Source organism: Thermobia domestica, chromosome 8 (genome assembly GCF_964235325.1).
Source record: "Thermobia domestica chromosome 8, izTheDome1.hap1.1, whole genome shotgun sequence".
NCBI classification, from domain to species: Eukaryota; Metazoa; Arthropoda; class Insecta; order Zygentoma; family Lepismatidae; genus Thermobia; species Thermobia domestica.
In genome coordinates this window covers 278,663,635-278,807,813 of record NC_137461.1, presented here as the reverse complement: position 1 = coordinate 278,807,813, position 144,179 = coordinate 278,663,635, and the positions used below count along the sequence as shown (strand labels likewise).

Below are 144,179 nucleotides of genomic sequence, written 5' to 3'. Positions count from 1 at the left end.
GCCCAATCGCAAAATTTTGAAATTTCACTCTCGAAAGGCAGGAAGAAGTGGACCGAAGTGAATGAAATTGTGCACATATATTGTGCACATAAAAAAGAGGGAACACAAGTTTCTTATTGTCCTGGAAAAGACGGTTAGGTGTGTCACGGACCCTTCCAAACTTTTGATCATGAAATATCAAGAGTGCTAATAACAGACTGTGAAAAGTGTCTAATTTTATATGAAGATTTAGAACAAAGCATTGTGTAGGGGCAATACGCAAAAAATAAACGAATACGTCTTTTTTTTCTTATTTTCTGCGGAAAAACGGATTTAGGAGGCTAAACGCCTACCAAATATTTTCAAGTTGATGGCCGAAAGGCAAGAAGAAGTACTGCGAAGTGAATGAAATTTTGCACAGATATTGTAGATGTAAAACTAGGGAAAAAGGGCTTCGTGTTTTCCAAAAAAAAAACGGTTTGGTGAGACACACTTTTTTTTATTATCTGCGGAAAATCATTTTAGGGGGCATAAACTACCAACAAAATGTTTGAAAGTTGACGCTCGAATGGCAAGAAGAAGTAGACCGAAGTGAGTGAAGTTGTCTACAAATATTGTAGAGGTAAGATGAGGGAATACGTGTTTCGTATTTTTCTGAAAAGAAAAAAAAAACTGTTGAGTGGACCGTGGAGTTAAATGGCAGAAGAACTGAACTGAAGCGAATGAAATTGTACGTAGATATTGGATATGTAGAATAATGCCTTTTGTGTTTCACTTGAATCTCCAACCGATCTCATTAAATTTAGCAAATAAACAAGAAGCATGAACAGTATAGCTTATTTTATAGTATTTCAGAAAGCAACTTTAGAGCTTAAAACGTTTTTTTTTTTTTTTTTTTTTTTTTGCATAAACAAAAACACAATAATTTCCTTAAATTCTGTGCATTTCTTCTTGCGTCTCGGGCCTCAAATTCCAACATTTTGGATGAGGACTTTTGCCCCTAAAACCTTTTTCCTGCTGAAAACAAGAACGACTTATTTATTTATTTATTTATTTATTTATTTATTTTTGAGTATTGCCCCTATACAAAGTTTCCTTGTAATTCTTCATGCCCTTTACACACATCTAACATAATGTAATGAGCAATTTTGATGTTTCGTGCTCACAGGTTTAGAACGGGCCGTGCCCTACCCAAGTGCTTTCCCTGGAAAATACGAAACCACAATTCCCTCCTTTTGCGCCTGCAATATGTGTGCACAATTTAGTCCACTTCAGTCCACTTGTTTTTTGCTTTCGGGCCTCATATTCCAAAATTTTGGTGGAGATTTTGCCCCCTAAAACCGTTTTTCCATAGAAAATAAAAGTTCGTTGTTTAATATTTGGCATATTCTTTTCACACAAAGTTTCGTTTCAATTCTTCATGTTCTTTACACACGTCTGACATACTCTTTTTAGCACTTTTGATATTTCGTGACAACTTTCGACGAATCCGTGCCCCACCTTACCTTTTTTTTTTTTAGGAAAGTACGAAACCTGTATTTCCTCCTTTTACGTTTACAATATCTCTGTATACTTTAGTTAACTTCGGTTAACTTCTTTTTACCATTCGGGCGTCAAATTCCAAAAGTTTGGATGGGGGCTTTTGTTGCCTAAAACCGTTTTTCCGCAGAAAATAAAAACACGTATTCATTTATTTTATGTGTAGTATCTACTTGCCAAATTTTATCAAAATCGGAGTGTTACACTTTGGAAATGTTGCTTGTAAGTATCATTTGCAATATTTTTTTAGAGAAAACTACGATGCGGAACAAGGGGAAAGTCATCTGTTCCAAACAAAAGTTTCAGGACGCTCTTAATGGAGTTCGTTAAGGACAAAATATTAAAACTACTGCTTGTACATATAATGTATCTAGGTCAACATTGCAACGGCACCTCAAGTGTCAATAGAAGAATCCATTTGGCCACAGTCCTGTTTTAACAAAAGATAGAGAGAATTGGATTTTTGAGTAGCTATTAACTTCGAACAAAAAAGGTTTTTCTCGGCTTAAGAAAGGTGTTCAAGTTTGTGTCCAATCGTATCGTAGTCCACATGAAAGACCTAATTCGTTCAAGAGCAATTTAACAAGGAGGCTGGTATAAGTCGTTTCTACACAGATTCAATATTCTCTCAAAGAACCTCCGATAGCGTTACACTAGCTAGTACTAACGTAAGTGAATGTGATATCCGGAAATGGTTTCAAGCAATTGTAATATATTTAAAATTAGAGAATTTGTTTTACGTTCTGGAAGATGCTTCAAGGGTATATAAAGCAGACGAAACAAATTTACAACTTTACCCAAAAAGTCAGAGAGGTATTGTTCCAAAGGATACCCGGAATTTTTATGAGGTGTCTATAAGTAATGATAATGAAGCCCTTACAGTTTTATTCACTTTTGTAGCAAACGGTGTTACGTATCCACCAATGCTCGTTTATACGTGTAACTATTTAAGACTGCCGAGTGAAATAGTGGAATGTTTCCTATGGTTGGGGTGTTGGGTGTAGTGATTCAGGGTGGATGAAATCAGAATTTTTTATTAGTGCATTTCTAATATACCATCCATATTTAGTCAGAAGAAATGTCAAATATCCAGTAATCCTCTTTATCGATGGACATAAAACCCAACTTGCATTACAACTAAGTACTTCAGATTGTGTTAATTGCCCTGTATCAAAATACAACCAGAATATTGCAACCCGCTGATATTAGTGCTTTCTGCCCAATTAAAGCTGAATGGAAAGATGGTATTATGCATTAGCGTCGCGAACACTCATTCTAAATTGTTACTAAAATGAAGTTCGCTCCGTTATTACAAGACACAATTAAAAATTGCGTAAAGCTAGAAAGTTTGGTTAATGACTTCAAAGCATGTGGTTTCTACCCTTGGAAACCTAATTCTATATATTTCAGTACTTGTTTTGGTAAGAGAGAACGTAGACTTCCTTCAGAAGAATCAAACACCAATTTTAAAAGTCTAGTGTGAGTAACATTTTAAATCTCGAAATGTTTTCAAATTTAGTTGAAATTAAGAAATTTAAACAGCTAAAATATTTTAACAGCTTGACATACCATAAAACTAAGTGTGAAGACTTTAATATTTTACATCGTATTTATGAGGAATTGACGCAAACTTCACCAATGATCACGGACACACAAACAAACTAAACATTGTCTCAAACTAATGAGGAAGCTGCAAATGAAACAACCATAGTGGAAGACCCAGAAAGAAAATACTTTACTGATTTTTACTCCAGACACTTACTTTTGACAAATACATCTTACATTCATAGTGATATGTTCCTTGACGTTTCCCTAAAAGTAGGGAGGGAAAAACACGATACACAAAATTGTAATGGTTTGGTCTTAACTCCTCCTAATTCTGACTCACAAGTGGCCCCGCGTGGCGTAGTCTCTAACGCTCTCGACTTTGGTGCTAGCGGTCCCGAGTTCGATTTCCGGTGGTCGATCGAAAAAGTGCAACACGCTTTTTCAGGCCAGACACCCTGAATGAGGTTTTCCTGGGTTTTCCTCATTCATACCAGGCAACTGCCGGGGTGGTACCTAACTTCGCTTCCTTCCTTCCCCAATCCTTTCTTCCTTCCATTTCCCCGGATTGTGTGCTCGCCGAGGGATGTCATCCCTCAAATCGTGACGGGCTAAATGACCTTAGATGCCGAAAGCCCAGAAATCTAAAATCCTAAATCCTAATTCTGATATTCACAAAAGTGAGTGTTGTAACTTATAATGCTTTTACCCGTACTAAAGTGGTTAACTTTTTTTCATGACCATACTAACAATTAGAAAGCAATAAGAAAGTACAAAGTAATGGACCTCTTCGATGGTCACACTAATCGTTTGTAATAAGCTTAAGGAAATAATTTTTGTCTATGTTAAGACACAAATACACATCACATTTTCATACATTTTGTTTTGATTTTGTGTCCAAACATTTAACAGCTCACAGTCTTGACGGTACTCGAACCGTGAGTAAACTATTTTCAAGTTAAAAAATTGAACTCTCTTTAACAGTCCATTTCTTCGTTCTAATCCGTGCGCGAAAGTATTCCAGCATTTGATCATTTAAGTAAGTAGGACAAGAACACTCACATCTTCCTTATTTTGATTGCCCCTGCTTCGATGGGGTGGAAGCCAGTGCTAACCGAAACAACAACGGATTTGCTGTTCTTCCATTGTAGTAGAGTTATATATATATATATATATATATATATATATATATATATATATATATATATATATATATAATCTTGTGCTTTTTAGTTGAAGTGTTCCAGTTCAATTTATCTGACTGTCGCTTAACCATTCTAGGAAGGAGACCGATGTAAAACATACGTCGAAACATAAAAACTTTTACAGGCAACGTCTCGACTGGTCTTAAGATCACTGTTGGACTACTGCCTAAATTTGTATCTGGGTACGGAGCATTGAACACCCATGATGGATTTTAAATTCTAGTACTATTTGGATATCGTTAAGCCCTAGCACTCACTTTTGTGCGAGTTACTAATAATTGCCACCATATAGCATTAATTTTTTAAGCAAAGTTCATAACATTAACTAAATAATGTCTTGTAACATTTTATCTAATAACTCATACAATAAGAACACGAAATAGAAAGGCAGTGCTAATGTTTATAAAAGTTTTCAAAATTACTTCCTGAATAGCCTCTAGCTACCAGCATCCTTCATCAACAGAATTCAGTGTGGCAAAAACATCTGAAGAAGTGAAATTTGTGGTCACCAATTCTCATTCTTTAAACCCTCATTATCTTGAAGTCTTCCTAAGCAGCATAGTCTAATTCAACTATTTTGAGTATACTGTCACAAAAGTGAGTGTTGGTCTGAAAAAGCTATTGAAAGCGGAAAGTTAAACTCTAGCGAACGATATTCGAGAAACAACTTTGTGTTGCTGCGGGTAGTAAACAGAGTACAATATGGAATGGAGGGACAAGTGAGCATTGATATTCTGATATTCCAGTACTTAAAAATTGTTTGGTTTGGGTTGAAACGCCAAAACAGAAAGGGAAGTGACAGTAACAGATTCCCATTTGTAAATTCATCCGAGAAATAGAAGCTGCTTGATAAAGAAAAAGCTGAAAAGAAGCCGAACGAACAAAACCATAAACAATAGGGGAAAAGAAAACGACTAGAAAAGAAAGCTGAAATGGAAGCTATCAAGAAAATCAACATTGCAGGCATCACAAGCAGAGGAAGCATGCTTAAGGCAAATTGCGAGGATAAACGTGGAGAGACATCGATAACTGGGAAAGCGAAACGACAGCCATTTGGAAAAGATCAAAATCTTCAGATGAAGAAAAAGCGTGAATTTCTACAACTTGGCAGACCTAGATCAACAAATAGGCAAAAAATATTCTATTCTAAATTTCAACTATCTTCCGTTTTGTGCTATCAATGCGGAGAGTCTTTAGTGCCTTACTTATGTATTTTTCAGTTTCAAAGAAATGTCTCTTGCCTCTAACCAACGCCTAAGATAAAGACTCTGAATGTGACAGTAATGAAAGTAGTATATATATTATTGTATTCAGTGTCTGCAAATTCTGGAAGCTAGCGGCATTGCAACTGAAAAAAAATCAATTTTATTGAACAGTTCCTGATTTCAATTTATACTCTTAAAATAGGGATTATCTATGTATTCAAATCCCATTTTTAAAATATCAAAAACATTATATAAGCATAACTGGTATGCTAAACCACTGTACTTACTTAAAACACTCTATTGGTTATATTTACAGGGTTATCTTGAGGTACCCGTCATTTTAACTGAAAGTGCCTAATTTAGAAATCTTGGTGTCATTCACTATATAGTTACAAATTGTGACATTTTATATTCTTTAAAATATTGTAATTGAATTGTAGTGGAGCAAAACAAACGCAGTTTTGTAGTAGAAATGTTGTAGAATCTGCGGGTGAAATTACAATTTTGAAAATACAAAAATAATTGATATGTATTATTGATCTGTAGGTTTGATCATAATCAGCTTCTATGTTGATATATATTGACAAGAAGAGACACAAAACTCCTACAATTCTCTGCTCTGTAATTGATATTATCAAATATATTTACAAGATGTTTACATGAATTGTCTATGTTCTGAAAGCGTTATCAGATATTTTCCAGATCAAGTATGCTCAGAATGACAAATAAATGAGTTAATTCTCTTGTCCATTCCATATGCTATTTATCATTTATGTTAATTGTTTGTTGTACCACCGTTATTACATTTGCAAGTATTTCTAGTAAATGTGACTCACAACATCATACAGTAAGTAGTTTCATTCGTAGCTTATGTAAACGGCACTCTTCTGGACTTCTATCTGATCTATGACCATAGAGTGAGTAGAGTATCTTGATTAACATTTAAATTGATCAAGCAATTTTCACTTTTCTATGTTTCAACATTCCAAATACAGTTACACTGTTACTTTTTAGGTTCTTTGAATATTTAGTGTAATTGAAAAAGACCCTTTTTAACCCTTTTTTTGACAATGTATCTTTTGGGATACATAAATGTTTTGAACATTTTTCTTTCTTTGACTACCTATTTTGGCAATGTATCCTACGGGATACATTACATCACAGCCTTGTCTAAATAAAACATGTAACTAAAATGTGCAATTATCTATTATTTTATAATGGCACGGAAGTCGCATCCAGTATTTTTTCTGAGCAACACAAGTCTCCTTGCCAAGAAAAGGGTTAAGTATGACACTTGCCCTAAAACATGGCAATTAAACATATTGTGAAGTTTGGGATACTAATTATACTTACGGGCCGTGGTAAAATCTGGATGTTATACATGTCATTCTTCCATATGTGATAAGCTTGTATGTTCCACAGCAATCAACGGGAACGCCATCAACAGAGCAGTTACGGATCCACACTTCACATGGTCTGAAAGAGAAAACACATTTTAGAAAATGTGCTTCTTATGCTAACACTATGTGTATATTAATGTAAAAAGCTCTATGCTAACAATGGCATGGACTGAAATCCTGTTCAATATGATATGATTGTGTCACTTCTGAAATACCAGTCGAAAGTTGTACATTGTCACTTGCATTCTGCTCCCTACGAAATACATAATAAAATATGGGGGCTTTTAGGGTTTTTAAAATTAATATTAAAGAAACTAGATACAGCTCTGTAGTTTGCTAACTGACAAAATGGAAGTAATTTGTAACTTCAATTGAGTAGCAGCGGGAGAAGCAAGTTTAATTCAAAATTCCACCTTTAAAGTTCTTTCATAGGCCAAATATTCTTTAACATTAGAACAGTACAAGACCTTACCCATTACCAACCAGTATATAACTATAAATGTATTGTTATATTTTTTGAATAAATGAATCAAAATGAAAAATTACAATCTGGAATATTAGAAAATGAGTTATCGTACGTAACATCTGAAAAATAAATAGTTTATTTCTATTACACAAATAAAGCAGTTATAAATAAGACATTGCAAACTTTCTTTCGAATCGAAATATAGTGCTGATATACCATATGTGTGAATTCATTATATAAACGATTTAACTCCTATAAACGGTTAAAGTAAGTTACAACTCGAATTTTAATGCCAATGTTGTTTAACGTAAGATACCAGTATAAGTCTAATGACAATGTTGGTTAAAATAAGTTACAATTACAACTAGGAGCCTATTGTTAATGTTGTTAAAGTGAGTTACAACTACAAGTATAATTGCAATATTGGTTAAAATAAGTTACAATTACAACTAAAGGTATAATGTCAATGTTGGTTAAAGTGAGTAACGACACGAAATCTAATGCCAATGTTGGCTAAAGTGAGTTACAGCTAGAAGTTTCTTGGGTCAAGGTTGGTTAAAGTAAGTTACAACTACAAGTCTAAAACCAATGTTGGTTCAAGTGAGTTACAACTACAACTTTAATGACAATATTGGTTAAAGTAAGTTAGAATTACAACTAGAGGTCTAATGCCAATGTTGGTTAAAGTGAGTTACTACTCGAAATCTAGTGCTAATGTCGTTTAAAGTGAGTTACAACTAGAACTTTCTTGGGTCAAGGTTGGTTAAAGTAATTTACAACTACAAATCTAATGGCAATGGTTGTTAAACTAAATTACAACTCGAAGTCTAATGCCAAGCTTGGTTGAAGTGAGTTACTACTCGAAATCTAATGACAAGGTTGGTTAAAGTAGGTTGGAACTAGAGGTTTAATGGCTATCTTGGTTGAAGAAAGGTTACAAGTTGAAAGGTAATGCTAATGTCGGTTAAAGTGAGTTACTACTCGAAATCTAATGACAATGTTGGTTAAAGTTAGTTACAATTACAACTAGAAGTCTAATGCCAATGTTGGTTAAAGTAAATTACAACTCGAAGTCTAATGACAAGGTTGTTTAAAGTGGGTTGAAACTAGAAGTTTAATGGCTATGTTGGTTGAAGAAAGGTTACAACTTGCAGGGTAATGCAAATGTCGGTTAAAGTGTGACAACTCGAAGTCTAATGCCAATATTGGTTAAAGTGAATTAATAAGATAACTGCAAATTACAGAAAAATAATGACGATTTTATTATTGTGAGGGCAATGGATTACATAAAAAGTTACAAAAAAGGGGGGCCGCGGTGGCTCAGTGGTAGAGCGTTCACCTCTGGTGCTAGGGGTCTCGGGGTCAAAGCCCCCTCCTGCCAAGTGAACTTTGTGGTGGACAAACACCGTGTGCATGGGTTTTCTAGGGGTTCTCCCGTTTCCTCCCACTTTCTTCATTCCACCATTTCATTCCTTACTCATCATCCCCGTCTCCTTTAGCCTAACCGGCATAACCGTGGGACGTAAAACTCAAATTTCATTTTAAAAGTTACAAAATGATATTTCTTAAGCAATTCAAACAAGATGAATGGAAAGAAATAGATATCAGAGGAAAGCAGCTTCTCTTGATTAAATAAAGAACTCGTAAGAAATAGAAAAATATTACATAATGTAAAACTTTAATATAGAACCCTAAAACTACAAAAACAAACATCCACACGAAACGGAAACAGAAAGAGGGACAAACATAAATAAGGTACATCCAGTGGTGTAGCAGATTTGCGGGCCTCCCATGCAAGATAAAGAGATGAAACGGTAGCTGTAAACCCAATTAATATAATAATAATAATAATAATAATAATAATAATAATAATAATAATAATAATAATAATAATAATAATAATAATAATAATAATAACTATTATTATTATTATTATTATTATTATTATTATTATTATTATTATTATTATTATTATTATTATTATTATTATATAAAGCAGCATCCAGTTGCGCAAGTGGCTTTGGTGTTTTGGCAGTGGATAGTTGGATATATATTTCATGTGTTTCTTTATTGATACAAAACGATCAGTTATCGCGAACTCCACCAAATTCAACGTATGTAGGTCTCTAAGCATCAAGAAATAACCGCCGTACCGCCGTAAATAGCGACGAACGTTAAAATGTTACTCGGAGAATTGTGTAAAATTTCAATAGATATATTATGAAAACTTACTTCAAATAGCATATTAACATCACTTCTTTCACATGAATTGTACATTCTCTCCGCATCTCGATTACTTCCCGCCAGGTTAGAAATTTAATGGCAACTTGAGCTCTAAAGCGTGAGTTAGTACCTGCTTAAACATATTATACCATTTGTCAAGAAATTATTTATTTGGCTGAGCGATTGCAGAAAAGTATTTTTGCAGCCTGGTACAGACTGAAAAATCGGATGTATTATTATTATTATTATTATTATTATTATTATTATTATTATTATTATTATTATTATTATTATTATTATTATTATTAAGAACTTGTTTCTTTTTCAAAATCTCTGACTGCCTAAGGGCATGTCTGGGTATAGCGGTCGTAGGTGCACTTTTGGTCAACGAGTGACCCCAAAGGCCAAAAGAAATGGAAATCTAAGAGAGAGAGGAACAAAAAACTTTCTTATGAAAAATTCTAGGTCAAAATCGAAGTACTTGGTTTTGGCCGGTGCCTTTTTGGGGGGAAGAGAAAGGTTTATGAGCCTAAGAAATTACAATATATTGCATTGCATATTTGCTCGTGGATTCATTTACATTACAATTGGAGGTAATAAAAAATTATTAGAAGACATTATTGTAAAAAAGTTTTTTTCTTCATCCATCGCAAGTCTTAGGAGCCCCCTATATCTCGCCCCTCGCCAAATATAAATATCGAAAATTAAGAATGTTCATATATCGATATCGATATATTTGCGATATCGAATTTGATATTTGATATATGATATTGATATATCGAAATATCGCAAGCCTAAATCCGAGAAATAATGCTTAAAATATACTGGAAACAACCGCCAAAATCTAAATATGTTCTTCCATTACTGTACCCAAGGTTGCGGTGTAAGGGGGTAAACCCGAACAAAAATTTCAATAAAAAAATACTAAAGTAAAAGTAGTCATAATTCCCCCTTAATATGAAATTATTGCTGTAATTTACCTTTCACTATTGTTGCCGATTATCATCACAAATCAACGACAGTGCAGACTGTTTACATAGTATAGAAATATATATATATTTTTCACAACTAAACAAACAGAAAGATAAAATTCCTGTGGTATTAAAGTGAATGTTCTACAAAATAACCATAAGTCATTGTCTTTATTTCTATTAGTACTTTTGCCACATACTGAGAGCTACAAAACTAATACAACTAGAAATGAGAAATTTCATCCCTTTTTTCTCTCAAACAAAAGACCCAAGCATTCTTGTTGTGATTGTCACTGTTTTTATACATATGTGTCCCGTATCCTGGGCTAATACACGGTACCAGGTATTCGTGGTAATAGGTTCCCGAAACTATAAAGGGGCCGCTTTGGTTCAGTGGTAGAGCTTTCATCTCTGGTGTTTGGGGTCTCGACTTCAAACCCTGCTCCCGCCAAGTGAACTTTGTGGTGGACAAGCACCGTGTGGGTGGGTTTCATCGGGGTTCTCCCGTTATCTCCCAATTTCTTCATTCCACCATTTTATTCATCTCTCATCATCGTCGTCTACTCTAGCCTAACCGGCATAACCGCTGGACGTAAAACTCAAAAATTCCATTTCATTTCATTTCCGAAACTGTAAATTTGTCAACCCTGGAATCACGACAGATTAAAGATTGTTAAAAGAGATTTCACTTGACATGTTTTATTTCTTCAAAACAAAAACACTCCTGGTTGGCTCTATTCATTGTGAATTACTAACTTATACACTAAATAACTCTATGGCCTATGGAACCCAGAGGTACAGTGTCGCGTTCATAAAAGCTCTCCACTGACTTCTATCCTAACTAATTGCATCCACTTTCTACTTTGTATTCCTATCTCTGTGAGATCCATCTTAATATTATCCTCCCATCTGCGCCTAGGCCTTCCTAATGGTCGTTTTCCTATGCGTTTTCCAGTCAAGACTTTGAAAGCGTTTCCACTTTCTTCCATTCTACTTACATGACCTGCCCACCTAAGCCTCCTAGACTTGACGACCCTAACAATTTTGGGTAAACCGTATAAACTATGTAGTTCCTCGTTATGAAGTTTCCGCCATTCCCCATTCAATTCCTCTTGGGTCCGAATATTCTTCTCAGGATCCTGTTCTCAAATACTTTCAGTCTATGTTTTTCCCTCAGAGTAAGCGACCATGTTTCGCAACCATACAGAACAACAGGCATGATTATCGGTTTATATATTTTAAGCTTCAAATTCTTCGACAGAATTCGCGACGACAAGAGATTTTGAACCGAATAGTAACACAAATTCCCTGCTTTTAGTCGAAATTTATTTTCTTCGTGAATATGGTTTTGGTCTGTTAATATTAATCCTAAATATTTGAAAGTATCCACTTTATCAAAAGCATTATTTAATATTTTAACGCCTCCACAATTTGCCGTATTACGGTCCCAACGCACTTGCATGTATTTAGTTTTCTCTGCATTTACTTCTAAACCCATGTCCCTGCAAGCATTTAATAAGATCTCTGCATTAATCTCTACTATTCTCTTATCATCCCCTATTAAATTTACATCATCAGCATATGCCATAACCTGGTGAATACCGTTCAACTCTAGGCTCTGGTTGCTATCTTTGATTTTCCTTATGCCGTATTCCAGCACAAAGCTAAATAATAATGGCGACAACGCATCTCCTTGTTTCAGGCCATTTTCGACGTGAAAGCTCGTGGACAAAAAATTTCCTACCCGGACTTTACTTTGGGATTCACTTAGACATATCTTAAGTAATCTAATTAGCTTTCTCCGTATTCCAAGTTCTGTAAGAAAGTTGTATAATGTTTCTCTCCTATCCGAGTCGTAAGCTTTTCTAAAATCAATAAATAGTTGATGTACCGGGGTATTATATTCCCACTTCTTTTCGAGTACTTGGCGAGTGGTAAATATTTATTCGATAGTTGATCGATTTCGTCTAAATCCGCACTGATAGTCTCCAATAATTCCATCTGCGTATGGGGTCAATTTTGCTGATAGAATATTTGAATGGATTTTGTAGGATGCTGACAGAAGAGAAATGCCTTGATAATTATTACAGTCAGTTTTGTCGCCTTTCTTGTGAATTGGAACAATGATTGATTCTTTCCACTCTTGTGGCAATTCTTCCTTGTTTCGGATAAGGAGAATGAGTTTATGTATCTTGTTCCACAATTTTTTGCCTCCAGCTAAAATTAACTCAGCAGAAATTTCATCCACACCCGGAGATTTGTGTTTCTTTAATTTTCTTTATATCGGCTTCAACTTCTATTCGATTGGGTTCTGGAATATACGGTTCTGCAGTGTGTATCTCCTTTTCTCCACGCACATTAGTTTTTGGCTGCGTGTTCAGCAAATCGTCAAAGAAATCTTTCCATCTATTTAAGAGGCTATCCGTATCAGTGAGAACTGTTCCGTCAGCTTTCATTAATATATAAGCACGAGGTTGATAGCCTTTCCCAAATTCACTGATCCCCTTATACATGTCCCGAATATTTTTATTTTTACTATTATCTTCAAGTTCCTTAATTTTAGCTTTCAAAAAACGCGTTTCTTTGTTTAAAAGTATTGGAAGTTTCCCGCCTGATATCTGCGAAACTTTGTGTAGTTATATCATTCGGATTTTGTAGACACCGTAATTTTTCCTGTTTTCTCTTCTCTGCTAGTTTAATGCATTCTTGGGCGAACCATGGTTTGTTCCTACGTATTTCCGCGTGTCCCAATTTTTCTATTGCTGAACTTTTAATGCTATACCTAATTTCAATCCAAGTATCCTCAACACTAGTACACTCCGAGTCTTCTAAAACCGAGAATCTATTCGAAACTTCAATCTGGTATTCCTCTCTTACCTGGCTCTTTTCGAATTTCTTTAAATTAAATCTCTCCGTTTTCGGACATTGAATATTACCTTTATTGAACGATAATCTCTCCCGTATTATCGCTACTATCATGTAGTGATCAGTGTCACAATCAGCCCCTCTAAACGACCGGAAGTCAATTATGCTAGATTGCCTTCTTCTATCTACTAAAACGTGATCAATTTGATTATGTGTTTTACCGTGTGGTGATTTCCAGGTGTATTTATGAACGTCGCGATGTGGGAATTTTGTACTCTTCACGATTAGGTTTTTGGATGTTGCAACGTTCACGAGTCTAACACCGTTGTCGTCACTTTCCTTATGCAAACTTTTGTTCCCTATAACCGGTTGGAAAATATCCTCTCGTCCTACCTTCGCATTGAAGTCCCCTATCAGAATCTTCATATGGTATTGCGGGAGTTGGTGAAATATCCGTTCCACTTCTTCGTAAAAACTATCTTTTATATCGTCACCCTTATCTTCAGTTGGAGCATGTACATTTAAAACTAATATCACACCACCGTCCCTTGAGAGTAATAAAAGAAAGTCCGTCAGTAACACATTCAACCCGTTTAATTGCTGGTAATATTCGTTTGTGAACGAAAAACCCTGTTCCTAGCTGGTGATTTTTATTTCCTTCCCCGTAAAAGAAGGTAAAATTTCCGGAATTCTCAGATCCATTTTCTCCGCACCTAACTTCCTGAACTCCTACTAGGTCCATCCTGTATTTCTCTAACTCACTCGTAACAGATTTTAACGCGCCTGCCCTATAAAGACTTCTAATATTCCATGTTCCAAATCTCATGTCCATTTTCTTTTACTGAGGTCGTGCTAAGTTATCAGTCCGTGTCCGAGGCTTTTGTGAATGTTTCTGAATAAGTACCTTTTTTTACAGGATGAGGGTATTAGCCTTACCCAAACCCTCAAAGTTGGAGGACCACTCCTAGTCGTCTGTCCGTGACTGCTTATTCAGTATATTCGCAGCTAATCTCTATTTCTAGAGGCCTTCTCCTCGATCCGCAACCTGAGGACGCGCCATGCCGTGGTAACAGGAACCCACGTTACACGGCTAACTTATACACTCCGCATAAAAAAATGAGAGAGCTAAGCCCTGCAGCTATGCTACCCAATATATTCCTTTTTATACCTTAATCGTGTCTGGTAAAAATATCCCCTCTTTCTCCTCCTTTCCTCCCTCCCACATAGTATAATCAGAAACATCATGAGCACAATTTTAGTATTAGTATCAATAAAGTGAAAGATAAAAATTAAGACGAAACAAAATACATAAGTTGATGTAGGGCGAAACTTAAACACATCTCAATGAAAAATTGAAAGCAATAGATATTGTTAGATGTAGAGAAGTGAGATAGAAAGATAGATAGATAGATAGAGAGAGAGAGAGAGAGAGAGAGAGAGAGAGAGAGAGAAAAGGAGATGGAAGAAGAGAAAGGAAAGGGAGCACACATACATACAAGCATTGGCTTTAAGCGTAGTAAAAAAACGCCGAACATTATAAAGTTTCGGTTCCAGAAATCCAACAGAAATATAGAAATAACGTTTGCTTTTTATATATTTTCAGAACTCTTAGAATATATGTACCGTGTCCTGCGAAAACGAACTAAACGCCACTTTCAAACGTTTGAGAAAATTACGTATAAAGGTTGATGTCCAACATTAATGTAGCCGTAATCAAAAGTGAAATTATGTTCCTTTTTTTTTTTTTTTTTTTTTTTTTGGAAATGAATTGGTTTCCCTCTCTTTTCGATTGCGCAGAATGGTCTAATGCTTATCAGGAACCAATCGCATTTACTTGGATTTTCAAAGTTTGGCACTTAGTTCACTTTTGCATAACACGGTATATATAGATGATGCTTGAAAAATTCATAAATTCACTTTGAAAGTGAATACCAAACTTCGTGGTCAAATTAAATACTCAATTTCCAGTGAAACTGTAGAGTTCTGAGCCACACATAGAATCATGCCAGCAGGTTAACACATGCTTTGTTTCTGCATGGTTCGGCTGCAAATTCGGCAGTGTTCATTAAGCATTCTGATGTAGTGTTGTAAATAGAAAAAAAAACGGTTCGTATTTTTTCAGAAATGTACGTTTTTTTAGAGAAAAAACATTGGCTCTCGTTTTTTTTCTAAATTTAGTTTTTTTTTCAAACAGTCATTTGTAATGCATCTTGCGTCTATTTAAATATGAAATATTTTTATGTAGGTGTAATCACCGTAAAATGCAACATAAATTAAACGCTAGATACTGATACGCTACAAATATTTTACAATTTACATGAATACCATACCTATTAACAATTCGGGTTTCAGCAGTTTTCATCAATATCAACTAAGAAATAAAAGTAGAAATGAAATTTTGTTTTTTCGGGAATGCAGGCCTTTAATAAGTACGAAAATAATGTCACGAGCAGTATAAAATTCCAATAACTTGTCTAAAGGTAAAAACTAATACTAATTTGCCTAATAGTATTTTTCTAAATGTCATATATAAATAATTTGTCGACTAGATATATATGATATGCAGAGCCGGCTCTACCATATATGCCGTGGCGTATTTACGATTTTGTTTCGGGAGGGGCTTTGCTAACTTTCGGGGGGATTTGCCTGAAAATGAAAATTCTGCAAGATATTTCATATACTTTACTATAGTAAGTAAGATTTCGGGGGGAGGGCTTAAGCCCGAAAGCTCCCCTAAATACGCCACTGTGTATATGCAACACGTGCATTTGCGTGGAATGGCAAGATTGGATGGTCCGTCAAAATCTGTCATAAGTATATTATATAAATTAAATATTTCTTGTTTAAAACAGACTTCATGATGATGGTAGTTACATTTACTAAGCTGACCTATTAGAATACTACATTCATAAATTATGTTTAGGTTGCATTAGTTTAAGGCCACATGGACAATCCTAAAGCAAATGGTCGAATAAATCCGAGCACAAATTGCTTGATTGTTGTCAAATGAATGAATTCAATTCTCGAATAGTAGTGAATATCTGCTCCATTTATTAAGTTATCACAGTTTTGATATGAAAGTACTCTTGTTTTTGTCAGAAGCAAGTTCCTTATCATTGAAGATAGAAACATTTTTTTTAATGTTAGAAGATGTAGAAGAAAAATCAAGAAATAAAGATAAAAGAGCTAGTTGCACTGGAATTGCAAACTGATACATTGAGATTGAAGCTCGATAGTGAATTCTATAAAAAGGATGACCATCTTTCCTCTGCAGGTGTGTTTGCGTTATCTTTCACTATCATAATAGATTAACATTTAAAGAAAAAAAACAGACACATCGGAATTGCATTTTTAGTAAGTATTTAAGCCTTTCTGAGTGCGACTGCATTTACCCTCACCTTTTTTGTTCATGCTGGAGTAGCATACTTAAAATCATGACTTCTAAGATTTGTTCTTTCTGGAGAAAGGGGGAGGCGGCAAATTATGCCATTGCACGAGGCGACAAATTGACTAGGACCTGAATATAGGATGTCTCAATTTGAAGTAATGCAGGGTGTTTCAAAATTAATATTAGGGTTTTGAAACTTTGTAGTATCTATTACAATTAACTTACAATTATAAATATTATATCAAATGAAAGAGCAACTCAAACAGTTTTGTACGCACGCATGTACATGCATTGTTTCTTCTGTCTGCCGTTAGAAAGAGCAAGTAGCAAAGATGGAGACTAGAGAGCAGAAAGGTTTTTGTGTTTTAATAAAGACTGAACCTGTACAGTGCAACCGTCTTTATTGTTTGTAGTTTCTACAGGTCTAAAGCCAACAGACTACGGTTTACGTGCCAATTTCGCAAGTGAAATATTTCTGCATAACAATGAAGATTTTCTGGATCGTGTCGTCTTCAGTGATAAATCGACTTTTCACGTAAGAGCTAATGTGAACACTCATAATGTTTGCATCTAACCGTCAGCAAATCCTCAGGAGATTGTACAATTGAAACGAAACTCCCCTAAATTGAATGTGTTTTGTGCCATGTGGCGGAAAGTTTATGGGCCTTCTCGCCTATCGACTAGATGCGTGCCGTGTGACGAATGAATCTCACATTGAACACTTGTAGCAAAGACTGTTTGAGGTGCTCTTTTACTTGATGCATTGCTTATAATTGTACGTAAAATGTAATAAGTACTACGAAGACGTAAAACCCCAAAATTTATTTTGAAACACCCTACATTTCTCACCAACAGTGTTGGAACTAAGATGTAAAAAGGAGAGAAAATTTTCCTTATAAAGTTATTGTTTACAACTACGATATTATTATTAGTCGAGACTATAACTACAACAACAACACGAGTTAGTAGTCAAAAAATGTAATCAAATGTATACTCGGTGGAACAGGTGGCCAAAGTGGCACACACAGGGGTGTCACTTGTTTAATCCGCTCCAGTGTGGACACTAATTAAGATATCGGGATATTGTTCTTGCAAAATGTGGTTGGACTATAGTTTAACATATTAATTTCTTTTTCTTCTGGTGTCGAATTTCCTTCTCAAATTTCACCCCAGTCAAAAATTCGGAATTTTCTAATTTCGAATTTCCTTTACTTCCCCCCCCCCCGTAGCTTCCTTCGTTGTAGAAAGACATCCTTAAGACTTGCCAGGTAGATACCTCGGATGGAATCCTAACTGCTGACATTAATTGGACGGGCCTGCGCGCAGTGTTGCCAATTAGGGAAATTAAAATTCTCCTATATTTGGGCAAAAAATTAGGAATTTTTGTTTATAAATCCGTACCTATACGTCCGAGTGCAAGTCAACTTACGCCAATCGAACATTTGTTCTCACTTAACAAACGAAAGTACAGATCGTTACAATGGGTTAATTAGGGGGCGCACGTAAAATCCGTATTTAGGTTCTAGCCCTTGATTTTTCTAATTTTCCCTTACTTTTCTGTTTACCGTAACATATTTTTGGTAATTAGAAGCTTTGTTCCTTAAATATCGCCATAATACTTGTAGGATATATTAGTGGAGTACCAATGTTTAATTTAAGATAGTTTGCGTCTGTTTGGTAGCAGTGTTGCCAGCTACAGAATATTTTAATTTCAGATTTTAGGGGGAAATTTTGGAAAAATTATATGTTTTGTTTCTATTATTTCCCTCTTGTTGGCTATATCGGAACAAACGTACCGGTATCTGGAAGTCTTTGCTCTACACAACCCACTATAGAAAGTTTCAATAGGATAATTAGGGAAAGTAAAGTTGAGGTTTACAGTGGACCTTCTTCTCTAATTGGAAAGATAACTGTGATTTTTTTAAGGCAGGATAAGATATTTGTTATTGACATGCTTACATTATTAATTATCGCCATAATACTTGTAGGATCTTTTATTGACATACTAACTTTATTAGATATTTTTTATTGACATACTAACTTTATTAGATATCGCCACAATATTTGTAGGATATATTAGAGGGATACCAAAGCTTATTTTAAGATAGTTTGTGTGTGTCTGATAGTAGTGTTGCTAGCTACAAAAAATTTTAATTCCAGATTTTAGGGGCAAATTTTGGAAAAAATTCTCGTTTTTATTTCTATTATTTCCTTCTTGTTGGCTACATGCGAACAAATGTACCAGTGTCTAACAGCCTCATCGTTAGCCTACACAGCGCACCATAAAAAGTTTTACTAGAATAATTAGGGGAAGTACAGTTGAGGTTTATAATAAACCATGTTCTGTAAATAGTAAGAAAATGGTGAATTTCTGAGGTAGAATGAGATTTTTTTTTTAATTTCATGCTTACTTTGTTATATATCGCCATGATACTAGTAGGATATATTCTCGGAGCACTACTGTTTATTTTCAGATAGTTTTCGTCTGTCTGATGGCAGCGTTTCCAGCCAAAATAATTAATTTCTGCTATTAGGTGAAAAATTCGGAAAATTTCCCTTTTCCCCTCTATTATTACCCTCTTACTGGCTACATTGAAACAAACGTACCACTACATTGAAACAAACTACCTTTGCCCTACAGAACGCACCATAAAATGTTTCAACAGGATAATTAAAGAAGCTGTACCCCGGCATATTTGATTTTCGCTTCTGAGGCGTAAAAAGTGTCAAAATTTCATGTGTATGACAGAATTTTTTCTTTCCCTCTTTGAATGGAAGCCAGCGACTTCAGGATTTCACTGTACCTTGTCAACACACCAAAGATGTTTTTTTGGTGACTTGAACCCATATAGCAGCAGTGGTGCTAGAAAAAATTTTTTTTGAATTTCGGTTAGGGAATTTTTTGTAAATTTTCACCCCCTACATTTCCCTCAATAATTTCCCACCCGTTGGCAACAGTGCAATACAACTTACACCAAAAAATAGCCACATCCATTTTCTTAAAAACAAGGCTTTAGCCATATCAATCGAATGAATAGTGTTTGAGCAATAAGTCACTAACTGGAAATGTAGGAAAACGCCAAAAATGACCTGGGGTCGAAAGGAATAATCACACAATTTTGCCCGTATAGGTACAAAGAAACAAACGATTTGTAAGTTACGAGGGCTTCGACTCAAGTTCTATTGATTATTTCAATAATCTGCAACATAAATCAATAAATAATAGTTGCCAGAAAAAAACAGACTTTTGAAAAAAAACATGAAAAATAACGATGTTTTTTATTGAAAAAAAACTTCACAGAAAAAAAACCGTTTTTTTACAACACTATTCTGACGTGAAGTACATTACAAAAAATCTAGTAGGTAGCGTACGCTATGCCCTCCATTCCGGACTACTGATGCAAACTGAACCAAAAAGAAAGAAAGAAAAAAGAGGGGAAGAAAAATGAATGGGTGATATTTTACTGCCACATGCAAAAGAGAGATTTTACTTATTTCCTTGACATAAAGTGTGTGTGTGTGTGTGTGTGTGTGTGTGTGTGTGTGTGTGTGTGTGTGTGTGTGTGTGTGTGTGTGTGTGTACTTGTGTCTATGTGTGTTTGAGAGAGAGAGAGAGATAGAGAAGGAAAGATGAAAGATATGATAAGAAAAATTCAAGAAACGTTACGAGGAGTTACTTCGATCCGTGGTAAAAACATAGAAATAGAAGATGTACTTTGCTTGTCCGTTGACACTAGTGCGTATTCGAAACGTCAGTTGTGGGAAAACATTATTCATCTGTAGTGAGTCGCCGTTTTCAGATGCAACTAACAGAGAGTGCCACTGTGTGCGGCCAGTGAAGCAAGGATTTGTAAATACGAGGAGACGACGCGAAAGTTTGTTGTCCAAAAGTCCGTTGAAGTGAAACCACCGTTACGGAGATATGTTTGGTATTTCTGTTCCGAAATGGACACAATCGAAGCAGCCGAAGAACGACAGAAGCGGAAGGGAGGCAACAGAAGGGAAAATTGTGAACTCTGGCTAAGCATTGTTTGAAGGGGCCCTCAAACCTTGAGAGTCGTAAATGGTGCTAAGTCTGTACGAAAAATATGTTTTCAGTTTTATTTCATTTTGGCAATGTATCCATCACTTTCAAAACATGTACCTAAGGGTATAACAAATTCTTTAACCAAAAAATCAGCGACATGCCCTCCCAAAATTTCTTTTCTATACTTTTTTAATTTATCTACACGAGAAAAAGAAAGAAAATGCGCATCGATTGTTTTGAAAAAAATGCACATTTACACCTAGATAGAATCTAAAACCTGTGGAACTTTCAAAATAATTCGACCGCTAATACCAAATTTAGAAAAAAATAATAATATTCAATTTTGAGCATGCATGATACCAGAATTCGGTAAGGGGAGGGTGTAGGAGTCAAATATTTTTTTTTAGATAATTTTAGATCAAGGGTAACAATTTGAGTCAATAGCGACTCAATTTGGATCAAGGGCCGATTTCACTATCTTACTAGGAGAGACCCTTTGCAATCTTATACAAAGTGGCTCATTTTAATGTAAAAGTCTCAAAAACGATTGAACATAAATGAATCAAACAATAACTCAAATAGGAAATGCCATGAGGCAAATCGAATGGTGTTCTGGTGCTGCCTTCCAAAGAAGCCCTTTGTGCGGGCCGAGGACCCAACTTTAAAATTTTAAATTCAAATATAGGGCGAGTGACGAATCGTTCTATAGAACTTTAAAAACTTAAAAGCTTTGTGGCCAAGGAGTCTTCATATCGGTCGCCTTATTTAAATGGCCGCCATGCCTGTATCAGATAAAACGTCCAGTATCACTAATATGAAAACGGTTGGAGATAAATGAACAATCAAAAAGTGAAACAGAGAAATGGCATGGAGCACGTAAAATGACGTTGTTCCGGTGCTCCATTGCTGCCTTTCATGGGGGCCCAGATCTCAACTTAAATGGAAGTGCGACACAAGTGCTGCAAACCCTAAACAGCGTTTTGGCAAAAGATTTTTCATATTGGTCACCGTTTCCAAATGGTCGTCAAGACGTGGTGTCTGTATCAGATAAAACGTCCAGTACCACTAGTATGAAAACGATTGGAAATAAATTAACAGAACTCGTATAGAAAATCACAGAGTGTATTAATTATTTCACGCCTAGAAAATTATGAAACAGAGAGAACAATATTGACGTAAGAGATACATAAAGCAAAGGAGGAAATTTAACTCTTTGAAAATTATTTCTCCGATCTCTGTTCGTAAGTGGGTGAAGAGGAAATAAATGATAAGATGTCAAATGAGAACCCAACTTTTACTTGTAATAGGTATGGTTTTGGTTTGTCTAAAACATTGGTGTGTACAAGTGACTGGTACTGTAATGAATAAAAATTAGCTGAAATTAACTTTCAATGCCAACACCCGTTTTATAGCAAAATGTGATTGGATAGGAAAAAGAAGGAACTGAAAGGAAGCAATCGTTTTAATAATACATTTTTTTTAACTTGTAAACATTCTGCCCAAACTTGACTATATAACGCAATGTGTGCAATATATTTTTGATGCATCAGTATGTACCGTTTAGTTACTAAGGATCACAACTGAAATTACCAATGAAAGTTATACGTAATGTAACTGTGGAAACACCTCAATGAACCTCACAGTTTATAACAATTCAAGAAGACATAGAAGGAAAAGAATCGAACCAATATCGTGTAGTTGACTATTGAACGAAACCAACGTTTGTACAGGTAGTGCTAAATTTTCGTTCTTTGAAAATTTTATTTCAACGGATTTCCTATTTAAAATCCGTTTATTCAGTTTTTCATTAAATCATTGCCAGCAAACAAAATTAAATGTACCATTTAACACGAATTTTAGCTATTTTTTTGCCATTACAGATACATCTGTCTCTTATAAAAAAACATTTCAGATATCTTTTGTCGTAGATTCAATTTGCAAAAAGTAAGGTTCTCATTTGCAATTTCACCATTCGTCTAGCTTTATCCACTTACGGAGGGAAGTTGGAAGCGATAATTTTGTAGGATCTAGATGTGCTCCTTTGGATTCTGGTATTTTCATTCTAATCAACTTTCTCTCTGATGCAATATACTCGAGCCATGGAATGATAAATAACTTATGTGATTTCCTATTCGAATTTTTATTCTGTTCATTTATCTTTAACCGTTTCCATTCTAGAGGCACTGCAGGTTTTATCTGATACAGATCTTCGATGTCATTTTGAAAATGGTGATTCACATGAACAATCTTTTGCCACAGTGCTTTTTATTTTTCAAAGATATATAGAACGAGGTGTCATTCACCCAATGTTTGTATTGAAAATTTTGAAGTTGGGTCCTGGGACCCATGAAGCACAGCTCTTGGTGCTCCGCGAAAATACCGTTCGATGTGCCTCGTGGCATTTTCTGTTTGAGTTTTTGCTCGGTTCATTTATTTCAAACCGTTTTCAGAATAGTGGTAATGGATATTTTATTTGATACAGGCAACATATCTTGGCAGCCATTTTAGTACGATGGTCCATACAAAAAATATTTTACCACAACGCTTTTTAGTTTCTAAATATATATTAAACGAGGTTTCTCACGCTCTATGTTCCCATTTAAAATTTAAAGTTGTGCCCTGGGCCCTCATGAAGAACTCCCTGGCGGACATCGCGACAACTCCCCATGGCATTTCCAATTTGAGTTTTCGTTCAGTTCATTTATGTTCAACGGATTTATATTAGTGGTACTGAATGGTTTGTCTGATAAAGGCAACATGCCTTGGCGGCCATTTTTAATACGGTAACCGATATGAAGAATCTTTGACCATAGTGCCTTTTAGTTTTTAAAGATTTATCGAAGAGGTATCACTTCCATATTAAATATCTCAATGTTTCCATATAAAATTTTAAAGTTGGGTCTTGGATTCCTACTGAGGGCCGCCTTGGGGCCATCGCCAAAACACCATTTGATTTTCCCAACGGCATTTCTTATTTGAGTTGTTGTTTGTTGGAATGAGCCACCCTGTATACTGTAATTCCTTAGCCGCAAAAACTTTTCTGTTTACGAAAAAAGAAACAAAAAACACTTGTCAAAATCAGGTGATTCCCACTTTGACTTAGAATTTATCTTAAGAATGTTTTTTTGTTTCTCTCTCTCGGAGATTTCCATGCTTCTTGCCCTTTGGGCCAGCTAATTGGCAAAAAATGCACACATCAACGCTAATACAGACATGCTTTTAGGCAGAGTCAGAGACTTTAAAAGGAAACGTGTTCTTTATAATATTAATAATAATATTGATAATAATTATTATTATTTTATTATTATTTAGACAATTGACTTTGCAACTAGGGACCCATCTCTTTTTCTTGCCTGGGCCTGCAATTCTGCTACGCCACTGGTGTCCCTTATTCTGTGTTTATCTCTCTTTCCGTTCCGTGTGTATACTTGTTTTTGTGTTTTTAGGCTTTTATATTAAAATTTTAAATTATGTAATATTTTTCTTTTTACAAGTTTTTGGTTTTTTACTAGTTCTTTACGAGTTTTTTTTTTAATTCAAGAGAAGCTGCTTTCCTCTGATAGCTATTTCTTTCCATTCATCTTATTTGAATTGCTTAAGTAAGATCATTTTGTAGCTTTTTATTCATTGCCCTCACGATAATAAAATCGTTATTCTTAACAACTTATTTACTTCTCGTATATGAAGTTTGCCACACTGATATATTTGTAACAAAATTGGGGTTTAGTCCAACCACTTTCTATTTCTCACCCCAATGACGCTGTTTTTTTGTTTTGCTTACTATTGCATGAAAGGGAGAATTACAGGTGGGAATGCAGTTTTGAACTCGTCCATATATTATTGTTTTATTCAGTATCAATTGGCGTTTCACGCGGTCACGGCATTCAGTATCAATTGGCGTTGAATAAATAATGTATATTAGTCATTAATACACGCTGAATATACAGTATTTCAAAACAAATATATGAAGCGTTGCGCATACTAATGGATAACTTACTAAAGACTTCGTTCGGCAAAAAAACGAACTTTGAACTTTCTTCACTGACTTTTCATTACTAACCGAAACGCTTCGGATGATCTATGTATGAATGAATTTTACCTATGTTGAATATAATGTAAGTCTTTTTCTCGACTATATCTATTTGTAAATACTGTATTCTGCTAGAATATCTACCACTGTTTCAAACTTGTTTTCGATTTAGAGTAAACTTACTTTTAATTATATATAATCTTTCATATCTCTCAACCCAAAAAAATGTTCTAAACATTTTCTTTTCCAAGCGAGAAGAAAGTGTAAACCAACAATTCTGCCGATACATTAGACTCTCATACCAACTGTCAACAAAGGTGAATGAATTTCACATTTAAACATGCTTCGTATCTACTGACGAAAGAGCGCGTGACATTATGATGAGACGTTTGTACTCAAAAGAGTATAGTTCATTTCACCCTTCTCAACAGAATAATAGGATGTCAAAAAATGGAACAGGACTCCATAGCTATAACATATAGTATATATATATTTTTTTACAAACTGAGAAGTTTTTTTTTTTTTTTTTTTGTATTTTTGGTTGATCGTATGGGCATAATACCTTGTAAGATGGAGATAAAAAAAAGTAACTAAAATATACTTTTATTATTAATATTATTCTAAAATAAATAAAAATAACTAACCAGGACGAAGAACTTACTTGATGTTAGAACATTATAAGAGTCTTCACTGTTTCTTTCACTGTGTACTAACGGAAGAGTAAATAGCCTAATAGATATTTTAAGGTCTTCTTTATGATTTTTAAAATGTTTTATCTCATACTTGTCTGACCACATTATTCCATACTAAATTAGTGTTCAGTCATGCCTAGTGGTTAGTGAGTTTGCCGTTGCTGCACGTAGTTCCCGCACAACTATTGTTTCATCAATCATGTGTTTCCTATAGTATATTTGGAGCTTCTTCGTGGCTAAGTGGTTAACGTACGCGCCTTTGGCGTGGGAGACCCGATTTCGATTCACGGCGGGAGCTCATGTCGTTCAGATTCCACGTTAATCAGTATATCCCGTCTAATATGGCCTCGTTGCTGAAACGGACGTTAAACTGAAAATGAACTCAACTCCTATAGTATATTTGTAATAGTCATGGGTAGTTAAACTTTAAAAAATAATCATAACTAATTGTACGTATCGTCTATTACAGGATTTCTCAACCTAGGGTATCGAGAAGAATACGAGAGATGCGAAGAGAGATAAAGTTAAATGTAATTAGTTCCTAGAAGCGAAAAATGTAATTTTTAGGAAATAGTATCTTGAAATTCTTATTTGGATAGGCATACTTTTATATACATACTTGTTCGTGTAGTGGCCAACTTCGTGTCCGTGGCTTTTCTTATGATACTCTCGTTTACTCCCAAAATCTCTTTCCACTAATTCTTCCATCATCATCCACTTGTATTCTTCATCCATCTCCCTAAACCAAAATTGTATGATCGTTCGAAGATAAAGTGAATAATTTAATTTCAACTCGATATCCGTTGTAAAATAAGAAAAAGGATATTAAGCAATTAGAAAATCAATTAATAATAACTGGGGTAAATAGATTGAAACCGGTAAAAATTGGGAGATTGAAATACATTAGAAATTAACATTCAACTCACAATTGTAAGACATAGTCATTAATAACTAATAATCTTATTGCAATCCGGAAATATATTAAGAAGGTCTGGGAAAATAATGTAATAAAAGATGGTCGCGACAGAACATAGTTTCAGAACTCCTACTCTATTGTATCAACAGTAAGTCTTCCGTAGTCTTAGTTGATGTTAGGTCAGAGTGTGTCATATAGGTGTTGAGTTAGCTTAATAAGTTACGATGGGTGCTGACTCAGCAGATCATTGCTAAAGTCATGATCCACCTCCCTAAACCTAGCATGATGGTAGGAAGAGACGACATTTACTATGCTTATCATTATGGTTTCATTAAACTGTGTATATAAGGGGAAATGGGTTAAAATACTTTTTATGTGCCTATTTTCCCAGTGTGAGGAAATATCATTTCAGATATTAAGTTCATAAAATAACGCTCGATCTCTAAAGGAAAATGTATGAGAAGGTGTGAAGCACAGAGAAACATTTTTTGACAAGTTGCATGTCTCAGTACGCAAACTCAGTGTCGGTCTTTTTCATAAGTAAGAAGTAGTCGTGTCATTTCAGGTTTTCGCAGAGGGAGGCTAGATTGTCCACCGAAATTAGAGTTTAAAGTTCGTTTAAGTATACTAGTGTATAATTTGTTTGAAAGAAAACATTTTTCTTCTCGAGTACTAGAAGTGGTAAAAATCAATATTTTCCAAATTCACCCTTGATCTGCATAGTAATAAACGTTAACATGTGTTTTTTTAAATCGTTTCAGCGCCTCAAAAAAAAATCCCATCATCACTTTGAACAATTTACGAAAACTGGAGGTGGTTAAAATTTGCTTGTACCTTCAGTTTCAATGTTGATTTCCATGGGACAAGACCAGTAAAAACTGTCGAGAAGTCAGCAATCAATTCAATTTCAATTTCATTTTTTCTTCTGTGTCATGACAAAAGTTGGAAAAAACTAAAGATGAATTTCTACCATTTAACTTTGGAATAATGAAGAGCAGATAAGTTATTGTTAGGGCGAATGAGCCAATTAAAAGAAAATACTTGTCGCTACTTCTCCTTCCATTTTCGTTTTGAGGCGATCACAGCTGAACACGAACATGTATAGATTCTAGTTTTGAACAGATTGTTAATAGATGGAACATTATTTGGACGGTGAATGATTTTTAAGAAGACTGTTTGTCGTCCTGATCTTGCTCTCTATATGCTTATTTCAAAACCTAAACATGTAATAAATATCTTTACATTGAATGGTGAGCTGAGGTTAGAAGTGCTATCACCCATGTATATGCAGAATCATTTCTTAAATCTTTTTTCGACAATATGTTTTCGATCTTTGGCGATCAACTTTCAAACAGAAATATTTTAATTTGAACCACCTTTGATATGAATAGTCGTTTAATATATTGTATGGACACTGAATGGATTTAATAATATTCCTTCTGGATATACCATACAGTTTTAATTCTAATACTTGCCTACAGCAGATGAATAGACGGACATAGCAGTTGTATAATATATCCGATACTTATACGTTCAGTTGTTAGGTAATCGTAATATACGTTCATTCTTTTTATCTTTTATAATTTTAAAGATATATAATACACGTAACACTAAGTAATAGAGACAGTGCTTTGTGGCAACAGTGACATTTTATTTCGTCTCCCCGTCCCCCCCAAAAAACAGTAACAAATTTCTAAAATATATATGCCATATGTTCAACTTAGAGAATAGGGGTCAGAAATTGGTGGTGCTAACATATAATTACTTTTTATTACAACTCTATAGCAACTTTACTAACTGTACTAAATCTCCAATCATCCCTGGTGAATTATATTTAAAAGCTTACATTTCAGTCCAGTTGATTTGTTTGAAAACACAAAGGGACATTGCCATTCCAATTTCCTCTGGTTCAAATGCTTCGGAATCCATTTCATACGACACTGAGTTTCTGTAATAAGTATTTCTTAGATCTAGAGCCACATACACAGATGCCAATAAAGCAGTTATCCACAACATGAACCACAACAACCTATAAAGACAACACATGATAAATGAATAACGTTCCTTTAGGCATTATTGTTAAAGGTAATAGAAATACTAACAGCATAATAAACTAATCTGACCAATTATGAACTTATAATCATGATGTTTTTAAATTACCAGTTGTATTAGATAACTGCCGATAGTGGAAAATATACTGCATAGGATTTAGTTATGTTCTTTGATAAGCAAGAAAATACAAGTAAGATTAATTTTTATGCCTGTTGTCCACATGAATGTTTAATCTTGGTCAGCCTTGATGAAGTACTTATTTTGATGTGGGGTTCATTGACCACACGCTTAACAATGATTTTACCAATACGGGAAATTTGCTGATAGGTTCACAAACCCTTGTTCTCACTGTCCCAGGTCCAGTTCTCAGTGAATAAATCATCGAAACTTAAACACATTTCAGTGCTTTCAATATTTATTTTTATATGTTTGTAAACTTATCATGTAGCATTTGTACATTTTTTCATGTGAAATGGTAAGAGTGTCTTAAAGAAGATTTTAGTATTCTTAGAAAATTCTTTAAAAAATAAGTTTGCCTAAATACAAAAGTAAAATTTCTTTTAGTACTATAAATTCGGTAAGTTTGTATAGAACCTTGTTAACCTGCTTAGTTTCATGTATAGAGTGTTTACATATTTCTTTTTATTTACTATCTTTTTAATTGTAAATAAACTGTTCTTATACTACAATTTTGATTAACTACGTGTTTGTAAATTAGTTGGTTCAGGAAAAGTAATTTAAAAAAATATTCATTAAAATTCTAACATTGTACTCTTGCCAAGGCCTCCAAATTGTAAATGTACTTAGTGATAAAGGTGTTTATCCTCTACACACTTCCCTTCTACCTAATTTTGTGATCAATTTCCGGTATCACAGAGAATACAACTTAATTTAAAAGCCAGACATATACATTAGTCATATGTCTTCTGTTGCTTAATAGCGAAAAACGTTTAACGTCAATTTAAAAAAAATACATATTGAAAAATGTCATTGGACCTTTGAAGAAAAGACTATATTAAATGATGTGATAGCTCTTTAGCAAGTAATGCGAACTTTGCCGAAAACTCACTGCATTAACCTCAGTCTCACTTCCTGGCATTTCTATAGCACATTTGAAGTTAAAGAAATCAAAAATGAAGGAAAGTACTGCCTTTCCATTTGATCATCTTGTTATGAATTAAAGTAAACAAGAAAACAAATTAAATTCAAATGTCTAAAAAGCAATCAACTAGAAAGGAAATTATTCTGCACTAATATATACGAAACATTGTAAGAATCCGGGAAAAAATAAAATATTTGATTTTACTTAAGATATTTCAGTAGCAAATGAGATGGTTATGCATTTCAAATGCTCACTTTTCTTTTCTAAGTTAAAGATTTAATTGATAATAATGGAAATATCTGATTTTGATTCGTCATCGTTCAGCTGAAAACTGTTACATCTTAATATATTTGCTCTTATAATAATAAGTATTATCTCAGAGAACACTCACATTTGAAATTTCGATTAATAGCAGTTACATATTGTTAAACACTCAAATGAAATTCCCCTAGATGAATGTTATAGAAATGTAACATTTAATCATTTCAAATGTGTAATAACATAAATTAATTATTTTTTAGTACTTTGGTATTTTTGTACAATCATAAATAGGGTTGGATTAATGCATCAAGACACTGATGCCATGCAACAAAGTCACATCAGGGACAATAAGTTGAATAGGTTTTAGTATTAAGTACTTTGTTCATAGAACTCAAGCATGATACCCTAATATGATTGCATTTCTTAAAAACAGTAAGGTTTTGGATGAATCCTATTGTACTACTATAACTTTTTATCATTTTGGTAGATTACTATATATTTCTATCAAATTTTAAGATAATGATATTACGGTATCAATGTAGAAAATTATTAATCATGGTTATAGGGGATTTCCTTGATAAATAAGTAAAGCTTTCTTTAAGATGTTAACATAGTAAATATGTATAAAAGTGAACATATTACATACTACTACACCTAGCCATACAGCAATGATATTGGGCTAAAATATAGCATAAGCTGACCAAAGGGGCTAAGGTGAGCCATAAAGTTACCAGTACCATGGCGAGACATTTCTTAGTTCTGGAGTGCATTCTAAAGATCCCCAGTGCGTTTCCTTGTTCATAACTAAGTATACTAAACCTTTCACCAAGTGAGACCTGAGACTTATAATTGGCGATCTTTAACGTATATAACTTATTACTCATATTTATATAAGTACTAGGTATCAAACTATCACAAAGAATTTTTTTTTAATTTAGCACATGTTTGCGACCATACCCACCCATTTACTATTTAGGAAGTTGGTTGGAATTATTGTTTGTGATTTGAGGTAGAAACTACTTCAATGTTTACCAATAATAACTTTTCTTTTACTGAATTTATAAGTACATGAATTTGTAATAAGAGTGCCATTGCCTCTAGTATTACAACTAGGGCTCACAGATACATTATGCTTCTGTCTTAGTCTCCACATTCCCATGGTTTATCATTAGAAAATCATTGCATCATCATGAAAAAGACGAACGTATGAGCGTTCAGAGAAAAGAGAAAAACAAATATCCTATGCATTAAAAAAGTCAAGAAGCCTTCATAAGAGAATATAGCGCTTCACTGAAGAAACTTAATTTTAGGTTTCAGAATTTGACACGTTTAACTTTCCTGGACATTAATGAACACAATAAAGAAAAGAGACTCCGTTTTATTTACAATAGGCCAGTTGCGTGTATGTTCGTATCCCTAAGGGAAAGACGAAAACTAAGTACTTAATTAATAAACTTAAAAAATAGTACTTCTGTAGTAACCTCTTGTTAGTTTACCAGCGGTACTAGCAGTTCAAAGATCAAGATGCAGATACAAGATAACATTCATTATTTTCAGATCTCATTTGGATCGTTTAAAATATTTCGCAATCTGAATTTCAAAGGGATTAAATTTATCAGGTTATCTATTTTAACTAATAGTCATTCTAATCTACCATACAATATATTAAAAAAAACATATATTTTATTTGAGTCTTGCCCTTGATGAAACAAAATATCTAGTTTGTATTTTTTTTGTCAAATGCAAAATCTAAGCAAAACAAACCTGAGAAACCAATGCAAACCCTTTTCCCCTAAGGTTTTGAGGCCATCAAAACTGCCATATTTCACAAATTCTTCCATTGACATACGAACGGATTTGCATATCTTAGCAGACGAAAAGCTGTAAGGAAACAAACTTATAATTAATAGTTTCTAACTTAAGATTAACAACAGTTGATTGCTGTTTTCTTAATGAATCACTTTAAGTTACACTATTATGTAATTGAAATATAATTGCAACATTTTCAGACTTACTAGTATATGTTATCTAAATCATTACAATAGTTCATTAAGTTGCAATCACCATAATATTTTAATTATTTTGTTAAATAATTCAATATAAATTGCAAACGATAATTTCAGAGACACAAAAAGTAGCATCCTTATACAACAGAAAATGGTCCGTTCACACTACAGGCTTATCAAATCCAGTAAGTACAGTTATTGACAAGACAGAAATTTTTTATGGTTCGTTTAAGTGCATCGGAAGTTACAAATTGTTATTAATGGAGCATTAAAAGTGTATTGGCAATATCTGCGTATGAGTATTTTAAATCTTGATATAAAATACAAATATAGATCTTAACCCACAACCAGGCGCGTCAATTTCCGTAACGTTAGCAGACGCGTGAGGAACATCATACCCCATATGTTTATTTTCGTGTAGGTTAGGAATCACATGCAGAATCAGTTTTAAACTATCGTTGTAGTCGTGACATATTATATACCAACTACGATAAGTAATACTATACTCAGGATTCCCAACTAAATGAAGTTCATTTACCTTTATATGCTACGAAGTTTTGTGATGCAGTACCATTCTAACATTATTTAAATTCACATTACTGTTATGATACATATCACATTACTTAATTTCTAATTTCTAATGATATTAATAAACCCAGGATTGCCAACTATATTGAATTTCTTCTAACTTTCGAATCAATGACATTTTTATGTAATGTCATTCTTATTTCAGTTTGCATTCACTTGAAATAAGCGAATAACATTTTTCAGTCAAAGGGGTATGGAGGACATTCCACTGCATCAGCGCACTTGTTAAAGAACAATGAACAAATACCTCGAATATGAGTTGAAATTCTAGTGAAACAATACTGTTGCATTATAAAAACTAAGACTGGAGTACGTTATACCTCAATGGGCCTACTTAAGGGTTAAATATGAAATATGTTCAACATGAACAAAAGGCTATTTCTTTCCAGTAACGTCTCGAGCAGTCATATTAATAAGGACAATGGAAGTTTATATATGTATATGACATTGGAAAAACATGATGTTTATTTATTTGCACGAAAGTAATTTCCAACGTAATTAATGAAATCTTACAAAGATGATGAGATCTGAAATACTATTTTAATATTTTAATATGCTAACATTTATATTTATATTATGTAAGAAAAAACACAATGGCCTAAACACAAATCCTTTATGGAACTCTATGCGTTCCATTTTACCAGTAAATTAAATGTAGTTTAAATTTAGTTCAGAAACGTTGAGACTCACACTCATGTAAATGAGTATGTATCGCGCACTTTGCCATACTCACGCGAAAGTAAGGAAATTAGTCTTTTAAACACATATGGTAGTAAAGGATGAATGTGATAATAGAAAAGAGGCTAAGTCGATTTATATATTTTTGAGTTTAAAAAGTATTTGTCTTGAACTGTGGTGTTTAGTCCATACTGAATATCATTCATATCATAAATTATGTTGAAACGGGATTCGCGATTTCTACGCTTGACATTAAAATCATAGGTTCCTGAACTGAATTTCAAATTTATTAGGCCAATATATTTAATTCGCTTGTAAAGACTAAGTATATATTACTAAATATTAAATGTATTTTAAGTTGTTATCCGCTATTTCCAGAATGTAATCCTCAGTGTGACCAACACTTCAAGAACTACCCAAAAGTCATATTTTGGTTCTCATTGAATTATCTAATTGAATTGTTAGAAAATATCTGGGTTTGGAGGGATGATACACATTGATATAAAATTTGTTGTTGCGTGAAACACAAATTTGCTATTACACGTTGGCTAAAAAATATTTTGAAATGTATTGTTGAAGTTTATTGTCCCACTAATTGAACACCTAGAGCTTTACATGGAGCCCGAATCATATAGACTGACCGAGAATATAATCATGCTTTCCGCACTCATAGTGCGTATGGATCCATGTAGTCACAATATTCTCTTTTATGAATTATGAACATAAGCTCCGATGATACCTATAGCTATTATGTTAAAGAAGTACCATCCTAGATATTGGTATTGGAAATCAAACTTTAAATTACTTCAGTTTAGTTCTAGACTGAAGAAATAACACTCTCCTGCAGAAAACAAACAAGGAATTCCAAATGGAGTCGCAACAAATACTGAAATAGTATACAAAAAAGATAATATATTTACCTAAAAATAAACAAAAGTTCTTAATGAATAACATAAAACAGAAAATAAAGTTAAAAAGAGTACACTCTTTCCATCTCATAAACAACGTGAAAGCACTACCACAAAAGACCACATTGGCTGGGTTTAGTTTCCGTCTTTGGGAGCTGAATAATGTCCTATCAACCAATTTATCTCTGAGTCTTATAATTTTAGTATTGCTGAAAAGAATATGACTAAGTTGGTTCTCAGCCATTTGTATTGTAACGTTAAATTTGTATCAATTACTCAACGAGAGTTCCGCTTGTTGCTAAGATGCAAGCAAAAGAAGGAACTCTTTATCATTCCTTCGAACTCCACAACGATATAAAATATGCAGTTGTTTTTCTTGTAGCTGCAGTATAGATACGCTTGTTTTCAATAATGTCGACATCTCCGAGCACCCTTCCAACATCGACAATAAAACTATTTTTTGTATCGGATGATATATCATAGTCATGTCTTGTTTCTGGAAGACTACGATAGTGTTTTTGTGAATGATTAAACTTAAGAACGAAAAGAAACGTCAACTGAACCTCGTTATCGAAGGCAACATCAAAACTGCTTATTTGACAGTGGATGTTAAAGACATGCTGCGCAGAGAAAGTTAATAGCTGTGATCACTTCCAAAGAAAACACAATTAACTGAAGTGTCTCTTTTCGAAAAGATGGTAAACATGTTAAAATGGACATGCTGTTTGATTAATTTCTGTTTCAGTTGTCTGGTGTTTAGTGTGTGACTTAAACTGAACCTCGTCTCTAGGAAGAACCAACACCGCCAGGAAAAGCACAAACCTGTAGCAAACAAACAAAAAGTATTGAAATTCGTATTCCACCATATTATCGTAGAGCCAACGACTGCATACAAAAGACTTACTATATTTAGCTTTAAAGTGTGATCATTACCTTAATGAAACCTACAGGTTTGATCTGAAATACAATACAGTTAGTATATATAATTTATGAAAGATTTCTATCCTAATTTACATCTACACAAAACTTAAGGGCAGAATTAGTATTGTTGAGAGCAAAAGGTAGCCGAAAGTTTAGGTAATTATTAATGTCAATTTGCTAAAATATTGAGCAAAAATATTGATAACAAACAATCGTAATTTAGTTTGGAGCGAATTAGACAACAAAGAATTACAAATAAACCAATAACACTATAATTGCAGGTGCTGTAAAGAATAACATGGATATTCAGAGCTTGACGACAAACTTTAATAAGAGTACGGAGTAGGCATGCCTACCTGAAGCGATGATGGAACGTTAAACTTCAAAATGAGACTGTATCAACGAATTACGCGCAGAAGATATAAAATAAATGTTTCGTCTCAATGTGTTAGCTTTTTATATCGATTTGTTCTTCAGAAAATTTTAACTGAAAGAGCGAGAGAACAAAAGGATGATAGTGTTAATAATTTACTGAACGGAACCCCGCTAATCATTAGACATTCGGATTCAACGGCTGTGAGACCTTATGTAATCTTGCTATTGTTAACTCTATGAAGATCTTATTAGGTATTAGTCCGGAAACGAATAATACAAACTTTTGAAATAATCTCGGCTATTGGTTTGCAATAAAAGCAATAAAATCAAGCCAAACTACCAACGGTAGAAATGGATTATATGTTGAAACTAATTATTTATCACATAACTTAAGAGATTGTAGGTATTTTGTCCTATTATTACTGTGCTGAGACTCATGTCATGTGTTTTAAATCGCTGTCACAAGCTTTGCAGTTAACAATATTATGTGTGTGACACTATTGTTATATGATGAAAAATGTGGTGTAAGAGATTTTTGTTTAATTTTAGTTAAGGTTTTATACAAAATTTAATTTTTATTTTATTTCTTCAAATTCATTTTTAATTAAATCTATGTTCTATCAAGCTTCTTATCTGAAGTTATTTAAAATATTAAATTTAGTGCAATAACAAAACTCCTTTCACCTTCACATTTTTACTTTATATTCTATATTCATAATGTTTCCCTTACTTGCTATTTTTATACAATACACATTTATTTATATTGGCGGCTATACTTTATTGTATTTTTTTTTCAGTAAATGATTTCATATTTTATTTTAGTGAAATTTCTTAACACATTTTGATATAATTTTACATATGCTATATTACATTTTTCAGTAGAGTTTCATATAATATAAAAAAATATTGTACATAAATGATTATTAGAAAACAAATTTTGGTTTAATTCTAACAGTCAAATTTAATTTTTTCCTAATCATTGTATTATAAACAATGTGTATTTAATTTTCTAACATTCTAATTTTCTACAGCAACTGTTTCAATTTGTCCATTATTATTTTCATACTATTTAAATGTTTTTCAAATTTATGAACATAGCCATCCTCGTGGAGTGGCGTCCCTAGTAATGACAGCTCATGGGTTTGTATTGGTCGTACTCCAGGCAACAATGTCTGAAACTTGGTTTCAGTGACAGGATTATTGTATTACTTTGTTCAGTCAATATTTTGATATTGACTAACATAAAAGTTACAACAAACAGAAACGGAACGGTATGATGCTGCACAAAATTGAGAATATTTCCATTCAGAGAAACGTATTATTGAATCACTAGTATTAGGCTGGTAAAAACACAGCTGAACGATGATTTGAAAATTAGAAGTGGATATTGCGAGTTAGACGATGAAGCTGAAAATCGTAAACGTGGAAAAAATATTTTGAGGCCCAAATCTAAAATTTAAAAGAAATCCTCATTAGTCCCAGGATCTGCCAAAAGGCAGAATACTTAATAATAATAATAATAATAATAATAATAATAATAATAATAATAATAATAATAATAATAATAATAATAATAATAATAATAATAATAATAATAATAAACTTTATTTTACGTGCTGAGAACACCTAAAATACAGCAAAAATACAGCACTTTGTCTTATTCTACATTATTTTATTAATGAATATATTGTACTAGTGGTAAAATTATGTTTACATGTATATCATAAATTATTAATAATAAAAACATTGACAGTGTAGTGTACGTCAATTATTAAAACAAAGAAGTGTCAAAAATTAAAAGTAAAAAAATTAAAAAAATAAAAATAAAAACTACTAAGTTATATTTAAAATTCTAAAATAAAGTCATATTTTAAGATATGCATTCATTATATCTTTCTAAAATCCTACAGATTAAAATATGTTTTCTATTATGCGGTTGGAATAAAATTTTTGCCCTTGTACCATATGTTGGAACTTTAAAATCAACATTTTTAAAAATATAGTCTGAGGTATATTGGTTGTCAAGTAACTTTCCTAGAAATACAGATTCAATCAATTTTCTCCTGTCAGCCAGTCGTTCCAAATTAAAATACGTTATCCAATATTCATATGTGCTAGAATAATAGTCAAGTCCTAACTTAAAACAAAGTATTGTAATAAAACACTTTTGCACCATCTCGAGTTTGTTTACGAGAGTTTTTGTTGGGCTGTTCCAAGTCACTGATGCATATTCTACTTTCGACCTTACCAGTAATTTATATAAGAGTACATATGTATTTGATTGACAGAAAGCAGGCCATTGATAAAACAGGTAACCGATTATTTTTCTTGCTTCATTGCATACATTTTGTATATGATCACCAAAGCGTAGTGACCTGGAAACATAAAAGGAAGAGTAGCTGTTGTATGTTGTTTTTAATTTTACACATTTTTGTACGTCTATATCAGCACTGTCTTTAACAAAATTCGATAATTCTTCACATGTAACGGTCGGATCGAGTCTTGTAACAAACACTGCTTTTGTTTGTGCTTTTTTGTTTACTTTTAGCTTATCACTCACCTTTTTTCCTTGCACCAATGTTGATCTAGTTTTGACAGGCTCACGTGCCTTCGTGTTATCAGAAACCAAATGCTTTCTTCTATTAACTCCTGCTTCTTGCACAACTTGCCACTCGGTGTCTGTGTCTTGCCTCGGGGAACTGACCTTGGCACTGCTAACCTGTATACTACTGCTATTGCTTTGCGGTTGTTGTCCTTGCACCTGAGTTGTATCCTGAGGCGGTTTGTTTACAATTTCAACATACGTTGCGTTTGTTATTGTGTTGGATTTTTCTAACAACTGAACTAACTTCACATTTTCTTGCTTGAGAGAAATGATTTCAGCCTTAAGGGTTTCATAATTATCACTCACAGTTTGTAAAGCTAGCAGCACTTCTTTCAAACATACAGACACAACACTACAACATTTGCTGCAGTTCACATTTTCATTTTCTGTTTTGTAGTCTTCAGATACTTTCGTTGTCTTCACAATAGTTGGGGTTACTACTGTGTTGTCGTCCCTCTTCTTGATGCAATCATGGCATTTATATGTTGAAACACCTTTTGCCATGTATATTTCATACTCAACACGTCCAAATTTCAAACAATTTTTAACATGAAATCGATTTTTGCACACACAACAAGATAAAATCAACTGTTTGCCAAATATTGGCTTCCTGCATAAAGCACATGGATCTTCAGCCGGCGCCATGTTGATAATAACAATAATAATAATAATAATAATAATAATAATAATAATAATAATAATAATAATAATAGGAACACGGAAACAATTATCTTCATGTCCGAAACAATTAAGGTAAACGTTTATTGTTTTAGTTGTCCTTTGGAAAAAATATTCAAAAAGAAATACTGACACACAAATGTTCTTCAGTATGTATTTTAAACACATTCAATAAAACACGACTTTTACAGTTAAGACATAACATATATTTAAGATATTTAAGTGTGTCATTAAGTCTTTATCTCTACGCAGTTCTAAGAATTTCAATAAAGTAAAACTTCTGTACGCGTAACATCCGAAAAATATCTGTATCCGCAAAACATCTTCTGTGTGGTAGCTAAATCATTTCCGGCACCTCAGCAAGTCTGTTCCTCTACGATTAACCAACATGTCATCGCAAGTTTAGTTTACAAACAAAGAGAAAACAGATATTTGACCAATGTTTGTTGCGAGATGTAAAGAAATTCCGGCTGCTACTAGCACTATTGATTGTTACTTGTTTCAAAATATTAGTAACATTTTGCTATTATCTATAAAACTAATACACTAATAAAACTACACTGTTTCTCCATTTTATGTAAACAATGAAACTTAATTTACCTTCTTAAAAAGCGACAAATTCTCAGGAATTTTCTCTTTGGTTTCCTTGATTCTTCTGCTTGAACTAGATGTAAGTTGAGGACACGAGTTCTATATTTACGACGAATTGTTAGGAACCGGTTGGGTCCTACTACATATATATATGCACCTCCTTCCCTTGGAAGCCATGGTTGAGTCATATTCCGTGGTCTCATCCTATTCACTGTATAGCGCATTATATCGATGGTGATATAGAAGAAAAATTCAAAAACAGCTATCATACTGACACCGAAGAACAGGCCACCAATTCCTCCAAAAGCAACTGAAATTAAGAATATAATTTATATTCCTGACACTAAGTTACATATTTTAGTAAATTCTTCTTTACATGTCAAAACCATTTTGCCTGCTTATATCATCACTCCTGATTTGATGTAGAAGCCTAAATGTCAAATCTAGTACAAGGAACTTGTATTTTAGTTTTATGCACTAAAATCGCATAATTATGTATTATATTTAGCAAAGTTGGTTAAATTTTAAGCAATTTATATCCTTACTAGTTTAGATATCTCATATGAATGGCAAACTTCGTTTGCCGAATGGTAAGTTTACAATGCAAATGTAAGCATCACAAAAGCGATTTAACATATTGAGTGACATTTTTCGTCAGACAAGTGAGGTAAAATTTACAGGCCTACATTTCTAGTATTGGCGCCAAACACGGGCATATATATGTTTGGAATTACCAGCAAATAAATTACAAGGTAATTGCAATGACATTGAACAGGTTTCAAACTTCCAATAGCAGAAGACATTCGAGAAATTATACCAGATTGCATCCATCATAAGCAAAATTGTCATACACATATGTAAAGGGTGTTTCACTCAAAAGGACATTTTAGCGGCTACATTTTCTAATAATAGTTATAACATGGTGAAAGAAATTAGGATTTCTTTGCATGTAAAACATAGATATGTTACTACTAGTGCCCTGAATTTTAGCGGGAATTTGAGTAACTATCAATATACGTTTCTGGAGACACCTGGCCATAAAGGCATATGTCTTATTATTACGACAGGGGAGACATGGTCCTTCTAATACATCGAAACGGTCTAAGTTTGAATTTCGTTAAAGTGGCCAGTATGGAAAGTGGCCAGTATTCTAGTAAATCATAATGGCCTGTAAGTGGTTATATTTAATACCTGTTAAGATTAGTTACGTGGTGTTTCAAGTATAACAATTTTAAACCTGTAAATTCGAAAAATTAGAAATATTGAACTTACTACGAAGTTTAAATGTAACCCACTTGGTGGAAGTCAAGTGGAATTTCCCTTTGGAAGTGATGACCTAATTCTGTCAATTTTATGTATTATCTGTTATTATGAATTTTGGGAGTCCAGGCAACTTTGTGGAGCACAGGCGGTTGCTCTCGACACAAAGTGATAGTGATTGCGGAAGGTCAGTTAAATAGATACAAATATACAGCAGCTTTGTGCTAGTGGTAATGAGAATCAGCTGTTTGAGATCTTCCCTTTCGTTGTTTACTCGAAGGAAGCAGTAGATAAGAAAAATTATTTGTCTTGTGAAAAAGAATTTCAGTGCGATGCAGAAAACAGGACTCCCTTGGTAAATATACAGTCCAAGCAAACTGACACTATGTTATTAAATGATTATCATCCATTTAGTACTAATTTAGATAAGCTCGCTGTAGGCGTAGCAAATAATATATTTTCAGGCATAATAATGAAATTAAATTATGTAATGGAAATATTGATATTACATTATTTTAATTTCTATTAGATATGTTACATAAAGGATATATTTTTCTGAATTTCTTGTTATGGTGGTATTAACCTAAAGTAAGGGGATTCTTGAGTGCATGAGTCTTTACGATAGTTGGACTATGTTATATTGTCTAATATAAGTTCATTAGGTAGACGAGCAGTTGATCAAAAGTATATAAATTCTATGCAATCTCGAGGAGAGAATCCAATGAAACTTATAGAAATAGTGAAACAATGGATATCAAATACTCCATGGTAGATTAGATAAGAATCACGTAAGAAATATTGTAATGGATGGTCTCGATCCATGAATTGTAAGGGAGATATTTGTTGTTCGAGCGCCGAGTATTTTAGAAGCTCTTGAGACTGAATTAAATTCATATTTTTGAGACTGAATATACTTTTCTCTCATTTTCGATGTCAGTTTGCAAAATTGAGTTACATTTACCTGTTTTGTTTGTATGTTCTATTGTCTGGATATGCCTGTTTCAGTTTGATTACTAATAATTAGCGTAAGCTTTAACTATATATGCATAACAGCAATTTACACATATAATTGGTACCTTGAATACGGTTGTGCTTGTCTAAGGGCCCAGAGAAAACTAGTCTTAAAAGTATAATTTTAGAAATAAATTATAAAGCATAATTCAAATTATATTCTTTGTTGAGCATAATTCAATCCTTTGAGAATTCTATTAGAATCATTCTTGGAAAATTCTGTTTAACTGCAAGTTCAACATCTGTATTAATATTTTTAAAACTCGTATTTACAATGCATTTTTTTGAGAATATAACAATGCACCAATGAAAAGCGCTTTTTATTTCTGTAAACTTTTTTGTAATCATTTGAAGTGGGGAAAATAAAAAATAAAAGAAAAGGAAAACGTTTCGCCGATAATGAATAGACAATAGTTCTCCTGTAAATGTGGCTGTGCAGTTCTGTGTGAAAAATTTGAAGTAACGTTTGAAGATTTTATATTCAGTACGCACCCTGGATTATATCTAATTTAGTAACTTTATAATGCCAAAAATATCAGTAAACGCAATAAAGTGTTCGTGAGTTTTCCACAGACTACTTTGTTGCTGAAAAAGGGAACATTTGTGTACTTTGTGTTTGGAGATTATTAATTTCGAAGAGAAATCCATTGTGCAAAAAACATGTGGAAAATTTCAAACATAAATCCCGGAAGCATACATTGGGGCGACTTACGAGAACATTGCTCAACTTCAAACAACCCTAGCAGCATACATACCAGTACTATACCTCAAGTATGGCAGCGCTTTTAAGATTCAAGAATAATATAAAAGAAATGATGAAAGCAGTTACTTATGCAGGTGTACTATTTCATGTGTTCAGAAATGAACAACTTCGTCAGTGTATAGCATCTGCTACATCTATAAAACCTGAACCCAGTGAAACTACTCCGAGATGGTATCTTGTCAAGTGTGCGGAAGATCTCTAGGGAACTAAATCAAAACGTGAGGGAAATTCTGTTGATATGGTTGTTGATGAAACTAGTGATTTAAGAAAACGTAACTTTGTGAACGTTCCTGTAGCTCCAACTGATGTTGTGAATCAGCAACCACATCCTGTGAAAACTAAAATTGTTCAACATTGCAATGCTCATGTTATAGTAGATATAGTACTTGATACACTAGATCTTGTTGGTGTTCACAGAAATAATTTGGTTGTTTTGATAAAGGACAGTGCACCATACAAACTTTCTGCTGGTAGACGACTTGCTGGAGTTGCACCACAGCTTTTACATTCTACGTACTGGGCTCACATATTGCACCCTTGTGCCAAACAAGTACGATTATCTCTTAAAATTGCTAACGAAGTCATTCCAGCAGTTAAGAATGCTTTAGCAAAACCACCAGCCAGAAGGGACATATTAGTGGACTGCTTGAAAGAAACAGGAACATTTGATTTACCTCCAGTTCCTGTAATAAGTCTCTGGGGGACATGCCTGAAGGCAGGAACATCACAACACTATTTTCGATACAGCGAAACATTCGATTGAATTAGAAGATGAGGAAAATACTGCTGCTCTAACAAAGTCAAAACAATTAGTTGAAATTGAAGTCCTTCAATTTCAAGTTGGAGCTACTCACAACATTTCTGATGGATTTTTAAACATAGATCCTGTAATCAGAAAATTGATGCAAGATATGTCTGGCTTTTTGTGTCATCAGTTTTTGAAATTGTTGAAAGTACTGGTGATTTGTATTTTTAAAAAATAAAGCTATATGAATGAACGCCATCCAGCTGGAGACTTCTGGAAGGACGTTCAAAATTGAGATATCACATTAGCCGTTGTTGAGAAGAATTCTTTCATTTTTACTTCGGATGAACGTTTTTCCACTGTTGATGTTCCAATAGAAAAAATAGCAACGTATATACCAATGGTGCAGGGAGAAAATTTGTCTTCTGCTTCTGCTTTATCCTTGTGGCAGAAACATTCCACTAAGATGTCTATACTTAGGGAGCTGGCAATGAAGGCAATATTGGTTTCTCCATCGCCTACCTCGGTAGAGAGAAGCTCTTCATTGCTCAGTTGGATTTTGGATACCAAACGGTCGTGGTTCACAGAAGAAAATCGCGAGGCTCACTTACAACTTGTAATTAACCAAGATGGTGGTGGTGGAAACAAAGAGACAGAGTCGCATAGATGAAGATCTCTAACATGCCATTCGTAACCTGTTTTAGTGTGACGTTTAAGTAATACTTATGCAAACTTGTATGTAAATAGCGAAGGTGATATTATGTGTATATATGTGTATTGTATATAGTTTGTGAACATCTTAAGTGATTTATTTTCCGCGGTACAAAATTCATGTGTACAAGAATTGTATGATTCTAAATGTATAAAAAGTACACAATAACTCCTCACTATATTGATATGTGTACCTCTTGAACCAGAGCACTTTCTGTACTTTTTGGTAGAATATTTTACTTTCCTTTTCTGTATAAATGCACCTCTAAATCGCACACAGGTGATAGAGAAAAAGTGACTTGAGTAAAGCATATATCTTTACAGTGTGTTAACCAGGAAGTTCATTAAATATAAAATAAATTGGTTGTATAAAATATTAATAAATAGATCGAGATAGTTAGGATATTTAATGTATAATGAATATTATACAATACACAAGATTAATGTAAAACAATGATTGAAATTAAAATTAAACAATAATAAAGGATAATTTGGAAAAAGTAAAGCATAATTAAACAAAAAGTAAAGCATAATGTGAGTTACTTTACTAATAATGTAGGACACTCTATACCCTGGGAAGGTTAGTTTAATTAATATTTTTTCAATCGATGAGTTTTTAATTTCCAAGTAGCGAAAGAATAAGAAACGTAATTCACTACTGTATCTATCACTTATTATTAGTAACTTTTGACGCACTTTCTTATTAATATACGTATTTAATAATCAGAAAAATAGAAAATGTTATTCTGCCGGAACTACCGAACATTTACAAGATATTGGAAACACTTGAAATACGTTGGTGAAGCCTTTAGTATTTGATATACAAAACTAATAAAATATTACACTCGTAAAACGTAATGAAGTTCATCATTTCCCGTCAATGCTTAATAGTATTCCTTTCAAATGGCGGACTATATTAATTATTATTAAAGACTTGTGTACGTTACAAACCAATTAGCCGCCCCATATGGTCATTCGAATCTGCTATGATGCATAGCGTAGCGAATATTTACATTTCCTTTCACATAGTTGTTTTCAAAGTAACACTGTCTCTTATCACCAATATTAATATGAGAAAGAAATAGAAATTATAATACGAGGTGCATGCTGTAAGAAAGTTTTCCCAGTGGCCAACTGAGAAGACAGAGTTCCCTCGAAATGTTAAATCATACTTAGTCCGCTCAGATTGTACTACTTTACTACGTATCCTTCACCGAAGTTGTTAAACCTGTCATACTATGGAATGAACTAATTCAATTTCGTTTCATTCAATCATTCGCGTAAGGGTGAAACTAATGCGCGAATGCCATTTGGAATTGATCGTCATCATCACAATGCTAGGTCTATAAGAATTTTTTGAGAGGAAATGGGACACAAGACTCTCTTGGAGTAAGATCTGAACTCTAAATTCGGTAATCAAGCAAATACTATTTGAACTACTGCAGGTGATACGAGCTTAGTTGTTATAAAGCTAGGATCTTCCTTCTCACGGTTTTGGTATGTTACTACATCTCAAGAGTGTATTACCAAGTAACCACTTGGTAGTGGCCAATAATTGGAGACAACTGCCATATTTCGATTCTACACACAGGACTATGACCTTAATGACACAGGCAATGAAAAATACTCAGGGTGGTGTGATAAGTTTTTAAATTTTCGTAGTTAAAGTGTTTAAAATAGTGTCCCCTGTAGAAATAAATGTTTCGAGGAAAGTATGTCCTCTTATGTTACCAACTCTAAGAAAACTTACTTCCTATATGCGTTTCGAAATTCTTAAAATTTATGTCTACCAATACCTAACATTTCCAGTTGACCAAACAACACGTCCCTCTTGAAGGCATAGAAAGGGAAAGCACTAATTGTACCGATCAGTCCTCCCTTTAGATTCGCTAATCTGGAAAGAAATATCAATGTGTGAACTTTTTTAAAATATGTTATTGTGGGAGAAACAAACGACAACAAATATAATCTGTTTCTTAAAAGTTTTATGTTATATTAGATGTATTATAAAAATGAATAATCAAGTATTACTAAGAGTAAAATGTATAGTAACCTTACGTATTACGAGCCGAAAAAGATCTAATCATAGTGTCGTTATAAAATAGTGCAGTGTAACCAAGATGTCTTATATTGGATATATACCTCAACTGTTGTTAATGATTAAGCTTAAGACCACTCCATCTACCTTATATTACATATTAGTGTAATTTAATTTCTTCATTTTGTTTCAAACTTACCCTATCTAATAAATGCCTAATCAAGTTCAGAGCAGCACGAATGTTTTTTTATAGATCAATAGTTATAACTTTTAATTCAACGATTACTATTTTCATAAACATGTTTCCTTTCCCCAAATTAATAACTATTTTACCGTATGCAGGGTCGGAGCCAGGATTTTCTGAGGGGTGTGCACCACTAACTATTACCAGTACATTTGAATTGAATTGGATTTTTTAAAATGCCTTTAGACATTTGTGGTGTGAATGAGAAAATGGACTGGAAATGCCAAGTGTCTGTTCTCGGGGAATCCTTTTCTTTCAACTTTAGAAAATTGACAAGCTATCGACTTTGGAAAACATCCCTTTGTTTTAAGCCCAAACGGAAACACGACAGCAGAAATTATCGAAAAGTGTTGCTATTTTCACTACTATCTTCTCATTTTAGTTAGTGTATATCTATAACGAAAAGGAGTGCATGTACACCTTTGTACTCCCCTAAATCCGTCCCTGACTGTATGTGTGGATATAAAAGACTATCTACACGTTATAGTACCAAATTTACTATTAGTTCAGCGTAAATTAGGATCGATGTTAGGTGCTCGAATGAACAGTACAAGTTTTAAAGAGATCAACAGTGAATTTCCCATAGCATCCTTTGAAATTTCAAAAGTAATGTTCGACAGATTTTCACACCCTGACTATGCAGGGATATACCCTATGGTATTCAATAGTTGCTGAGTGTGCGGAAAATACACTTTAAAAATAAAGAGAATGATGATTTTGAATGTAGTAAGGATGTGATGTTTTATCGTAATTACTTCGAAGATTTCTCTTGCATATAAATTCGGATAATTTAAAATGATGATATAAATTCGGATAATTTATGATGTAGAAACTCATCTTATTTGAAACAGGTTCAAATGTACTAAAGCTATTCGCATGGAACGAAATAATTTGAGTGACAGAGAAAATGCTTTCTTTGTAAACATTTTATAAGAGTTTTCCGCGAAACACCTAGTTATGCTCAGCTCAATGTGATGTACTCATTAAAATATATTCGCATTGAAGAAAACCATAGTTAAATAAAATTGATGAGTTACTTATGCTTTCAAATGTATGTCATTAACTATGTTTATTTTCATCTTGCTAGTGTTATAACATTAATAATAAACTTCTGTAATAGTTTGATTCTTATGGGTGTAGCGTCTTGCAGTATGGTTTTCTTTTATGGTTTCAAATAATTAGTTTAACCCGACTGTTTGAAATCCTATGCATGATAAATTACACTCTGTATATTACGTTGTTCAGTTTGATTCGGTCCATCGTTTAGTATCTGAATCAACATGTATTACTTGTATCGTTAAACACTAATTTTTTATATAGAATATAAACTAATTTTATAATTTTGAAATACTAATTTTTTCCTGAACTTAAAGAAAGAAGACAAGGTGGACATAATACAAGAATAGGAGTACATGATGTTATTGTTAACATTCCATCAATCGATATATACGAAAACAAAAAGTATAAGATATGTCGTGAAATATTTCTTTGAAACCGATTTCTGTCCTAACAGTATTTTCCATACGCTACTCCTCTCCTTAGACCCAGATTTGAAGAAAATCATCCGTCAAAAAATATATATACAGACAAACATGTTTTTTTAAATATCCAAGATATGAATAGAAAGTATCATCTCCACCTTTATAACTGTATAATAAAAAACAGATCTGTGAGACCCCTACTACTACTGTTCGTTTCAATACTAAACCTAATAGAGAAAAAAGAATAAATGGCAAGGAGAAATGTCTTTTTCATTCTTATTTAACGTTCCAAGGATAACTTTAATCACGAATTTCCTGAACCCATGCAAACTTTAAGTGGTAGAAAACTTTTCTTGTCTCAACACTGAAAAGACATAGACAAGGTAAGATAATCAATAGCGAGATTTTCTTGAAGTGCATTCACTATCGTATGGCAATTGTCCATATCTTTGTATAAAAGTAATCAAGGAAGATCTCTCACTTTTTTGTAGAAATCTGTGTTCAATGGCCCTCATACCGTGAGTTGAATGCGAATGGAGATAAGCCGAAGGTCAGTCCCTGGGTTGGGTATATCCAACATATTGCCTGGTCGTGGCTGTTTAGTTACTCCGTAAACTTGCGTAAGGTTAGAGTTAACATGGGACCACCACAAAGCATCATAAGGGCGTGTATACTGCACAAGCTCAAACTGGGATCAAATGCACTGCAGCGTGGCAAAATATATGCGAGGCCCTTTGTCGTGACAAAGTGAAAGTGCAGCGGTGGTTTAACAATTTTAAAAACGGTGACGAAACACTCGAAGACGCACCATGTGCCGGAAGACCAACACATGTACAAAATGAAGAACATCAGGTACGAATTGAAGTGAGCAGTGGGCAGAAATATGAGTAACTGGGACTACAATTCAGTGTGAGTGAAGAAACCATCAACTCCTTCACAAACTTGGGAAGTACTACAACCTGGATCGATGGGTAACACATAATTTGACTCCGGGCCAGAAGGCAGATATCTGAGTTTCTTTGCTGCGTCCTGTGAGAAGCGAAGCTCCACGGCGCCGTCATCATTAGTTAGCATCCCATGAGCCGGTTCCAAAACAGTCGAAATAAGCACTGCACCAGAAGAAGGTCCTGTGTATTTGGTGCACTACTCGCGGTATTGTGCATCGTGGACTCTCACCAGCTGCCAGAACTTCATTGAAACCGTATACTCTCAGAAGTTAAGCCGTGTTCAGGAGCCAGCGCCTCTGGAGCCAGCACTTCTGAATCGCAAAGGGGTCCTCCTGTTATAGAACAATGCTAAGCTCCGCGTGGCTAGGATCACCTGGAACACCATTCTACGCCAAGGATGGAAAATAATATTGCATCCGACATACTTCCGGGACATTGCACCGTCCAATTAACACCTGTTTCAGTTCTTGGACAATCACCTTAGAGAGCGCCAGTTCAATCCCTACAAGAGGTACAAAAAGCACTTGATACATTCTACTTGAAGTTCTACCGTGATGGAGTCCATGGTCTTCCAGAAGGTTAGCAGGAGGGGGATGCGGATTGGGACTTCTTTTGATCTTCCAGGTACGTCTTAGTTGACATATCGGTGTTCAAAGGTGCTGGGTGAATTTGCGAGAGAAGTTTCTTCTTTACCTTTTGTAAAATGTGTCGTTTTAGTTTGTTCTCACACTGTGTATTATGATGAAAGTAATTATGAAATTAATCACGCGAGTGCAAGTCACCACTGCACTGAATGGGAACAAGAGATTAGTGATGAGGAAAATAGATCTCGTTTGTCTAAATTGAGTGATGATGCATCCAATTCATAAGAATTTTATTATGGGAAAGAATGTGAAACAGTATGGGACACAAAATTCCCTCGAAAAAATGTGCGTATTCTAGCAAGTAACATAATTACTCATCTTACGGAAGCAAAGGTATGGCTCGTTCAGCCAAGACTCCAATAGAAACATTGAATCTTGACGAAGATATAATACAAAGTATTGTTTCCCGTACTAACGTATACATTGAAAACTTTCGTTCAAGATTTATCAGGAGAAGAGAAACAAGATTGACAGATACCACAGAAATAATATCTTTCATGGATATCCTTTATGTCCTTGGTGAGATACTTTGTTCTGTGAAGAATTTGAAGCAATTGTGGGATAACTCTAAAGACGATGGGTTGGAGTGAAGTTATCTTACTATGAGTGAGAAAAGCGTTCGTTTCCTGTACAAAGGTTTGCATTTTGATAATGTAAATACGCACAATTTTCTGTGGGTGAAAAATAAATTAGCTTCAATTAGAGAAGTATTTGAAATTATTCTGAATAAGTTTGGTGATCTTTTCTCTCTAAGTGAGTCTGTAACCATCGACGAACAGCTTCTATCTTTTAAGGGGAACAAACCCTTTAGACAGTTCATACCCAGTAAAGCTGCAAAAGACGGACTAAAATAATTTTCTCTTGTTGATGCTAAATCTGGCCAATCTATTAATTTGAAACTATATGTTGAACAACAGCCTGAAGGAAAGTTTCGTGTAAGTAATATTGCTAGCGATGGTGTGTTGAGATTAGTGGAAACTATTTCTAGAACAAATACAAATGTAACAGATAGCAACTAGTTCAGCAGCGTGAAGTTGGCTCCGACACTTTTGGAAGAAAGAAACTCACAAACGTGGGAACGGTAAGAAAGATAAGAAGAGAGTTTCCGACCAAATACTCTCAATTAAGAACAACAGAGTCAGATACTTCTCAGTGTTTGCTTTCAGTAACAAATGTACTCTTGTGTCATATTGCCCATAACAAATAAATAAATAAAATTGTACTCACTATATCAACCATGCATCACGATTATGCAATTGATTAAGATACTGGTCATGAAGGAAAACATGAATCATCACATTTTCTAATCACACAAAAATTGGAGTCGATCTAGTTGATCAGTTATGTCAAAAAATGATGTTACTAAGACAAAAAGGAGATGGTCCATAGTAATATTTATTGATCTTCTAAATAGATGTGAAAAAATGCACTTTGCATCCTGAAATTCAATACCAGTTCACGTCAATGGTCACGATATTATTATTATTATTATTATTATTATTATTATTATTATTATTATTATTATTATTATTATTATTGGGACGCGATGGCTCAGTGGTAGAGCGTTCACCTTCTGTGCTTGCGGTTCCCCCTGGTTCCATCCCAGCTCGCGCCGTGTGGACTTTGTGGTGGACAAACACCGTGATCGCGTGTTTTCTCGGGTTCTCCCGTTTACTCCCACTTTTTTCATTCCACCATTTCATTCATTTGTCATCATCACCGTCTCCTTTAGCCTAACCGGCATAATCCTGGGACGTAAAGCTCACATATTTCATTTCATTTCATTTATATTATTATTATTATTATTATTATTATTATTATTATTATTATTATTATTATTATTATTATTATTATTACTATTATTATTATTTTGAGATCAACGGCTGAGAAATGACTAAACTTCAAATAATACGCGGATGCCCTATTCTGCACTTTCCAGTTAAAATAAGAAAAAGGAGCCGATTAATGAACTGTCGATCCAAAGAGGCCATTAGGATCCAGAGAACGTTGTCATTCCTGTGGAAGAGGTAGGGACAGAACTACAAGGATGGATGTGTGGAGAACATCAGAAAAGAAACATTCTTGGGATCAGTTTAGTAGTCAAAAAAAAAGTTCATGATATTCAATAGACCACTGTGTAGAACTAAAACTAAAACTTGTAATTAACATTTTGTCAAATAAATGAAAGAATCATAATTTAAAGATGATTCTGTTTGTTGTAGATACATTTTAAAAGGTGGGTGTTGCCTGTCTCAAAACGCGTCTAATTGTGCAACAGATACATGCGAGCATGACGCAGGGTTAAAAATAATTGCCAACAGCCAAACATAATATTGTCCTTATCTAACCTAAAATCTTACTGACTTTGTTACCCATAGGTAAATCTATAGGGATTAATTTTAATTATTCTGTATTTATTTTAAAATATTATACTTGAATTATTATTTTTTTTTACTTTTTTTTACAAAAGTATTCCGTTGCGTCCAAATCTTTACGTTATATGCTTTAGAGTTTTAATATAATATTTTTCGTCAAGTTTATACTACAAAAAGAAATAAATAAGAAGTACTGAAAATGAATATGTTTTCAATGTACATTTAAAGAACGTAGGGTAAGTTTGGGTGAATTCGGACAGTTCTTATGTTCCTTTCCTTTACTGCTAAACAAAAATATCCAATACTTCGTCATATTATTTAATGATATGTTGGTATGCATGCACAAATGAAATAGTTTTCCTGGAATGTCATGTGAAGAAATAAAAAATAAATTTCTGAAAGTTGACAAAATATTTGATTTACAAATTTGCAATGGTGAATTCAAACAGTAGGTTGTCGTTTCCGGACACTGAAGTTTAAAGTGAGATACATAGATGATAGGTATATTTTAGCTTACTATCTTGTTACACTAACATTTTAACATGATAAATACATACAAATTACTAACATAACAATCTGTATACTAATTACTGATGAAATTGTAAGCTAAATGCACAGTAGTGTAACTATAACTATAGTGTTTAATCATTAAACATTTGTTTCCATTAGAACTACATTGTACTACTATTTTTTCTTCTAACAACTTTATTATAAGTAAAATTTATATGTTTGTAGTGAGACTAGCATTTATTTTTCTTGCGTTAATGACGTCTGCTAGTTTCGTCAAGCACTAGTCATAATTCAGACACATCGTGCACATACAAAACACAGTTCCTTATCACCATCCACAAATCTTTCATGAAACCAGGTCTTACACGCAGTACAGGACACCCAGGAAATATATTTGCTTGATGATGGTGCGTAATAATTCTTCCCAAAAAATCCACAGTTGTTCTCTCCCATACCTTAAATTGTGTTTGAGAAGACACATTGAAACAAACTGCGTTTCATGATACTTAATATTTTAGCTATGCCTGACCTTAGGGATATGGGTTTCCGAGAAACAACGGCAGAAAAAGATTGAAACTGTTTAACTGAGAACTCTGAAGACGATTCAGACTTGTTTGAGGATGAGTCTGACGACACAGAAGAGGAATTGTTTCCTGCTGCTGGTATATCATCTTCATTCGGCAAAAGAAATTCATGTTCCTGAATTTATTGAGGATCAAATAAGAATATACCAGATAATGTAGCCATTCAGTAGTGTGGAATTTCTGAGCACAATATGATTAGCATTTTGTAATTTAGTTATGTTGGTAGATCCTAAAATAATTTTATGGCTTTTTCTGGTGATCCTTTGGACTGTATTTATGGCAAAAATGAGCAGACGCTAGATATAAGGAACAGACCTCTCACGTACTATTTCACACTTATAAACGTGAAAAGCGAGAGAGAAGAGAGCGTTCTGAATCCTTTTACTTCATTAACTACATTGTCTGGATTCACCTTATTAAAATAAAAGTGTTCGAATTTACCCTTTCCCAAACGTCCGGGTTCGCCCATTTTGACCACTATAAAGTTGTGCACTCTTTGAGCAGGAGCGCGCAAAGTAATGGAATTCTTCCAATGTGCAACGAGTAAAGTAAGGTCTTCGCTTCGATATGTGTATTACTTAATCATTTGCTGAAAACCTCTCTTGTGTGATACTTTAACATATTCCACTAAAAAGTTACATCAGGTCAAAAAACGTGCATGAACTTACTTGTATCCTCTTTTTCCTCCACCATCGAAACTACATACAACAGTCTTTGCACTTCCTACTAAGCATTGAACTATAGGAAGGTACGGTGCTTCAAATAGGCGTCACAACAAGTCTCCACATTACACATGCGGAGAGCAGTATCATCGTAAGCTTAGGATGCCTCGATTCAGCGACTGTCAGGAATCACCCAAACTTACTATATTTGTTTTATTAACCACAGTATGAACTATTTCTATGTGAAATCGTAATTGTGAATCAAACAATTTCACATTCAAACAACATTATAGCCATGGGATGCATGGGTTGACAATATTATTCATACCAGAAGTTTGTATTAGATATATTTATCCCTATAATCCAATTTCGTCTTTATATACATATATTTACAAATTTTAAAAATCCTAATTACATATTTGCTTATAAACTAATAACATTTTAAAGCCATACAAAAATTAAATTATTATAAAATAATACTATTAATATTAAGGCTTTAAAGTTTACAAATAGAATATTAGTTTTGTACTTACTCCCCTTTACCAATAATGTTTAATACATAGTTTTCGTCGATACAACGAGGATAACAGATACAATCTTCTTCTTCCAGTTCGTTTGCTGCAAAAGGAAAACATAATAATTTTAAAAAATTGCATTTTAAATACAGAGTAAATAAATATATAAATACGAACAGAATGCTTGTTCTTCAGTGGAGGATAATAAGATATATGGGAATATGAATGCTATATACAGTTTTTGTCTAGATCCAAGTAGTTGTCAATTGAAATTTGATTTTTCTAACTTTGTTCGCCCCAGTATTTACAAGATAGGTTTATATGATGTACGTGTTCAAAAATTGTTGTCACTAAAATGGATAAAAAGTCATTAGACCAGTTTTTAGATAATTCCTCTAATCCCTAAATATTTATTATACAAGTACATACGATGTCAAATCCGTGTCCTAAAAGTTCCTCCTTAAACACAAAGTCGGAACAATTTCTTCGTTGCTATTAATTTGCATCCTATGAACAGAAATTTCGACAAGAAAACCAACCTTCACGATTCTACCATTATCGATAGTAATGCCAGCAAATTACCTGGTTGTATGAGACATTCAAATTGTGTAATAATAATGAAAGATATTTCTCAATAGTCCCACTTACGTCCCGAAGAAGAATCATTCAAACTTCCGTGTTAAAAAAAATCAACTTCCTAAACCAGGAATATGCAATCTCTTCTGATCTCTTAATTTTGTAACTTTAATCTTATACCTACTCTTGGATCTGATGGAAAAGGTATGCAAAAATTAAATCGACTGTGACCTAACGGTTTTAGAGATTGCGAAAGACTTATAACAGTTCTAGCCTCCTTGCATTCCCTTGTAGTGAACTTCATCATATCTGTTGGCTAGTATTAAGTGAGTAAATGTGTACGTCGCAAGTGTCATTTAGCTATAGACATTGGTTGGTATCTCTGATTTTTCTTATAGTCTACTCTAAAACAAATTTGAACACTTCCTTAGTATTAGGCAACTCTCAAAGCCGAAATTCGTGGATATAAAATTTCTTAATATAAATTTAATGTGGGACTCAATTACACTCATTTTAGATATTGTAACTAGCTCTCTCAGTATTTTAAATTTGGTAAGAATACTATGAAATCTTTACCTTTTAACAATATCGTACGCCTTTGAGAAATCAACAAACAATTGATGTATCGAAGAATACCATTCTCATTTGTTCTGGAGTATTTGACGAAGGATATATAACAGGTAGATAGATAGTGGATATGTTTCATCTTAATCTGAATTGATTATCTTCAAAAATTCCATTTGCGCGTGGAGTTAAACTTGTAAACACACACAAAAAAAATTCATAGCGCGCTTTAAGAAGAGAGATGCCTTATTTCAACCAGTGTTTCCTTATTTATTTAAAGTTTTAATAATGATTGAAGCTTTTCAGTCTTGTGACGATTGATCCTCGTTTCAAATGAGGATAAATAGTTTGTGCATTACGTTCTAAAGCTTGTCCCTTCCTGCTAAAATTAACTAAGCAGGGAATTTGCGATTGCCTAATTTCTGTATACTAAATACTATTTTAGTTCAGTTGGTATCTGCAATATACGTTTTCCTTGTATGTATTCCATTGTTTCAAAAATTATGTCGTTTTGGTTGCATGGTGTGAAAACTGTGAGAACTGTGTCCTCCGCTTTCTTTAATATTTTACCGGCCAGGTTTTTTACCGTCCTCAAATTTCTTGATTCTTTTATATATGTCATGAAAAATTTGTTATATAATATTGACCTAGAGTTCAGGAACTTTAGCTTTCAAAAATATTTTATGATAAGCAGTTACTGAGTTCGCACCGGCTATAAAGTACTATTTTTCAAGATATGAATTACAGTAAACGATTACAACGATCAACATCCTTTTAATTAGTATGCTATGTAAGACGTAGTCACACATATCAAGTGATCATCTTAACGTCACGTTCAGCAGCGAGACTATATTAGTCGTGGACCTACCAGTTATCATACAATCAGAATCACATGAACTCCCGTCGGGAATCGAGCCAGGTTCTCCTTCGCAAAGGGAGAATGGCTTATCCACGAAAGAGCTCAGTTTTTGTTATCAATTCACTTATAAATTACCAAATGACCTTACACTTAACAGGAAAAAACTGGCGTGGTGGGCCAAGCAAACTTGTTTGATGGATATAATTGAAATTGTTCTCTCGTGAGTTACGTTCAACGATCTGTTGAAACATGTCGATGATCATGCACAACACAAAATACCGAAAGCAAGTACCATCGAATCTCACACAGTAAGGTTTACAACTGCCACTTAGCATACCTCCGTCACTCTTCAGACTTACCTAAATATGCACACTTCAGATTAAAACTTATGCACCGACGTCTTCTTCATAAAAATGGTTAAAAGTTCGGAAGAGTATTTCTTCTTTACTGCATGAACTTTGCCATCATTTTTACCAACTAACCGTTACTAAGTTTATGAAATCCTTCTCCGTACATTCACACCAAAGTTGATAAAATAATATGTATCACAGTCTTTCCCATATATGTAAAACTTAATAATATTGTACTCAAAATAAATAGCATAAACCACAACATACAACACTAAATACTAAGTCTAACGAAATAATTATTATATGATATTTATCTAAATAAATTATATTTGTTATGCAAGTGTTCTTTTACTCTTTGTACTTCGCGCATTATTACAATATTTCTTACTAGGACTTATTTTTCGAGGCATGTATTTCGTAGAGGAATTCCTCAAGTAAAATATAGAAAATGGGTAGTAGCTCTGAATATATTAAAACAGACAACTATCTTAAAGTTCAGTTTTCCTATCCTGCGTTTGCAGATATAAACAAGAAAATGTGTGTATAATATTAGATATCAGCTCAGTAGAAATTACGTGTAATATTTTCAAGGGTAAACTTCTTAATCTCACGAAAAATTCTCTTCTTTAAGTAACAATTCCTGGTTTGGATTATGAAACCTCTTTTACCAACAACTATATACTGAAGTATTAACAGCTTATCTTGGGATCAAATCACTTGTGCTCCCACCTAATACCAATCAGAGGTACTTCCGGTGCAAATTGTAAGCATTTCTTCATGACTTTGTTCATATTTTAAAATAGCATTTTTAATTATCAATTATAATGTTGTTAAAGATGAGTTTAATATTAAAATGAATGTATTTTATTTCTTTTGATAAACATGTATACCTGACCATACCTTATATTACTTACCATTAAAGTTCTCCGAAATACATACTAATCCTTCGTGGTCACACTCCTTATAAATTCCTGAAATAATTTTGTGTCTCAGTTAGTGTGGGTAGACAAAAATCTGAGCAGTATACAGACGAAATAGATAGATAACAAAATTGTTTATTGTACTGAATATGCTACTACAAGTTTACATCGAAAATATTGATAACAACGAAACATGCCATTATTGTCACATACGTTTCTCGAATATTTAATCAGTCATGTATTAAGTTCTTTTCTTACCGAATAATACTAATCGAAATGATCTGCAAGACTATGAGTCTATATGCCTCGAAGTGCTAAATATGCTATGGTAATGCCACTAAAATAATTATTAAAACAACATGGGAAAAAAATCTAATTTCAAATGTTCCTAGGAGTACTACACAATAGACACTATAAACAAAATACGACTTTATGCATTCTTACTGTTAGGCTATTAATAGCTTTATTTATCAAGTGACGAAACATAATACCTCTGTCGCATTATTCCAAAACTTCAAGAATGATCTTCGAAATGATAGAATTATCTAAATCGCATACTCGTAAGTTACAATGATCATCCAACTTATGACACTTACCAGTTGAATATAACAAATGCGGGGTACAGCTACAATATTTCATTGCGCTTTGAAATTTGCATTGCAGTCTGCATGCACCTCTGCTATATATGGGAGAAACGTCTAACTGTTTTTCCTTCGGCCAAATGCACTTTCGTTGCTTTACACTAAGATCTTTAACTTCTGGAGTGCTTAAACTTGGATAAAGGTCAAACATAAAGAACGCACTTTTTTCACCTCCATCATGTTCATATTCATTTTTGTTCGCCTGTGGGAATTCTTCTGCTGATATTAAGAACACCTGTAAAAATTAACGTTGTATAGTAAACATATTAATTTTAACTCTAAATCAATGTTTGATGTTTGAGGATAGTGTGTTGGAATAGTAACTATATAGTAGTAATCCGCTGGCAGCGATATCTATATTTATATACAAGATATCTCAAAAATTCCCTGACATACGGAAAATATCAGAGTTACAACAAAATGGAAGAGGGGAATCCATCTGCAAATACGATGTTTTCAATCTAAAGTGAAGGAATTTTTAAGTTGCACGAAACTTTTGAGCTGCAGACACTTTATGCGCAAAATGTTAAATGAAAATGCAATGTTGCCAATAAGGTGGACCCACAACTTAAGTGAATGAAGTGGCTATCTTTTACGCTAACTCTTCGAAGGCCAGACCCCATTTCAAACATGCCCCAAACATGATTCGTCGGCAAGTTAGCTAAAGGAAGTCACTTCATTCACTTATTTTGTGGGCCCATTTAAAAGACATCGTTGCATTTTCATATAAAATTGGTCGCAAAAGAGTGTACCGCTCAAACGGCTCATCGGAATTTAAAAATTTCTCCACTTTGGATTGAAAATATAATATTTGGAGACTGTTTCTTCTCTTGCACTTTGTTGTAGCTCTGCTAATAACAGAGTTACCCTATGTCACGGAACCTTTGAGACATCCTATATATATATATAGGGTGTTTCAAAACAAAACACCGTCAACGTTTGGGAGGTGATTCCTTACACCAAGAAAAGGTGAAAAGTATAGACCAACCTGGGTGCACAAATGATTCCTTTCGGGGTTATAGGCTGGCCAAAACTTGAAAAAATGAAGTTTAAAGGTTCACAGTTCCCAAACTATGGGACCTAGAGTAGTCAGCTTTATTTAGGAACTAGTATGAGCCCTATCTAAATATCCATGTTTGAGAATCCTGTGATAATTCCGTAACAATTCTACTAGAGGTGGTTTGTGACTACTTCAAATTATAAGACCGTAGCCAAACTCCCTCTCTAAAATAGTTGTCTGGGTACCTTAGGATTCTCAAACATGTATTTTTGGATAGTCAATATATTATTGACTAAGTACAGTCTTTACTCTACTACAGTAGGTTTTATAGTTTCGGAGCTTTGGGCCTTTGAATTTCATTTTTTCATTTTTGCGGTAGCCTTTAACTCCGAAAGGAAGCATTTGTTCACCCAAGTGGGTCTATATTCTTCATCTTACCTTGACGTCAGATATCAGTCCCAAATGTTGTCGGTGTTGTTTTGAAACACCCTATATATATATATATACAGAGGTTTGATTAATTCGTGGGTCAATTTCATTTGTGCACTGTGCAAAACTGGTAGGAGGTAAAGCCGTGCAGTTTGGTGTAACATTAGACGAAGGACAAAAGTTTTGTTTTGACGTAGGAGCATGTCACTTGTTCTAAAAATTGAAGAGATATAAAGTCAAAGGTCAAATTTCTTTTTTTCCTTATGGGGACGAAATTGTAAATTCTGAAAGAACCTCAAAAAACGTAAATCGAAGTTGTAACAAATAAAAAGCTGTATGGTATGATTCTACGTTGCAAGCCCACAAAATATGCGTCAATCAAGTGCCAAGGTCAGAGGTCACGGTCAGATCAAGGTCACTGATCACCTTGAGAACACATTTGAATACACTGAAAACAACGCAATGTCCGTACCAAATCTTGTTAAACACCAAAATGAGTAAGCAGAACAAGCAAAGAACATTCAACAGTAGTATGAGGTCAAAGGTCACAGGCAAATACAAGGTATAATGTCAACGACAAAAATCAAATGGTCGCTGGGAAAACAGCAGTTGTTATAATAAAAGTGCATGTTGAAGGACGAAGGAAAACAGTTAAACAATCAAGGAACAACCCGTACTACGCTCAGGTCAAAGGTCATAGGCAAATCCAAAGGCAAAGGTCAACCACAAAAGTCAAATTTATTTCTAGAGAAACGTAAGCACAATGTGTGTGTGCTAAACACTGCGTTCTTTATAGTCTCGGAAATGCACTACTTTATCTAGCATGATCACCAATGATCATTCTTGAAGATTTAGTGTCACTTGGCTAAACTGTATTTCACTTACTCTACATGCCCGCCACAGTGGGCTAAGCACAGATTGAATTTGTGATTCACCTGCTTAGTGACCACTTTCTCAAGCATGGTAGGAGTGATGTACCCAACAGTACGTTCGATTTCTTGCCTTAGTTCTTCAACAGATGTGAGTGTGTTTCAGAAAATCCCAAAAAAAATGCCACACGGTAACAAGTCGAGACTTCTTGGTGGCCATTGCACTTCACTTCCCATAGAGATCACACACTGTTTAAGTCGTTCCCTCAGAAAAGTCATTGTTGCATTTGCACAATCTTTGGGAGTACCATCTTCTGATACCACATTTCATGATTATCATTCATGCTCAGAGATCCAACTCCGGGGAAGGAAACTCACTTAACATACGCTAACATGCTCGTGTCGCATATTCGTTGAAGAACAAGGGACCAATGATTTGCGTTGACCTGATAACCATCCATACCATTACACGAATCTGATCAATGGAACCGTCACTGCGAACACGTGGTAGAGAATGAGGCCAATATCGAGCATGATAAGACAAAACGGAACCATTAACAAAAAATTTTGCTTCGTCTGCCAGAAGTAATTGGAATAAGAACTTGGAGTTTTTGTTCAACTTATCAATGAACCAATTACAAAATAACACACGCTCACCGTAGCCTTCTTCTCGCAGTCCCTGAACCCCCCTGATTTTCTACTTTTTAATTAAATTGTTTTTAACAGTTTACTTAAGGTTGACTTATTAACAACAACTGCAAAACTATGACGTGTCAGAGATTTTTAAGGGGATTGAAGAATAGATACATCTACTTCCCTTTTCTTCCTCGGAGTCGTTACTGTTACGTTTCTACCAGGACTTTTCCACGTGAATAGGTGCTTTGTATGAAAGAAGTTACTGCGAAGCTGTTTATAGAGACGATATATCTGAGTGTTCCTTATGAAAACGTTCCACTCTGTGTGAACTCTTCATTGTGTAGCTGAAGCAGATTTACCACGCTGAAAATACCACTCCACTAAATCTGCTCGTTGTTCTGCCAATAAAGAATTGATTGCAATGCGCTTCTTGTCTGAGTTACGACCAAACCAACTAAAAAAGATACAATTCGAGTGTAGACACAAAATGTCTGTCTCGTGGTTTGTAATTATATAACTTTAACTGCACTTAACTGATTAATGTTAACACGAGTGGCGTCTCTAAGACTATCCCCAAATGGTGTTCTCTATCAGCGGCTGAGGCAGCCACGCCTACTATTGTCAAGATCCCTCGCGATGCCATCCTGTTTGTAGCTCTTTCATCACGCTTGCAACTTTACCGTACACCAAACGGAAATGTTATACTATATTGTTCACCTGTTTTCCTTCGTCCTTCAACATGAATTCTACAATAACAACTAGTGTTTTCTCAACGACTAATTGATTTTTGTGGTTGACCTTTGATCTTGTATTTGCCCGTGACCTTTGACCTCATACTACTATTGAATGTTCCTTGCTTGTTGCGCTGCTTCATTTTTATGTTTAACATGATTTGATACGGACATTGCGTTGTTTTCAGTGTATTCAAATGGGTTCTAGAGATGATCTGTGACCTTGATCTGACCATGACCTCTGACCTAGACACTTGATTGACCCATATTTAGTCGATTTGCGACGTAGAATCATAACATGCACCTTTTTCTTTGTTACCACTTCGATTTAAGTTTTTTTCAGGCTCTTTCAGAATTTACCATAAGGAAAAAAGTCGATATTTGACTTTGCCTCTATAACTCTTCATTTTTTAGTACAAGTGGCATGCCTCTATGGCGAAACAAAACTGATGTCCTTCGTGTAAAGTTACACCTAACTTCACTGCTTTATCTCCTACCAGTTTTGCACAGAGCACAAATTAAATTGACACACGAATTAATTAACCCTCTGTATATACGGTGATTACGTGATGCTGTGCATAGCTCAGAGGGATGAAAGATGATGCCAATGTAGCAATTTAAGGATAGGAACAAATATCCGTAAATGCAACGTTTTGAAGAAAGGGGCCTCCGACAATTTGTTGCAAAGGTACAAAAATGGCCATAACTCGAAGAGGAAATGTCGAAATAAGGTCCGGTCAAAGGCAGTGCGCATTCTGTTAACCTGCAGATTCCATTAATGTTTGAATGCATTGAAACCAAGAGAAGTGCAATGGAAGTCCTCAAAGAAATATAGGATATTTCCAAGTTTTGCAACAAACATGCGACGAGAAATTGGTAGCTGTGTTCAGTACAGATGTTACCGGTAGTCATGATGCCACTGGCTTAATTATGCGCTGAACATAGTAGTATGCTGCGAAAGAAAGAGGTACGTATGTGATGGCGACTGTGCACGGAGGAAAGCCGGAGAGGGAGGTTAGGCAATCACAAAAGAAGGAATCCGACGTGAAGAAGTACTACTAGCACATGCGAAAGTACAATAGTTAAATGGTATTAGTGTGAAAGAGAGCAGTAGCAAGACATCCCGCGCAGGCGAACACAAATGATTCTGGGAAGCCGGTTCTGTGTGAAACATCATATGTGTGAGGGAAGCGTAAAATGAGATAATAAAGATAGCTCCAATTTCACCTGGGCATCGTACAAAATGGAGGCGAATACATTGGCACACAGCACAGAACAAAGCTATTAGACACTGCTCGTAAGCCAAACAAAATAAATTCTAACGTCTAAACATCGTAAATATACCGAAATAAAACACAGAGACTGTACGTATTATGTGCAGTTTCACTGTAAATATGGAAAATTAAGTCCCCTGGCGTTGATGCATGCATAACAGCGTCGGGAAAAGCTTTGCCGTACACTCGCAAATATCTCTGAAATGGTTCGGATGATGCCACTGGCAGCGAGGATGTGTGCCAGGAGGTCCTCTTCGCTCTCTACAGAAGTTTCGTAGATAAGACTTTTCATGTAGCCCCAAGAAAGGAAATCATTTGGGATTATGTCCGGGCCATGCAACAGGACTTTCTCGCCCGATCCATCTATCTAGGATATTTAATCGAGATAAGGACGAGCAACAGCAGGAAAGTGGGCTGGTGCTTCGTCATGATGAAATAACATTTGCTGTCGAACAACAAGCGGGACAGTTTCTAATAGTCCTGGAAGAGCATGCTGCAGAAACTCTGCGTACACTGGTGCACTTAATCGTGGAGGAAGAAGATAGATGCCTAGGTAAGAAGTCACCAACGATGCCTGCCCAAATGATAACTGCAAATTTCTCTTGATGGCCAAGTATAATTGTTGCGTTAGGGTTTTCGGCTTCCCACACGTGACTATTACGACTATTAAACAACCGTCTCTGGTAAAACAGGTTTCATCGGAGAATAATACCAAGGCATAAAACAGAGGATTGGCCACACAGCACTGCACAAGCCATTCACAAAATACGTTACGAGAGTCGAAATCAGCTACAGTCAGTCTTTACTCTCTTTGTGGGTGGTAAAGATGCATTTCCTGTTCATGTAGTACCTTCCAAACAGTAATGTATGCCACATCTGTGTCATGTGATATGGCCCAAGTGCTTGTTGAAGGTTGCCCCTCCACACGCTCAAGCACCTCTTCTTCGCAGACAGGCATCCTAGTAGTTCTGTGTCCCCTGCGGTCGTGCAATAGTTGTACCAAATGTCCCGTTTTCTGCGAACGCTGGAAAACGCACGAGAACACACAACACGTGAAATGTCTCCTTTGCTGAAATCGTGCATAATATAACATCTCCGCTTAAAGTTTGTTACCATTCTCCATTAAATATAGAAAAAACATATCTGCAAGCTCATCAAACACACACTCCATTGCACTGAAAAGACAGTTCACATTAACTACAACCGGACGAACACGACACAAGTCTATCAACACTAAAGAACTCAAAACACGCTTTATCAACAATATTTGATGAAACAACTCACAGGCAAATGACTGCTGCTGCGGTAGACACGACAATCTTTCGAACTGCAGTAGAGAGGGCGTGCTTACATTCGTGCCATCATTGGTGTCGATTGCACGCCGTCTACAGGCCCTTTACTTACTCTCCCTATGTTTGTCTCGTTTCAAACAGAAAATGTGTCCACAACTATTACATGTAAAAAAATAGATGAATCACTTGCTTTGTCGATACACGCGATAAACATCATCTGTAACTTTTGCTTTGCATTAGCGTAATTTCAAGTAGACCAACATGCACCTAACCAGAATCATTTGTCTTCGTCGGCGGAGAGTTGAAGTGGATCAGTGGCCGTGGATCACGTAAGACAAGTTTGAGCGTAGATCGCTGGGTTGTGACTCATTTCGATGACGCAAGAATCACAACGGACTAACACTAACCAAAGACGTGACGCAAACCACAATGACACAAGACGCACCAGGAGAACTGAACCACTCGTACAATATTGAATTCGTGGCTCAGACTAGGTCAGTAGATTTATATGTAATGATCGGTCAGGGTAGATACGGTGTGTGGTGGATCAGTAGATCTTGAATCGTGGGTCACGTTTTCGTTGACCAATTTCACCTCTGCGCGGTACATTTACTGCCGTCCTGCTAGGCACTCTTTCACACTCCTACCATATAATTATTGTACTGTCGCATGTACTTCTTCATCTCGGATTTCTTTTCAGATTGGCCACCCTCACTCTCCATCTTCCCCACGTACACGGTCACCATCACGTAAATACCACTTACTTTCAAAACTTACTATTGTGTTCAGCTCATAATTAAGATAGTGGCATCATGACTATCCGAAACATCTGTACTGAACACAGTTACCAATTTCACGTGGCAAGGTTGCATGTTTGTTGCAGATCTTCGAAATATCCTATATTTCTTTGAGTGCTACCCTTAAGCAGCCCCTGCTTTCAACTTATCCCAACGTTAAGTAAATATACAGGTAAAACTGGTGCACACTGTCTTTGACCTTACCGTAATCCGATATTTCGTTCAAGTTATGGTTATTTTTGTCCGTTTTATCAAATTGTCGGAGACTCCTATCTCTAAAACGACACATTCCCGGACAGTTGTTTCTATACTTAAATTGCTCCTTTGGCATCATCTTTTATCCCTCTGAGTTTTGCACAGCAACACTGAAACACCGACAGAGAGAGCGTTTCAAAACAACACCGAAAACGTTTGTGAAATGATTCCTGACACCAAGATAAGAAAAAATATAGACCATCCTGGGTGCACAAATGCTTCCTTTCGAAGTTATTGGATGCAGCAAACATGAAAAAAATGAACTTTAGATGCCCATAGCTCCAAAGCTATGGGAGCTACCGCCATCGGGTAAGACTACACTTAAGAACTGACATATGGGTTTTCCAAATATTCAAGTTTCAGAATCCTACTTCAACAATAATTTTTATTGAGGTAGTTAAAGAGCACTTCAGATTATATGCCCTTAGCCAAACTCCCTGTATAAATATTGTTGCGTGAGTACCTCGGGATTCTGAAACATGTATTATGATTTTATTGATATCATTTATATCGGGGGGACTGTATATCGACCTATTTGGCACTACTCATATTTAAAAGGCACAGAGCTGTGAATGACTAAAGGAAACCAATGATATTGAGAATATAATAAATCATACAATTTGAACTATCCAGTTACGAAAATAAGTTTAAAAAATGAATATGGTTTAATTTTCCTTGAAAACAATTTCCAAAGCGTGGTCGTTGTATTCTAGTTAAAAGCAAAGCTAAAAACACTGCTCGGAGAACTAAAGCTAATGACGTCAGAAGTCAATTCTCTACCTCAGACCTCTATAGAACCTTCTTCTTCTCTCAGACCTCTATAAAAGAACGCCAGTCGATCCTGAGGACCAGCAGTTCAATGTGGCACCTGATTAGAAGCTAGTCTGCAGAAGCATTCGGATCGACATCGCGAGGTCTGGTTAATAAGTACCAATTAGCAAAGCGACATATAGCTTTCAATGCTGTACAAGAGCCATGACAAAGATATGGACCTAAAGTATGTTAGAGTACCTCAGATGCCATGATACTAAGACTTGGCTGAGGCTACTCCACCCAACTGGGCGTTAATTAAACCAACTTTCCCAAAACCAACTTTCTTTTCCCTGAGATTTCCTTCTTGGCTTCGGCATTGCCAAATAATCGCTCTCATGTTATTTAATCATCGAATATTGCAACTTAAGGTTATGACCAGTCTATCATGTGTTAACTTCCGTGTTAATTTATTAGTCCTTTTGTCTTTATTATGAGGTTTGGAGTAGAACTTGTATTCGAGAACTTACTCTGTAATGTAATGTATCCTCCTTTGTTTTATAATAAATTATCTTTTTCAATAAATAACATTATCATCTATACTTAGTTCATACCCTATGACCTAAGGTCTACAATAAAAGTGTTTACGACAGAAACAATGTACTGGTACCGATTTCCCTAATGCCTAGCTTGTGATGACAATCGTCCCTGACACACTTTCTTCAAACGAAGTACCCATTATTTTGTCTCTAGATCCAAAACCAGCAAGCTAATGAATACATTCTTGCTTCAGAAAAATAAAAATTTTATTCTAAAGCGTCAGCTGAACGAAATAGAAGAAATTTAAGAACACCGTACTAGACTTCTTTCTAATGCATAGAAAATTATCAAACCATGTAAAAGAATTTTCCTAAATCGAAGCTCTCTCTAGATAAGATACCTTGCAATTCCTATTATCGATTCCATGTTGTGTGATAAGATCACACGACGAAATGTAACGTCACAGGCGGGTTGGTGAGTTTACGCTGGGCATGAACCGGCTGATATCCCATATAACGTAATAGAGTTTTGGATTGGGACGTGAAAAAAGCGGGAAAAATTCCCTACATACATCTCCTACCAGAAGAGTGATAGTAATGGAAGCAAATCAAAAAAGAGGAACTAGAACATCAAGAATAAATAGATAGATATGGGTAAGAGTGACTTTAGGTCTACAAGAGAAGGATTCTGAGGCCAAATTTTATGCAGAAGTGTTATCAAAAATGTTGTCACCATGCAAGTGAGAAAATAAGAAGGGAAAGAAGAAATGAATAATATCACATACACACAGTTTACAAATAAATTAATATACATTATTTTAATAAATTAACGGTGTTGGTAAATATTGTTGTAAATCAAAATAACATCAGAGTCAGAATTCGTTTAGGTTAATCATAGAAAACTTCTTTGTCTTACTATTCACGAATATAATTTATTCAGGTTTAAGTTTGCTGTGTTAGATTTTTTTTTTAAATAATACCATTGCATAAAGTTACTGTAATATATATATATATATATACAGTGCGTTCCACGAATAACACTAAGGTCCATCTCCTGAAGAAACGAAGGCAGATAGAAACATAAAACCTTTTGTAACCTTCAAGGAACTTAATAGACAACATTACGCTCAGAAGGAGAATCCCCCACAATGGGGGCTAAAGGGGGTTACTGGGGTACCTCAAAAATTTTACATAGCAACCCCCATCGTGTGATACCTCGTTTGAAAGGTATCACGTGTATTGACCTGTTCTGGAAAGTGCATGTAGATTGCATGTGCGTAACCAACATGGCTGCCATCCGTAAACTATGATCGAAGAAACATTGCTAACCTGTAAGGAAAAAGTAACATAGTATGATTTGGAACATACCTCATTAGTGCAGGAGATGCTCGAATTGTGCACCGCCCACTTCCTGGCAGTAATGTAAACGTTGGACGAACTCCTCTCGAACACGGGTAAAAGTCATTACCGGTATAGAATGACAGGCATCAACTATGCGTTGGCGCAGCTCCGCAATACTGTTCGGCTCCGTGCGGAACACTATAGTCTTCAAATAGCCCCAGAGAAAAAAGTCCGGTGGAGCAAGGTCTGGCGAACGGGCTGGCCATTCAATGGTGCCGCGACGACCAATCCACCGTCGCGGAAACTCACTATCTAAATAGTCACGTACAAGGCGGAAAAACTGGGCAGGACAGCCGTCATGCTGAAAAACGGGCGGAATCTCTCAAAATTCTTGCGTATTCTCTTCCATTGCCTCGACGATCAACGGTGCAGTAAAGTGTTGTAGCAGCGCCAGGTACTTCTCACCCGTTAATATTCCATCGATGAAGAGGGGCCCGATTACGTGATTATCTAAGATACCCGCCCAGACATTCAGCGACTCTGGGTGTTCAGTGTTGGCTTAACGAAATACATGAGAGTTTGTGTCACACCAATATCGGCAGTTCTGCCTGTTGACCTTGCCATTCAAGTAGAACGTAATCTCATCGCTGAAACACACGTTTGTCAGCACAATGGTCCCACGTGCCAATGCCACACACATTTACTCACAAAACTCGATACGCATATCGGAATCATGTAGTTTGTATGGGCGGAAGGTATGTTTAAGATTCTGTATATCGTTGTGCGTGACACACCACACGTTTTAGCCATAGTTTTTACGGACTGTTGAGAATGCACATTCAGCTCTTCCACTTCTTATATCTGTGTTTCTTCCGTAGCAACATTAGGGTTTCGAGGCTTTGGAGCATTGGTCACACTGCATGTCGTAAAGAAGTTGATTAATAAATGGCGTACAGAAGAAACACTAATTGGGTTGCGCACATTTTGATCATTGAACAACCGTGCTGTTGTACTGTACGAACGATTCGTAGCACCAAAGTGTAACACAATTTCAATTCTCTGTTCAAGAGACCACATTATGTATGCAATGTAGAATGGTCAAACGCATCAGCACAAACACACGTTTACGTCCTTCAGACCTACTGTTCCGGGTTGTAATGTAGCGCACTGTTGGTCGGAAAAGCACATCTGATAGTGGTGCACGAGTAAACAGAGTAGCTTTGCTAAAGTACGTGTGTCCAACACCAAAGCGCCACCACGGGCAACTCGTCGTCATGAACTACATCTCCTCGTCCGTAAGAGTAGCAGTTCGACAGTAGCGCAATGGTAAAGTGTTGGTTCAGTACACGTGCGGTCCGGGGTTCGAGCCTCGGAGGGTTCAGATTTTTCAATAATATTATGGTACTCTCTTTTCTATCGGTTTCAATTAAATTTGCATGTTTTGTATTTGCAATACAGTTATAGTGTTAGTTGTGTGTTATGTGTATTGTACATTCGTTCAGAACTAGATCTACGTTAGACTTTAGAGTTTGTTGTGGACACCGTCTGGTCTCTATACGCGATTACTTTTCCAGCGAGGTACCACACGATGGGGATTGCTGTTCAAAATTTTTGAGTTACCCCAGCCTTTAGCCCCCTTGTGGGGGATTCTTCTTCTCAGCATAATGTTGCCTTTTAAGTTCCTTGAAGGTTTCATGTTTCTATCTGCCTTGATTTCTTCAGGAGGCGGACCTTAGTGTTATTCGTGGAACGCACTGTATATATATACTATATATATTGTAGCTAGTGATGGGCAGTGGGAATATTCCCGGTGGGAAGGAATTTAAAAATGGGAATATTCCAGGGTTTTTTCCCTGGCCTATAAATTCCCGGGAAGGAATTTATTTTCATTTCTTTACTTTATCCTCCAAATTATAAGAACCATATGACTAATTACTTTATTTTAATATATTATAACTTACTTCTAGTTTTTAAAGAATTTGGAGGTTAAAAGATTTAAAATTATTTGACGGTGCTTTATATAACTAATAATATGATTTTTAAGTTTCATATCCATTTGCACTAAAAAGTAGGGTAATTGTTTAGTATTGGAGGCCAAAACTAGCAAAAAGTAGGATGATTTACGGAAGAAATGAGTTGATAGTGATGTTCAAGTAGTCAAGAAAGTATCGAACATATATTTTTTAAGGCAGTCGGGGATTTATACAAAACGGAAAGGTAAGTGGAAGTGAGAAAAGAAAGTCAATTGTTGGTAACGAAGATAGAAAACAACGTGCCATGCGGGGCTCTAAACCGTCTTCATTCGCTAACGGTCACTCCGCAACGCTGTCTGAATTTAATGTTGGTAACTTAATTTAACGTATGAAACCATAAAACAACCGCATCGGAATAGAACATCGCAAAAAAGTATGTGCAAAAGCTGGCCCCCAATGCTAAAGAGCAGCCAAAATTAGCAAAATACTAATTTACAAATGATGAAAAGGAACCATTTTGTAAAGTAATTTAGAATTATGTAGAATGTAGATGAAGTACTATTAATAAACCCTGAACCACCATTAGTAATAGATGTCGGTCTGTCTCCTCTCTCTGACTCGAATTTCTAAAGAGGTATTCGGACTTCCTTTACATGTGAATTAACGTATGGAATTTCAAGAAATAGGTAGAATGAAAGGTCGTGTATGGCAATGTTCCGTGCTAAAATATAAAGATAAGTAAGTATCTTGCAAATTTTGTGAGCATAAATATGTATGCGCAAATGTTGATAGCTTGGTGAGACATGTATCTTCTAGCATTTATACAATCTATTTGGTTTATAACATTTATAAATTTAATGTGTTTATAATATCAGTAATACAGTCAAGTTGAGCAAATACACTTAGATATAAATTTAAACTGTTACTATATAATTTTTCGCACATATTTAATTGATAGAACATATTGTAAATAAATATACACTTATGCGTACTCTCTAAATATAATACAGGGTTAACCTTTTGTCACTCGCGCCAAATTTAGTAACATAACTACTCGCGCGTTTGCTTTTTTCCAACATTGACATTTTGAGGTACAATAATATATTTAGTAACATTATTTTGAAGTAATGCATGCAATTGTTGAGTAAATTGCTTAGAACATTTCGTATTGCTGCTATAGTGCTGTCAAAACGTCTTGATCCATGGCAAAAATGCGAACTAAAACTCAAACCATAGGCACATCCACGCGTTGAGCCACTAATGGTTCTGCTGTTGCTGAACGAGAGAGCCTTGACTAAGTTTCGGTCCTAGCATCTTTTTCAAAATGTTTTTACACTATGTCTTTGCCGATGCTGCCAGTCACTTCTTCCATTTTGTTTTTCTGTCTTTCCCAATGAAACAATCTTCACTATTTTCACTGTAAATGTAACTCACATCCATATCGTTTGCATTAATATTGTCAAGCCACTCCGGCCCGTAGCCAGCCCAAAAATTTAGAGGGGGGTCGGTAGAAGTTAGGGGGGCCGACCCAATCATATTATACTTCATCACCATATTATAGTTCATTTGCAAGCCGATCGTGAAATTTTATGGGGGCAGCCAAGGTTTGGGGGGGCCGGCCCCTTCCCCCCGTGGATACGGGCCTGAAGCCACTTCTGTATCTCACTTACACTCAAGAAGCGAGACTGCTTAGAAAAACAAAACTTCATTCATAAACAGTAATTATCACATTAACGATCGCTCGTTGGAAAATTTCAAACTCCATAAAAATATACGGTTGCTACTATAATCACGGAATTACTCGCGCGTTTGAAAAAAGCAAACACAAACGAAACTATTTTCTCAACCTGTACTGGAAGCTACTACAACTGCAGCACGTCAGCGAGCTTTTGGTAGGAAGAGGGGGAGGAACCACTTAAGGAATAGCAGTGAGGGTGGCTCCTCTAATGCGACCGTTCATAAAAATTATTAGTTTTTATTCACCTGTTTGCTTTTTTCCAACAGCGCGAGTGACAAAAGGTTAATAAAGTAATATAGTACCGTTCAGAATATACATTTTAAAGAATCCTCTGTGGACCACAGTAATAATATGCTGTGATATAAAAATTAATTCAACTTTGAAATCATAATATAATAATAGAATGCAATTTTCTTTCTGATTGTACATAAATTCCCGGATAAATTCCCATTTTGGGAATCTTCCCGAGAATATTACCAGGGAATATTCCCGATAAATATCTTCCCGGGAATTTACCAATCACTAATTGTAACGTGTGATCTTCGTGTGGAATGAGGCCAACGAATATGGACGCGTCACAAGTTAATAAAAACTAAAGAGGAAGAAAATCACTGTACATTAGATTGATTAATTCCAAATAATATGTAAGAGTCACTATGCAATATGTTAAAATCATGGAATTGGTTTGATTTGTTGTTCTTATAAAAAAGAAACAAAGTTAAAAAAAGTAGAAAGAAAAAGTCAGAAACGTATGTGGAATATTTAGGTAATAGCAGTTGGAAGGCTGCTGGAGGAAATGGTAGCTGTCGCGAAAGGGGGCGTGGTTAGCGTTCAACGACTCAACAAGCTAAAGAAGGTTTCGCACCTTCTTTACTTGTTATTCATATGGTTTGGCGGGAAGGTTCTCCTTTTGATTCGAAAGGGTTTCTCTTTTACGGTGAATGGTTCAACGTCGTACTTTTTGTTAAGGTAGTGTATGTGTATACGACGTGGATCGATAAAGTCCTGTTGGTGGAAAGTCAATATTATATTATAAAGGTGATCAGTGAAAAAGGAATGTTTTATTCGTTGGTTCTGCAATTCACAAAAGCTAACTTAGTAGCGTGTCAAGCGGGAACATATTTTTCTCCTTGTGTGGCTACTAAGCTATGATAGTGATACCGAGTGTGAGATCTTTTTTTAAAAGTGGTTTAAAGAGCTGTGAATTGCTATCACAGTTAGTGGTTTGCGTGATTACTTTATGTTCTCACTATTTTTCCATACTGTGCAGAGAAATTGTGCAATTAAAATGAACTAAAGTGAAGAATCTTTTGTCCCACGTGAAAGCCCGATTCGATCACGTGAAAAGTAATTCCTATTGGGCATTAGCTGGTTTGGTTTGCTTGAAAACCAATTATAATTTCTTTAGTGCTTATATATTTTTTTGTGTTGAAGCGAAGGCTCGAAAGAATTTTGGAAGAATTACATAATATATGAATACTGACGTATTTCTAACAATTAGACTTTGTTCAGTAGCCAAAATAAATCAGACTAATTCCATATTTCCAAGACAGGAGAGGTTACACACTAGAAGGTAAATTCCGTAACTAAAATAAATAGAGGTGAGTGAAATTTCCCACTTCTTTTCAAGTAGTCATTGTGACTTGTCAAATTGTTGTATGGTTGTGAAGCTCGTTTTTCACTTCAGGTCGAATTGCTAATGCAATTTCATGGTCTCTTCACCCTTAAGTTAAATTTCAGAATTTTTCTCATTTTTAAAGTTTCGCGGAGTGCTAAGTAGAACTGGGGCACAATTCTCGCCTTTTGAATAAGTTAACAATTTTCCAATATTCCTAGATTATATTGGTTTCTTTTTCAGTTTGCAGTGTATTTAGCTTATATTTTGAGTTTCTCGAGTATTTTGATCGCAGAAGTTCTAGATTACAGTTAATTTTTTCGTCCAGCATTATCATTCCACATTTGCTCAAATACATTAAAAAATATAGTAATTTATTAATTGATAGTTGAATGAAATGATTTATTGAATGTTTAAATGAATTTGAATATCCAACATTATCATTCCACTGTTTAGAATTTAGAGACTGAAAGTGATATATGAAGAATTTCTATTTATTCAAGATTAAGAGATTTGACATTTACATAATTTGTCTGAGAATAAATTTTGTTAATCGTCTCATTGACTTGCATGTTATACAGTATATTCGTAAAGCGAAGTAGTAAAGAAATTAGTAGCGCGCTCAAATTTGTTAAATTGTTCGCTTTGCTTTATGAGGTTAGATTTGAAAGTTACGTCAATAGTAATGATATTACTTTGCTGAGAATAATATTTAAACCTTTTTTGGAAAAAATATTTTCCTAGAAATATTAATTCAAGAAATAAAGCAGTTGTTGAAGATTAAAAATCAGTTAACATTTTTATATAGAATTATTGAGAATCTTAAGTAAAGTACATTGCTTATCAGGAATATTCAGATTTCATTAGTACTTTTTTTGGTATTTACATATTTTCTTGTTATTTTGCATTTGTTAGTGTATCTACATTATTCTAACGTAATAGTGTAAATACACAACCCTAGTTTCGATATCTTTAATAAACTGTTATTTAAAATTGAATTCTTTTGGTATTCTTTATTTATTATGTTATATATTTATTTCCTGTATATGTTTAATTTCCCTATTGCATTTGGAAATATTGGAAAGATATTTAACTGCTACACGGACGAAAAGAGCGATGACGAACTGAACCTTCTGGCCCAAGTTCCATCGACTAGATGTCATTGGATTGTATCCGGATTGACAATTATTATTGTTATTATTATTATTATTATTATTATTATTATTATTATTATTATTGTGAATAGTAATAGTTCTCATACGGGAGGCTTTCTAGGGATTCCAGGTGGAAGGAGCGTTACAATATATATATATATATATTCTTTCTATTGCATTAAGTAAATTGCAGCTCATTTGGTTATTGTGCACGTTCTTATTTGTGTTAAAAATTCTCTATTTCTTTTGTATATATACGTACTGCATAAATATACAATTAGGTGTATAAAACTCAATAGTATGTTACTTCATGGTAGTTTCGCAGTTTTCGTTAACATTACCCGGACGTAATGGAGGTCACAAGGTCTTATGGTTGTTTTGTTATCGTTCAACATTTATTGATTACATTTCCTGCATTACGTTTTTTTTACATCTTTGGTGCCTTCCATTATATTTTAGTTCGCATAGAATGCATTTTTATTCCAAATCATAAGCTAATTATGTTTCATTTTCCGTAACATAATACTGATTAACATTTTTCCGCGAGACGACCACAGATGATCTTAAACTTAAGTTCATTAGGACATGATCTAATACTTTTATGAGAAAAATGAAGATAGAATCTTTTAAAACAACAGAAAATCTCCAATACCTTGTAGAACGAGAGAAACTGTGCAATAACTTGTAAGACGATAAAAAAACTCCAATACATTCTAAGACGAAAGAACATCTCCAATATCTTATAAGACAACAGAAAATCTCCAATACCTATTACGTAACTCTTCAGTGCCTTTAATTGGTGTTAACAGACGTACCATTTTCCAGTCGCGAATACTGGCATTTTGTTATTCTGCCAATTTTATTATTGGAATGTATTTTTAGAAGTAGCTTACTACTCTTTCAAGAACTCTGGCAGAACTACCACCAACATCTTACCAACTAAGCAGAATGTTTCATTTTCACAGATCTTCATCATACTTGGAAACGTAACACATATTTGAACTGCGAAATCATGGCAATTTCCAGCATCTATTGTAGTAACTTTATTGGTTACGCTAATATTTTTTGACATTTATCAAAGACTTTCTAAAATAATATTTTACGAGTGAATTAAATAGAATTGATTTGTGGCATAGATTATATTTAAATATTGTTCTGTCATTGAGTAACCGAACATAACTGTACTAACAACAACAACAAAGGAGAAAACAGAGTTTATTATTTTTATATATCAAAATGATTATGTTATACGAAATCGTAGTACAATATTAGAGAAAAAGTATAATATTAAAATGTTTTCTTCGCAAATATTGAAAGAGTTACATGCGATTAATGTATTGCCAAGACCCACAATAAAACTACATTCTTGTATTAAAGTACTTGCATGAATAAAGTAACTGATTATAGTATTCCAGTCTTCTCGTCGTGTTGAATTTCTAACGAAAATAAAAGGTACACTGTTTTATAATTTTCTCTATGCGCTAAACATAGTGATGATTATTTAACAATTATCATTCTGAACACCTCAAATAATAACATAACCACTAAATGATTTATTTAATGCAAATCGCTCCAAGTTAGATATTGAATAGTAATAGATATAGTAATAAACCTAAATGAAATTTCCCATGACTTGGACTACACTCATTGTTAGGGTCTACGTCTTATATAATAAAAATTATCGAAAGGTGTGTTTAACAAATGCCAAGCAACAACAACATCCGATTATTATACAATATAAATTTTAATATATTTATATGTCATAATCACATTCCTTTGCAATAACAATTATATTAGGAATCAAATTATTTCTCAATGACGTGTATGGTAAAAAATTAATAAAACTTTCCCCTTTCAAATGTAAAATAAAAGCAAATTTGCGGAATTGATTCAGATATTTAGACACCCTGAAGGAGAACTTAAGCGATTAATAGCTTATATTTAATTTTATTTCACTTCACATGAAACAGAAAGGAGAGTTCATTCCTTCAAGCATAAAAAAATTATGAAATTCAGCATTACAATTGAAACTTTTGCTGTTGCGTTTCAATTTAATGTATGAATATCGAGTTTTTCTGGTATTGATAATATACGAGATTGTCACAGTAATATAATTGTAACTCAAAATATCAAGATACACATCACTATAAGAACTCCTGAAAGGTTGTTGTTGAATTTTGGAAGCATTTAATATTATACTTAGTAAATTATATTTTAACCCTCGGATATAATTGATAGTTTTTTTAACTCAGGGTTCCCAACAGGGGTACACGTGTACCACAATACAAATGTTTACATTTAGAAACATCGTTATTTGTGGCATGAATAATATCGGTATGTTAGTTCACTCTGTTTATGTTTTGTTATGTTGGTTTTGTTACTGTGATTAACTTTATTTACGTTAGTCTAGCAAAACGAAAATTTATTTATACCCTATAGAACTGTATTTATTTCGTAATATTTTTTGACAGGAAAGGTTGCAATATTGGAATATAAATGCAATATTGCAACGATATATTATAATAGGCTCTAATATTACTTATTATTTATTCTATATTTCGTTGAACAAAAATGAAACAATAAAATACTTAAAACAAATATGGTAACAGAGATACCCACCGGGGTACAAACGTACGCCAGTGTGGTTTCAGTCCCATACGAAAGCAGATAAATTTACAATATAATTGTTATTGAAGAAATGTTTTCGTCCACAATGTAAAGAATGATAGACACTCTCGGGTGTTTGGGACATAAAATATACAGTAAAACATATCCAAAGGGTACATTTGTACCCCTTTAGGTATCCGAAGATTAATAATCATGTGATGCATCTCTGGTATCAGTTGTCATAAAAGCAAGAACAAAAATACCACACGAAAGTATACTAATTAAATAATGCTTATATCTAGTGTAATGTTTACTGTAATTTGATACCTTCAAACCTGGTTTTAAATACATGATCCCAAGGCCTAACTTAGTATCACTCATGCTGTAAAGAGGAACTCTTAAATCTTCCTCTTCTACTTCCATTAGACTGAAATATAAAAAAATCTATATAAAGGCATGTCTTCATTACTGCTATGTTATACATACATTGAAAAATTTTTTTTTATATTTTATATTTTCAAAAAAACTAAAACTACACACAAGAACTTTACATATTATGCCTTCAAATAAAGAAAGAACTAATGCCTAAAAGTTAGATACGAATTACTTAAGTTCTTTCAGCTTCAGGTTCAAATCGAAAAAGCAATATATATATATATATATATATATATATATATATATATATATATATATATATATATAAAGTTCAAAACTCTGTGCTGCATCGTACGGACACCTGACCATGACATTAGTATTTTTATTTCTACTTTAATAATCTGAATTCTTACAAATTGAATGTCAACGGAGTTAAATTTTGTTATGTTACCAGATAACAGGACTTTAACACTTTTCCATTACAAAACGATTGGAATTTCGTTTTAACTTGATATTTTCATACGTTGTTGGGACGACAGCTACGTTGGGAAAGTTCTTTGTAAGAAAATTCCCTACGAGACGAATGAATTCTATTTCTGAGGCAGATTCTCTGGTTTATGAATTTGTAGAAGTTTAATCTCATTCCACTCTTAATACATGACTTCTTCGAATATGTGAGATTATATCACATACATATGGTATGCTTATCTTCTCGGTCGATAACTGTATTAATTTTTATTCTTAGTGTTTCTTCCCCATGTTTCTTCATTTCATCACTGAGGTTTCTCTGGGATTGATCAGACTGCAGTTCTCTCAGAAGACTTTCTTGAGTGAACTTTAAGTGAACGAAACCCACTGAGTGCGTCTCATCCTGAAAGAGCTGCACTTATCTACTTCCGTCGGTTAAGGCAGATAAGTCAGGTTCTATTTTAGAAGCCTTCATTATAACGGTAGATGATGTTGGCCTTCATTATGATATTAACTTAATGGCAGCTCCTGTGCCATTAAGCATTTTGCTCAAGTTGGTGTCAGATGTGAATCTCTCAATGCTTTCCAATTGCTGTCGACCTCGTTAGTCACAATAAGGTATGTTCACTGATATAACGCAGCATTTGTTCATGTGACATTGCATTTTCAAGTAAATTAGCCCAACTACTGGTTAGCACAAAATCTAGTAATTAGTTTTGGCAAATAGGCATTCCATTTTACAATACTGACACTCCCTATCCAACTTCAAGGAACTCTTGTTTCAAGTCTATATATTTATATTCGTAATGCCAACTAAGCATTGCAAGAGAATATCATTGAACGAGGTCCTATTAAGATCCGGCTCGTTCTGAAAGGTTGAATAATCGAAGGAGACTGACACATAAAATCTCTGTTAAAATTACGAGTAACAGAATATGAACTCATGTAGGAAAATCATCTAAATTATATTATAAAATGAATTAAAAATAACCTCGATTTTGTACATCCTTCTAATTGTACTTCTGAGAGTGTTTTCTATATTTAAGGGCAATTCACTATTTCAGGCATTGAAGGAGGGTAAAGGCCAAAAGTAAATACACTGATTAAAATCTAATGTCTCCATTGTGTTCTAAAGATATAATAAATTCTGAAATGAAAATTGTGCATACAAATATAAAAATAAACAGAGATACTATTATCCTTATCACCAAGCCACGCACTACAGCTAGAAAAATTTACTAGAGTATGAGAAAAAGGTAGGAAGCACGTTCACAGCAGCCCATACACTAACAAAGGAGGATCACGAAGTTGCTACGCTGAGATCTGAACGAAACAATTGTGTTTGCATTTGATTTGTCATAACTAGGCGAATCCCAAAGTTTTACCTGCCACCAGGCTGGAGATCGTGAGTTGGAACACATTTTGTAATGTAACAGCTACAAAAAATACCTGGCAGAATAGTTTGAACCGAGTCACTTCTTTGGAAACGGTTGGGTAAATGGACATGTATCCCACCACTTTTAAGGACAAACTTTTTGGTGTAAAAATCTTAGCCCCAGGGTCCCCGCAGGGTCCCACACGGGGTCCCCCGCAAGGTACCCACACGGGGTCCCCCGCAGGGTCCAATTCATAATTTTCAAACGACAAGGAAGGGTAAGTAGCACATCGTTTGAAAGCTGTTGTAAAATGAAAGAAAATGTAGCAAGTCGACTTTTTACTACAACTCTGTGCAAAATGGCGGCGGGTCAAAATGTAATCAAAAACTAAGTTGATAAGTCCATGGTGACCCCTATAAATCGGAATCGGTGAGACAAATGTGAAAACAGGGAAGGAAGTGTGGCATTATTTTCAAAGTACAACGATTTACGTTAAAACGTCTTGTCCCAGGTTCCCCCACAGGGTCCCAAGTGAGGTCCAACTAAGAAGTTTCAAATACCAAGAGAGTTTAGTGCATCGTTTGAAAGCTGTTGTTAACTGAAAGAAGATGCAGCAAGTCTCGACTTTTTACGACAACCCTATACAACATGGCGATGGATCAAAATGTAAATAAAAGCTTAATTGAAAACCTATGGCCACCTTGGATCCAAGATGGCCGCTTAAAACCTATGTCGAAATTATAGACATACCAAACTGCTAAAGCAAGGAAAACCAAATTTGGCATGAATGTTGATCAGTAGGTAACGAAAAGATGCGAAATGCTTCAAAAACGCGACATCTCCAGTTCAAAATACCCCACTATGTATCAAACGCATGTCCAGCTCAAACACACATGAGGTATTTACGTTTAAGGGTAATAGCAGATATTCACAAAATCTGTAATCCGATGTGGCTGCCAGCGTGAAAAATGAGTTTGTATATAAATATGGTATTTGTTGGAATATTGTGACAAACCAACGAAGTTCGCGCAGTTCGATTACTAAAATGATTTACACGTGTTTTTTGTTGCTCGCCAATCTTGTAAATGAATGTTTTTATTTATATATATTAGCTATCGCTTGAAATATTGCGATCAAACCAACAAATGCAACCATCACGAATACGTTACAATAGAGCCCCAACATGACTGGTGCAGCAAGTCGTTTATGTATGAACTACGTATGACAAAATTAGAAAAATGCCCAAAGGTATTCAGCTTTTTTTCTCAATATGAATAGAAAGTAAGAGTTGGGTGTCCATCACATAGTCATTATATTCACGTAAATGATTTCGAGAGAACTGTGATGAACGTGCATTAGGAACAAAACATATATATGTTGTTACGGAATGAAATATCTAATAGTTCAAATGAATCAAAATTCAATTGTTCTTTAGTCTTCCTGTTTCTAAGTACATAATAGAGAAAAATAGAGATTTAGATTTGTACTGTTATGAATGACCTAGGTTTAAGCGGCTATCTTGCATTCAAGCTGACCGTAGATTTTCAATTAAGCTTTTGTTTACATTTTGACCCACCGCCCTTTTGCAGAGGGTTGTTGTAGAAAGTCGATATTTGCTCCATCTTCTTTCATTTAACAATGGTTTTCAAACGATGTGCCACTAAAGCACTCTTACAACTTGAAACATTTTAGTTGGACCCCACTTGGAACCCTGTGGGGGCCCTGGGACAAGACGTTTGAAAAAATCGTTGTGATTTGAAACGGATGCCACACTTCCTTTCCAGTTTTCAGATTTGTTTCACCGTTTCCGATTTATAGGGGTGACCATGGACTTTTCAATTAAGTTTTTGTTTACATGTTGACCCGTCGCCATTTTGCACAGGGTTGTAGTAAAAAGTCGACTTGCTCCATTTTCTTTCATTTTGCAACAACTTTCAAACGGCGTACTACTTAAGCCCCTTGTCATTTGAAAATTTTGAGTTGGACCCCTTCTGGGACCCTGCGAGGCACCCTGAGGAAAAGTTTTTTTTCTAAAATGCGTGTCCTTTAAAAAGACGGGATACGTGTTTGACGAGTTTTCCATTTTCCCAACCGCTTCCGAACAAATGACCCGGACTACTCTGCAAGCTTTGTAGCTTTTACATTACAAGATATGTTGTAACTCATGATATTCCACCCGGTGGCACGTATAACTTTGGGATTCGTCTATTACCTCAAATAGAAATACAATTGTCTCGTTCGGATCTCAGCGGAGCCACTTTGTGACCCTGAGTGTAAGTTCAGGTAATGGTTACAGGAATCGCATTTTGTTTGCTTTAATTTTATTATATTTATAGAGGAGTAGAATGGTGAAGTATGTTTAAATGAATATGAATTGATATAATATAATAAGTAACAAATAACTTGTGTTGTTCGTTTATAATACATATATCCGCGCTTCCAGAATAGAATTGACAAAATACCTCGTATGCTTTCTTCTCCCAACCCTGACCATCCGATGACAAACCATTGAGGTTAGTATTTTCAATTTTAAGCATCTTAATCACACATTTTCTTTATCAGAGCATACTACGTAAAAAGTTTGATTATGAATGAAGAACGACCTTTGAAGCTTGGGTAAATTATAAATAGGTATTGTGCAAGAGAATAACTAGCTAACTTTATGGCCTATGAAACACGGAGGTTCAATGCCGAGTTTACAAAGGCTCTCCAGTGACTTCTATCCTTAGCTAACTGCATCCAGTTTCTACTTTGTATTCCAATTTCTGCTAGATCCATCTTAATATTATAATTCTATCTACGCCTAGGTCTTCCTAATGGTCGTTTTCCGATTGGTCTTCCAGTCAAGACTTTGAAAGCGTTTCTACTTTCTTCCATTCTAGCTACATAACCCGTCCACCTACGCCTCCTAGACTTGACAACCCTAACAAGGTTGGGTAAAACATATATATTGCCAGCCACTCAAATTGTTAATAAACAAATAAGCAATAAATGACAATATAATAATGATAAAGCGAATACGAGGTTACACATCATACAACATTTAATTTTTATCACTCTAATACTTGTAATATAATTTCACAGAGATATATGAAAGAATATTGAACTAAACCGGGGAAAGTTAAGTGCTTATTTAATTCAGTTCTTCTGCTGGAGAGAAAGTGTCGTGGTATGCTGGTCATCCCCTATTCTTTCAGAGTTGATATTTTGACAGTTATGGTCATGGTTATCAGTTAGTCATGGAACCACTATCAATTGTGGTAAGTACCGCTTTGCCAAACTACGATATTACAAAAAGACACACAATACAAAATTTCTGTGAAATTTCTCAGACTTCGTCTCTCAGACACACAATACAAGTGAAATTTCTCAGACTTCGTACTGTATCACTAATGGACTGTCTGCTTTCCTTGGAATCTTCTTTGTCTTTTTTTTCCTTACTCGTATTCTTCATTGTTTAACAGAGTCGTAACCTAGTTGTAGCTAATCAATAACATTTACTTTTTGAACGCTTATTTCATTAAGAGTTTTAGTAATTTCGTGGTCATTATGGACCAAATATTGTATTCATACATTTCATATTTTTATTATCTAACAAAATTAAGGCTAAACATACATACTAAATTATCTTTTAACTTAATATTCTGCGCAAACAGACCATGAAAATAAAAATAAAAATGCAATGTTCTGAATTATATACACTACGTCTTTATAATTTGTTATACCTTTAAATTCCATTTTAAATTATTATATAATATTGATAACGATTTTAGTTATATAGAAAAAGACAACCCGAGACGTACCAAACTCAAAATATGGCAATGGAACTCAATCTTTTCCCAAGTCGAGGAAGTTTCTGGTCGAAGTCTACCACTGAATTAGTGACACTTATTCCTTATAAATTGTGCACTCTCCCACCAAACTTCTTCCAGCTTCAGCAAGGGGTTTAATGAGAAATGAATTGCCCGCAGAGGCCAAAGCTGTCAAAACTCAAAATATGGCAATGGAACTCAATCTTTTCCCAAGTCGAGGAAGTTTCTGGTCGAAGTCTACCACTGAATTAGTGACACTTATTCCTTATAAATTGTGCACTCTCCCACCAAACTTCTTCCAGCTTCAGCAAGGGGTTTAATGAGAAATGAATTGCCCGCAGAGGCCAAAGCTGTCACAGGCCGAGCTCGTCAGCAAATAGAGTGATTTTTATTTCCTGGATAATGTAATACATATCCACTAAATTCCGTTCAAATTTATCAGCAATTACTAAGAAAAGGTATCAGATACAACCTTTCTTGCTAGGGCTTGGCTACAAAATGTACAGACCATGAACATACATAGTAGTAGTAGAACATACATACAGTAGTGGTCCCCGTATGCCCGAATGACTCATCCTCACTCTCTTTCATGACCGGGGTGAAAGGTCAATGACCTGGCCCGGGGTCAATGACCTAGGGGTACCTAGGACCACCCCCTCTAAATTTTGGCAGGGGTACCATGGCCCACCCCCTAAATTTTGGCAGGGGTACATAGGACCAGCCCCCTTAAATTTTGGAAATTGCCAAATCTAAACATTTGGTATGGTAGCCTAGGACCATAGTATGTACCTCTATTAGTATTGGGTGTCTATGTCGTTCCCTTTTATGGGTAAAAAATTGCCAAAAAGTCAAATTTTGGGGGTTTTTGACCTAATTTATCCCCTTTGATGAGGTATTATTACCATATATAGTTATATGGGCGTATACAGGGGTTCATTCCCTTTCATAAGACATGGGTATATTGGTGCACCCCTTGAAAAATTTGGGAGGGGTACCTTGGCCCACCCCTTAAATTTTGGAAATTGCCCAATTTCAACATTTGGTATTATAGTACAGGACCCTAATATCTATTATGATAAATTTCGGTGGTCCACCTCGTTCCCTTTTAGGGGTACAAAATTGCCAAAAAATATAAACGTAAGCAATACGTTATACCACGTGTTTGGTTTTTGGTCGATTTTATCCCCTTTGATGAGGTGTTATTACCCTATATGGTTATATGGGCGTATACAGGGGTCCATTACCTTTCATAAGACATGGGTATATTGGTGCACCCCTTGAAAAATTTGGGAGGGGTACCTTGGCCCACCACTTAAATTTTGGAAATTGACCAATTTAAACATTGGGTATTATAGTACAGGACCCTAATATGTATCGTGATAAATTTGGGTGGTCCACCTCATTCCCTTCTAGGGGTACAAAATTGCCAAAAATTCAAATTTCGGGGGGGTTTTGACCTAATTTATTCCCTTGGATGAGGTGTTATTACCCTATATAGTTATATGGGCGTATAGAGGGGTCCATTACCTTTCATAAGACATGGGTATATTTGTGAACCCCTTGAAAAATTTGGGAGGGGTACCATGGCCCCCCCTTAAATTTTGGAAATTGACCAATTTAAACATTTGGTATTATAGTACAGGACCCTAATATGTATCGTGATAAATTTGGGCGGTCCACCTCGTTTCCTTCTAGGGGTACAAAATTGCCAAAATATAAACGTAATCAATACGTTATACCACGTGTTTGGTTTTTGATCGATTTTATCCCCTTTGATGAGGTGTTATTATCCTATATAGTTATATGGTCATGTATAGGGGTCCATTACCTTTCGTAAGATATGGGTATATTTGTGCACTCCTTTAAAAATTTGGGAGGGGTACTTTGGCCCACCCCTTAAATTTTGGAAATTGCTCATTTTATATATTTGGTATTATAGTACTGGACCCTAACATGTATTATGATAAATTTGGATGGTCCACCTCGTTTCCTTCTAGGGGTACAAATTGTCAAAATATAAACGTAAGCAATACGTTGTACCACGTGTTTGGTCTTTTGGCCCAATTTAACCTCTTGGATGAGGTTCTATTACCTTATATGGTTATATGGTTATGTATAGGGGTCTATTCCCTATCATAAGACATAGGTACATTTGTGCACTCCTTTAAAAATTTGGGAGGGGTACTTTGGCCCACCCCTTAAATTTTAGAAATTGCTCATTTTATATATTTGGTATTATAGTACTGGACCCTAACATGTATTATGATAAATTTGGATGGTCCACCTCGTTCCCTTTTAGGGGTACAAATTGTCAAAATATAAACGTAAGCAATACGTTGTACCACGTGTTTGGTCTTTTGGCCCAATTTAACCTCTTGGATGAGGTTCTATTACCTTATATGGTTATATGGTTATGTATAGGGGTCTATTCCCTATCATAAGACATAGGTACATTTGTGCACTCCTTTAAAAATTTGGGAGGGGTACTTTGGCCCACCCCTTAAATTTTAGAAATTGCTCATTTTATGTATTTGGTATTATAGTACTGGACCCTAACATGTATTATGATAAATTTGGGTGGTCCACCTCGTTCCCTTTTAGGGGTACAAATTGCCAAAATATAAACGTAAGCAATACGTTGTACCACGTGTTTGGTTTGACCTAAGTTATCCCCTTGGATGAGGTTCTATTACCTTATATGGTTATATGGTTATGTATAGGGGTCTATTCCCTATCATAAGACATAGGTACATTTGTGCACTCCTTTAAAAATTTGGGAGGGGTACTTTGGCCCACCCCTTAAATTTTAGAAATTGCTCATTTTATATATTTGGTATTATAGTACTGGACCCTAACATGTATTATGATAAATTTGGGTGGTCCACCTCGTTTCCTTTTAGGGGTACAAATTGCCAAAATATAAACGTAAGCAATACGTTGTACCACGTGTTTGGTTTGACCTAAGTTATCCCCTTGGATGAGGTTCTATTACCTTATATGGTTATATGGTTATGTATAGGGGTCTATTCCCTATCATAAGACATAGGTACATTTGTGCACTCCTTTAAAAATTTGGGAGGGGTACTTTGGCCCACCCCTTTCAAAATTCGGTAAACGTTTTCTAGGACCCATTGGTGTTCCTCTTATGGCCAAATATTCAAAATTTAAATGTTATTGACCGGTTTTATTATTGAATAAGTACAGGATTTATTACTTTTTTTCATAAGACACAGGTGTATTTGTGTACCAATCTTAAATTTTGGGAGGGGTACATTTCTTATTGTCGTATCAATAATTGGTAATTGTTCTTTGGGTAAATCATTGTCAAATATGAGTATGATCACGTGATCAGTTATTAACCTATGATGGGATTAGGAGTCCAGGACATTGGTACATTAAAACTTTGTAGTATAATTTAAGAATTGTCAAATGAAATTACGTCATTGGTTTTGATTATTCACGCCAAATATAAACGTAAGCAAGACGTTGTACCACGTGATTGTCCTTGATGAGGTAGTGTACAGGGATTCATTTCCTTTGTTGTGGTACTTCTTAAGTTTGAGTACACACACTTCTAGAAAACAGTTGGTTCTACTCAGGTAAACAATTGACGGACATTATTGACCTTATTGAACATATAATAATATGATTAACTCTAAGACTTAGGTATATCAGGAGAAGTATTCTTTAAATTTGGGAATGGTGATAAGCAGAATTTTAACATAAGGCGCGAAATTAGAAACAATACATTGAACTTTAGTCACAGCTCATAGTCTAAGATCATTGGTGGTGATTGATTTGAAATCTGATAGCTATCCTTATTGAATCTTATGACTCATAGACGAAAGGCAATACATGCTACAACACTGGCAAAGTTATTGTTAATGCAATTTGATTGGTTGATCACTATCTTTCCTGCAATCTGATTGGTTGATCACTATCTTTCATGCAATCTGATTGGCTGATGATTTTCAAATCTTTGCTGTATTCAGTTTTAAGTTTTGTTTTACATTTAAAAATCTTGGTTTCGTTCAACATTTTGCACTCACTGATAAATATGATCAAAACCGTTTATTTGTTAATCGAATAGTTAAAAACCGGATAAAGTTTGACGGTTAACCGTGAAACGTAAATTTTTTTAGTTTGAAATTTTTTTGCTTGAAATTTTTTTGTTTGAAAATTTTTTCGTTTCCAAATTTTTTTTGTTTCAAAATTTTGTTTGAGATTTTTTCGTTTGAAATTTTTTGTTTGAAAATTTTTTCGTTTGAAATTTTTTGTTTGAAAATTTTTGTTCGAAAATTTTGTTTAAAATTTTTTGTTTAAAATTTTTCGTTTCCAAATTTTTTGTTTGAAATTTTTTGTTTCAAAATTTTGTTTGAATTTTTTGGTTTGAAATTTTTTGTTTGAATTTTTTTTTCGTTTCAAAATTTTGTTTCAAAGATTTTTGTTTGAAATTTTTGTTTCAAAGTTTGAGTTGACATTTTTAAAAGTTTGTGCACTTATTAGTAAAGAACCGGAACTGTTTAGAACAAAAACCTTTGACAACATTATGGTGCAATAGTACACGTCAGAACCTGGGGTTGTACTTGAAATGAAAAAACACAATTCATTGAAATGGATCATTTTATTACACTCCACATACATCCATACCAGATAGTGGTTCTGGATATTGTCGATACAATGTATTTTGAACTTCTTGCACTAGTTTGTCTTTAGCATATAATTTTAATTCCAGTTGAAGTCTTTTAAGGTCTAATGCAATATCAATTGGTGGAAACTCAATGTCCATTTGATCACAAATAAACTGTTTATCAATACACCCAAGAACGATGTTGACAACCATCACAATATCTAGATACATGTTGTACAATATGCATAACACATTTTTCAAAATAGTACTTTTTCAGGAATATACTTGTTTTGTTACACATTTCCACTGCATGTTTCACACACTGAAATACGCTGATAAATTTGTTCCATTCAGTTTCCGTTAGATACACCATATTGCGAGGGACATGGAATGTACTCTTCTTACGTAACAGCACCATCTTCTCTTCGAGGACTGTACGCAGCACCACTTCATGATTTGAGCCTAATGATTTGACTATGGTCACATTTAGCTCATCATGAAAATAATCGTTCATTTGGTCGATTCGTGAACATAATATTTGCCATTCTTCACAGGTCAGTTGTACACCAAATTGTTCTGCTTTGCCCAATCGAATCACTGGGTCAAATGTTCTAGCACTGATACCAATCATCACATGTTTTGTTTGAAATATATTTATTGGATAATAGCTTGCGAAGATGAACTCTTTATCGTTAGAAGTACACATCTTTCCTCCTGAAAAGCACTTGCTCAAATGATTTCGTGGGATGACACTGTATTTGCTGGTTTATAGTTATTGCTGACGTCATTGGTAAGGAATGTGCTGATTCATGATTTCATCACAGTTGCTGACGTCATGCCGACCAACCACATTCATACAACTACAGCTGACGTCATTGGAAAGAAATGTGCTGATTCATGATTTCATCACAATGGCTGACGAATCCGGCTGTGTACTAAATTCAAGTTGATGACTTCGACCCAAGAATGTTTTATAGCATAAAGATACAGATCCAGTATTTAAGAAACGCAGCAGTTCTTCTTGTTTTGATGCCTCCATGGGTAAATATCTTGCTGGTAAAATTATATTCTTATCATTTTCAAGCTTCACTACGATTCTTACTCCAAACTTTGTAGGGATCATTTGGCTAGCTAAGATTCTATAAGGTACATTCTGTTGTAAATCAGTAATCTTGGTAAATGATTTCATCACATCACGTGTGTTTAGAAACTGCAGACAAGTAGCCATGATGACGTTATCATGAATACTAACTCGAACGATACTTATATATGATGCAAAACTGATGACGTTGCATGATCATGTTCTGACGTGCACCACAATGTTGCCAGATGTTTTTGTTCTAAACAGTTCCGACTAGTGCATACCTGTATTGATAAACAGTTTATTTGTGATCAAATGGACATTGAGTTTCCACCAATTGATATTGCATTAGACCTTAAAAGACTTCAACTGGAATTAAAATTATATGCTAAAAACAAACTAGTGCAAGAAGTTCAAAATACATTGTATCGACAATATCCAGAACCACTATCTGGTATGGATGTATGTGGAGTGTAATAAAATGATCCATTTCAATGAATTGTGTTTTTTCATTTCAAGTACAACCCCAGGTTCTGACGTGTACTATTGCACCACAATGTTGTCAAAGGTTTTTGTTCTAAACAGTTCCGGTTCTTTACTAATAAGCGCACAAACTTTTAAAAATGTCAACTCAAACTTTGAAACAAAAATTTCAAACAAAAATCTTTGAAACAAAATTTTGAAACGAAAAAAAAATTCAAACAAAAAATTTCAAACCAAAAAATTCAAACAAAATTTTGAAACAAAAAATTTCAAACAAAAAATTTGGAAACGAAAAATTTTAAACAAAAAATTTTAAACAAAATTTTCGAACAAAAATTTTCAAACAAAAAATTTCAAACGAAAAAATTTTCAAACAAAAAATTTCAAACGAAAAAATCTCAAACAAAATTTTGAAACAAAAAAAATTTGGAAACGAAAAAATTTTCAAACAAAAAAATTTCAAGCAAAAAAATTTCAAACTAAAAAAATTTACGTTTCACGGTTAACCGTCAAACTTTATCCGGTTTTTAACTATTCGATTAACAAATAAACGGTTTTGATCATATTTATCAGTGAGTGCAAAATGTTGAACGAAACCAAGATTTTTAAATGTTAAACAAAACTAAAAACTGAATACAGCAAAGATTTGAAAATCATCAGCCAATCAGATTGCATGAAAGATAGTGATCAACCAATCAGATTGCAGGAAAGATAGTGATCAACCAATCAAATTGCATTAACAATAACTTTGCCAGTGTTGTAGCATGTATTGCCTTTCGTCTATGAGTCATAAGATTCAATAAGGATAGCTATCAGATTTCAAATCAATCACCACCAATGATCTTAGACTATGACCTGTGACTAAAGTTCAATGTATTGTTTCTAATTTCGCGCCTTATGTTAAAATTCTGCTTATCACCATTCCCAAATTTAAAGAATACTTCTCCTGATATACCTAAGTCTTAGAGTTAATCATATTATTATATGTTCAATAAGGTCAATAATGTCCGTCAATTGTTTACCTGAGTAGAACCAACTGTTTTCTAGAAGTGTGTGTACTCAAACTTAAGAAGTACCACAACAAAGGAAATGAATCCCTGTACACTACCTCATCAAGGACAATCACGTGGTACAACGTCTTGCTTACGTTTATATTTGGCGTGAATAATCAAAACCAATGACGTAATTTCATTTGACAATTCTTAAATTATACTACAAAGTTTTAATGTACCAATGTCCTGGACTCCTAATCCCATCATAGGTTAATAACTGATCACGTGATCATACTCATATTTGACAATGATTTACCCAAAGAACAATTACCAATTATTGATACGACAATAAGAAATGTACCCCTCCCAAAATTTAAGATTGGTACACAAATACACCTGTGTCTTATGAAAAAAAGTAATAAATCCTGTACTTATTCAATAATAAAACCGGTCAATAACATTTAAATTTTGAATATTTGGCCATAAGAGGAACACCAATGGGTCCTAGAAAACGTTTACCGAATTTTGAAAGGGGTGGGCCAAAGTACCCCTCCCAAATTTTTAAAGGAGTGCACAAATGTACCTATGTCTTATGATAGGGAATAGACCCCTATACATAACCATATAACCATATAAGGTAATAGAACCTCATCCAAGGGGATAACTTAGGTCAAACCAAACACGTGGTACAACGTATTGCTTACGTTTATATTTTGGCAATTTGTACCCCTAAAAGGGAACGAGGTGGACCACCCAAATTTATCATAATACATGTTAGGGTCCAGTACTATAATACCAAATACATAAAATGAGCAATTTCTAAAATTTAAGGGGTGGGCCAAAGTACCCCTCCCAAATTTTTAAAGGAGTGCACAAATGTACCTATGTCTTATGATAGGGAATAGACCCCTATACATAACCATATAACCATATAAGGTAATAGAACCTCATCCAAGAGGTTAAATTGGGCCAAAAGACCAAACACGTGGTACAACGTATTGCTTACGTTTATATTTTGACAATTTGTACCCCTAAAAGGGAACGAGGTGGACCATCCAAATTTATCATAATACATGTTAGGGTCCAGTACTATAATACCAAATATATAAAATGAGCAATTTCTAAAATTTAAGGGGTGGGCCAAAGTACCCCTCCCAAATTTTTAAAGGAGTGCACAAATGTACCTATGTCTTATGATAGGGAATAGACCCCTATACATAACCATATAACCATATAAGGTAATAGAACCTCATCCAAGAGGTTAAATTGGGCCAAAAGACCAAACACGTGGTACAACGTATTGCTTACGTTTATATTTTGACAATTTGTACCCCTAGAAGGAAACGAGGTGGACCATCCAAATTTATCATAATACATGTTAGGGTCCAGTACTATAATACCAAATATATAAAATGAGCAATTTCCAAAATTTAAGGGGTGGGCCAAAGTACCCCTCCCAAATTTTTAAAGGAGTGCACAAATATACCCATATCTTACGAAAGGTAATGGACCCCTATACATGACCATATAACTATATAGGATAATAACACCTCATCAAAGGGGATAAAATCGATCAAAAACCAAACACGTGGTATAACGTATTGATTACGTTTATATTTTGGCAATTTTGTACCCCTAGAAGGAAACGAGGTGGACCGCCCAAATTTATCACGATACATGTTAGGGTCCTGTACTATAATACCAAATGTTTAAATTGGTCAATTTCCAAAATTTAAGGGGGGGCCATGGTACCCCTCCCAAATTTTTCAAGGGTTGCACAAATATACCCATGTCTTATGAAAGGTAATGGACCCCTCTATACGCCCATATAACTATATAGGGTAATAACACCTCATCCAAGGGGATAAATTAGGTCAAAACCCCCCGAAATTTGAATTTTTGGCAATTTTGTACCCCTAGAAGGGAATGAGGTGGACCACCCAAATTTATCACGATACATATTAGGGTCCTGTACTATAATACCCAATGTTTAAATTGGTCAATTTCCAAAATTTAAGTGGTGGGCCAAGGTACCCCTCCCAAATTTTTCAAGGGGTGCACCAATATACCCATGTCTTATGAAAGGTAATGGACCCCTGTATACGCCCATATAACCATATAGGGTAATAACACCTCATCAAAGGGGATAAAATCGACCTAAAACCAAACACGTGGTATAACGTATTGCTTACGTTTATATTTTTTGGCAATTTTGTACCCCTAAAAGGGAACGAGGTGGACCACCGAAATTTATCACAATAGATATTAGGGTCCTGTACTATAATACCAAATGTTGAAATTGGGCAATTTCCAAAATTTAAGGGGTGGGCCAAGGTACCCCTCCCAAATTTTTCAAGGGGTGCACCAATATACCCATGTCTTATGAAAGGGAATGAACCCCTGTATACGCCCATATAACTATATATGGTAATAATACCTCATCAAAGGGGATAAATTAGGTCAAAAACCCCCAAAATTTGACTTTTTGGCAATTTTTTACCCATAAAAGGGAACGACATAGACACCCAATACTAATAGAGGTACATACTATGGTCCTAGGCTACCATACCAAATTTTTAGATTTGGCAATTTCCAAAATTTAAGGGGGGTGGTCCTATGTACCCCTGCCAAAATTTAGGGGGTGGGCCATGGTACCCCTGCCAAAATTTAGAGGGGGTGGTCCTAGGTACCCCTAGGTCATTGACCCCGGGCCAGGTCATTGACCTTTCACCCCGGTCATGAAAGAGAGTGAGGATGAGTCATTCGGGCATACGGGGACCACTACTATAGGCCGGCGTATATTGCGCCGAGTCAGCAAAAATTTTTGTGACGTCATAGGTCAAAGGTCAATGACCTTGGCCCGGGGTCAATGACCGAGGGGTACCTAGGACCACCCCCTCTAAATTTTGGCAGGGTTACCTTGGCCCACCCCCTAAATTTTGGCAGGGGTACATAGGACCACCCCCCTTAAATTTTGGAAATTGCCAAATTTAAAAATTGGGTATGGTAGCCTAGGACCATAGTATGTACCTCTATTAGTATTGGGGGTCTATGTCGTTCCCTTCCATGGGTAAAAAATTGCCAAAAAGTCAAATTTCGGGGTTTTTTGACCTAATTTATCCCCTTTGATGAGGTGTTATTACCCTATATAGTTATATGGGCGTATACAGGGGTTCATTACCTTTCATAAGACATGGGTATATTAATGCACCCCTTGAAAAATTTGGGAGGGGTACCTTGGCCCACCCCTTAAATTTTGGAAATTGCCCAATTTAAACATTGGGTATTTTAGTACTGGACCCTAATATGTATTATGATAAATTTGGATGGTCCACCTCGTTCCCTTCTAGGGGTACAAAATTGCCAAAATATAAACGTAAGCAATACGTAGTACCACGTGTTTGGTTTTTGGTCGATTTTATCTCCTTGGATGAGGTCCTATTACCTTATATGGTTATATGGTCATGTATAGGGGTCCATTACCTTTCATAAGATATGGGTATATTTGTGCACTCCTTTAAAAATTTGGGAGGGGTACTTTGGCCCACCCCTTAAATTTTGGAAATTGCTCATTTTATATATTTGGTATTATAGTACTGGACCCTAACATGTATTATAATAAATTTGGGTGGTCCACTTCGTTCCCTTTTAGGGGTACAAAATTGCCAAAATATAAACGTAAGCAATACGTTGTACCACGTGTTTGGTTTCGACCCAAGTTATCCCCTTGGATGAGGTCCTATTACCTTATATGGTTATATGGTCATGTATAGGGGTCCATTCCCTTTCATAACATATGGGTATATTGATGCACTTCTTTAAAAATTTGGGAGGGGTACATTGGCCCACCCCTTAAATTTTAGAAATTGACCATTTTACATATTTGGTATAACAGTATAGGACCCTAATATATATATATATATTACTATAAATTTGGGTGGTCCACCTCGTTCCCTTTCATGGGTACGAAATTGCCAAATTGTTAGTACAACCATGTGTTTCGTTTTTGACCTAATTTATTCCCTTGGATGAGGTCCTATTACCTTATATGGTTATATGGTCATGTATAGGGGTCTATTACCTATCATAAGACATGGGTACATTGGTGCACCCCTTTAAATTTTTGGGAGGGGTACTTTGGCCCACCCCTTTAATTTTGGAAATTACCCATTTAATATATTTGGTATTATAGTATAGGACCCTAATAGAGATTACTATAAATTTGGGTGGTCCACCTCGTTCCCTTCTAGGGGTACAAAATTGCCAAAATATAAACGTAAGAAATACGTTATACCACGTGTTTAGTTTTTGGTCGATTTTATCCCCTTTGATGAGGTGTTATTATCCTATATAGTTATATGGGCGTATACAGGGGTCCATTACCTTTCATAAGACATGGGTATATTAATGCACCCCTTAAAAAATTTGGGAGGGGTACCTTGGCCCAACCCTTAAATTTTGGAAATTGTCCAATTTAAACATTTGGTATTATAGTACTGGACCCTAACATGTATTATGATAAATTTGGGTGGTCCACCTCGTTCCCTTCTAGGGGTACAAAATTGTCAAAATATAAACGTAAGCAATACGTAGTACCACGTGTTTGTTTTTTTTTTTTTTGTCGATTTTATTTCCTTTGATGAGGTGTTATTATCCCATATAGTTATATGGTCATGTATAGGGGTCCATTACATTTCATAAGATATGGGTATGTTTGAGCACTCCTTTAAAAATTTGGGAGGGGTACTTTGGCCCACCCCTTAAATTTTGGAAATTGCCCAATTAAACATTTGGTATTATAGTACTGGACCCTAACATGTATTATGATAAATTTGGATGGTCCACCTCGTTCCCTTCTAGGGGTACAAAATTGCCAAAATATAAACGTAAGCATTACGTTGTACCACGTGTTTGGTTTTTGACCTAATTTATTCCTTTGGATGAGGTCCTATTACCTTATATGGTAATGTATAGGTGTTCATTCCCTATCATAAGACATAGGTACATTGATGCACCCCGGGAGGGGATTCGGTATCATAGTACAGGCCTCAACATGTATTATGATAAATTTGGGTGGTCCACATCGTTCTCTTTTAGGGGTACAAAATTGCTAAAATATAAACATAAGCAATATGTTGTACCATGTGTTTGGTTTTTGGCCCAATTTCTCCCCCTTTGATGAGGTTCTATTACCTTATATGGTTATATGGTCATGTATATAGGTTCATTTCCTATCATATGTTACGTTGATGCATCCTTTAAAAATTTGGGAGGGGTATCTTGACACATCCACTCGGTTTTAGAAATTGTTTAATATAAGCATTTGGTATCATAGTACAGGTCTTCAATATGTACCACTATAAATTTGGATGGTCCACATCGTTCCCTTTTCATAGGTAAAGAACTACCAAAAATCAAATTTCGGAGGTTATTGACCCCTATTTAGCACGTTATATGGTTTATTACCTTTATATGTTTATGTTCCCTTTTAAATTTGGGAATTATCGAATAACAAAATTCGGTAAACGTTTTCTAGGACCCGTTGGTATTCCTCTTATGGCCAAATATTCAAAATTTAAAGGTTATTGACCGGCTTTATTATTGAATAAGTACAGGATTTATTACTTTTTTCATAAGACACAGGTGTATTTGTGTACCAATCTTAAATTTTGGGAGGGGGTACATTTCTTATTGTCATATCAATAATTGGTAAATGTTCTTTGGTAAATCATTGTGATCACGTGATCAGTTATTGACCTATGATGGGATTAGGAGTCCAGGACATTGGTACATTGAAACTTTGTAGGATAATTTGAGAATGCGTCATTGGTATTGATTATTACAGCCAAATATAAACGTAAGCAAGACGTTGTACCACGTGATTGACCTTGATGAGGTAGTGTACAGGGATACATAGCTAACCTTATTGAAACTTATGACTCATAGTCTTAAGGGAATACATGCTACAACACTGGCAAAGTTATTGTTGATGCAATTTGATTGGCTGATCACTATCTTTCGTGCAATCTGATTGGTTGATCACTATCTTTCGTGCAATCTGATTGGTTGATGAGTTTTAAATCTTTGCTGTATTCAGTTTTTAAGTTTTGTTTTACATTTAAAAATCTTGTTTTTGTTCAACATTTTGCACTCAATGATAAATATGATCAAAACCGTTTATTTGTTAATCGAATAGTTAAAAACCGGATAAAGTTTGACGGTTAACCGTGAAACGTAAAAATTTTTTAGTTTGAAATTTTTTTTGCTTGAAACATTTTGTTTGAAAATTCTTGCTTTCAAATTTATTTGTTTGAATTTTTTGTTTGAGAATTTTGTTTGAAATTTTTTTGACAACTTTTGTTTCAAAATTTTTTGTTTAAAATTTTTTTGTTTGAAATTTTTTTTCGTTTCAAAATTTTGTTTAAAATTTTTGTTTGAAATTTTTTCGTTTCCAAATTTTTTGTTTGAAAAAATTTTTGTTTGAAATTTTTTTGTTTCAAAATTTTGTTTCAAAATTTTGTTTGAATTTTTTCGTTTGAAATTTTTTGTTTAAAAATTTTTCGTTTGAAATTTTTCCGTTTCAAAATTTTGTTTAAAATTTTTTTCGTTTCAAAATTTTGTTTGGAAAATTTTGTTTGAATTTTTTTCGTTTGAATTTTTTTTTCGTTTCAAAATTTTGTTTCAAAGATTTTTGTTTGAAATTTTTGTTTCAAAGTTTGAGTTGACATTTTTAAAAGTTTGTGCACCTATTAGTAAAGAACCAGAACTGTTTAGAACAAAAACCTTTGACAACATTGTGGTGCAATAGTACACGTCAGAACCTGGGGTTGTACTTGAAATGAAAAAACACAATTCATTGAAATGGATCATTTTATTACACTCCACATACATCCATACCAGATAGTGGTTCTGGATATTGTCGATACAATGTATTTTGAACTTCTTGCACTAGTTTGTCTTTAGCATATAATTTTAATTCCAGTTGAAGTCTTTTAAGGTCTAATGCAATATCAATTGGTGGAAACTCAATGTCCATTTGATCACAAATAAACTGTTTATCAATACAGTTATGCACCCACGAACGCTGTTGACAACCATCACAATATCTAGATACATGTTGTACAATATGCATAACACATTTTTCAAAATAGTACTTTTTCAGGAATATACTAGTTTTGTTGCACATTTCCACTGCATGTTTCACACACTGAAATACGCTGATGAATTTGTTACATTCAGTTTGTGTTAGATACACCATGTTACGAGGGACATGGAATGTACTCTTTTTACGTAACAGCACCATCTTCTCTTCGAGGACTGTACGCAGCACCACTTCATGATTTGAGCCTAATGATTTGACTATGGTCACATTTAGCTCATCATGAAAATAATCGTTCATTTGGTCGATTCGTGAACATAATATTTGCCATTCTTCACAGGTCAGTTGTACACCAAATTGTTCTGCTTTACCCAATCGAATCACAGGTTCAAATGTTCTAGCACTGATACCAATCATCACATGTTTTGTTTGAAATATATTTATTGGATAATAGCTTGCGAAGATGAACTCTTTATCGTTAGAAGTACACATCTTTCCTCCTGAAAAGCACTTGCTCAAATGATTTCGTGGGATGACAGTGTATTTACTGGTTTATAGTTATTGCTGACGTCATTGGTAAGGAATGTGCTGATTCATGATTTCATCACAGTTGCTGACGTCATGCCGACCAACCACATTCATACAACTACAGCTGACGTCATTGGAAAGAAATGTGCTGATTCATGATTTCATCACAATGGCTGACGAATCTGGCTGTGTACTAAATTCAAGTTGATGACTTCGACCCAAGAATCCTTTGTAACATAAAGATACAGATCCAGTATTTAAGAAACGCAGCAGTTCTTCTTGTTTTGATGCCTCCATGGGTAAATATCTTGCTGGTAAAATTATAATCTTATCATTTTCAAGCTTCACTACGATTCTTACTCCAAACTTTGTAGGGATCATTTGGCTAGCTAAGATTCTATAAGGTACATTCTGTTGTAAATCAGTAATCTTGGTAAATGATTTCATCACATCACGTGTGTTTAGAAACTGCAGACAAGTAGCCATGATGACGTTATCATGAATACTAACTCGAACGATACTTATATATGATGCAAAACTGATGACGTTGCATGATCATGTTCTGACGTGCACCACAATGTTGCCAGATGCTTTTGTTCTAAACAGTTCCGACTAGTGCATACCTGTATTGATAAACAGTTTATTTGTGATCAAATGGACATTGAGTTTCCACCAATTGATATTGCATTAGACCTTAAAAGACTTCAACTGGAATTAAAATTATATGCTAAAGACAAACTAGTGCAAGAAGTTCAAAATACATTGTATCGACAATATCCAGAACCACTATCTGGTATGGATGTATGTGGAGTGTAATAAAATGATCCATTTCAATGAATTGTGTTTTTTCATTTCAAGTACAACCCCAGGTTCTGACGTGTACTATTGCACCACAATGTTGTCAAAGGTTTTTGTTCTAAACAGTTCCGGTTCTTTACTAATAGGTGCACAAACTTTTAAAAATGTCAACTCAAACTTTGAAACAAAAATTTCAAACAAAAATCTTTGAAACAAAATTTTGAAACGAAAAAAAAATTCAAACGAAAAAAATTCAAACAAAATTTTCCAAACAAAATTTTGAAACGAAAAAAATTTTAAACAAAATTTTGAAACGAAAAAATTTCAAACGAAAAATTTTTAAACAAAAAATTTCAAACGAAAAAATTCAAACAAAATTTTGAAACAAAATATTGAAACAAAAAAATTTCAAACAAAAATTTTTTCAAACAAAAAATTTGGAAACGAAAAAATTTCAAACAAAAATTTTAAACAAAATTTTGAAACGAAAAAAAATTTCAAACAAAAAAAATTTAAACAAAAAATTTTGAAACAAAAGTTGTCAAAAAAAATTTCAAACAAAATTCTCAAACAAAAAATTCAAACAAAAAAAATTTGAAAGCAAGAATTTTCAAACAAAATGTTTCAAGCAAAAAAAATTTCAAACTAAAAAATTTTTACGTTTCACGGTTAACCGTCAAACTTTATCCGGTTTTTAACTATTCGATTAACAAATAAACGGTTTTGATCATATTTATCATTGAGTGCAAAATGTTGAACAAAAACAAGATTTTTAAATGTAAAACAAAACTTAAAAACTGAATACAGCAAAGATTTAAAACTCATCAACCAATCAGATTGCACGAAAGATAGTGATCAACCAATCAGATTGCACGAAAGATAGTGATCAGCCAATCAAATTGCATCAACAATAACTTTGCCAGTGTTGTAGCATGTATTCCCTTAAGACTATGAGTCATAAGTTTCAATAAGGTTAGCTATGTATCCCTGTACACTACCTCATCAAGGTCAATCACGTGGTACAACGTCTTGCTTACGTTTATATTTGGCTGTAATAATCAATACCAATGACGCATTCTCAAATTATCCTACAAAGTTTCAATGTACCAATGTCCTGGACTCCTAATCCCATCATAGGTCAATAACTGATCACGTGATCACAATGATTTACCCAAAGAACATTTACCAATTATTGATATGACAATAAGAAATGTACCCCCTCCCAAAATTTAAGATTGGTACACAAATACACCTGTGTCTTATGAAAAAAGTAATAAATCCTGTACTTATTCAATAATAAAGCCGGTCAATAACCTTTAAATTTTGAATATTTGGCCATAAGAGGAATACCAACGGGTCCTAGAAAACGTTTACCGAATTTTGTTATTCGATAATTCCCAAATTTAAAAGGGAACATAAACATATAAAGGTAATAAACCATATAACGTGCTAAATAGGGGTCAATAACCTCCGAAATTTGATTTTTGGTAGTTCTTTACCTATGAAAAGGGAACGATGTGGACCATCCAAATTTATAGTGGTACATATTGAAGACCTGTACTATGATACCAAATGCTTATATTAAACAATTTCTAAAACCGAGTGGATGTGTCAAGATACCCCTCCCAAATTTTTAAAGGATGCATCAACGTAACATATGATAGGAAATGAACCTATATACATGACCATATAACCATATAAGGTAATAGAACCTCATCAAAGGGGGAGAAATTGGGCCAAAAACCAAACACATGGTACAACATATTGCTTATGTTTATATTTTAGCAATTTTGTACCCCTAAAAGAGAACGATGTGGACCACCCAAATTTATCATAATACATGTTGAGGCCTGTACTATGATACCGAATCCCCTCCCGGGGTGCATCAATGTACCTATGTCTTATGATAGGGAATGAACACCTATACATTACCATATAAGGTAATAGGACCTCATCCAAAGGAATAAATTAGGTCAAAAACCAAACACGTGGTACAACGTAATGCTTACGTTTATATTTTGGCAATTTTGTACCCCTAGAAGGGAACGAGGTGGACCACCCAAATTTATCATAATACATGTTAGGGTCCAGTACTATAATACCAAATGTTTAAATTGGGCAATTTCCAAAATTTAAGGGGTGGGCCAAAGTACCCCTCCCAAATTTTTAAAGGAGTGCACAAACATACCCATATCTTATGAAATGTAATGGACCCCTATACATGACCATATAACTATATAGGACAATAACACCTCATCAAAGGAAATAAAATCGACAAAAAAAAAACAAACACGTGGTACTACGTATTGCTTACGTTTATATTTTGACAATTTTGTACCCCTAGAAGGGAACGAGGTGGACCACCCAAATTTATCATAATACATGTTAGGGTCCAGTACTATAATACCAAATGTTTAAATTGGACAATTTCCAAAATTTAAGGGGTGGGCCAAGGTACCCCTCCCAAATTTTTTAAGGGGTGCATTAATATACCCATGTCTTATGAAAGGTAATGGACCCCTGTATACGCCCATATAACTATAGAGGATAATAACACCTCATCAAAGGGGATAAAATCGACCAAAAACCAAACACGTGGTATAACGTATTGCTTACGTTTATATTTTGGCAATTTTGTACCCCTAGAAGGGAACGAGGTGGACCACCCAAATTTATAGTAATCTCTATTAGGGTCCTATACTATAATACCAAATATATTAAATGGGCAATTTCCAAAATTAAAGGGGTGGGCCAAAGTACCCCTCCCAAAAATTTAAAGGGGTGCACAAATGTACCCATGTCTTATGATAGGTAATAGACCCCTATACATGACCATATAACCATATAAGGTAATAGGACCTCATCCAAGGGAATAAATTAGGTCAAAAACGAAACACGTGGTTGTACTAACAATTTGACAATTTCGTACCCATGAAAGGGAACGAGGTGGACCACCCAAATTTATAGTAATATATATATATATATATATATATTAGGGTCCTATACTATTATACCAAATATGTAAAATGGTCAATTTCTAAAATTTAAGGGGTGGGCCAATGTACCCCTCCCAAATTTTTAAAGGGGTGCACCAATATACCCATATGTTATGAAAGGGAATGGACCCCTATACATGACCATATAACCATATAAGGTAATAGGACCTCATCCAAGGGGATAACTTGGGTCGAAACCAAACACGTGGTACAACGTATTGCTTACGTTTATATTTTGGCAATTTTGTACCCCTAAAAGGGAACGAAGTGGACCACCCAAATTTATTATAATACATGTTAGGGTCCAGTACTATAATACCAAATATATAAAATGAGCAATTCCCAAAATTTAGGGGGTGGGCCAAAGTACCCCTCCCAAATTTTTAAAGGAGTGCACAAATATACCCATATCTTATGAAAGGTAATGGACCCCTATACATGACCATATAACCATATAAGGTAATAGGACCTCATCCAAGGAGATAAAATCGACCAAAAACCAAACACGTGGTACTACGTATTGCTTACGTTTATATTTTGGCAATTTTGTACCCCTAGAAGGGAACGAGGTGGACCATCCAAATTTATCATAATACATATTAGGGTCCAGTACTAAAATACCCAATGTTTAAATTGGGCAATTTCCAAAATTTAAGGGGTGGGCCAAGGTACCCCTCCCAAATTTTTCAAGGGGTGCATTAATATACCCATGTCTTATGAAAGGTAATGAACCCCTGTATACGCCCATATAACTATATAGGGTAATAACACCTCATCAAAGGGGATAAATTAGGTCAAAAAACCCCGAAATTTGACTTTTTGGCAATTTTTTACCCATGAAAGGGAACGACATAGACCCCCAATACTAATAGAGGTACATACTATGGTTCTAGGCTACCATACCCAATTTTTAAATTTGGCAATTTCCAAAATTTAAGGGGGGTGGTCCTATGTACCCCTGCCAAAATTTAGGGGGTGGGCCAAGGTACCCCTGCCAAAATTTAGAGGGGGTGGTCCTAGGTACCCCTCGGTCATTGACCCCGGGCCAAGGTCATTGACCTTTGACCTATGACGTCACAAAAATTTTTGCTGACTCGGCGCAATATACGCCGGCCCCTACTACTTATTCCTTAGAAAATCTGCTACTTGTAATGTTGTTTCTATCCACCCAGTATTTAGTAAGAAATAAAGTATCTTATTGAAACTAAACCTTTCCAGCTCTTCCCAAAACTCTTCAACCGAGTATAACTATATTTATTTCTTTGACGACGAGATGCTTGCATAGAAAATTTGCGTTAGATTTGTCAAGTAGCAACCAAGAAATAAAGTACCCTGTACTCTCTCTCACACACACGCATATATTGAAGTGAAATTATAAGCTTCCTATTCTTACACCCAGATGTAGTAAAAACATTATCATAAGTTTTAATATAAAAATTATTCTACAAACCTGTCCCTATCAACCAGTTCAGTATTAGAAGCCAGACATAATCCATAAGTAGTTCTCATTGGATACTTCTGGAATGCTGTCATCCAAGTTAAATCAATTATTGGAACTCTCACGTCTTCCTTTGCCTAAATATACATTAAAATGCAAATTTAGACATAAGAATAGTTAAATACAAGTATAAATTTAATTCCAAGGGTTACAAACTGTAAACTAAAACTGTATCAATGGGGAGCTTTCCCTTCAGCTTGAATAACAGTTAAGCTAGGAAGTCAGATTACTGCGGGAAACGCTTTGTCTGCTATATGTGTAACTGATCTACATAAGTAATTTAATTGCTATTTAGAAATGTGATTTTTTGTGTCGAAGTGAAAAACCAAATAATTATGAAGTATTATGACCTGATTGACATAGTAAATGTTTGAAATAACGTGGATGATTAATTAACTGTGTATGTAGGAAATACAATGTATTTTATTCCCTCAAAAGTTACACTTATACTAGGGGATGACCTACTTGCATGGTTTCTACCATCACTACTTTAGTAAATTAGTAAATGCCCTTATAATAAACAGCTTATGTGTCTGTTACAGTCGGGTTAAAGTGTTTTAAGCAGTTTGAATTACGTTAAGCAAACAGTTCACCGTAAGGGATGAATCAATTACAAAGAGATCTCGTCGTGGAGAGTTACTATTAAAACAAAAAATAAAGACTTAAGGCTTTTAATATTTAGTTTTTGTTGAAACGTCAAGCTATTATACTGTCTCTCTGTTTTTGTGTTCGAAATCAATTTAGTGACACTAAAAGTATCATGAAAATCCTTAATTTTACAAGAGGGAAAAGATTTATAATATTATAATTGTTTAAAATAAAATATAGTTCAGTTTGTTCTTAATAATCGAGGATGTAATGACGTAAGTGTAGCCGATTCATAAAATTTGTTTTATCGTAGAATGTAGTAATAGGTCAAAATGTATTATAACAAACAAAACAATACATAACAAATAGACATGTTTAACACTCACATAATGCAACAATATTGTTTTTATATTGCTATAAAAACCTAGTAGCAGGGAAAATTTTATGCTAAATGCTGTTTAGATGGTTCTTACACAATGACGTAATTCGTACAGTTATTGGCATATAATATTCATCACGAGTGGGTGAGTAGTCACTACAGAACACAATACTGCATTATTATAATTTTGATCTTCAGCTGAGCAAAATCTTAACTGACTTGCCCCATTATAGCATTGTATTAACGCTTCTATCGGGAGTGTGGAGTTTCCAGTTCAATCCCGAGGTAAGCAAATTTGTAGAGGACATCATTGTGTCCATGGGTTTCCTCGAGGTACTCCCGTTTCGAAACACATTTTCATTTCACCAATTTTTTCCATTATGATTCACCTGACTTAATCTTTTCTCCCTTATACTAGAAGGGTCCTTTCGTACACATAAATATTTAATTTCATTTTGCAATTCCCAATTTAGAAAGATGATCGAACGACGGTCAGATAGAAAGAGTAAATTGAAAAGGCCTATCTACTCAATAAGGTTTTGTGACATAAGGTAAACTTCTCATCCCTTCACAAGCGACTCTGGGTAGCGATGAACTCAATGATGAAATCTAAATTTTATTTGTATCATTTCATTTATGTTTTGAATCATATTTAGAAGTTACCTCACAACAAGCTGCAAAACATTGACAAACTACATCATTTAATAGTTTGGTTTCTTAGTCATAAGTCATACAAACAAACTTCAGTATTTGCCTTTACTTTTAATGTCGTTTTTCACAAAATAATTTGGTGGCAATCAGTGATGAAAATTTTCCGGAAAATTTTGAAACGGAAAATTTTCCTGAAAATTTTCCAGAAAATTTTCCGGAAAATTTTCCGATTCATAAAAACATACTCCACTTATTCCTACATCGTTGTTTAGTCAAGATGTGAGGTGGAAAATTTTCTTCTATATTTTTCCGGATAATTTTCCGTTCTTAACAAATTTCAGTGATCAAGTAACAATTCGTCAGTATTCATAAAATTGATTGAATTCATATATAGAAATGTTAAAAAGTGAAAGATCGTTTAAAGAATCTAAAATTTTTCATGGCTTAGACAATTTTCAGTGCTATGTAGGAACAAGTGGAATATTTATGAATCGAAAAATTGTCTGTCCTGTACAGTGATAAAATTTTCCGGAAAATTTTCCGATTCATAAAAACATACTCCACTTATTCCTACATCGTTGTTTAGTCAAGATGTGAGGTGGAAAATTTTCTTCTATATTTTTCCGGATAATTTTCCGTTCTTAACAAATATCAATGATCAAGTAACAATTCGTCAGTATTCATAAAATTGATTGAATTCATATATAGAAAGGTTAAAAAGTGAAAGATCGTTTAAGAAATCTGAAAATTTTCATGGCTTCGACAATTTTCAGTACTATGTAGGAACAAGTGGAATATTTATGAATCGAATGAATAAGTGGAGTATGTTTTTATGAATCGGAAAATATTCATGACTTTTAATAAATTGAAATTTTAAATAACAAAATGTGATATTTGTACTCTACGAACTCGATGTATGTTCTCTGCACTTTGCATACACACACACACACACAGAAACACACACACACACAGAGTAGTTGAATTGAGTTAATTTTGAGTTTAACGTCCTTTTCAGCAGCGAGACTATATAAAACGGTGCCAACTGATTAACGTGGAATCCGAACTACATGAGCTCCAGCTGGGAATCGAAGCCAGGTTCTCCATGCCAAAGGCGAGTATGCTATCCGTTTAGCAACGAAGAAGCTCGCAGAGCGAGCGAGAGAGAGAGAAACACTGTAAAATTTTATTTCCCAACTTGAAATAGAAAATTTTCCGGTTCCCGAAAGCTAATTGGAATTATAATTTGTTGCTGACTAATTTTCCTCTACTGAAATTCAATTTTGTAGCTCTATGTGCAGTTAAATATAGTGGAAAATTTTCCACGTAACATCACTATACATAATATCCAAAATTATCCGGCCTATAAAAAGTGTTTTCCACTTGTTTCTACATCGTGATGAAAATTTTCCGATCTATGAAAATTCCTTTTACTTGTTTCTACAGAGCAATAAAACTTTCCGATTCACAAAAAAAAGTTGTTTTACTTTTAGATTCAAAATGATGAAAACTTTCCGACTCATTCTCTTCAATTTTTCCATGTAAGGCAGAAAATATTTCAATTCATGAAAAATTGTTTACCTTGTTCCTACATACTACTGAAAATTGTCTGAGCCGTAAAATTTTCAGATTGTTTAAACGATCTTTCACTTTTAACATTTCTATACATGAATTCAATAAATTTCATGATTGCTGAGGAATTGTTACTTGATTACTGATATTTTTTTAGAACGGAAAATTTTCCACCTCACATCACTAGTGGCAATGCGAACAACACTGTTTGGAAAACCTTCTCTATGTTCCATATATACTTTTTTGTAAACTTCACTTATGGTGAAGCAGCTTAACTCTAACCTAAATAAGCAAATTGTAAATAAATATTGGGTAAATGTTGTTATTTCTAAACCTTATACTTTTATTTTATTGCATATTTGTTCCAAAATAAACATCGGACAGCTTGACAACAATATTTTTCGGGTCTTTAACGATTTTGAGCAGCAAAGTAAAATCTGTAGATAATGTTGCTACCACTCCCAAATTTACCGGAATTAGCCATGACTTCCAAGAACTTATATGTATCCAAACTGTATTCAAAATATTCTTCATGAACATAGTCAAAGTGGTTGTCAGCCTCCTAGGATGTCTCTACTTCCGTCTTATTGTGTGTTATAGAAGAAAAATCTCGTCCAATTCTTTACCAGGAGGTAATGTGCCTAAGATCGATGACACATTCCCGCGCTGGATGGCGATGCTGATACGTTGGAAAAAGAATGCAGTAGCTCGGTGGTCACCAGTTTTGATTGCTATTCGATAACCAACTTCATTAATGAAATTAGATCCTTCGTGACCCCAAGACCCATTGGTTTCTATTGCTACTGTTACAAACCAATATTTGTCCAATAGGTTTAAGTATTTTAGTCTTTTGTCTAATTCTCTGTGAGCGGCGACGAGACCTGCCTGAATTGAAGAATGGGATAAGTTGGAAGGAGCAAACGTATCGGAACATGTGAAATCCCAGACTAGTGCCTTTCCATTTTTCCACGGTACCAAGGTCATGCCATCAGGCCTTTTACCATCAGAGCGGCAACAACCATTTGGTTTTTTTATTGAAGGAACTCCCGCTGAAACGAGGGATCTACAAATAATGTCGTTTACAATATGATGTCGAGATTGTCTTCCCGCACTTTTTTTTACATGAAAGACCATGTAATCCTTTATTATGAACATATGCGTTGCAAGCAGGACAAAAGTGAGGCTCACAAATATTAGCACCTAAGCGCAGAGCTGTAGCAATACGAAAGCTCTCATTAGAAAGGTGTAGGCCGAGTGTGTGAGAAGGTAGGGCTTGAAGACACGCTCCGTTTTTGGAGGAGGAGACAGCTAAAAGCCTGGCTTTGTAATCTGGGTTATTGGTTGATGATAGGAGTGAAGATAAATGAAGCTTGACTATAGGTTCATCCCAAACAGACTGAACATGTCTTTTGTCGTTAGGTGGGGGATGCATTCCAACTAGACTAGTCCATTTATCGATGCATTCTTGTACATCTCGAAGCGAGTCAAAGTCAACCTGCTGCTGAAGAAGAGATCCAATTAGTTCTCGTGAGCCATAGAATGATGCGAGGAAAGAAGGTATGGCGATATCCATGGCTCGACGAATCCCAAGGCCCCCATTCTTCACTGGTAAGGAAGCTTGTAACCATGAACTGTCTTTCAAAGAACAGTTTAGAATGGATTCCAGTCCTGTTCTAAGAGTGTGGTCGAATTTCTAAACCTAATATGAATAATTGATTTTATAAAACTTTAGAGAGAAAGAGTCCTCAATCCTAAAATCTAATTGAGAACATATAATTATCTGGTCGTCGATTTAGAATCATGTGGTCATCTTCCGTAATCCTGGCATCCCTAAACAATTAGTTGCGTTAAATTACGCACTAAATTAGTAAGAATCAATGAGAATTAATCAAGAAGAAATAAATCCAGATTAACCACGCTATATTATCTGCATAGTTAGGTCTGTATACAGGATGTTCACTTATTATGTAGCCAAAATCCACTGGTGAAATCCTCTCTCCTAAACAAATCTAAAGCCTATATGAACATAGGGGAAACCGCGTTGTTTCAAAGTTATTCGATATGCCGAAATCAAGGAGAGTGTTACTTGGAGTCTGGCCAGCTCGAAAACTATAAGACATACTAAAGGCAGTTAAAGAAATATCACAGGAACTCTCTATGTAAATATCCATGTTTCAGAGTTAGAGCAACGAATTTTATAGAGTTTGCTGTGGTAGTGGAACACTGCTTTAAGTACTGATAGGGAAAAGGAAGATATGTTTTGATAGTAAATGTCTAATTTATCGATTTACTAAGCTGTTATGTCGCTTACATGAGTATTATCATTTTGTAAATTTCACATTATCACTAGATTTATTATCTGTAATTATGCAACCAAACCTAATATATTTTAACATCAAAGAGAAGTAGCTGATAACACTTGCAAACCAAGTCCTAACGTTAAGTATCATTTGTTAACATAATCTAAGAAGGATAAATGTCATACAAACAAAAGATGAAAACGAATAATTGCAGAGATACAGAAATGGGAAATGTTGCGAAACCGAACATTAGGGTAAACGATTCGAAAAACTATTTGCCGAAAAGCGGATGTAGCATGGCACCTTCATTGACATCTGCCTTTTTCTATCCAACATGTAGCATGTTGTAAGATTATAAAAAAAAAATCATTTAAAACTAGCGCTACTTCTAATGGGTGGTGAAAATAGGAACTAGTTGTGGACGTAGTTAACTGACCACCTTGTGGTCATTGGAAAATTGAATACAGACGGGGAGCATATGCTCTGGTTAATCGTCGAAATGGTGCTATTTATATAGAAAGTTCAGAACTTTGTCTTCAACGTCTTTATAATTTGGAGAATTGTGATATATTCGACATAATCTGGATAAGTATTTATACTATTTTTCTTGAAAGTGACTAGTAAAATCTGTTGAAGTTGAATAGGAGTTTAATCTGAATACTCTTACGAGGCATTTTTTGTGTTATAATATCTACGAGTGAAGTTTGCAATTTCTATTCCTATTTTGACTGATTATGTAATAATACTAGTGATAGTGAAGATTTTTACTAATTTCCAAAACTATTACCTGAATGAACTTTTAATACGTAGAAAAAGATATTGCTACGAGTGATTCAAGAAAACATTTAACACTAATTACCATGATTCATCGATGGATTATATAACCAGATTTTGGTGTATGAGTTATGTACTATATTGTGTACGCTAGTAAATTTTTGAACAAAATCATTCTACGTTTTAGTGAACTAATGGATTTAGTGAAATTTGTGCAAATAACATTGAAATTATGATTTCTCTATCGTCACCACGTTTTTTGTATTTCTAACGCACGCACCCAAATTCCATTATAATGACTTCTTTTTTAAATAATTTGTGTGGGTTTTATACCCTGCTCCACGGCGTCTAAATTAATACAAGACGTCGGCACAAACAGTAGATATGGTAGATATTGCGAGTAAATGGTGATGAATTAAATGATAGAATGGAAAAAAGGAGGTAACAGGAGATGTAGAGTAAACCCATTAACACGATGTCATCCACAAATTTACGTACTATAACGTATAAATAGAGTATACATGTTTTTGTTCTGTGTACTACTCTTAACAAGAATTCAGATAACAATAACAATTATAACTGATGCTCAATTTGTCCTTCGTCATCCTCAATACAATACTCTGCACGAATTGACAGTGATTCACGCACACGATTGAGACACATAGGCGTATTACGAATGGTTGCAAATCTATTATGAATTATATGCTCCAATTCGCGCATTTCGTTTGTGTTATGTAAGTATATATTTGAGGTGTCTCCAGAAATTAAATCCGAAATATATAGGTCAATGAAGCGAGGAGGTCGCTGTGTGGGTCCTCCTCGCCCTATTCATCTGTCTCCCAAGGGCTAACCAAAAAATACACGAACGTCTCGCAGCAAATCTGGTGGAGCTTCAAAGGACATAAACCAAAGTTAAGACGTTCTCATGAAATGAACATTTTTTAACCATTCCTGAAGATTTTATTGGAGGAATTGTAAGTATATAAGTATGTGAGCCGACGTGATAGAACTTATAGCCCTAGAAGTTCGTCCCCTAACATGTCTGTCCACATATTAATCGAAAATTGAAATTATTTTTGTTTAGGGATTCTTCTGCCCATTGGTGCTCGTTGTGGATGTTGACCATACCATCTCGCTTGAACCCAACCTCATCAGTAAATATAACTAATGCAGGAAATAGGGGGCTTTCCACTCACCGATTAAGTTACCACTCGCAAAAGTGTCTCTCAGCGGATGATAATTATATTCTTCTTTTTCTTACACATATTGCAAGTGGTAGGGATACAGTTGTTATTCCCGAAATATTTTCCATACAGTCCTACGCTCCCGAAACATTTTCCACACCTTGTAGCATTGCAAGTTTTTTTGTACTGGTATAAGGATCTTCTTTAATTATCTGAAGATTTCTGTTCCCGATCAGGAGTCAAGACTGTCCGAGGGTGCCCAACTGAATCATACGTAGGACGCACGTGTTATATCGATATCAGCAAATGTGCTACTGTTGGAAGAACAATGTTTGAAAAATATTCAGGATGTAGTCGTTGGGCTTTATGTGGGTTTCCATGAGCACGACCATACCATATTTGCCATTCCATTAAATGTGTACGCCTACATTGATCCAATTTGAGATGAACATACACAAAACTATCTAACGCCACGCACTGTAAAATAGAGATTATTCAACTAAAAGGCTACGAGAATTAAAGCAAAATCGAACACTCCTACTAGAGGACGACACGAGGTACATCTGTTCATATGAAGCAAGTGCAGGTGTGTGCAACAAATGCATCAATATCAGGTTTGTTTATCAAGTAAAGGTATCTTTACTAAATTTATGACCTCTACACGTAAATTGCTTAGAGTGTTTTCCCCTTGTTATTTAGAGTTCAATGGTTTCGGAATCCGCAAGTTATCTTTATTTGGGTTTGTAAGAAATAGTGTACAATAGAATGGTCTTAAAGTGTTAGAAAATATATCCATCTAAAGAAATGAAACGTCAGGAAACAAAACAATGACTTGATGACTTTCCTCTAAAGGTGTAAAGGTCATCTAAAGGTATATATATATATATATATATATATATATATATATATATATATATATATATATATATATATATAGTGTGTAATTTAGTGTACGAGCAGGTTCTTCAGAAACATTAAATGTAAGTAGCTTTACGTGCGATATTGTAATTACTGCATGTGCTGTATAAACACTATATCAATAAAAAACAGCATACCGTACAGTATATTTAAGCCTAAATATCATTTTCTTGGTCATTTTGGTCACAATTACTTCGGATTTTCGACTTCCTACTGTATATATTTATAATTAAAACTTAATAACTCTTGAACCAAACGATGAATGTCAATCAAATTTTCAACCTAGATGAAGTTCGAACCTGAGATGGATTTTTTCATATCGCTTTGACAGTGTAACCTAAAGAAGATGGACTGGAAGAGACATTTAAAAAAAGATCGAAAAAGACCGATATTACTGTCGAATCTATAATTTTTAGGGTCGCTGAGATGAACAGTGACACTTCTGATGCAGTTTAAATCCAACTTGCAAAAGGGGAGAGAATATATATATATATGGTCGAAATGACCACTATGAGTGTCGATTTCATAGTTTACGGGGTCACTGAGATGAACAATGACACTTCCTATGTCGTGCCGTTTATCATGAGGAGGGGGATACACAAAAATCGTTGAAAATGGTCTATATCAGAGAGCGCTTTAGTAATAGTAATAAGTGACTGACTAACGGAACAGATTACTATTTTTCCTTTATTTAACTCAGCGATGCGGTATAATTGAATTTTACTACTAATATTTGTTTCCAGTATTGTTTCTTTATATATTTCACTATTTTAAGTGTGTGACAAGAATATATTTCCATGTTTAATTATTGTCCAAATATGGACGTAATTGTATTTTACTGGCCTTTAATGTGAGGGTTAGATTGTTGCCGCCAATGGAAAGCGAATGGTAAATAAATAAATATATATATTTATTTTAAAGTGTACTAACTTGGAACCTGATTGAATTCAATGTGTCGTTAGTAGGAAGTTTCATGTCTTTGTATTTGTGGTATGTACTCAAACTCTTAATGTTCAAATTTCCAATAGCTGACACATAGTCAGTATAGATTTGAGCTTCCTTTTTAGGAGGTTTCCCATACAACCTGGAATGAGAACGATAAAATTATGTTCCTTCTTTACACAAGTAATTTCTTTTAATGAAAGGTTAATTATATTATAAATATAAAGATAGATTCATAATAATAACTATATTTTTCATCATTATATTCGTTTTATTGGAAGATACTGTATATGCTAATGTGAGTATTATAACAATCACAATCTATTCATTAACTGAGCAAATCTAGCCTCTCTAGTAACTTGTTATATAAGATAACCATTTCCCAGAAAGAATAAATGAACATACCTACAAAGCAGAAGAAGAAATATACCGTAATTCTTTTCGTCGTTAGCACACACTTATTATAAACAGAATTATTTGAGAAATAGTTAAATTTTGAAAACAATACAATAAGAAATAATAAATATATAAAATAGATTTAATAACTATTATATATTATTTTACTGCGTTTCTTCATTTATTTTTCAAAAATTTTGTTTATTAAAATGAAACCATCTTCCAAATTTTGGGCCAGGTGCAAAGTAGTACTGCCTTTTCCGCCATTCAACTGATTTATCTACAAGTCGGCCTTACGAGGACAGTATATATATTAAGGCCACCTAAACTCAGTTCATAAAACCCAAACAATCACAAAATAATAGATAGTAATGGTTTAATACGCATAAGCAATAAAATACTGTGTATATATAGAACGACAATAATGTATGTTGTATTGTTTGATTCAGAAAATTAGTCGCTTGTACAGAAGACAAATTGCAACCTGTAAATGTTTGAGAACATAATCTTGGAAGAACATTCAGTCACAAAGAGGAAATGGATAACCAATAACGAGAACTTCGAAATTGAGAACTGCATCATTTATAATATACTAACTAACTCTATGGCCTATGGAACCCGGAGGTTCAATATTGCGTTCACAAAAGCTCTTCACTGACTTCTATGCTTAGCTAACTGCATCCAGTTTCTACTTTGTATTCCAATCTCTGCGAGATCCATCATAATATTGTCCTCCCATCTGCGCCTAGGTCTTCCTAATGGTCTTTTCCGATTGGTGTTCAAGTCAAGAGTTTGAAAGCGTTTCTACTTTCTTCCATTCTAGCTACATGACCCGCCCACCTAAGCCTCCTAGACTTGACGACCATAACAATGTTGTGTAAACCGTATAAATTATGTAATTCCTCGTTGTGAAGTTTCCCCCGTTCCGCATTCCCGTTCCTCTTGGGTTCGAATATTCGTCTCAGGGTCTTGGTCTGAAATACTTTCAGTCTGTTCTTCCCTCATAGTAAGCGACCATGTTTCACAACCACACAGAACAACAGGCATGATTATCGTTTTGTATATTTTAAGCTTCAGGTTCCTCGACAGAATTCGCGACGACAAGAGATTTTCAACCAGATAGTAACACGAATTCCCTGCTTTTAGTCGGTATTTAACTCCTTCGTGAATATGATTTTCCTCTGATAATATTGATCCTAGATATTTGAAACTATCCATTTTATCAAAAGTATTATTTAATATTTTAACGCATCCATAATTTGCTGTATTGCGGTCCCGACGAACTTCCATATATACAGTTTTCTCTACATTTACTTCTAAACCCATGTCCCTGCAAGCGTTTAATAAGATCTCTGCATTTCTTTCTATTATTCTTCTATCATACCCTTAAATCTTGGGGTCTATATTAGGATGATGCCCCTCTAAGATACGCACGTCAGAATGGAAGAAATTGTGAAATTCTTCAAAATTTTAAGAGGAAATCCAATCGGAAAAAAGAATATTAGGAAGAGCTGGAAGAAGATTGGTAGACATAATTAAGATGCATTTCATAGATATGGAAATACAAAAATTAAAGTTGCATGCAGCTGAATCGATGTCAATATACAGAACACAATATATCTGTACAAGGGCTGATCAACAACGACTGAGACAGATTTTTTATTCACATGATCTTTTTCAAAGTTGTCCCCTCCCGAGTGAATGCACTTTTTATACCGTTCCTGTCATTTCTGGAATACTTGATGCATGCCATTTTTTGATATATCCTTCAGAATCAACTCTCACTCTTCTTCACTACTGCTTCAGAGTTCTCAAAATGAATACCACAGAGCTTTGCCTTAAGAGATGGAAACTTTGAAAAATCGCATGGAGCGAGATCGGGACTGTAAGGTCGATGTGGTACTCAAGTGATGTAGAATCTAGCTAAATATTCCATGACTGAAAGTGCGACGTGAGGTATTCGTTGTCATGATGAAGTCTACAGCCATTTTGACGAAATTTAGGTCGTTTCTTTGCAATACGCTTCCTCATTGTAGCCAAAATGGAAGTGTAGTATGCCCCTGTAACATTAGTGTGAGAGGGAACTACATGCTGGTAAATCATTCCTCTACAATCAAAAATAGTGATTACCATAACCTTTCCTGCAGATTGAACAAATGTCGCATTTTTTGTGTATGAGAACCTGGTGATTTTCCCACTGTGCTGGCTTCCATCCCTTTGAATCGTAGTGATGTAACCAAGTAACATCTCCAGTAATAATTCACTGAAGGCACTCATATCCTCCCTGAGCAAAGGATCTCAACACCTCATGGGAAGTCGCAACTCGCACAGCCTTTTGTATCAGAGTCAAAAGTAATTCCCAACGGGCCCAAACTCGGGACATATGAAGGTGATCGTGCATTATTGAAAAAACACCACCGTATGAAATTTCCAATACTTAACTTATTTTACATTATGTTATCCTTCGATCCTCACGGAAAATCACAGCAGAAGTATTGATGTTTCTTTGTCACAGCAGAGACCGAATCACCAAGTCCACTTTGCTTAACGCATGAAACTCGTCTTTCTTTCAATTCTTTGAACCACCGAAACACTGTTCCTCCAGGTGCACTTTCACCATAAGCTTGCTTGATCTTTTCGTATGTTTCAGAAGCCGTATGGTTCAAGCGAAAACAAAACTTTGTTGCTCCATACTGTTCTTGTCGTGTAACCTCCATTGTATGCATATACAGAGCACGTTGTGAAGCGAAATGGAAGCACTGTCTAAAACACAGCATAATATTACCAACCAATAGATACATCAATGCTGCCACCTGTAAGAGTATACATGAAACATAACTCTTTCAACTATCAAACGTGCCAGCACTCGGCAACAAAGGAAACTGCGTTACAATAACCAGTCTGTCCTTGTTGATCAGCCTCGTACTATTTTTTGTGAATTCGGTACTGAACCTCTAGATTTCATAGGATATGGGAATAGTTAGTTTAGCAAGTATTAGAATGTCGACTATCAAAGTAAGATCTAAGTCAATTTTGTCAAAGCTAAGATCTACGTAATTAGCGAATTCGATAATAATTTACCAAACTTTTGTATGCTAATAGAACTTGACATGTTTAACATATATACAGGGTGTACATAAAATATGGGTACATAGAGAATTCTAAGAATTTGTTTTTGTTTGCAGTTAAATTGGTTCAAAATATCAATTTTACTAAAGACTGTGTGTTGTTCAGTGATGAAGCTGTGTTTTTTGTCTATGATGAAGTGTACAGACGATGCCGGCATCTTCGATACTGGTGTCAAGGCAATCCACATTGGTTAAGTCGATCCAAACATCAGGGCTGCCAAAAATTGATGGTGTGGTGTGGCTTATGGAAAGCTGATGTGCTAGGACCTTTCTTCTTTGATGAACATGTAACGGGTGAGACTTATCTGAACATGCTGAGAAACAAAATGATGCCTCAGATTGAGAGTTCGGTGCGGGACTTCCAGACTGGTTTCAGCAGGATGGGGTCCCTACCCATTTTGCTGCAGCTGTTAGAGATTGGTTGAATGACAATTTTCTTCACTGGATTGGGAGAAGAGGTCATGTGGAGCGGTCTGCTCGTTCGCATTTCACCCCTTGTTGTTTTTTTTTTTTTTCGTGAGCATGCTGAAAGAGACATGCTACTCGACGAAGATTAGAAATTTAAACCAGCTGATAGAGCACATTAGCAGTTAGTGTGATGAAATCGACGGCAATTCAAACATATTACAACTAGTTCACCTTAATCTTGCAAAACGCATCAAATTATACATTGAACAGCATGGAATTCATGTTAAAAATAATATTAATTAACATTAAATTGACTAAACTGTGCTTTTTCCCATGTACCCATACTTTATGGACATTCTGTATAACTAGTTGTTCTCTGTACATATTTGTTTCGCTAAGTACGCAAAAACAAAAGTGTTATTTACAATGAGCTAAATTATGGAGGAATACGACACTAAAAGCCACATTTAAAACAGGAACAAATTTACCAAAAACGTTAGTTTGAAAAATGGAAAGTAAATGATAATCCAATGGTATACACACTTTTACTGTGTTCAAAACACTACATTAAAATTCAAATACTTGTTTTTCTTTATTTCTTAGTGGAAATACGAAGCTTATTAGACAACGTTTGCAATAATCATTACGTACCTTCTTACAACTTTCTTGATGTTTCTAGTGCTCGCTGGTGGGTCCTTACACAGTATAACAGACGGGAACTTAAATACCCAATCCTGACGATTTCTATCAATAGTTATGACAGTTGGATTGTCTTTATACTTTTCCCATGATACCACAATAATGCTCACTGTTGCAACAATGCATACTGTTAAGCAACTTAGCCAAAATAATCTGAAAATTAAGCATTAAAAAAATTTAACTGAGTTACATGTTTGTTCTTCAGATGATATATACACTAAAATAATCATTGATTTAAAATATAGTATGTATTTCGTTTCCAGCAATCATATTATATAATTATATAAATTAATTAGTACTGGAAGATGTATTGTAGAATTTCATACCCTATACTGACAAAACAGTGTATGTGGTGTACGTAAAATCGTGTGTTACATTTGTAAATTCTCAAGTTTTGGGACTTAACGTACAGCAAAGTATAACTGAAAAAGCATAGTTTATAATATTGTCTGTATAAGTGTTCCATCTGTACGTACTTTCTGTATGAAACAATAAAGGTGGTCAGGATCTCATATACAAATGGACGTATGTTACAATAGCTGACGAAGATAACATATGTATGTATGTAATATAAGGAAGACTGTTAGATATCAGACATCCTGCACTGCATGATGTAACATCTAAGGGCAGTGCCTATGTAGCATACGGATAACGTATGGTTCGTACTGATTTCTATAGTAAACAAGAGAATTCCGTATATTTGTACAATATACCGCTGTCCTGAAAACGGATTTTTCTCAGTGTATTGTTTTAATAAAGACAATCATTTAATAACGTCAATTTTAGCAACGGATGATAAGTTATCAACGTAGTTTTTATGATTATAATATATTTATATTTTAATATCATCCACTTACGGAATGAAATTTATCAGCCCCTCAAAGACACAATAAGCGTACAATGAGAAATCAGTCCATCATGAACACAGTTGCAAATTATCATTAATTTATAATATTAGTTTAGCTCTAATGTGGTTTTCAATTATCAGTGTAAGTACTATCCACAAGCACTCAATTATTTTATCACAAGACTGATTTTTTAAAAATAGTTTCGTTTTGCTTAAATGTTAGATTTGGGGAAACGTGTCTATCTGTTCAACAATATTAATCCCTTTCAGTCCTGTGTTAGTCCAGTAAATCCATTATTTTAGTGATTTAGTTTCCTCTTTTAGTCAAATAGTAAGTCTTGTCTGAAGCAGGGGTAAAAGTGAGGGAAACGCTGGGGCATGTCTTTAGGGATGCACACGAGACAAGATTTGAGGCTGTCTCGACTCGAAAATGTGGTGTAAAAGTGAGGTCTAGACTCGAAAAATGCATTCTTGTCTATTGGAAGAGCTATGTCTCGACTCAAATTTTGTCAGAAAAATTCTGTCAGGACTCGTCTCGTGCGCATCCCTACACAATGTCCTCCTATCTCGAAAAAATTATGTACGGCGTTCTCCCAATTCCTAAAAAATGCAATGGGCAAAGATATGCAGTGGGGACGGCGTGACTTCATGCCGCTTTCTAGCGTCCCCCTACCTTTTCAGATCCACTTTTACCCCTGATCTGAAGTGCTTATTTTTAGTTCTTATCTGCTTTATTTTATTATATTATTATCATAATGTATTTGATTCCAGTTGTTTACATTGTACTTCCTAATGTTATTTTCGTAATGTTTGACGTAATTAGTGTGCCCTTTAGAACTATGGAAATATATTATTTTTATTTCACTTAATAATTGATCTAAATGATATTTGGTTTTCTTCGTTCTGAAAGTTATTTTATATTATTTTCTTTAGTTTGAGAGTCCGATATGAGATTGAGCTAATTTTGATTTCATAAAGCTCTTCGGCTCTGGTGTTTTATATCTAACTCTTAATTATTTCATCAGGAACACTGGAAATATAAATTATAATAGAATTACTAATACTCACTAAATTCACTTTAGAAAGTAAACTGAAATTAATGTTTTATATTTCGGGATTCAATGGTACCAAAATTACTGCAAAAAATACTTACTGTTACACAGAAAAAAAATCGGTTCTTCGGACATCAGTATATCGTACAAATATGCGGTATCCTCTTGCTTACTATAGAAATGAGTACGGAGCGTACGTTATCCGTATGCTACATAAGCACTGCTCTTAGATGTTACATCATGTCGTTGCAGGATGTCTGACATCTAACAGTTTTCCGCATATCACATACATATAGTTATGTTACCTTCGTCGGCTATATGTTAATTACGTAAATTTGTATGTCAGATCCTGACCGCCTACATTGTTTCATACAGAAAGTACGTATATATGGAACACTTATACAGAAAGTATTATAAAACATGTGTTTTCAGTTATGTGTCTGCTGTACGTTAAGTCCAAAAACTAAAGGAATTACGCATGCAACCTATCTTTTTTAAGTACGTCATCTACATTTTTTTTCTCAGTGTAGAGTTGTAATTTAGCTAACATAATTTCATTACTGTTTTTGGATCATTGGATTAAAAGATCGAGTATATTTCAGGCACTTTTTTTTTGTAGGCCTTATATCTGGAGAACTACGTACAGTGTAGCCAAACCCAAACTATAACTTAACTCAGTATGATGTGGTTATTCCGTTAAAAAAAAAAAAAAGAAAAGAAAAAGAAAATACGGAAACTCGATTCAGCGTCCGTTCAAAAATTTTGTGGACTCTGATCAAAAAACGAATTCCTCGCCATGATCGCAATCTTTTGAAACTTTTTTGATCTTTCCTTAAATTCTTGTCCTCTCAATATGAAAATTCTCTCTTATTATTCATTGTTTCTACATTTCACTGTTAAGGTTTTAACATTCTAATAATTTCCACACTTACGGTTTATTATTCTTTACTTTTCTGTTTTTTATTTGTCGCAACTCAGAGAAGTTAATGTAAATAATAATATTTAAAGTCTATTAGTTTCATTACAGTAGCAAACATTTTAGTTCAACTTTAATTGTAGTTAAGGTTCCAAAACTTCAAATGTATTTAAGTTGACTTTAGTGTGATGTACTTGAAGGGGATAAACGAAGTGCATTCCAAAAATTACATGCGTTCCCGAAACCACAATTCAAGTTATTACATTTGTTCTAATAGAAAAAGTTATGAAATACGTTTGTATTACATAATAGTCTTCTTTAATTTACTGTACGAACAAGGGCTCCATCAAGGGTGCAAGGTGGGGCGCTCGTCCCCTAAGAGCAAATTGTACTTAGGAATATTGAAAATCCAATAGAATTTTTACATTAGTTATAGCAAAATTTGAAACTATATTTGAAATGTATCTTATACTTGCTTCCCCTTGGAAACCACAACATGGGCGCCCTTGTGTACGAAGTAAAATAAAATTTAAAACTAGTTCATTAGTGCTTAATATTTATAATTGGGCATTATAAATAATGGGTAATTTTCAGTACACAAAATAATAAATCAGTAACGATATACCACTAATACTAATAATTAGACTAGTTTTATTAATTGTCTGATTCTGTTCTCAATATGTCTGTTCCCAAAATATAATTTTGCTAATTAATAAAATAAAACGAAAGTAGCTGTCTTGCAAAGCCGATGAATAATCGAATTACGCTGCTGATCACGCGTTTAATTATGCATGGATTACTACGTTCAAACTGAAGGGAATCAGTCATAATTTTGATTCCTAATTTTTGCTCCAATTTTGTGTCTATAAATCTTTAACTGTATACACGTATTGGATTAACGTTTCACTAAAGTATTGATAATCTGTACTCCGACGATTTCATTAAAATACAGTTAATTCCAACATGCTAGTATTCATAAATAAATAAATTAATTCTCAAGGAACATTTTAAAATCAGTTGCATTGCTTATTGAAATGTTATATTTATTACAGAAATTTGAGTTTATTTTAATACTATAATCAGTTACTATGCACCCTGTTTGAATTATAAAACAGATATAAAAGGTTTAACTTTATTTAGTAGTATTTTGTAAATACAATTTTCCTTATATTTAAAATGTTGGTTGTTGTAGTACCAATGTAATACGAAAAGAAAAAAATATGTTTGCGCATGTGCGAGACATGGCTGGAATGAGTGACGTCAGTTCTATGGCACCGTGTGTAGTACTTCAGTATATAGTAACCAGCGGAACTAGAAGCCTGTCTATTCCACCTGTGCCCTCGGAAACTATGCAAACTATACTTCGGCCTAACTCCCGCCGCCCTCTGACGGAATAAATCCTCCCTTTACTTAGGGGAAAGAAGTGAATGACCTGAGCTATGTTCCCAATCGCTTAATCTTGACGAGTGAAGATGATAGGCTACTTACAGTGGCTAATAAGACAGTCCACAGCGAAGCCCGTGAAATAATTTATTGTGGCAACGCTTCCGCATTCAATAATTGAAAGATGTCGGTTGTAGCAACTTGTTCCTCGTCTTTCGAGGGAGGAACGGGAAATCAGATAGCGTCAGCAGCGCCAGAACGGGCACAGTTGAGATAGAAAGGTTGTGTTATAGCTCACTCGTCCACTATCACAATTAAAAATGAACGTTCCAATAGAAAAACATGACAAATGAGAAGTTCGTGCGTAATAAGATTTCTGAGTGCGAAAAAAAAAACTTTTGGAAGCAACAATTCCTCGCGAACTGTTACGAAGAAAACGTAATAAGTGCAGCCGTCGTAAATAAATTAAGTCTCATGTTTAAAGATAAAGTCGAAAACTTCTGAAGCAGTTTCACTAATATGTTTTTTTTTAATCATCCTCCCCGTAACCCAGATTTTGTGCCGAGCAAATACAATCTCTTCAGGGACATGAAACAGTGCCCTGCATGGCACCACTTCCACAATAACAATGCGCTTTACGATACTGCTAGCGGATAGCTTCATTCTCGGGCGAGCGATAATTTTGTAGAAAGAATTTCAAAAGTTGTAAAAACCGTATGATAATTATCTCAATTTGAATGGTCAGTATGCTGAAGAGTAATTTAATGAACTTTTACAATGTTACAATAAACGTTTTGTACCTGCGAACAGTGTTGAATTCAGACATTTACACCCGGGGGGGAATGTCAACTGCTCGGGGGAGGGTTATTTTTCTGTATTTTTTTCAAGAAAGCAGCATATTTAACAATTCCATTCACATACACATCTTACCTAATATTGAGACTAATTGCTGATAAATATTCAATGAGATTATAATTTTAAGAAAACAATCGTTTGATTTCATCTAAAACATTAAATAAAGACTGGCAAAAATAGTTTACACTAAACTTCAACTGCTATTTACAGTAACTATTTTTATTATTTCCTATATTCAGTAATTACTGTTTGTTACTAATGTAAAAAATTTTAAAAAGATTTAAATTAACTGAAATATTTTTTCTCCTAAAACAAACATACTTAGGAATATCTTAATAAAAAGTTATCATTCTTTCTCACACTTCTGATTCTAAATCAAACATATTAGCCTTGGTTTCTTCACTGCATATACATCAATAGTTTAGTTGACGAAATCTTCAGTAGGATTAGTGCCGTGTCGTGGAAAATCAGCGCTTGGCGCGAGAGTATACGACGGCATCCCCGTATATATGAGTGAGGTCGACAGACCAGCCGCCAAAGGTGGGAAACTTTTAAAAAGTAAACCCTGCTTTTCCTTGATTTTGAGCACTTTTCATTACTTTTTTCCTTTCATTTTATATATGTCCACATGTATTTCATTCCTCTGTTTTTCTTTCCTTCTTTTCTTTTCTTTTTCCCTCCCGAATTTTTCACCCCTTACTTCGGCGCCCGGGGCCGTCGCCCCGCTTGCCCCTCCCCCATAGTAGTACTCCCCGGCGTATATTGCGCCGAGTCAGCAAAAATTTTTGTGACGTCATAGGTCAAAGGTCAATGGAAGACCGCTCAATGACCGAGGGGTACCTAGGACCACCCCCTCTAAATTTTGGCAGGGGTACCTTGGCCCACCCCTTAAATTTTGGCAGGGGTACATAGGACCACCCCCCTTAAATTTTGGAAATTGCCAAATTTAAAAATTGGGTATGGTAGCCTAGGACCATAGTATGTACCTCTATTAGTATTGGGGGTCTATGTCGTTCCCTTTCATGGGTAAAAAATTGCCAAAAAGTCAAATTTCGGGGTTTTTTGACCTAATTTATCCCCTTGGATGAGGTGTTATTACCTTATATAGTTATATGGGCGTATACAGGGGTTCATTCCCTTTCATAAGACATGGGTACATTAATGCACCCCTTGAAAAATTTGGGAGGGGTACCTTGGCCCACCCCTTAAATTTTGGAAATTGCCCAATTTAAACATTGGGTATTTTAGTACTGGACCCTAATATGTATTATGATAAATTTGGATGGTCCACCTCGTTCCCTTCTAGGGGTACAAAATTGCCAAAATATAAACGTAAGCAATACGTAGTACCACGTGTTTGGTTTTTGGTCGATTTTATCTCCTTGGATGAGGTCCTATTACCTTATATGGTTATATGGTCATGTATAGGGGTCCATTACCTTTCATAAGATATGGGTATATTTGTGCACTCCTTTAAAAATTTGGGAGGGGTACTTTGGCCCACCCCTTAAATTTTGGAAATTGCTCATTTTATATATTTGGTATTATAGTACTGGACCCTAACATGTATTATAATAAATTTGGGTGGTCCACTTCGTTCCTTTTTAGGGGTACAAAATTGCCAAAATATAAACGTAAGCAATACGTTGTACCACGTGTTTGGTTTCGACCCAAGTTATCCCCTTGGATGAGGTCCTATTACCTTATATGGTTATATGGTCATGTATAGGGGTCCATTCCCTTTCATAACATATGGGTATATTGGTGCACCCCTTTAAAAATTTGGGAGGGGTACATTGGCCCACCCCTTAAATTTTAGAAATTGACCATTTTACATATTTGGTATAATAGTATAGGACCCTAATATATATATATATTACTATAAATTTGGGTGGTCCACCTCGTTCCCTTTCATGGGTACGAAATTGCCAAATTGTTAGTACAACCACGTGTTTCGTTTTTGACCTAATTTATTCCCTTGGATGAGGTCCTATTACCTTATATGGTTATATGGTCATGTATAGGGGTCTATTACCTATCATAAGACATAGGTACATTTGTGCACCCCTTTAAATTTTGGGGGGGGGTACCTTGGCCCACCCCTTTAATTTTGGAAATTACCCATTTAATATATTTGGTATTATAGTATAGGACCCTAATAGAGATTACTATAAATTTGGTTGGTCCACCTCGTTCCCTTCTAGGGGTACAAAATTGCCAAAATATAAACGTAAGCAATACGTTATACCACGTGTTTGGTTTTTGGTTGATTTTATTCTCTTTGATGAGGTGTTATTACCTTATATGTTCACATGAGCGTATACAGGAGTCTATTACCTTTCATAAGACATGGGTATATTGATGCACCCCTTTAAATTTTTGGGAGGGGTACCTTGGCCCACCCCTTTAATTTTGGAAATTACCCATTTAATATATTTGGTATTATAGTATAGGACCCTAATAGAGATTACTATAAATTTGGTTGGTCCACCTCGTTCCCTTCTAGGGGTACAAAATTGCCAAAATATAAACGTAAGCAATACGTTATACCACGTGTTTGGTTTTTGGTTGATTTTATTCTCTTTGATGAGGTGTTATTACCTTATATGTTCACATGAGCGTATACAGGAGTCTATTACCTTTCATAAGACATGGGTATATTGATGCACCCCTTTAAATTTTTGGGAGGGGTACCTTGGCCCAACCCTTTAATTTTGGAAATTGCTTAATTTCATCATGTGGTGTCATAGTTCTGGATCCTAATATGTATCATGATAAATTTGGATGGTCCACCTCGTTCCCTTTTAGGGGTACAAAATTGTCAAAATATAAACGTAAGCAATACGTTATACCACGTGTTTGATTTTTGACCTAATTTATCTCCTTGATGAGGTCCTATTACATCATATAGTTATATGGTCATGTATAGGGGTCCATTCCCTATCATAAGACATAGGTACATTTGTGCACCCCCGGGAGGGGTACAATGGCCCACCTCTTTAATTTGGAAATTGCTCAATTAAACATTTGGTATTACAGTATAGGACCCTAATATGGATCACTATAAATTTGGGTGGTCCACCTCGTTCCCTTTTAGGTGTACAAAATTGACAAAATATAAACGTAAGCATTACGTTATACCACGTGTTTGGTTTTGACCTAATTTATTTCTTTGGATGAGGTCCTATTACCTTATATGGTTATATGGTAATGTATAGGTGTTCATTCCCTATCATAAGACATAGGTACATTGATGCACCCCGGGAGGGGATTCGGTATCATAGTACAGGCCTCAACATGTATCATGATAAATTTGGGTGGTCCATCTTGTTCCCTTTCATGGGTAAAAATTGCTAAAATATAAACATAAGCAATATGTTGTACCATGTGTTTGGTTTTTGGCCCAATTTCTTCCCTTTGATGAGGTTCTATTACCTTATATGGTTATATGGTCATGTATATAGGTTCATTTCCTATCATAAGATATGGGTACGTTGATGCATCCTTTAAAAATTTGGGAGGGGTATCTTGGCACATCCACTCGGTTTTAGAAATTGTTTAATATAAGCATTTGGTATCATAGTACAGGTCTTCAATATGTACCACTATAAATTTGGATGGTCCACATCGTTCCCTTTTCATAGGTAAAGAACTACCAAAAATCAAATTTCGGAGGTTATTGACCCCTATTTAGCACGTTATATGGTTTATTACCTTTATATGTTTATGTTCCCTTTTAAATTTGGGAATTATCGAATAACAAAATTCGGTAAACGTTTTCTAGGACCCGTTGGTATTCCTCTTATGGCCAAATATTCAAAATTTAAAGGTTATTGACCGGCTTTATTATTGAATAAGTACAGGATTTATTACTTTTTTCATAAGACACAGGTGTATTTGTGTACCAATCTTAAATTTTGGGAGGGGGTACATTTCTTATTGTCATATCAATAATTGGTAAATGTTCTTTGGGTAAATCATTGTGATCACGTGATCAGTTATTGACCTATGATGGGATTAGGAGTCCAGGACATTGGTACATTGAAACTTTGTAGGATAATTTGAGAATGCGTCATTGGTATTGATTATTACAGCCAAATATAAACGTAAGCAAGACGTTGTACCACGTGATTGACCTTGATGAGGTAGTGTACAGGGATACATAGCTAACCTTATTGAAACTTATGACTCATAGTCTTAAGGGAATACATGCTACAACACTGGCAAAGTTATTGTTGATGCAATTTGATTGGCTGATCACTATCTTTCGTGCAATCTGATTGGTTGATCACTATCTTTCGTGCAATCTGATTGGTTGATGAGTTTTAAATCTTTGCTGTATTCAGTTTTTAAGTTTTGTTTTACATTTAAAAATCTTGTTTTTGTTCAACATTTTGCACTCAATGATAAATATGATCAAAACCGTTTATTTGTTAATCGAATAGTTAAAAACCGGATAAAGTTTGACGGTTAACCGTGAAACGTAAAAAATTTTTAGTTTGAAATTTTTTTTGCTTGAAACATTTTGTTTGAAAATTCTTGCTTTCAAATTTTTTGTTTGAATTTTTTGTTTGAGAATTTTGTTTGAAATTTTTTTTGACAACTTTTGTTTCAAAATTTTTTGTTTAAAATTTTTTTGTTTGAAATTTTTTTTCGTTTCAAAATTTTGTTTAAAATTTTTGTTTGAAATTTTTTCGTTTCCAAATTTTTTCTTTGAAAAAATTTTTGTTTGAAATTTTTTTTGTTTCAAAATTTTGTTTCAAAATTTTGTTTGAATTTTTTCGTTTGAAATTTTTTGTTTAAAAATTTTTCGTTTGAAATTTTTTCGTTTCAAAATTTTGTTTAAAATTTTTTTCGTTTCAAAATTTTGTTTGGAAAATTTTGTTTGAATTTTTTTCGTTTGAATTTTTTTTTCGTTTCAAAATTTTGTTTCAAAGATTTTTGTTTGAAATTTTTGTTTCAAAGTTTGAGTTGACATTTTTAAAAGTTTGTGCATCTATTAGTAAAGAACCGGAACTGTTTAGAACAAAAACCTTTGACAACATTATGGTGCAATAGTACACGTCAGAACATGGGGTTGTACTTGAAATGAAAAAACACAATTCATTGAAATGGATCATTTTATTACACTCCACATACATCCATACCAGATAGTGGTTCTGGATATTGTCGATACAATGTATTTTGAACTTCTTGCACTAGTTTGTCTTTAGCATATAATTTTAATTCCAGTTGAAGTCTTTTAAGGTCTAATGCAATATCAATTGGTGGAAACTCAATGTCCATTTGATCACAAATAAACTGTTTATCAATACAGGTATGCACCCAAGAACGATGTTGACAACCATCACAATATCTAGATACATGTTGTACAATATGCATAACACATTTTTCAAAATAGTACTTTTTCAGGAATATACTAGTTTTGTTGCACACTTCCACTGCATGTTTCACACACTGAAATACGCTGATGAATTTGTTCCATTCAGTTTGTGTTAGATACACCATGTTACGAGGGACATGGAATGTACTCTTTTTACGTAACAGCACCATCTTCTCTTCGAGGACTGTACGCAGCACCACTTCATGATTTGAGCCTAATGATTTGACTATGGTCACATTTAGCTCATCATGAAAATAATCGTTCATTTGGTCGATTCGTGAACATAATATTTGCCATTCTTCACAGGTCAGTTGTACACCAAATTGTTCTGCTTTGCCCAATCGAATCACTGGGTCAAATGTTCTAGCACTGATACCAATCATCACATGTTTTGTTTGAAATATATTTATTGGATAATAGCTTGCGAAGATGAACTCTTTATCGTTAGAAGTACACATCTTTCCTCCTGAAAAGCACTTGCTCAAATGATTTCGTGGGATGACAGTGTATTTACTGGTTTATAGTTATTGCTGACGTCATTGGTAAGGAATGTGCTGATTCATGATTTCATCACAGTTGCTGACGTCATGCCGACCAACCACATTCATACAACTACAGCTGACGTCATTGGAAAGAAATGTGCTGATTCATGATTTCATCACAATGGCTGACGAATCTGGCTGTGTACTAAATTCAAGTTGATGACTTCGACCCAAGAATCCTTTGTAACATAAAGATACAGATCCAGTATTTAAGAAACGCAGCAGTTCTTCTTGTTTTGATGCCTCCATGGGTAAATATCTTGCTGGTAAAATTATATTCTTATCATTTTCAAGCTTCACTACGATTCTTACTCCAAACTTTGTAGGGATCATTTGGCTAGCTAAGATTCTATAAGGTACATTTGTTGTAAATCAGTAATCTTGGTAAATGATTTCATCACATCACGTGTGCTTAGAAACTGCAGACAAGTAGCCATGATGACGTTATCATGAATACTAACTCGAACGATACTTATATATGATGCAAAACTGATGACGTTGCATTATCATGTTCTGACGTGTACTATTGCACCATGATAAACAACGTTGCCAGATGTTTTTGTTCTAAACAGTTCCGGCTAGTGCATACCTGTATTGATAAACAGTTTATTTGTGATCAAATGGACATTGAGTTTCCACCAACTGATATTGCATTAGACCTTAAAAGACTTCAACTGGAATTAAAATTATATGCTAAAGACAAACTAGTGCAAGAAGTTCAAAATACATTGTATCGACAATATCCAGAACCACTATCTGGTATGGATGTATGTGGAGTGTAATAAAATGATCCATTTCAATGAATTGTGTTTTTTCATTTCAAGTACAACCCCATGTTCTGACGTGTACTATTGCACCATAATGTTGTCAAAGGTTTTTGTTCTAAACAGTTCCGGTTCTTTACTAATAGGTGCACAAACTTTTAAAAATGTCAACTCAAACTTTGAAACAAAAATTTCAAACAAAAATCTTTGAAACAAAATTTTGAAACGAAAAAAAATTCAAACGAAAAAAATTCAAACAAAATTTTCCAAACAAAATTTTGAAACGAAAAAAATTTTAAACAAAATTTTGAAACGAAAAAATTTCAAACGAAAAATTTTTAAACAAAAAATTTCAAACGAAAAAATTCAAACAAAATTTTGAAACAAAATTTTGAAACAAAAAAAATTTCAAACAAAAATTTTTTCAAACAAAAAATTTGGAAACGAAAAAATTTCAAACAAAAATTTTAAACAAAATTTTGAAACGAAAAAAAATTTCAAACAAAAAAATTTTAAACAAAAAATTTTGAAACAAAAGTTGTCAAAAAAAATTTCAAACAAAATTCTCAAACAAAAAATTCAAACAAAAAATTTGAAAGCAAGAATTTTCAAACAAAATGTTTCAAGCAAAAAAACAATTTCAAACTAAAAAATTTTTACGTTTCACGGTTAACCGTCAAACTTTATCCGGTTTTCAACTATTCGATTAACAAATAAACGGTTTTGATCATATTTATCATTGAGTGCAAAATGTTGAACAAAAACAAGATTTTTAAATGTAAAACAAAACTTAAAAACTGAATACAGCAAAGATTTAAAACTCATCAACCAATCAGATTGCACGAAAGATAGTGATCAACCAATCAGATTGCACGAAAGATAGTGATCAGCCAATCAAATTGCATCAACAATAACTTTGCCAGTGTTGTAGCATGTATTCCCTTAAGACTATGAGTCATAAGTTTCAATAAGGTTAGCTATGTATCCCTGTACACTACCTCATCAAGGTCAATCACGTGGTACAACGTCTTGCTTACGTTTATATTTGGCTGTAATAATCAATACCAATGACGCATTCTCAAATTATCCTACAAAGTTTCAATGTACCAATGTCCTGGACTCCTAATCCCATCATAGGTCAATAACTGATCACGTGATCACAATGATTTACCCAAAGAACATTTACCAATTATTGATATGACAATAAGAAATGTACCCCCTCCCAAAATTTAAGATTGGTACACAAATACACCTGTGTCTTATGAAAAAAGTAATAAATCCTGTACTTATTCAATAATAAAGCCGGTCAATAACCTTTAAATTTTGAATATTTGGCCATAAGAGGAATACCAACGGGTCCTAGAAAACGTTTACCGAATTTTGTTATTCGATAATTCCCAAATTTAAAAGGGAACATAAACATATAAAGGTAATAAACCATATAACGTGCTAAATAGGGGTCAATAACCTCCGAAATTTGATTTTTGGTAGTTCTTTACCTATGAAAAGGGAACGATGTGGACCATCCAAATTTATAGTGGTACATATTGAAGACCTGTACTATGATACCAAATGCTTATATTAAACAATTTCTAAAACCGAGTGGATGTGCCAAGATACCCCTCCCAAATTTTTAAAGGATGCATCAACGTACCCATATCTTATGATAGGAAATGAACCTATATACATGACCATATAACCATATAAGGTAATAGAACCTCATCAAAGGGAAGAAATTGGGCCAAAAACCAAACACATGGTACAACATATTGCTTATGTTTATATTTTAGCAATTTTTACCCATGAAAGGGAACAAGATGGACCACCCAAATTTATCATGATACATGTTGAGGCCTGTACTATGATACCGAATCCCCTCCCGGGGTGCATCAATGTACCTATGTCTTATGATAGGGAATGAACACCTATACATTACCATATAACCATATAAGGTAATAGGACCTCATCCAAAGAAATAAATTAGGTCAAAACCAAACACGTGGTATAACGTAATGCTTACGTTTATATTTTGTCAATTTTGTACACCTAAAAGGGAACGAGGTGGACCACCCAAATTTATAGTGATCCATATTAGGGTCCTATACTGTAATACCAAATGTTTAATTGAGCAATTTCCAAATTAAAGAGGTGGGCCATTGTACCCCTCCCGGGGGTGCACAAATGTACCTATGTCTTATGATAGGGAATGGACCCCTATACATGACCATATAACTATATGATGTAATAGGACCTCATCAAGGAGATAAATTAGGTCAAAAATCAAACACGTGGTATAACGTATTGCTTACGTTTATATTTTGACAATTTTGTACCCCTAAAAGGGAACGAGGTGGACCATCCAAATTTATCATGATACATATTAGGATCCAGTACTATGACACCACATGATGAAATTAAGCAATTTCCAAAATTAAAGGGTTGGGCCAAGGTACCCCTCCCAAAAATTTAAAGGGGTGCATCAATATACCCATGTCTTATGAAAGGTAATAGACTCCTGTATACGCTCATGTGAACATATAAGGTAATAACACCTCATCAAAGAGAATAAAATCAACCAAAAACCAAACACGTGGTATAACGTATTGCTTACGTTTATATTTTGGCAATTTTGTACCCCTAGAAGGGAACGAGGTGGACCAACCAAATTTATAGTAATCTCTATTAGGGTCCTATACTATAATACCAAATATATTAAATGGGTAATTTCCAAAATTAAAGGGGTGGGCCAAGGTACCCCTCCCAAAAATTTAAAGGGGTGCATCAATATACCCATGTCTTATGAAAGGTAATAGACTCCTGTATACGCTCATGTGAACATATAAGGTAATAACACCTCATCAAAGAGAATAAAATCAACCAAAAACCAAACACGTGGTATAACGTATTGCTTACGTTTATATTTTGGCAATTTTGTACCCCTAGAAGGGAACGAGGTGGACCAACCAAATTTATAGTAATCTCTATTAGGGTCCTATACTATAATACCAAATATATTAAATGGGTAATTTCCAAAATTAAAGGGGTGGGCCAAGGTACCCCCCCCAAAATTTAAAGGGGTGCACAAATGTACCTATGTCTTATGATAGGTAATAGACCCCTATACATGACCATATAACCATATAAGGTAATAGGACCTCATCCAAGGGAATAAATTAGGTCAAAAACGAAACACGTGGTTGTACTAACAATTTGGCAATTTCGTACCCATGAAAGGGAACGAGGTGGACCACCCAAATTTATAGTAATATATATATATATTAGGGTCCTATACTATTATACCAAATATGTAAAATGGTCAATTTCTAAAATTTAAGGGGTGGGCCAATGTACCCCTCCCAAATTTTTAAAGGGGTGCACCAATATACCCATATGTTATGAAAGGGAATGGACCCCTATACATGACCATATAACCATATAAGGTAATAGGACCTCATCCAAGGGGATAACTTGGGTCGAAACCAAACACGTGGTACAACGTATTGCTTACGTTTATATTTTGGCAATTTTGTACCCCTAAAAAGGAACGAAGTGGACCACCCAAATTTATTATAATACATGTTAGGGTCCAGTACTATAATACCAAATATATAAAATGAGCAATTTCCAAAATTTAAGGGGTGGGCCAAAGTACCCCTCCCAAATTTTTAAAGGAGTGCACAAATATACCCATATCTTATGAAAGGTAATGGACCCCTATACATGACCATATAACCATATAAGGTAATAGGACCTCATCCAAGGAGATAAAATCGACCAAAAACCAAACACGTGGTACTACGTATTGCTTACGTTTATATTTTGGCAATTTTGTACCCCTAGAAGGGAACGAGGTGGACCATCCAAATTTATCATAATACATATTAGGGTCCAGTACTAAAATACCCAATGTTTAAATTGGGCAATTTCCAAAATTTAAGGGGTGGGCCAAGGTACCCCTCCCAAATTTTTCAAGGGGTGCATTAATGTACCCATGTCTTATGAAAGGGAATGAACCCCTGTATACGCCCATATAACTATATAAGGTAATAACACCTCATCCAAGGGGATAAATTAGGTCAAAAAACCCCGAAATTTGACTTTTTGGCAATTTTTTACCCATGAAAGGGAACGACATAGACCCCCAATACTAATAGAGGTACATACTATGGTCCTAGGCTACCATACCCAATTTTTAAATTTGGCAATTTCCAAAATTTAAGGGGGGTGGTCCTATGTACCCCTGCCAAAATTTAAGGGGTGGGCCAAGGTACCCCTGCCAAAATTTAGAGGGGGTGGTCCTAGGTACCCCTCGGTCATTGAGCGGTCTTCCATTGACCTTTGACCTATGACGTCACAAAAATTTTTGCTGACTCGGCGCAATATACGCCGGGGAGTACTACTCCCATGGAACAGCACTGAGCAGGATCTTGGCCACCTTCAATAGCAATCTTTCACTTATATACTATTATCATATTGATAAATTCTATATAAGTCTCTAATCAAGGAGGGATAACTGTTCCTCCCTGATCCCTCTAAATGACGCCCACTGAATCTCACCCTTTAACTGAATTATTTTTAATTAAAGAAAGATGTGTTTACTTTAACAATCGTAAAACACATTTACGTCTGTTACTTCCGATGCGAGAAATGGGATTTAGGCGCCCTATTACAAATAATGTAGGAACTGTATATTTTCAAGAACTGAAGTCTGCTGACATGAGAGATTATATGGAATGATCGAAAGATCTTCCCTATCTTTCCTTTCGTATCTCAACCTGTGCTACTGCTACCTACTAATATATAATATAGGGCGAGAGTATAGTACCTACTAAAATACAAACCTTTCTTCAACAGTTAACAATTCCATGTTCTGCCAAACTCAGTCATAGCGTTAAGAAATACAAGTTTTATTCACTATTTGGTATTCTATCTTAGATGTTACATGTTAACATTTATATAGAATGGGTCTGCGTCATTTATATGTATATTGAGAGATCGGATTTCGTCTGCACGTACACGGAAAGAAAAGCAAATAATTGGGTGAAGTAATTTCTACATTTTGTGACTGAAATTTTGGGAGTTTCTCCGTGGGGGAATGAATTTTCTTCGGGGGGGAGATTCCCCCCCGGGCTACCCCCTGAATTCAACCCTGCCTGCGAATGTATGTCATTAATAATCAAACGACGCGTTCTGTTCTTTCGAATTGCCTTCGTATTTATATTGAATAGAATATTAAAGAAATGAAGAAGAAAGCTTCCTAAAGATTAAGCAATATAACTGAGACTCGGTTCAACAAAAATATGAAATAAATAGCCTACGTATATTTGAAATTAATTTTTGTTTGAATGTAAGACATAGCCAATATTTCCTTTTCTATAGAGTTCATTAAATTCTTTTTAATACTATACATAAAGGTATATTTGCCAAATTGACTTTCACCTACCCTGTAATAATGCTAATATTTAATGTAAAATAATGTATACTAACCTTTCCCAAATTGATCGTCCTTTCTTTAGTACTTCAGGAATACCATGAATTGATGTCTCTTCCAAATATTGTTTCGTGAGAGACGGCATAATGTTATGATTTCCATCATTTATATCCCATTAAGTTGGTTTTTATTATCTCTTGTGCAGGGTGCTTGTGTTTCAGGTAAAATATACGCTTCCTGGCATTGTTACTGAAACTGAAGGTGATGGTATTAATGTATTATTCGTTTGGCACTTGTCAGATATAAGCATAGATATACAAATTCGGTTTGTAGGTAGAAACCTTTTCCCATTATACGTACGTTACTTACCGAGAATGATATTTATGAAATCGTATTCTTTAATTCTTGATACTATAATTATTATGACATTTAACTCTAAAAATGAAAGTGTGAGAACGAAAGAGCATTTAATTATATCCTAGAAGAGTTGTTTCTATTTTGCCGATGATGCACTACCTAAATGCATTCTTTTGCAATCAGACACACCTTGATGGCAACGAGATCTGTACAGAAGGAATTACAATGCTGTAACAGGATGCTTCAAAGGTACGCGTAGTCATAGATACATCCATAATACTCCGTGTTTCAAAAGGAATGACCTGACTTTGGACGGTAGTAATTACGGAACATGGGACGTGCCGGCAAGAAACTAACTGTTGTTTGAATAGTAGTGGTGTAGAGTTTCAGAAAATCGCCGTTAGATGTCAGTCACGTTTTCTCAGTTTGCAGTCAGTCAGAAGTAACTGCACGGCGCCCACTCAACAGAAGGCGTTTTTTGTCTTGCACTTTGCAAAGACTGAGCCAGTGATTTCGGTCCAGTATACTTTTCGTCGGCGTTTAGACATTGCTCCTCCTGCACCCAAAAATTTCGTCGTTCGTGTCGCCAATTTGAAGAGACAGATGCTTGTGCAAAGGCAAGAGTCAAGATCGGCCTCGCACCTCCAATGAATTGGTGGAAACAATTCGACAATGTGTGTTACTGCTGCTGTACATATAGAGCATTTGTAATAGCATAGCTAAAACTTGAAAATTTTCTGAGTATTATGAAAGTTATCCTATTTTTGTAGTGTGATTTTGTCAATACATATCGACTTTGAAAATCAGGCCATTCTTTTCGAAACACCCTGTATAATTGTCAACTGTTGAATATGCTTTCGATCTTATTGTTTGCTTTCTACAAATGTATGTTATCACCGTTATGATTAATAATGTCTCTATGTCATCTGCGTTTCTTCACTAAGGAATGAAAAAGGAAGTTGTTACCTTACAAAGCTTCCGTTTGGAAATGTCGATTTAAGAAAATGCATTTGGTACTTATGGTGCCTAAAAAAACTACACTTATGTTTTGTTGAATTTATGTATCGCAACGCACAGTATGCTAATCGTGCGTAGTATCTGAATTGTGTTAATTGAGTGTAGGCGGAGTCTTAATACGACTAGAACGTTGATGACAGATGTTGAATGCAGATTAATATACAAGATAAGCATTTTATGTGGATATATCCCGGTAGCTTTTAAACAAATACGTATAAATCGTTATTATTTTCTAATGAAATTCATATAGACAAGTGAATAGCTTTTTTTTAAAAAAGTACCGTCGATACTAATACCACAACAGTGTTGTCAACCTAATATGAATATACAGCATTTCATGATATTGCTTATTTTGCTGTAAGAATTTATAGAATACCATACTTATTACTTAATGCAGACAATATGGAAAATACACATCGAAAAAAATATCAGCATCTACCAAAAACAAAACAAAACTTTTAGTGGTTTCTACATAATTAATGATTTAAGCGCAGCGGTGTGGGGAAAGCAGATCCTATATATTTTAGTGTAAGGTACTGACATGGAATGAAATCTTTGAGTTTTAGGTCCCACGCATATGTCGACGAGCCTAAAGGAGACGGTGATGAGAAATGATTGCAATGGTGGAATGAAGAAAGTGAGAAGAAACAGGAAAACCCCGAGAAAACCCACGGTGTTTGTTCATCACAATGTCCACTTCGCGTGAGCTGGGCTCAAACCTGAGACCGTACACACCAGACGTGAACGCTCTACCACTGAGCCAGCGCGGTCCTACCAGTGTAAGATACTATAATCATACAAGACGTATTACCAAGTAAAAATAAGTTTATGTAATTGAAAATTTAACTCCCTTAAATTGCGGCTCTATATAAATGTATTTAAATAAAATGTACATAATGTACATAATACTTATACAATGTAATATATTTTAATGTCATAGAGTTAGCCAGTATGATGTATATAATTACTTATTCTGATTGCACTTATTTTCTACGTTCTCAATTACATTCGTGATTTTTTTTTTTTTATTTTGAATCATTATATAACTTAAGAAAGGAGATAAATCTTCTATTGACAGGTACGTTATCAGAACATATTTAATTTTTTCCCCTTTTTCGTACTATGAAACTTACGATTGTACACTACATTTCAAAAAGAAATGACAGGAAAGTAAAAAATTGGAAAATATAAGATTAGAATGTATTTCGGTAACAATCAAGGGCGCCGATTTCTCTGTAAATTTGGGGGGAAGGGGCTTTCAGATGCTGAAGGTATATATATATATATATATATATATATATATATATATATATATATATATATATATATATATATATATATATATATATATATTGTCTGAAAATCTTGTTGGTGATTGTAACCACCTCTTGAAAATACTCTCACGTTCTTACTAGTACTGATATTTCTGAGAATATTATTATTATTTAAAACTTTTCATTTGAATCATTATTCAATCTTTTCTTCTAAGAAATTTCGCATGTGAAACAGAAGGAAATCTTTTTCGTGAAGTAATAATTTCCAGCGGTACAATCCATGATTTTCAGACAAAAATAAGATCTTAAAATCCCAATTCGTCGGATACTCATCTCGTACTGCTTTCAATTACGGATGTAAATATTTCTGAATAAATTGTCCATAAACGAGATATACGTCCTTTAGAGGTGCAACCACTTCGAATCTGTGGTCGGCACTGGCGAACTTTAAATTCACGAAGCATTCTGGATCCCTGAAAAACAATTCGATGTCAGTTCTTTAGATCGTGTTTCATCTGCATCTTCCTCCAGTATTTCCTTCTTGTCATCGTCGGTGGCCTAAAAGGATGGGTGCGATCTCCTTGGGAAAACGACGGTATGCAGTTTTGAAGAATTAGAACTGGTTAATTAAACAACCTTATGGGGTTTAAATATTATTACGGTTCTACAATTTTCTAATGCTTTGATTTCTGGGCTTACAAATATATTGAGAATACAAGCATTTTGTAATAAAAAGTTCTACCATTAAAAATAGTTTTTTTTTTCATTGTAATAACCCCCAAAATAAGCAAAATCGGGGAAAGAACAAATATCTAAAAGTGTTACGTAAAAATGGGGGGAGGGGTTCGGCCTTGCGTTACCAAGTGTGACAAGAGGGAGGTAAGGGGTAAAAATTGGTCAAAAATAGCGTTACGTGAAATATGGATGGTCCCTAACGCTGCAAAATCTATCAAAAACACAATACATTAAAGAATAGTATACATATACTTCTTTTTCTTCTTTTAACAATAATTTTATATTGCCATGAGGTGACGCCTATTACTGCAATATCTTCCGACATCTTCTTCCGGTCTTCTCAAAATAACATAATCCACCATATTTCTTTCATGTACGAAATCAAATGTCAACCTTTTCACTGTTTTTCTTCTTATTCTGCAGTCATCTTGGTATCAGAACGTTGCCACGCTCAGTGCGCATCCAGCCAGGGCCGCAACTAGGGGGGGACAGAGGGGGCACGTGCCCCGGGCGCGTTGTTGGAGGGGGCGCCAGAAAGAAGATATATCAATTGTTTTAAAAATCGCACCCTTTCCCTTGAGGAACTTATTCTAGAGGTTAAAAGAAATCAAAAGTTTACTTGACCTTTTCCATGGGACCTCTTTTCGTTGATTATATATATATATATATATATATATATATATATATATATATATATATATAGAGAGAGAGAGAGAGAGAGAGAGAGAGAGAGAGAGTCTCTTCTAAATAGGTGTAATGTCATACATTAAAAACCTAATATTGCATGCATTTGTTCCCTTGGGCGACCACAGAGAATCCGCGCCCCTTTCCTTTTCCTACCACAAGGAGCTGTTTGTTTGTATAATTCCATTGAGAACAGCTCTGAAGCTTAAAACGCTGTTATCAATAGGGGCGGGGGCGAAAAGTTCCCGATTTTTGTTGCTTGCTGGTGGTTGAAGAGTTTAGCTCAGACGCGCCCCCTGTAATGTTACGCAATCGCTGTAATGTTTTTAAACTAGAGGGCAGTTTTGTGGCGGAAAAGATAATTTACACGCCTCGGTGTATTTAATTGTTTCTTGTACGCCTACCAAGAGATTTTGCGAGTGAAGGTTGTATGAAGCTTTATCTATTAGTTTTGCTTGAGAGCTTTTCGAGGCATTTTGATTTGTTATTTATCAGTCCAACTTATGCTTTATTATGTTTTATTGTTAATTTCAATCATTTTTTTTACATTAATCGTGTATAATGTATAATCTAAATATCTTGATCTATTTATTAATATTTTATGAAGCAATTTCTTTCATATTTAATGAACTTTCTAGTTAATGCACTGTAAAGAGAGATGCTTTGCTCGAATCAGTTTTTTCTATCACTTGTGTGTACCTTAGAGGTGCATATATACAGGGTGTCTATCGGTCACGAAAGTCACGAATGTCACGAAAAAGTCACGAAATCAGAAAACGGTCACGAAAGTCACGAAAATTAGCTTTTGGGTTACGATTTTTTAAACTGTACAAATGTAAGTACAGATTGGAAAATTTTGTTCTATAAAACGTCAAAATTCACCACCAAAAATGTCTATAGTCGGCTTTAGACACTACCAAATCGCAAGCAAAGTACGTTTCTATCAAATGGATGAAAATTCGGCCTAATTCGTACCCAAATTCGCTCTTGCAAATTTTAGGAAATTTTATGATTTGGTAAAGGAAAGGTCACGAAAAAGTCACGAAATTTTATTTTGGAATTTTAGCAGACACCCTGATATACAGAAAGAGAAAGTATACAGAAAGGTGCCCAAAAGGTACAGAAAGTGCTCAAGTTCGAGAGGTACACGTAACAATATAGTGTGGAGTTCTTGTGTGCTTCATTGTTGATGGAAAGTTTTCTTCTTTTCTCCACATCAAAGGATTACACCGAAAAATTTACAGAAATAAAAATAAGCTTTTCATTGTTGCATTGTTATGTTCTCAATGATTTTGGATCGTAAATATTGGTTTTAAAAACATTTCTCATCAGAATTGGCATTTTGCAAACTCATTGACCATCTGATCAACACTCAAACTATAATAAAAAAACTTTGACGCTTTGGAACACTCGTGACATCAATAGTCGCGCGGGCTACAGATGTAGCCCATGAAACTTTCAAGCAGAATAACAATGAGATCCTTTCGATTTTACGTTTGACCACACCCTAAACACACAGAATGATAGTTGATAGAAAGGTACACAGACACCCTTTGAGTTATCATCTCGAATTACTTTGCGGCAAGGAAAATAAAAATGCTGGGCTACAATGGTAGCCCGCGCGCGTATTGGAGGGTTATAGTACTTAAAAATCGATATAACTGGTTTCATTAAGAATGTTATTTACAGTTGCAATCCATAGGTGATACTTTTCGACTAAACCTTGGGGGGGGGCGCCGAATTGTGTGTTTGCCCCGGATGACAGAAACCCTAGTTGCGGGCCTGCATCCAGCTGTGGTAGCGTGATTAGTGTGACGCTCTTATTATGCTGTCGGTGATGTGTTGCAATAGAAAGTCCCACCTCTTGTGATGTACATTCTCTGATTAGGTTTTTGTATTGTGAAATAATGAGAAAGTTGAGGCGAACGATTCAAAACAAGCACTGGGGTAAAACTTAGCGCGAACGTGTTGGTTTTTCATGACAACGCATGTCCACACACAGCTATGCATACCCGAGAGCACTTGGATGGTTTTGGATGGAAGGTGTTCGATTATTCACCATACAGCCCGAATTTGGCGCTGAGCGACTACCAGGTCTTCCGAGCGATGAACACGGGGCTCGCTACACAACGATTTGATAGGCCTACTGACGCGAACTGCATGCTGGTATAATGTATATAATATAATTAGTTTTGTTTACTCTGTTACTTTGTTTTTTATTTGAAAACGTCTGCTACTTTCTACACACAGCAGTAGTATTAACTTCGATATCAATTTTAATAACAATATTGTAGACTCTAACTGCTTGGTTAAGCTATTATGATTTTTCAAGATACATTGTATAAATATTATGCATTCACTGTAATCGTTGTTAAATCACCTAAATGTTGTTTTTTAGATACAAATCTTATTACATTTTTTTCTAACATAATAGACAATTTACGTACTTAATTACGCTGTAATTATTAGATAAGCAAAGTAACTTTTTTTTTTTTGTTCTAAAGCATAAAACAATTTTAGAAGTCTGATGAAGGTGGTGTTTGTTCCTTAGGTAAATAAGTTATTCTTTCTCCTCTTATAAATTATTCCTATTCTGTTTCGTATAAGCTTTGGAATAGTTATTGTCAGTGGCGTATTTAGAATTTTTTTTCGAGGCGCTATGCACAACACGGGGAAGCAGCAGGGCAATTGTCCACCTGAGTTTGAGAATTATATTTATTTTAAATTGATGGTCTATTAATATAATAGGGAAAAACATGAAACTCGTATGACGGTGGAGGATCTTACCTCCCAGGCAAATCTGAAATAACGCTTCTGCAAACACAAGTTGAATATGTGTAATCTCATTTCAACTTCACTGATTTCATTTTAGAAAAAGAAAATGGAAATATTCTGTTTTATATCTGTACGTTTTTACCTCAAAGAAAATGTTGAGACAAGTTGAACCTAGAATATACTAATTGCAGTTTTAATGGCAAGAATTGCAGACTGGTGAATCTTATATCATATGATACCTGCACAAAATTAGCAGTGAATCTATTTTTTTTCTATTCATAGAAAAAAAGGAAGCATCCTCCTAGCCTACCTAATTTTCCGAGCTACTTATTAATTTTCCTACCTCTGGATTTTCCCTAATTCAAACATTTACCTTTCTCTATAACCAAACGATGTAAATATGTCTTTGCTATAATAACTAAAGTCCCATTATGTCAATATCCGTGCACGTTGGTGTGGAACACCAGTTTCGCTTATCATCTACCCTTAGTTGTGGTGTTACTGAGGACGGCCAACTTGAATCAGAACTAGCAACGGTCGAAAGTATGATAGGAGAGGCGAAAGAAAGTAAAACTAAGAAAAAGAAACAAACGGGTAGAATGGATGAAAGAAAGAGAAAAAAATGAAATGAAATCTTTAAGTTTAACGTCCCACGGTTATGCCGGTTAGGCTAAAGGAGACGGTGATAAAGAGAAATGAGTGAAATAGTGGAATGAAGAAAGTGGGAGGAAACGGGAGAACCCCAAGAAAACCCACGAGCACGGTGTTTGTCCACCACAAAGTCCACACTGCGCGAGTTGGGATCGAACCAGGGACCCCAAGCACCGGAGATGAACGCTCTACAACTGAGCCACCGCGGCCCCCAAAGAAAGAGAAAAGGAACCCAGTTCTTATATCCAATGAAATTTGAGAAATACAGTATTATTTCTGATCAAAGAGCATAAGAAAATGGAAAGTTAACGGAATTCTTAGAAATGGTAAGAAGGATAATTGTTCCACGTGGAATACGAAAAACTAACAAATTGTTTTTTCCAGGGGGGCGGCTTGAGCCCGATAGTGACCCTGAATAAACCACTGCTAATTGTGACTGTATCAAAGAACTTATTCACCTGTTCATGGTGTCAATTATTTGTTAGAAGCAAACTTTAGTGTACTTTTGGAAACACATAAGACCACTGGGTAATGTGCCAAATGACACTGGTTGTATGATAATACACCCTTACTGTAGTTTGATAAAGAGCAGAAATAAGGATTTAGGATTTAAATTTCTAGGCTTTCGGCATCTAAGGCCATTTAGCCCGTCACGTAGGAGGGACAACGTCCCTCGGCGAGCACACTATCAAGGAAAAAGGAAGGAAGACAGGATTGGAAAAGGAAGGAAGCGGACAGAGACCTATAAGTTAGGCACCAGCCCGGCATTTACCTGGTGTGAAAGAGGAAAACCTCATTCAGGCCATATTCGTGGACATATCCTGAAAAAGATTTTTGCATTTTTTCGACCGAGTGCCCCCACCGGGAATCGAACCCGGGACCGCTTCAACCGGAGGTGAGAGCGATTGCAGCTAGGCTACACGAAATGAGAAGCAAAAAAAAAAAAAAAAAAAAAAAGGAAAAGGAAAATGCGTGGATCTTAAATTGCTCAAACAACACAAAGCAATCAGACTGTTTGAGAATGAAAGCACAAGCGCACAAGTTAATATTGTTATGTCTCGTTTGCTAGTTGCGTGACTCAGTGATACTGTATTAAACATTAATATTTCTTCCATTTATGAGAGTCAAGCAAACAAGAAAGAAAAACACGATACCTCACTTAGCCATAACGAATATATAAACCTTAAGCAATCAAACTAATAGCTGCTTCATGTTTTCCCATATGTACGACAATAAAATTATCTAAATGTATATCTTTAATTATAACGATATAAAATGCTAATAACTTCAATGATTGCTTAGTATAATTGCTAAAATAAGGCATAATACGGAAATGAGATCTTACAACTTCGTTATAGTTCTATAATACCTTTCTTCTTATTAATTGTTCCTATTCATAATTTAACCCTTGCAGAGACGGACTCTTTAAGGAAGTGATTCTCAACCGATGTGTCACGACACAGTGGTGTATCACGTAGTCCCATAAGGTGTGTCGCGAAATTTTAGCATTTAAAAAATCATGAAGAATGTAATAATAATTAATTGAAATGAGACAGGCTGTGCCGCTCAACACATTCAGCGCCAGCAATAATTTTCAGTGCTACATAGAATCATTATTATAACTAATTGGTTTCAATATTATTATTATATTATTATTATTATTATTATTATTATTATTATTATTATTATTATTATTATTATTATTATTATTTATAATGAAATATCAAGTAAATGTGTCTCGATGTCCTGAACATTAAGCGTGTCGTCAGTATAAAAAGGTTGAGAACTACTGCTCGCGTTACTGCCTTACGTTCATTTTAGTGATAACTTTAGTCTTATTTTTTCTTATTTCTTTCTCCTTTTTTTCGTTGTTGTGCTTCAGAGATATATATCATGATATATCATGATATCAGAGATATATCATATAATGCGCTGTAGCTTTCAAGCCAGGCTTCGGATTCTTGATACAGGCTTCCTATGCTGTGGTCAACCGTAGAGTAGCAAAGGAATAAACTGTGAAAGAACTAATTACACAAGGGAATTAGTCTCTTGTAACATTTGCCCGCCGAATTGTGCCCTTGGCTTCTGCTGTTTTTCCATGTATCGCAGAGTTGGGAAGAATAAAGTGTGTAAATAAAGAAAAACTAATTTGCACTACATTCGTAGTAACAAAGCAGAGAACAAGAAAGAAGAAAACAAAATAAGAAAGAGAAAATAAAAATAAAAGTACATATTTACCCTGTTTACTCGCGTAATAATCTCCCACGCATAATAGTCGCACCTGAGGTTTATAGCAAAAACGTTCACCAAAATACTTGCCCAGCACGAAATTCGCAGTTTTCGGGATTTTTGTCTTTGCGAACGAGATTGTCTTTGAAATTCCTTATCTTGCACGAGTCCAAACAAAAGAACTTTTCGTATTTACTGACACCCAATATCATGACCCACCAAACACAGAGAAAAATCCGTTCTCCGGACAGCGGTATATTGTACAAATATACGGTATCCTCTTGCTTACTATAGAAATCAGTACGGAGCAAACGTTATCCCTATGGTACATAGGTACTGCCCTTAAATGTTACATCATGCCGTTCCAGGATGTCTGAAAATGAAAATCAAATGATATCTTTGAGTTTTACGTTATGCCGGTTGTGCCGGTTATGCTAAAGGGGACGGTGATGATGAGTAATGAATGAAATGTTGGAATGAAGAAAGTAGGAGGAAACAGGAAAACCCCGAGAAAACCCACGCACACGGTGTTTTTCCACCACAAAGTTCACTTGACGGGGGTTGGGATCGAACCCGGGACCCCAAGCACAGGATGT

At 34.7% G+C, this 144,179-nt stretch overlaps 1 protein-coding gene across 1 annotated transcript; it reads right to left on the bottom strand.

Moving 5' to 3' along the window:
* Positions 1-52,475: 52,475 nt before the first annotated feature.
* On the bottom strand, positions 52,476-134,006 carry LOC145692587 (uncharacterized). Its single transcript, XM_081767906.1, has 9 exons — positions 133,918-134,006; positions 116,641-116,841; positions 114,929-115,216; positions 112,046-112,199; positions 102,705-102,829; positions 76,944-77,043; positions 57,572-57,851; positions 53,725-53,809; positions 52,476-52,644 (listed from the first exon to the last, which is right to left on the bottom strand). Exons 1-9 carry the CDS (start codon positions 134,004-134,006, stop codon positions 52,476-52,478), a joined length of 1,491 nt encoding a protein of 496 aa, XP_081624032.1.
* Between the last annotated feature and the right edge of the window lie 10,173 nt (positions 134,007-144,179).

What these genes read in the sequence shown, in the direction of transcription:
- LOC145692587 (XM_081767906.1), bottom strand. Translation starts at nt 134,006, where the DNA reads ATGCCGTCTCTCACGAAACAATATTTGGAAGAGACATCAATTCATGGT. An exon ending in GAACTGGTTGATAGGGACAG is followed by an intron (nt 77,044 to 102,704) that starts GTTTGTAGAATA and finishes TTTATATTTCAG; the next exon opens with TCTAATGGAAGTAGAAGAGG. An exon ending in GCATTTGTTATATTCAACTG is followed by an intron (nt 53,810 to 57,571) that starts GTAAGTGTCATA and finishes TTCCTTTTGCAG; the next exon opens with CAAACGAACTGGAAGAAGAA.